Below are 144,179 nucleotides of genomic sequence, written 5' to 3' on the forward strand. Positions count from 1 at the left end.
AATTCTACTCTATAATTTAACATGCAGTAGCCTATCAGGTCTTTAAGTCTGACGTCATTAGTCATTTCTGGGTCCAAACTCCGCTTCAGGTCCCAAAGTCAAATGAATACTGCAGCATCACTGAGAGTTACAAACTATCTAAATTCTTTCATCTTCAATAAAATGATCAGCGTTGCTGCTTTTTACCAGGTGTAACAATTAAGTTTAGCATCCAGGCATCCATGAAAACAGAAGTTATGAAATTTAACAGAGTTAGAAGTTAACAGGAAGTTAGCTCGCTAGTTTCCATCTAATGATAAACCACCATGTTCTGACTGAGAGATTTCTAAAAAAAATTAAAATGTACAGCTCTGCTATCACTTCAGAAATAAATGAAGACAGAAAACTAAACAGCAGTGACATTTGTAGGGTTAATGAAGTTGGACTAGCTGGTATATAATGATGTGCTATGTGGTGGCTAGCTACACAGCTATGTTGGCATAACATAAACACAGTGAGGCTGAAGGATGAACGCTAACTTAAGATAAAAGTTAACGTGAGGGTTCCCGATGGTCAGGGACAAATGCAATCGCATGGCAGGATGCTGTAAACGGGCCAAACTTCAGCCAGGAGAACAATACGAGGTTAGTCATTAATGTACCGCTGCATGGGCTGGGCTGTAGTTACATCGTAGGGTTTTAAAAATAATATGAATAATAATATGAATAGTGGTAATAAAAACCGAGAGGCCGACAGTGATCACTGACTTTTTAGGGGCTTGTTGAGATTAAATAGAAGAAGATACAAAACATTAAAACATGTTAAAAACACAACAGCCTTAATAAACGCAGAGTCGTTTGGACCCGGAAGCAGCTTTCATACATCATCATTTAAAGACCAGATAGTCTGCTTTTGGCTGCTCCCTTGTCACAGCGGGCAGCTCTGCATGTTTGATTTGGCAGATTTTTACACCCTGCCCTTCCTGCCACTTGAAAAAGCCCTTTCAGTCTCAGGCTGGAATCAAACCAGTGATCTTTTGGTTCCTGAGCAATGTGTTAATCACTACATTTTCCATGATGTTGTCCAAAACAATTCAATTCAATTTTATTTATATAGCCCCAAATCACGACAGCAGTCACCTCAAGGTAAAGACTGCATTATTGCACATGTTTGAGAAATGTTGATGTTATTACAAATGTTTTAACAATTCCTACGGTGCAAAAGTCAGCGTATCAGCAAAAGCAACAAAGTGCAACAGAGTGTTAGTGAATAAGGGCTGACAAACATCAAGCGGCTGACTGGAGAGATGAAAAATAGCAGCAAACAAAGACAACTGTGTGGCGCAATGAGGAAACTGGAGTCTTCATTGAAGAAATCAGTCTTGACTCCTAGTGATTATGATCCCATACCACCAAAATGCAGTTTTAATTATGCTTTATCTCCAACATAATGGCAGGACTTTTAGAGGACTAATGAAATCAGCAAGAAAGGCCGGTATAATCTTTGTATAATCCACAAGATTTTCAACCAGGAAACAAGGGCCCAACATCCCTTAGTCACCTCTCTGGCAGGCAAGAAGAGCACTTTATTTGAACACTTAAAACAACAACATGTCTCATTCAGTCAGACTTTTTCTGCGTGAAAGTGCTTTCCATAGTAACATTCTGACACACACACATGGGTTCATTTTGTATTTTGTTAATGCAAGTCCTGCTTTTTAACAAAGGCAGATGTAGCTGATCGCTAATTAACGGCTATAACCACACAACTAATTATGGTTTTGTGAGACGTACAGACGATCTGTGCTTCAGTTTTAGTATGTCAGATGATATTTTATTTGTCCATTTCACATCTGTGTGTGTGTTGCACCTTAAAATTTATGGATGCTGTTTGCCAGGGAAGCTTGTAAGAATAACCTGATATCTTTACCTTTTTCTTCAATACAACGTGACTTTAGCCAGAACAGTGCTAAGCTTTTCAATTGCAGAGTTCAGAAATGTCAAACCTAATTTGGCCTGGTTTAAATGTCATGATTTGAATCGATACAGAGGTCTCCATGAGTTCTGTACCTTTTAATAAATGCAGCACCAAGGGTAAACTATTTGTTATAAACATTATCACCTCCAAGTCTGGCCATGGTTCAGAGCCTGTGAAATGTGTGCAGTGAGTTGCTTCATCTATATCAGAGTCTTGTTCACAAATGAAAGAAAAGTGAAACAGAGGAGTTACTTGCCGATCTAGGTTCCTACACCTATGGCCACAAACTGTAAGAATTCATAAATACAGGGAGGTGGAAGTGAGCTTCCTCCAAATGAAAGAGAGTTTTTGTTATGATTGTCTAGCATGTAAAATATTATAATATAATATAATATTATTTTTCAAATGACTGTAAATACTGAAAAATGGCTCATGCCTCATATGTCTAAGAGGTCTGATACAACCCTGTTTAAGATGTTGGAAATACAAAATTTACTTGTCCTCCATTCTCATTCTTAAAATGTCCAAAATTTACTAAATGGACTCAATGTTCTACTCAGTGTGAACAGAAATAAGGGAATCAGTCTATAAACTCACCATGAAAGTGGTTACTAATGCCATCCTTGAGGGCCAGTTTCCCATAGACTTCTATTGGACTGGAAGTGTTTTTGCAACAACAGGGGTGCATCCCCGGGTGGCCATTAAGAAGAAGGCAGGTTAAAGTTAGCAATGCGTGAACACGAGCTTTGCACAACACTGCAGTTTACTTAAAGGCCTCGGATGTCATTACTAACAATAGTTGTCTGGGGTTATGTGAAGCTGTTTACAATATGATAACTATGCTTTATTTATATTGGGAAATTTAAGTTGGGAAATTACAGTTTTACAGCAGTCAAAACATGGAAAAGCGCTTCGATCAATAAAATAAATACAATATGACCAAAGAAAATATCTCAGAAAGGTGAAAAAACAAATGAAAGTTCAATGGACAAATACATGTGGACAGAAATACACGCCACTAGAACCTTCAAACTCAAATTTCAAAATGATTACATTTCAGTGATAGCAGATATTTACCCCCATAAATACAATTCATATTATTAACTTGAAACAAAATAAAACAAGAAAACATCCCTTTGGAAAAGTAAAATGAATAAATAACAAAAAATTAAGACCAAATGAAAAATCTGCAATATTTCTCCATTTCTAATAAAAACACCTCATAACTGTACAATCTGACTAATTTTTAAAACAAATACTTAAATGGATTCATGCAGAAATCAAAGATTTTTTGGTGGAGAGTTCAACATCAGCCGCCAAATATTAATGTTTAACCTGCCACATTGTACAAAACATATGTACAATATGATATAATACAATAATGTGACTGCCAGTTTACAAAGAACACGAAATGTCAGGCAGAAAAGGAGCTCCACTGCAGCTCTACCTGACACTCTTGGCACTCGTATAATGAGTCTTTCACATGGAGTCATTGTTACATCTAAGTGTACGCTGTGCAGGTTTAAATTGCTCAGAACTGGCTGGCACCACAAAACATAGGGCTACAACTGTAACAGAGTAGCATAGTCGGACTGCACACAATGGCAGGTTTCATTATACTTTCTCAGACAGGGTGGCATGAGAAACCAAGGGAAGGAAACCAAGTGCAATTAGGGGTTTTTCCTGTGTTTTGTAATATGTTTTGCAAATGATCAAAGAGGTCCTGCATCTACTAGTTTTATATATATGACGAGAAGTAGAGATTAATGAAGAATCCTGAGGTTCAGAGCATTTTTTGAACCTTATTTCAACAATATTTCATTCTCATCCCGCTGAATCATCAGCGCTGAATCACCAGACTGTCTGCAAGGCCTCCGCATTATGGTAAACAACAGCAACAGTTGCAAGAAGACAGGAGGGTGTTGCTTTTTGTCTCGATTTATTGACAGGTTGAAACAGAAGCAGAAGATGCTTGTGCTTTGCAGGCACTATCGCACACAATTAAACACGGGGCTGTTTGGAGTTGAGCACACAAGCAGGTTTTACTAGTGAGGACAGGATTGCGCTGGAATTCTTGAGGTGTGCAATAAGTCGGCAGTAAAAACACTCCATGTATCTATCCAGGAGTCCCACACACATGCAGCCCAGTGTAAAGTGATCACGCATCCTGACGGATCTGTCACCAGATGCTTAGTATGTCCCACAGTCGCTGACGGCCCAGGCCCCGGCTCTTTGTCTGCCTGACTGCTGCACAACAGAGCAGATTCACATTCCCCACATCCACAGGCAGCACTCTGCTCAGCTCTGTGGGAGAATACTTTATGACACACATTTTGTCTCCACAATTTGTCATCCACTGAAAGGATGTTCATTAGCTGTGGATGGGAGCTGTTTCCAAGCTGAAAAGCATTTGCCCTTTGTGGTGTGGTCAACTGCAGTCACAGATCCTTCAGCGTAGTGTTGAGGTTACATTTAGCCTAAGGTACCTGAAGCTAGGAGTGGGTGAAGTGTAAATCAGAGCTAACCTAGTAAATAGTCCACACTGAAGACAGAAATATATTTTTTGCTTACAAATACTGGAGCAAATCCTTGAGAAACATTGTTTCTTACAAGAATTTTCCAACTTTATTGTGCAAGTCTGTACTTTTCTTAGCTTTTGGAAATTTACTGGCCTTTCGCATTTGCAAAAGACAACATGCATTCCTGAGCTGATTTGTTACTTAGGGCAGTAACACTACTCGGGCATATAGGAACAGCTGGAGAGGAAGGGGGAGATACAGACACAGACAAAGATTAAAACGTACACTTACTAAAAGTAAGCTTCCTATAAAACCAGAGGTGATAACTACCTTTAACATTTATACCATTGTTTCTAGAGTTATAACATTGACCTTAAAGACCCACAAAGGCACAAAGACCTATGTCTTTCCCCCCAACTAGGAAGTTCTATGACTCTGAAAACACTAAAGCCGTCAACACTCCTCCCACCCAGCGTGTTCCCATTCCAGCGTGTCACATAATGCAGTTCTGTCAAAGTTGGCCTGGCCCATTTAAGCAGAAGGTGTCTGTGGCCTGATGCTTATGGCACATTAGTGAAAAGGGTGTGTAAATTCCAGCAAGGGTCCTTCCATCAAAGACCAACAAATTTAATGCAGGCTGCAACCTGCAATCGTGGTCTTTTTGGGTCTTCAAATTGGACCGATATCGTTCGGTGGTCGATACTGCTGTAGCCCACACATCAGTGTAACAAGGCCAAAGAAAACTTTGGGCTTAATGTGGGGATGCAAGTAACATCGTTGTTTAAACTTTATTTTACTGTGTGGTCAAACTCTTCACATCACTCTCATCCTGTCTCATACTACCGTGTCCGTGGGCAGAAGTTGCATTGCCAGCAGGGGGAGATGATATATTTAAAGCCAAGAAGAAAAACATATGAAGTGCATTCCAGGGTCTTTAATTGACAAAAATGATTAAGGTAGGTGGCTAATATGTATGTACATGTAAATGTGTTAATAACGTGTATTTAAATGCTGTCCTGTGATTATTTTCATGTTGGCTTGAAATAATATATCTCCCTCTGATGTCAGCTTACTGCAACTTTTGCATCCGTGTACATTTCACACACGGTGGACTTTAAATTATGATTCAAGTGTCCAAAAATGCGTACTGAAACTATAAACCTGTTTGCCACTGCTTTTGCTTTTCTTTGCATGACCAGTTGTATGAAAAAGGATTTGTCCTCTGCCTGGTTTCTTATTTGTTGCATATTTTTCACACTTATGTTTCAGATCATCAAACAAATTTTAATATTAGACAAAGTTTTTAAATCAACTTTTCATTTATTAGGTGAAAATAGTTATCTCTGTGTTAGTATCCTGGCTGGCTGAGGATAAGTTTGCTTCTTGTTGTCCTTTCCTGTAGGAACAGGTAGGTGGCTGGGCGTGGCTATGGTGCACTGGGTTTCCCTGGCACACCTCAGGATCATTTTACTGACACTTTATTGAGAAAAAAAAATATTGTTGATCATTTTGAGAATTCAGAATTCCAGTTTAAACGAATCACAAAACCAACTGGTTACCACTAAAGCAAAGTGGTAACCTGCATTCTCCTTGTTTACTTCTTGCCAATTCTCTGCTCAGCTCACCAGTTTCCCCAGAAGCTTGCTGAAGGACGCCTGCCAATACTTCATTTCACTTCCACCGGCTCGGTTCACCAACGTATATCCTGCACCCTGTTTGTCAGCCACTAACTGCCATTTCCCCCTCTCCTTAGATCGCCTGCGATCCTTGGTCCAATTAGCTTCTGTGCCTAGTTATATTCAATTGTGATTGCATTTATTTTCTCACTGAAGTGTGTGTTTGAGTTGCTTCTGTGATGCACGACACCACAACTACCTACCCCTGTTTGGAAAAAAGTCCTTGCACCTTAAATTAAAAATTCGTTTTCTTTACTACCTTTTGCAGCAAGATTTGTAGTCACCACTTTCCAGTGAGTCTTTCACATCACTGTACAGGAATTTTGTACCACTCTTCTTTGCTAAATTTTAATTTTGCAGCAATACTGGAGGTACGAAGAACCTCTTTAATGTCAGGCCATAGTGTCTCAGTTTGCGTTTAACTCCAAATTTTGACTAGGCCACTCGAAAACCTTCTTTTTCTTTTTAGTTTGTGAACCATTCAAAGATAACTTGTTGGTGTGTTTTGGTCCATGCTGCATAACCCGAGTGTACTTGCACTTCAGAGCCCACTCTCCTTCAGGATTTTATAGTAAACAGCAGAATTCATGTTTCCATCAATTAAGCTTCCAAGGTCCCAAAGCACACTATCACCACCAAGTTTAACTGTTGGTATGTTATCTTCTTTTCATGAAATGCTGTACTAGTTTTACAGCAGACATGATGGGATGCAAACCTCCTGGAAATTTCAACTTCCACAGACTGTTTTTCACTGTTTCTTAGGGATCATCATGATAATTTGGGGTAATTTGGTCAACAGTGGTTTTCGCCTTGGAACCTGCATGGATGCGAATTTTGCCCAGTCTCTTTTTTATTGTTGAATCATGAACACTGATAATAATTGAGAGAAGTGAGGCTTGCAGTTCTTTAGATGTTGTTATTTTGCAAGCTGCTGGATAAGTCATCAGTGTACTGTTGGACTGATTTTGGTAGGCCGGCCACTCCTGGGAAGGTTCACCATCGTTCTTAGTTTTTCCGTTTGTGGATAATGGTGCTCACTGTAGTTTGCTGGAGTCTCAAAGCTTTAGAAATGGCTGATAGACTTTGTTTCTCAGCCATTTTTTTAGATTGCGGCATGATATAGGTTGTTTTTGAGCTTGCTTCACTATGCCAGACAGATTCTATTAAATCATCTTTTTTCTTCCCCCAAAATTTGGTTAATCACAGTTAATTCATGATTTGCGAGTGTGACAAATATGCACAAAATAAATAAAAAAAATAAATAAAAGAAACATCAGGAAACAGCAATGTATGTATGTGTGAAATCCTGTGAGTGTGATTCTCTTGTGTCTGCTGGAGTCTGGTATTTTCTCAGCGTAAAATAAATCACCTTGAAACTGAGCTGATCTCTCAGAGCCCAACAAGAAGCTTTGATTGAAGTCCAAACTAATGTTGTAAAATGTGTGCGTGTGTGTGTGTGTGTAGTGCATCAGTGGTAGCAGCACAGGAGCAGAATGCATGCCACACAGTGAGACAGCTCTGGTATCCGTCATCACGACCATTATCCTTTGTTGTAGTCAGACCCACCTACGTCAGGCGATGAAAGTTCAGGTTAAAGTGCACTCGGCTGAGAAAAAGCTTCTGGCTCTCAGTTTTCTTAAATCCCTAATTTAATTTGGCTTGATTGGACAGAACTTTTTGCATCAGTTACGTGACTGAATGACTCACTGTGCAGTGACCTTCAACGGGAGCTTTTTAAAGCACTTTTACAAGAGAGCACAAGTTGTTTTTAACTCCTGTAATGATGTATTTTACATTCCTAACGTCACATCCGAGAGCTTTAAACAAAATGTTCCTAAAAAGAAGTTTGATTTGTTCATGAAATTCTATTTGTATTTATCTAGCATTAAAAAAAACATACACTGCAGTTTGTACATATTAGTTTAACAGCTGCATTCTGTTATGGGCATTTCAACAGGAGATATACTGTCTCAGAAACAGGGGTACAGTAACTTCAGTTTCTGTCCCAACATGTAAATTCTGCACGAATGTACTGATGCTGCCAATATTTACCTTTTCAAGGGTCAACGAGATACATATATATTCCCAAGTAAAAGGTACATATTTGTACAGATTTGTCTTGATTTCAAAGTGTAATATTAGGAAACAGTCTGTGTTTGGACAAATTAAAAAAGTAATCAGGTAAATTCAGGAAATGTCACCCGAGGATTAAATTTTAATTGTTAAATTAAATGAAAACCATTTAATACAATTTGATGAATTTCATTCTTTGCTTTTGTCTTGCACCTCTGTTCCAGGATTTTGCACTGGTTAACATTGGTGACTCCCAGAGATTCCGGTTTTAAATCTTCCTGAATCATTCCCTGTGTCTGCTGGGTTTTAGCTGAGTGCTCTGTTTTCCTCCCGAAGGCTAATTGGTGATTCTTAATTGGCTGAAGTCCCATGTGGATTAAAAAAAGCTTTGAGTGGTCAGTAAGTAGCGTAGTAATGTAGGAAAGAGCTCATGATTATTGTGGTACAAACATAAAATTTATAATCAAATTAAAAATGAAGTTTCCATCAGATCAATTGAGAGGAAATAAAAACAAGATTTGGAGCAGGGGACTTTTTCATGACCTTAAACAGGCCCCTCCATTGTGATTGAATGAAACACTTTTAAACAATTATAAAAATGAAGATTGGGACAAAATTCCTCCACAGTGATGTGAAGGACTCATATTGAGTTATCGCAAAGGCTTGACTGCAGTTGTCGTTGGCAGGGTTGGCACAACCAGCTATTAGGTTTAGGGGGCAATTACTTTTTCACACAGAGGGAGGTTTAAATAACATCTTTCCCTTAATAAATCAAATAAATAAAAACGTCTTTCAAAAAATGTGTTTTGTATCCCCTCTAATCATCTCATCTAATATTGACATTTGTTTGATGATTTGAAACGTGAGTGTCACAAATACTTTTTCACATCACTGCACTCTTAACTGCTCCACCGCCTCGCAAATTCTGCCATCAGCAACATCCAGCCATTCTCAGACTTCTTATCTTTTCTCTCCTCTCTCTGGCTAGCTTTATTCCTTTTTTGTTCATACTGCCACCAAGTTCTCACTCTCATGGTCTCCTTCATACAAATACAGAAGCTGTCATGAAAGCAGTTTACTTCCTCTTCTCCAGTAATCCAGGCGCTTTCTTCTTAGAATTAAGCAAGCTCTTGCTCTTTTGAATTTGCTTCCTGTTTGCTTTATGCTTGTTGATCATCATGCTGAGCCTCTTAGCCTGCAGCTTCAGGGCTACATTTTCTTGTGCAACAAGAGCTTGTCTGAGCGTGTGCACATCCACACTGGGAGCTGCTTATTCAGTTGACCTGTCTGCCTTCTTCAGGGCCGTTGATGTGTACACAGAAACATGTCTGCACTATTCGGATATTTTTGCGATCAGCTTTTTATCGTGACATACATCGTCATTTGTTTCACTACAAGACATAATCATAACAGGTCTGCCAAAGTTGTTAAGAGTGTATATAGGTGAATACCAAGAAAATAAATGCTTGCACATGCTATATAAAAGACATTGTTCATTGCAGATATTTTGGCATGTTGTAGCAGGAAAAGCTCAGGTATAGCTAATGACATTAAAATGATTGCATTCCATTTAGGTTAGCTGGTCCCAAGGTCCTGCAGCTGTGATTGGCTTTATGGTCTCTTGTTGCCATTTATACTGGTTAAGAGTGCATACTAAATGTTAGAAGCAATGAAACAACAACTTCATGCAATGCAAAATAACAAAGCTCTTTTTGCTCAGAAGGTAGAATGGGTCAGTTGGAAGCAAAAAGACAGATTTCTGCTACATCCTTAATGACAGCTCTGCACATTGCTGTTAAGTATTAAAAAAAATTGGAAGGTCTCTGAGAGGATGTCCCAAGATTGTCTGAATTAAGCCACAAATTCTATATCTGACTGTGATCTGAAGAATTGTGCATTTATGTAAGTGTAAACGTGAGAAAGGAGAAAGCAAGGTGTGACACAAAATGTGACACAAAGGGTCCATTATGTGACAGGCTGGAACTGATACTGCGTTTAAGCAAGATAAAACTGCAATAGTTACTCAGGTTTTCAAGACCAAACTGATAAACGTCTGATTATATATATAAAGAAATTCCCCACTTGCCCCTGCGGGCGGTTTATCCTTCAAACTCAGCTCCTCTACCAGAGGCCTGGGAGCTTGAGGGTCCTGCACAGTATCTTAGCTGTTCCTAGGACTGCGCACTTCTGGACAGAGATCTCCGATGTTGTTCCCGGGATCAGCTGGAGCCATTCGTCTTGCTGGGGAGTGTCACTACACCTACTGCTCCGATTACCACTGGGACCACTTCACCCTCAAAATCTCGAACTCTTCTCTGAGCCCTTGGTATTTCTCAAGCTTCGTTCCTTCTTCCCGATATTGCTGTCATTCACTATCGCTACATCTATCACTACGGCAGTCTTCTTCTGCTTGTCTACCACCACTATGGTTAGCCACCACCATTTTGTCCGTCTGTATCTGGACATCCCACAGGATCTTAGCTCGGTAATTCTCCACCACCCTAGGGGGCATCTCCCATTTTGACCTCGGGACTTCCAGGCCGTATTCTTCACAGATGTTTCTGTACACTATGCCGGCCACTTGGTTATGGCGTTCCATGTATGCCCTGCCTGCTAGCATCTTGCACCCTGCTGTTATGTGCTGGATTGTCTCAGGGGCATCTTTACACAGCCTGCACCTGGGGTCTTGCCTGGTGTGCTCGACCCCAGCCTCTATGGATCTTGTGCTCAGAGCTTGTTCCTGTGCTACCATGATTAGTGTCTCTGTGCTGTCTTTCAGTCCAGCTTTGTCCAGCCAATGGTAGGACTTCTGGATGTCAGCCCCTTACTTTATCTACCAGTGGTACATACAGTGCAGGGGCTTGTTCTTCCATGATGGTTCCTCCTCTTCCTCCTCTTTCTTGGGTTTCTGCTGCCTGAGGTATTCACAGAGCCTGTGGTCGGTTGAGGCCATCTTCCAGAAGTATTCGTGAATGTTCATTGTCTCATCCTGGACTGTCGTACTGACACTTACCAGTCCCCGGCCTCCTTCCTTCCGCTTAGCGTACAGCCTCAGGGTGCTGGACTTGGGGTGAAACCCTCCATGCATGGTCAGGAGCTTCCTGGTCTTCATGTCAGTGGCTTCTATCTCCTCCTTTGGCCAGCTTATTATCCCAGCAGGGTACCTGATCACGGGCAGCGAGTAGGTGTTGATAGCCTGGATCTTGTTGTCAAAGGAGCTTTGACAACAGCTTTGTTCTTACCTTTCAGCTGACTCCTCAGGACTTGCCTGACCCTCTGCAGGTACTTGGTGGTTGCAGCTTTACTAGCGGCCTCTTCATGGTTCCCATTTGCCTATCGGATCCCCGGGTACTTGTAACTGTCCTCTATGTCTGCAATTTTGCCTTCTGCTAGTTTGATCCCTTCAGTTCTGACTACCTTCCCTCTCTTTGTTATCATCCGACTACACTTCTCCAGTCCGAATGACATTCCAATGTCATTGCTGTATATCCTCGTGGTGTGGATCAGTGAATTGATGTCTTGTTCACTCTTGGCATACAGCTTGATGTCATCCATATACAGGAGGTGGCTGACAACTGCTCCATTCCGTAGTCGATATCTGTAGCCAGTCTTGTCAATTATCTCACTGAGGGGGTTCAGGCCTATGCAGAACAGCAGTGGGGACAGAGCTTCTCCTTGGTATATCCCGCACTTGATGGTGACTTGTGCTATTGGCTTGAAGTTGGCCTCTAGTCTTGTCCGCCACATCCCCATTGAGTTCCTGATGAAGGCTGTCAGGGTCCTTTTGATCTTATATAGTTCTAGGCATTCCAGGATCCAGGTGTGGGGCATTGAGTCATAGGCCTTCTTGTAATCAATCCAGGCAGTGCACAGGTTGGTCAGCCTAGTCTTGCAGTCTCGGCTGACTGCTCAGTCTACCAGTAGCTGGTGTTTTGTGCCTCTGGTGTTCTTGCCCATCCCCTTCTGTGCCCCACTCATGTATTGACCCATGTGCCTGTTCATCTTAGTTGCTATGATGCCTGACAGGAGCTTCCACGTGGTGCTGAGGTAGGTTATTGGTCAGTAGTTGGAGGGGACCGATCCCTTCTGGGGGTCCTTGAAGATCAGGACTGTCCGGCCTTCGGTTAGCCATTCTGGGTGTCTCTCGTCAACTAGCAGCTGGTTCATTTTTGCTGCCAGGCACTTGTGGAGTGCCAAGAAACCCAAGAAACCCAAGAATGAAAACAAAAAGAATGAGGAGGAAGAGGAGGCACCATCATGGAAGGACTGGTATGTACCACCGGCAGATAGAGGAGGTGGCTGATATCCAGAAATCCTACCAGTGGCTGGACAAAGCTGGACTGAAAGACAGCACAGAGGCACTAATCATGGCAGCACAAGAACAAGCTCTGAGTACAAGATCCATAGAGGCTGGGGTCCATCACACCAGGCAAGACCCCAGGTGCAGGCTGCGTAAAGATGCCCCTGAGACAATCCAGCACATAACAGTAGGGTGCAAGATGCTAGCAGGCAGGGCATACATGGAACGCCATAACCAAGTGGCCGGCATAGTATACAGAAACATCTGTGCCGAATACGGCCTGGAAGTCCCGAGGTCAAAATGGGAGATGCCCCCAAGGGTGGTGGAAAATGACCGAGCTAAGATCCTGTGGGACGTCCAGATACAGACGGACAAAATGGTGGTGGCTAACCAACCGGACATAGTGGTGTAGACAAACAGAAGAAGACGGCCGTAGTGATCGATGTAGCGGTTCCCAAACACAGCAATATCAGAAAGAAGGAACATGAAAAGCTTGAGAAATACCAAGGGCTCAGAGAAGAGCTCGAGAAAACGTGGAGGGTGAAGGTCCCAGTGGTAATCGGAGCACTCGGTGCGGCGACTCCCAAACTAAGCGAGTGGCTCCAGCAGATCCCAGGAACAACATTGGAGATCTCTGTCCAGAAGTGCGCAGTCCTAGGAACAGCTAAGATACTGCACAGGACCCTCAAGCTCCCAGGCCTCTGGTAGAGGACCCGAGCTTGAAGGATAAATTGCCCGCGGGGAAGTTTTTTTTATATATAAAGTTTTGTTGTTGTTGCTGTTGCTGACAAAAATCTACACCATTTTAATGTAGGCCATTTTACTACTTTTGTATTTATTTTATTCTAGGAATGTCTGGGCTAGTGTGTATGACATGAAGTTGTTGGAATGCAGGAACACTGCACAGCCCAGTCCAGCTTTTTGGTGCTTGAGTCTGAACGAGGCCAAGCTGTGGGAGTGGAAATGAGCTACCCATCTCCACACAGAAATACTGCTCAAAGTGCTGCCTGTAATATTACGCACAATATTGGCTTACATCTGTCTGAGTTTAACTGTCTGAGCCAGTGGGAGTGGAAATGAGGCCTGTTCCACAATGTCTGAAACAGATATGTGAAAGGGCACACAGCATATGTGTGGCTTTATAAAACAATTAGTATGCATGATTCCTTTACTTTGGAATTGGCAGAGTTTTCTGCATCTGTCATCTTTGTGGTAAATCTTATAACTGTATGAAATGTATATTACAACAAAGCAGAGAATTATTGATTAAATATGCAGAAATTCTGCAACTGGATTCAAAACTGCACTTAATTCCCCATAAGACTCAGAGGGAAACCTCAAATGCACGAGAGGCCACCCAGAAAAAAATGTTTCTCATAACAGCTCTAATCTGTACTGATAAGGCCAGAACCAAGATACATAAGAACACGCTCCTCTGCCAGCTTTCTTGTTTACACTGTAAATATTACAGGAATATGCAAGGCAGTTAGTCAAAATGTCCTCTTCTGAGTCTGCCACACCCTAACTAGGTCATTAGCTGTGGGCTCATCCTAGCCACAAGTAAAAATCCTCTTCCTTAAGCTTTCCAGAAATGTAGTCCAGGGATCAGTTGAAACAGCTCCTGTGAATTACCCTGTTCTTTACACTGACACACCGTTCAGTGTGTATTCAAACAGATCTGCTTCAGTACACCTTTATTTTTAATGACACCCATGGCTGTTAAGTGAACACTGCAGTGCATATATGTGCAGCTTGTACTGGCACACAAAATGTACTTTTCTACTCTAACTGAGCACTTATAGCAGCTTATACAACTTGCCTCATTCAGCAAAGACTTTTTTTCCTATGCTTTTTCTGCATAAGTTCTTTGTGTCTAACACTCTCAGTCATTTGAGCAGCTTGGTGTTAGTATCTCGCCCAAATATATTTGGCATGCAGACTGGAGCAGATTGAACCAGCAACCTTCTAATTAGTAGGTGACCAGAAAATATACAAGTTGGATCATGGTACACACACACACACACACACACACACACACACACACACACACACACACACACACACACACGCTGTCCTGCATAATTACACAGCACTATTACATGTGTTGTGTGTCATGTATGTTGTATAACAGCTGGGAGACCAGTATAAGATTAAAATATATGTGTTGAAGCAGCTAAAGCTAATACACACTGCACAGTTAAAATTTAGCCACCTTGCTAAAAAACAACTGTTGGTTCTCTTTATTGGTTTGTGTTATTCTAGTATAAAAGATCCAGGTCAGAAAAGTGAGACCGGGACGGGAATGCCTGTATGTAATGTAACTCTGCTTACCGAAAGACTTCTGGTTATATAGCGTCCTTATCTCCCTGCATCTGTGACCTCACTAAACACTTTCTTGATGGGTTTATTTGCTATTTTTGTGTCCTATTCTATACAAATGTAGTGGAGCCATGTCGTCCATCTTTTATACATTCATTGCCTGATATGTTATATAGTAGGTAGATGGCTAGCCCAAGCTTGCTTACATTATCATTAGTAAAATATTATTTCTTTGTTCTTATGGGAAATTTATGTTGTACCTTTGCGTTCTTTGTGTCTTTTGTGTTTGTTTGTGTTGCTCACTGTTGATACAGGGAGATCAGGCAGTAAGATGGACATACCTTCTGGGTGTGGAAAGGGAAGCCACACAGAAATGCCTAAAATCTGCATTCTTTCTATCACATAGTGATACCTGCAAAAATACTTATAGTTATGCTGGGACCTCTTAAAACACTTCGCTACTAAGTTTTGGTCATTAAAAGGCCCTGAGAAAACTGAGACGATTTTCAGGAACTCTGTTTCTGTGTTTTCATATGGGTGATCATTAGAGGTGGCACCTGATACTTCAGGCTTTTCATTTGGATGAAGATGGAAAATCCTTGTCTTAAAAATACCCATGTATATGTGGACATTGCACAAGTGTCAGAAAGGACAATTATCCAGGATATGTTCATTCACCACTGACCTATCAAAGTCAAATCTGTCTTGGTTGTAACTTCCAGTTTCAAAATGCCAAGAAGGTAAAGGCTTCAAAATGGGACTTTACAAACCAATAGATAACTTTTATTTGTTATGCAGAAGCCAACAAAAAGTGTAAATGTACAAAAAAGTACTAATACATGAAAAAATTGTTTTCTAATGCATGTTTTGGATATTCAACTGAAAGCACTTGACATCAAAAAAAGGACTGTTTTAGCTTGCAAAATGGCCAAACATCATATTACTAAAGCCTGCTTTCCTTTTTAATCTTGTCATTTGAACTGCACATGTCCTGCTCCTCCAAAGTCATTATCACCTCAGATGTGTGCATGTTGAGAAGATGAAACAGATACTTGAACCTTTTCTGTTTATCAAACAGAGAGCTCGGTAAAATATCTGCCACTTCACAGGGGGAAACACTGTGTGGCCAGTCTTGAAGGAAGAATTAACAGGAAACACAAAATCGTGCGTCGAAAGACAACTGACGGAACGGAAGCTGAGTTGTACTTTGTCGGCCCATCAGGTGTTGTTTCTCTCTGACCTCTATGTAAGGTTTCAGACTGTGCACACACAGCTAATAACTTGGGTACAGTGCAGTCTGGTGTTTTCGATGCATTTTGTATGCAGTCACTGTCATTTACATGTTTATACATGTTTCGCACCACAATTCCAGAATATCAAACAGAACAAAACAAAGACAGCTTAGAGGAGGAATGGTAAATGGACTGCTTTCTGTCTGACATTCACACACATTCATTCTCCAATGGATTCATTGGAGAACAACTTGGGGTTAGTATCTTGCCCAAAAGCCAGCACTAGTACTTGAGTTGACAAAAAACAATAACGAACAGGTGAATAAGGAGAAAATGGAAAGAATACTCATCTACAGATTGTATGAGATTAAAGAGAAGCCTTTGATTGTAGGTTTCAAGAGAAGACAGCCAGCTCTCTGAAGTCAGTTTTTGTATATTGTACAGATAATTAAATCATTCCTTTAAAAAAAAAAGTTATAATGATTGGAACTGGGCCAGCGAATAATACCAATTATCAGGAGTAGGGATGGGTATCGAAAACCGGTTCTTGTTGAGAACCGGTTCCCACCGTTTCAATTCCTTGGAATTGTTTGCCATGTTTGCAAACGATTCCCTTATCGATTCCAGTTTCCCCGAATGACGTCACCACGTTGCGGAGCGTCATTTACCTGGCAGGAAACATGGCGGCTCAAACGCTCAAAAGTTTGGTTATACTTTTTGAGAACGGATGACAACAGGGCAACTTGCAATACTTGCAAAGTAGATATTTCATTTAAGGGAGGAAACACTACGAATATGCAAAAGCATTTGCTCACAAAACACACGATGACCTTAAATGAATGTCGTGTTTTTAATTCCGCTCCGGACTCGTGAATCTCAACCCAGCAGCAGCGGTAACGTTTGCACGTCCTCTCCTGTTAATGCGGCAGGTAAATAATCAACAACAGTGCATATTATGTTATCGCGATCTGCCTTATTACAAAACCTGCCATTACTGTGCATTTAGGTGACCATGATGAGAGAGACAGACGGAGTCTGGCTGGCTCAGATGCTGGCAGTTCTCGCTGCAGTCTACCGGTAGCGTCTCCTTTCAGGCCAGGATAGAGGCTTGCACCCATTTGCCACAGCAGATGCCCCGATTTTCGGTAAGTGAATGTGTTTAATTGTAGGCAGGGACATTACTGGATATTCTTGTGTAATTGCTACAGAATAATTTACGTTATACTTTGTTATTGCTACAGAAGAATATTTATTTTATTATTTTACATTTACAATTTTTTTTCCTGGGGACCCTGTGACACCCCATTGAAGAGCCGTAGGCTGGATCTCTTAAGATCTCACTGCTGGGTTTGTAAGGCCATGTTACTCCTAAATTTCTATCTTGTTCAAAGAGAAGATATAAAACAAAGTTCTAAGCTATTCGACCTTAGTGTTCTCCTTTTTTAAAAAGAATCGATAAGAGAATCGATAAAGGATCGAATCGTTAAACAGAATCGAAAATGGAATCGGAATCGTGAAAATCTTATTAATACCCATCCCTAATCAGGATGTCCTAAAAACTCGCTGAAAAGCCTTCAGCTAATCCAAAATGCTGCAGCAAGAGTACTGACAGGGACTAGAAGGAGAGAACAGATTTCTCCTGTTTTGGCTTCCCTTCATTGGCTTCCTGTTAAATCCAGAATTCAAAATCCTGCTCCTCACATACAAGGTCTTAAATAATCAGGCCCCATCTTATCTTAATGACCTTGTAGTACCATATCACCCTATTAGAGCACTTCACTCTCGCACTGCAGGCTTACTTGTTGTGCCTAGAGTATTTAAAAGTAGATTGGGAGGCAGAGCCTTCAGACCTCTCTGGCTCTTCCCCATCATGTCTTTTTCCCTTTACTCGAACCGGTGGCAGCAGATGGCCCCGCCCCTCCATGTGCCTGCCTCTCCTGGAGGTTTCTTCCTGTTGAAAGGGAGTTTTTCCTTCCCACTCTTGCCAGAGTGCTCATAGGGGTCATGTGATTTTTGGGTTTTTCTCTCTGTAGAGTCTACCTTACAATATAAAGCACCTTGAAGTGACCGTTGTTGTGATTTGTATGAATAAAATAAATTTAAAATTTATCCTAAAGAGGTGATTAGATTAGCCTTTATTGTCCCCTTGGGAGTAATTTATCTTTGACAAACAGTGTATCATTGTGTCCATATCCTGATTAGTTTGAGTGACTAATCAACTCTGTATTCACTGTATTTGTTGAATGATTAAGCACCCATTTAATTCCTATTTACCTATTTATCCCAAAAAGGTTGCAGGGCAATAGGCCATTTTTTTCAAACAGCTGACTGGATCTTTTGGTTTGCAGTCATTGCTGTCTGTTGTGCTGAGTATAGATGCTTATATAGAGAGAGACTGTAAATACATTGCTTAGATTGCTTATATTTTACTCCAGAAGATTTTCCCATAGTAGTGAATCTCAAAAGTAAAAACATATTTTACTTTACCACATAAAGTAGTTCCAGCTTCCACAGGTCTCATTTGCATAACACCAGCAAGCACAAGCAGGAGAAAATGGCCCACATACACTACAGACTTTGATCTTTTTGGTAGCTTGATAGCAATCTGCAGAATTTTCTGTGTGCTTCGCACCAACGCAACCATGAGCGTGGGGAATGCCCAGATGCTCCATCGCATCTGTATATAGGAGAGTTCCTCTATGGGCTATATCTGTTAATCCCCCATCACATGGCACAGTTCCTGTCATGACCCTTACGTAGCAAGCAAACCCCTCACTCACAAAAGCTTTTCACAACTACAAGAATGTCGAATGATAAAATCAGTTAGTTGGACAGATGTGATTAATTACCCTCTAATTGTTTAACAGTTATCCCAAATGAATGGCAAACATGAAAGGTGCCTACAGGTTATTCAGGTTATGCCGACATAAGTTATTGTACATTTGTACAACAATACATCTGTGGTATAGTTGAGAAAACACTGTTGATATCTTCTAAAGGAAATGTGACAGCTACTTAGGCCTGCTAGATATACATAAGATAAATAGACGTGCTTCTCAGTATGCAACAAAAGTCAAAGTTATTACAGTCAGTTGTAATTTGTTTCAGTGTGTGGTTGGTCAGCACTTTTATTCGATTTAACTGGTTATTCTATAATTTCGTAAGACAACCTGTGTTGTTGTCCTGTGGACTAACCTCAAAAGATTAAAAGAAAAAATAATGATTTGATTAATTACATGAATAAATTATATTAAAAATACTTTGTGACAGTAAATTAAGGAGCAAATATCAAGTGTGTCTGCCAAAGGTTTCTTATCACTTGGACAGACTCTAACTCCAGCGTCTTGATGTTTGTGATGGTACTCCTCGTTCTGCTCTGCAGACTCGGTAGCTACCAGCATTGACGAATATAATCCAGTTTTCAAACTGCTGCAGGTTCTGGATAGAGTGAACCTTCAGCTCAGTTACATCATTAGCTTTAGTAATTGGACACAACAGAGGAGCCTGCTGGTAGGGAGACTGGAGACAGGAAAGGTCTGTGCTAACTGTTTCGTAGTGACTGAACCTCTTAAAGTAAGAGAACAAGTTTGTCCAATGTAGTCATAGCCAACAGTTTTGACAGTGGCACAAATTTTGTGTTTTATTCACTTTGATATTTCAGGGTTTTTTTCAGCAACAAAATTTAGCATTTGGTCATTTAGGTGTTTACGTGTTTTAGACTTCAAGCCATCATTGACTGCAAAGTATTAAAATAATTCTTCTGTTACACATCATGTTAGTTTTTTCTATTCATTTTAAACCTGTGAAAACAGAAGACCATGTATAAAAATGACTGAAATTTGTAAATAATTAATGCAATACCTTTTTCAAACCCTGGAATTAGTCTGTTCTTCATTCATCTTGATTGCTTGATTTATAATCCAATGTGGTATAAAGGCAGAGAGAGAAGAGAAGAGAGACGCTGAGCCAGTGAAAAACCTCAAAAGCAATCAGAGGCCATTAGAAAGGAGTGAGAGAGCCTGCTGAGACTTGACAGGTCTGGAGAGACGAGAATGAGCCTGCAATAAGGCCTTATTGGAGGCGACTGTTGTTATGAATTGGCAATAAAGAAATAAAACTGAATTAAATTATAAAGAAAATCAGAAGTTAGCATCCTCATTTCACTATCAAGGGAGACAGCTCAGTCAGTTTACAAATGTGCAGCGTTCAGTAAACTCATTGTTGGCACACCTTTAAACCATCTGTGGAAGATCTGTGAAAATATATGACTTTGATGAAATGATAAAACCTGAGAAGACTGAACGTGTTCAGAGAATGAATCCCTGCCGCAATCCTCACAGCAAACACATCATATATAACCCCTGTAAAGAGAGAACTTTTGGAAGAAAAAGAGAGGGAATTACCACGGTGCCCTTGAGGGCTGAGGTAGAGCTGATAATAGCTCCACTGTACTCATCAAGGCATGCAATGAGTAATAAAAAAGGGTCCCTGTAGTTTCTTGCCTCCAGTAAGCAAGAAAGAAAGAAATGAAAAAGAAAGAAAGATGACCAGATCTGGGGATAGTCAGTATTTTTATAATAATGATGGCTGCAATGATTACTTATAATGTTAAGAAAAAGTTAAAGATCACTGATTTAATTGTAACTACAATATGAAGTATAGATACTTAAGTATACATTTATACATACAATATATACAGTATATATCATACAGATCGGAATGTCTATAAGAGGATAGATACATAGTTAAAAAAAGTAAAAAGTAGTTCTTTGAAGGATATTTCTACTAGCAAGTGACAGAAGGAAATATAAGCCAAGACAAGCCACTGAAACACAAACCAAACAGAGAAATGACACCAGATTTTAATAATATAGACATCCTGATTTTGTTGTTTAAAATATCAAATTGTCTTAAAAACCTCCAAAAACAATTTTCTGTAGCTGTGAATGCTTTGCTGCTTAAAACAGAGACATTATCTAGAGTGTACCTTTGAGCCTTATAATCACAGCTATGGAATGACCTGTGGGTGATTCAGCTGACCCGTGGATCAAAGCGGCTCAGCGTACCTGTGCGAGCATCACTTGTTGAGTACAAAGAGCCGCGCTGTCAGACAGACCCTCAGCGTGGCTGACCTGTGGCACCTGCACTGACTCAGAGGCGAACACTCCCAGCCTCAACAAACACACTGGTGGACAACTTCAAAAACAGCACTCAGCTCTGAACTTCATTACCTCACTTGAAAGGAAAAGATTCGTCTTTCCTTTGAGGCAGACGGATCATTTGATACAATGCACTGACCTAAATGGACACATGCAGAGTTTCTTTTTGACTGTACAGTTCTATAAATCCCAGTTCTCTTTTTTAGGAAATCTCTAAGGCAACCTTCTGTTATGTGAAAGTCATTTCATAAACAGGAGTGATTCTGTATAAACGGAAGCTAATGAAAAGAAGCTAATATGGAAAAAATATCTGATTAATTATTAATTCCAATAGATCATTCTAAGAGCAATAAACACACAAATAATAATACATGAGGTTTTCAACATTTTATCATTCTGATGATCATCATCACATAAAAGGTTATAGTAATATTTTGAACATGAGCGCACTCCTAAATATTAGCTTAATGTGGACACTGAAAACGATATCCTAGTCAAAAATGATTCCAATAGTATATAATAGCTATTATAAATGCTAACCTGGCCATAGCCACACTATCCATATGTTATCATATCTAACATCTATGGCTAATAAATTGATGATTTATTCGATGATTGCAGAATTCATAATTAAATGGAGTAAAGTGTCTGTCAGTAACATTAGCAGTTACCAGTATAACACACTTATTTGTGCCTAAAAAGTGTTATGTTTTCTCTTAAAAGTTGCAGATTGCAGCTGAGAAAAGTCTACCAGCAACTAGACAGAAACAATGACAGACTACCTTATCTATCTATCTATCTATCTATCTATCTATCTATCTATCTATCTATCTATCTATCTATCTATCTATCTATCTATCTATCTATCTATCTATCTATCTATCTATCTGTCTGTCTGTCTGTCTGTCTTTCTGTTATCTTCTATCTGTATTATTATGTCACTGTATTGCTTAATAAAAAAATAAATGTTGTGTCATTTTTAATTGTTCTGATGTTAATTTTGAAAAAATTCCACTTTTTTGGCATTTTTTCCCACCTGTGTTATTGAAATTGGGATAGAGTATTGAGTACTTTCTTGGGTATGTAGTTTTAAATTCTAGTATTATGACAACCCTAGTGGCTGATGGGGGCAATGAGAGGCTCCAACTGAGCTTAATAGAAAGAGCTGGAACTTTTAGCAAAGAGTGTAAAGGAAAGACAAGAGCATAATTTGTAATAATTTGAAAAATGAGAAGTTTTTACCAAAAATCTTTTTTTCCAACTCACTCCTGAGTCAGAGTTTAGGATGTTTTCTGCTAAATGGTACTGTAGTGAAAGCCCAGAGTGGCACTCGGGCCCCCTTAAAAAGAACTTCTGAAGATCTGAAGCGGAACAACAGAGTTAATAATAATAATAACTCATTCATACTGAATAGCTCAATTTTTATTCCACAGTATTTGATAATATCAAAAAGCTATTTTTGCAGCTTTAAATGTGAATGAAACATATCTGCAATCATTTTTCCAAAATGTAAAACATTATGTATGTTTTTTGTCCCTCATTTAGTACCTGAAAGAGTCAAATTGAGACCTAAATAAAAAAAACTGTAATTAAAAAAATAAAAGAAAAAAACACATTTTATCAGTTTGCTTTCCTTTACAAAAAAATGTACAAGCATTTTTTTCTTCTGGAATAGTCTTATTCAAAGGGGCAGAACGGTGACACGGTGGTTAGCACTGTTGCACAGCAAGAAGGACCTTCTTGCCACTCTTTCTGTGTGGAGTTTGCATGCTCTTCCCGTGTTTGCTTGGGTTCCCTCCAGGTACTCCAGCTTCCTCCCACTGTCCAAATACATGCAGTTTGTGGGGATAGGTTAACTGATTAATCCAAATTGCCCATAGGTGTGAATGTGAGCACGAATGGTTGTCTGTCTCTGTGGGTTAGCCCTGCGACAGACTGGCGACCTGTCCAAGGTGTACCCCGCCTCTTGCCCTATGACAGTTGGGATAGGCTCCAGCCCCCCCCCCCCCCCTGAAAAAAAGCATACGCGGAAGCGAATGGATGGATGGATGGATAGTCTTATTCAAAGAAACTCAACCAAACAATGATGAGTTACATGTCAGCCAGCCACGTTCCCTGCAGGCCGGAAACAACTATGTTAAGACATGATAAAGTGAGCTTTCAAGCTGTTTACCCTCCTTCTACTGTCAGTGCCGTAGGGGAAGACAGTGCTTGGTATGTTGGGGAAAGTCTTACCCTTCCTCTAGTCATACCCATGTACTTAATGAACTTTGATTCATTCCTGTTGGTTCACATGTTAGCTGATCAGTTGACATAAAGAGCTTGACTGGTTCAACTCTTATCAGCACAAAATGTTCATTAAGTGAAAATATGTTAGAATATTTTATATTGAATATTTCATTGGCTGCTTGCACATAATGACCATTTGTTGGAAAGGTTTTGCTGAGTGTTGCTGATTGTTATCACTGCTGCTCCCTCCATTTATGCTATGATTTCAAACTTTTAAACAGGCACCACTAAGAGCAAGTTTGTGTTTGTACTGGGAATGCTCCAATGTCCCAGGCCTTGCTGTACACTACAAACTCAATGCGTCTCATGTCTCCCTTTATGGTAAATGGCCTGTATTTGTATAGCGCTTTTCTAGTCCCTAAGGACCCCCAAAGCGCTTTACACATCCAGTCATCCACACATTCACACACTGGTGATGGCAGCTAAATTGTAGCCACAGCCACCCTGGGGCGCACTGACAGAGGCGAGGCTGCCGGACACTGGCGCCACCGGGCCCTTTGACCACCACCAGTAGGGAACGGGTGAAGTGTCTTGCCCAAGGACACAACGACTGAGACTGTCCGAGCCGGGGCTCGAACCGACAACCTTCTGATTACAAGGCAACCTCCCAACTCTTGAGCCACGATCGCCCCAATTTATAGAAATTGATTTTAAAAAAAAAACCCTGCAAAGTGGAATGTATAAAAAACAATGAAAAAAACAAACAAACAAAAAAAACCAAACACTACCATACTGTTTTTTAAAAGCTCTGGAATTTTCAGAAAGTAATTTCCTTGGTTATTTAAATGAAGGTACATGGAAACCTACATATGTGCAGTGAGTGATCTACTGCAGAAGGAAAGTAGAAAATCTGGAAAAGCAACTTTACTATATCCTCCAGAGAACAGAGGGAAAAAGAATCTTTCCATTGAACATTTTTTTGTGATTTCCTTCCTCTTTGGAGCTAAGAAAGGCCTCCCTTCCCTTTTTGCTAAAGCATATAGTTAGGGCTGGATCCTGTGACCCTGAATCCTCCCTTATTTATGCTGCAGTAGGTGTAGGCTGCTGGGAGATTCCCATGATGCACTGAGTGTTTCTTCTTCAGTCACCTTTCTCACTCACTATGTGTTAATAGACCTAACTGCACTGAATCACACTTGTTATTAATCTCTGGCATTTCCCTTTATACAAGACCTTCCTGGGATTCCCTTCCTGGATTGTGGTGAGCCTGCTTGAGTGTTTTAAGATGAAGAGAGTTGGATATTTGTTCCATTGGACCCCTGGAGCCCCATTCCCTCTTTCGTATATAACACATTGTTAGTGATCACTGTAAACCAGGGGTCGGCAACCCTAGGCACGCGTGCCACAGCTTGCACGCGAAGGGTTAACTGATGGCACGACCATAGCTGGATCGATGATTTTTTATTTATTTTTTTGTAACGGTATAAACAATCAAAGGTGGTGGATTGGTCAGATGCTGGCCGGTGTATAAAAATAACTCAGTTGTTTGGTGGTGGCTGTGGTGTAGCTTCCATAGATTCAGTAACATTAGCAAGTGGTGGAGGCCAGCGGGTGGATGAGAGAAAGGGGAGGCAAGAGGAGAGACTTGAGGCAGCCGCCGGTCCGAGTGTCAGGTGACCTGAACTTCAGGTAAGAAGTTATGACCTGCAGTCTATCTGGTCAGATATAAACCAAGTTTAGGTGGAGTTTATTTTCGTTGTGCTGACTTTTTACAGTCAGTTACAATAACTCGTACTGCGTACCAGCTAGCATGAACTTTATTTTATTCATAAGTTAGTAGAGTTGCCAACCGTCCCGTAAAAAGACAGAATCGTCCGTCATTCAGAGAAAATATTATGCGTTTCGTATTGAGCTGAAAAGGAACACAGTTTGTCCCGGACTTCAGCTAGAATGGAAAAAGACACAAAGCTGGAGTTATTCTGTGTCTTTACGCTGTCAGCTGCATCTTCTTCTCTCATTCTCTCCCCCTTCCTCTCCTGTTGCTACTTCAATCATGAAACTGATCAATGATCAGCTGATTGGCTTTTCTCTCTTGTTTGTTTATCGCCCACTTTGCGCCAGAAAGAGGAAACTGCCGGATGTTGTGCTAAACAACAGCAGCACGTTTAAGCTTGATCAGCTGTTGTTAGAATTGATTTAATATTAATTTCTACTATCAGCTGATGTTAGGTGATGGAGAAACAGGTTTACCTTTTACGTGACATGAATGAGTTGAAGGGAAGTTATGAACTGTTTCTGAGAGACAAATAACACCAGGATCCTTTTCTAAGTAGCTGACAGCTGGTAACTGTGCAGGGGTGGATCTAGCAAAGTTTTGCCAGGGGGCCAGGTAGGGCATTAACAGGGAGAGGGGGGCACAAAGAAATACTTTCTTATTCTCATTTAAAATGTCTGTTATTAAATAATTATCTGAATCTTACAACCAAAGTTTTTCTCTGATGTAAAATGTATAGAAATCATACATATACCAACAAGACTGTACATCACTGTCACAACAGCGTTTGTTTTCATTCAAAGGCTTTATGGCTTTAATATGTGGTGGGCCGGTCTCTAGTCAAAATGCCTCGGATCACATTAACATGTGTGTCTCTGTATTAACAAACATGCCATATTGGCCCAGTTTATTTTTCTTATCATTGTTGTGAGGAGACCATAAATAGCATTTGTATTTTCTGTTGTACAGTCCATTTGCTGTCATGGATAAAGTGTCTTTTTTTTTTGTTTCAAAATAGCTGATAACTATTCGCTGATAGCTGCCAACATCTGCGAACAAATATAATTCTATAAAGTGGTTCTATATAGCGTGTAACTGTTCATATAGAGCGTTATTAAATTTATTGCTAATGCAATCATATGGCACACTGACTTCTGAGGAAATTTTAGATGGCACTCGTCATCAGAAAGGTTGCCTACCCCTGCTGTAAACAAACGCACCGAACTTGTGACATTATCGTGTCATTATGTCTTTAAGACATTCCTGTGTGCGTCATCTTGCTTTATTGAAAGATAGAGCTGGGAATCATCTGCATAGCAGTGAGAATTTATGCTACACCTTCCAATGATACTGGCTACAGGAAGAATATACAAGAATATACAATGGATCCTTTTCCAGGCTAAATGAACATTTCCTAAATTAGTGATACACTATTTCCCCTCCAGCTTATGAACTGTAACCTAGGGCATTCTGGTACTAAGGGCAGATGTGGATAGTCATGTTCAAACATGGGGTTTGTTATGGAAAAAAACCGGATAGCACAGTCCAATGAGAAAACAGTGCTCAAGTTTAGATTGGGCAGGATGTTAGTGCCAGTCACACCCCTCCAGGTCATACTGAAGTCATGCATTAGCTTAGGCCTTACTCCCAACAGAAAAGCGACGTTCCGTATTCCATACTCCTGTATTCGTCAGCAGGAGATCGGACTGCCTGGATCTCCATCTCCAATTGTTATGGACTCTCTGAGTGGGGTGCTTACTGGAGACTGGGACCATATATTGCTTTCAGGCTGTGCCCAACCAACCTCTAAACTAGGTGCTTTCCTTCACCGGTTCCGGTTCCAACATAGGTTCAACATAGCTGCTGGGATCGTGTGGGTGCACAAACCCTGTACAAACCCCTCCACCACAAAAAGTCGGTGATTTCAGATCAACACAACATTATAGGTAATTCAATGAGGACCAAAAAACTGCTTTCTGATGGAGACTTAATACACACGAGGTAATGTTTTTGACTGAATATATTAAAAAAAATATTAATTTATTGCCATTAAATTGTCAGTAAATATGGAAACTATCAAGTTCTTATATGCGATATGCCGAGGGCGTGTTTAATGGAAAACAATGCAGTTTTCCTGACCCACAGATTCGCCCCAACATCCACCTGACGTTCTCTTTTCCTGCTGTTATATTAAATACTGCAGTGTATTGTGTTGAGGACATTTGCTGTGAATCGTGTTTAACAATTGGGTGGAAGGAGCTACTTGTAGAAATTAGCAAAGGGGTTGTAGTCCTTGCTCTTAGTAAAGGCTTTATCAAGAACTTGGTCTCATCTCATTTAAACATCTAGAACTTCCTAATTTGGCCTTCTGCTTAGTACCAAGTGCAATTTTTCCTGCTATGACAAAGCATTTTATTCTATTTTGTAGAGTATGTTATTCTACTTTATCTTATCCTTTTCTATTGTGTTTTTCTTAATTTTACTGCTCTTAACTTGCACTTTCTGCCGTGACCAAAAAAATTATGCCTAATAATTTATCTTATCTTATAGACCTGTTATTATGTGGCAGCATGAAATTGACAGTATGACCAGAGGTAAATTTTAAAGAACATTGACAATGCTTCTCAATATAATGCTTCTCTTCAGTATCAGTTGATCCAAAAATGTGTCAGTTTCTGTTGAGAGTCACTCAGTCTTAGTTAAATTTTCCTTTTTCAGTTCGTTTTTTACTTCAGACTTAATGCGTATTTAAAAACAAAAAGAAAAAGTACTGAATATCACCGCTGAATGGTCCACATCATGCACACTGGTGTTTGTTTTATTTTATCTTTCCTGCTATTTTTTTCATACAATTTTATTTCTAATTTGTGTACCTTTCTACATTTACCATACAATTAAGGAGAGCCATGGGAGCAATTGTGGTAAAAGTGATGTGGAATTTTCTATAAGGAGCCTTTCCAAGAAAAATACTCTAACCCTTGAAACAGCATATCTTCATTATTGCATTTATGACCAAATGCAATGCAGCCTGTCGCAAGAAATATTCCAAAACACATTAAAGTCAAGAAGGCTCTGATAAGTGACTAATTGTGGATATGCAGGCGAGGTAGGGCACGTGGTAAACAAAAGGAGGATCTTATTGATTTCTCAGTGGGTTTTATGAGGCACACACAGGCCTCACACACACTGGCACAGTGTGATAAAGAGAACATTATTTTCTCTATGATTAGCTAAAGAAGATAAATGGTGTATAATCAGCCAATCAAAGGCATCATTTAACTGGTTCCCTCAAGGAAGCCTGGCCTGGTGTTCATAGATGGAGTTCTCTGCTTTGGAAGAAATGCATCACATCTATCTATGGAAAAGCTTACTCAAGATTTCACACATGATAACTGCCCACTGATAGCTCACATGATGACTGGGAGTAGGTCTGAGCACAGCAGTTAAATGGAATCACTGGCGTGGTTGTGCAGTGAGGAAGCCCCTGTGAGAAGAATGGGAATGTGTTTGTGCTAACATGTGCTGGAATGGAAAATGTAGGTATGCATTTGATGTGCTGATGCACAGACAAGTTACGCAAGCATATTGTGCAAGTAAACATTCTTTCAGCTGCATGCTGACATATTGATGCAGTCTGCTGCCCTCTGTTGTCCACCTACAGCTCACTACACAGTTTTCTAAGCTTTAGGGCGCTCCAAAATTCACATGAAAGAAAATATAAAGAACTGTCATTCTAACATTTTGGAGAGACTGTAACGGCACATCAAATTTGGTTAACAAAGTGAAATATAGGATTTATAGGTTAAGTGGCAAACATAACCAAAAATAAATGTCACAAATGTACACATACAAAAATCAAAAACACTGTAGTTTAAACTAATAAATGGTCAGGACAAAAACAGACAGAGGAGGAAGAATTAGCAACGAGACAGCTTCAATCTGTGCTTTAATTAACATGTTAAGATGCACATTTTATTAAATAAAAATTACTATTAAACACTTTCATAGATTATACACTCACTCGAAACACTGCATGGTCCGCAACAATATTCATATAGGTGGTATTAAACTGGGCCAAGTAAAGATCCTCCACACCACTGGAGCTCCACCTGGCTGAAGTGATGCTCTGCCACTTTTTGTTTGATTTATTTTTAAATAAATATTTTTTATATATTTATAGAAAATATAGAAGTTTATTTGCCTAATTTCAATAAAGAGGACTTTATATTGGAACATCAATGTTCACTTTTATTGAAACCACCTGTAGAGCAGCACATCACTAAAAGATGAATAAAAGCACATCAGAGTGTTTCAGAAGCTGACCACTGATAGGCCAGCTCACTGACTTTGATCTTTCATTGAGATGTAAAGAGGATGAAGCAGAGGAAGCGTTCTTTCTGGAACTACAGAAACCTCATCTTTTTATACAGTAATGTAACAGAATAATATTTAAAAGCTGCAGCCGAATGGAGAAGTCACAGAAAAGGCAGCAAACACAACTAAACATAAATCCAGTAGACACAGTTGAATACTGAACAAACAGCCTTTTTTGCTGTGTTGTGGCTCACTTTGAAGAAATTTAGCTCCTAACCCTTTGACGAGATCAAAGCTGGGACCAAATAGCTGAGTTACCTCCGTTAAGGATCGGTGAGTACCTACTGGCTAGTGTTACAAACCATGACTGGAAATAAGTTTGATCTCCAGCTCACAACTTCCTCGATTTAATGGGAACCTCCGTTAAATAGAAACTGCTGCTAACAGCTTTGTGTCTGATCCCACTGGAAGGACCTGATGTTCCAGCATCATAACCAGTCAGGCCCATATACCATCGCTGGAAATGACCAAGCTGTTTTTGTGATGTCACAGCTCTGCAGCTCCTGGAAAAAGATAGCAAGTGGCCTCCAGAGATTTACCACAACCACAGGTCATAAAGGCTTTTTAATACACAGTTAACACTGTGAAAGTCTGTTTTAATGGAAACTATAACATTTATCTAATTGAAACCATAGTGTGATGAAAAACTACAATTATAAATGATATTTTCCTTTGGTTTCACACGTCACACAAACCACAGCCTCATGGGTGAAAGTACTTTGTTTGACTCATCCAGCACAAACGCAACTTTATGTGTGGAGATCTGGTTGTTCTCACGTTGCAGTAAGAAGGTGGGTCCTGGCCACATATTTTTAGCTGTCTTGATAACCCTTTGAAGTTGAGACAGATAATCAGAAGTCACACCCCCACATGTGTGGGACGACGCCTCAATAGCCGGATGTGTTCGGGCTTCAGCAGAGAGGAAAGAGGCCACCCATGGCACACCAGTATCACTGCTCTACTGGCTGAGCAGTTTCCTAAACAAGCTTTCTATCATCAGTCGCACAAACCACAGGGATGCACTGATTCTTCACTGTGCTTGTAGGCCTATTAAAGGCTTTCATTTGGGAGGGTATATTCAGGGAGGTTTAATCTAAATTCTGCTTCTACATTTTTGTTTGTGTATTCATTTTGAAATTTGTAAAAGAATAACACAGACAACCAGGCATTAACCACAGAAACTTACAGCTGAGAGAGCACAGCAGAGGACATGCTGACTAACAGAATAGCAGTAGTAGGAATACAGTTACCAATAACATGCACTAAATATGCTATAATATTGACGAGACCCTAATATTTTATAAAGCTTTCAGCCTGTACTGTGTTGAGGCTACAGAGAAACTGTCACGGTTTGCCAGGGCAAGCCGTGTGGAATATTTAGGACCAGGACGCGGCAGCTCTGGTGCAGGTGAGTATTTATTAACAAAGGAAAAAAACAAACAACAAAGGCACTGGGAATATGAAACTGGAACCTAAACTGGATAAAACTAACAAAACAAACCAGAAACGAAGATGCAGGGAGGTCCAGGGAAATACACATGGAGAGATGCAGGGAGACCGAGGGGAAACAACACAGACGAACCAGCAACTACTATGACAGAAGACACAACTTAAATACACTCAGAGAACACAGGGAGATTACACACAGGTGGGGAACACAGCTGGGAGTGATTAACGTGACGAGACTAGGGAGGCAAACTGAAAACACTCACATAAGACGCAGACCTTCACAATAAAACAGGAACTACGCATGAAAGGACACAAACTCAGAAACGCGGACTAAATACAAGAACACACGGCAGAACAGAGTAAACACTAAACAGAGGAAGAACAGAAAACACCAAACGCTGGGTCAAAAGGACCCAGGATCATGACAGAAACGTCTGTGTGGGCTGCTGGGTGCTCCAGTTTTCATTACTGCAACAAAGACGGCATATGTCAAAGGAAGCAGGTAAGAAGAGTTGGTTTGCTGTGATTGTATTGATATACACTATTCGAAGGGACTCTTTATTTCTGTGAATCTTTGCTATGAAACGTGTTAACTTGAGCTCAGAAACATAATAGACACTGTGACAAAGTGGCTAGAACGGAATTAATTTGCCATTTGTCACTTGCATATATTGTTATTTTGTGTTCTGTTATTTTACAGTCAGCCATAATGCTTTAATTTAGACATTGCTGGTGTAACTTCTCTTAACACACACTATCCCGGGTTTTGTTTGTGGTAGCAGTAGTTACATCCTTTACATCCATGCATGTGTTTTAAAGCAAACACTACTAACCATCAGATCATCTGAATTTTCTTCTGTTTACAGGCACATGTCTGGTAAATTATGTTTCTTTATGTTGCTTTGGTTATACTTACTATGGTGTCCATGTTGTGTATTCAGGTCCTATATGTGAGACAGGTGTATGGGAAGGGCCGCCCACTACTTCCTGTTTATATAGGGTCATGAGGTCAATGATTGCATCACTGGGTGTAACCAAATGGAGGGTTTTTCATTTTGTAGTGTTTTACTTTACAAACCATTTAGTTGAGTAAATGAGTTTGTCAGTTTCATGCACGACTTTATTCCTGTTCTTTGTTTAGAATTGTATTATTTGGTTTGACCTATTTTGTTTCAATGGTAGGGACTAACGAGGTCAGGTGTGGGCAAAGTCTTGTATAAAGCCAGTGGGATTTTTGCATGCCTGTTTAATTGTTTTATGGTAAAATGGAGATGCCAGCAATAAAATATGCTTAAAAGAACTTCAATCGTCTGCTAATGCTATTTACTTATCACCTTCCTTGCTGCTTAAGTTATGCTACATCACAGACACATCGACGTGAGAATATTTCAAGTACCAAGAAAATCTAAACGCTCCTTTTGTTGTTTTAGAGTAAGTCAGACTAAAAAGACTTCATAGAAAATAAAGTCACTTTGAGTTGGATTCAAATTCAGAGGAAATGTTGGGCCTCTTCATTTTGTTTTCACAGCCTATGAATTCTTACTGCATAGTACCAGCATAAAAATTCAACACAAGCAAACAAACACTCAGAGATCAGAGAGAGGGTTTTTATGTTTGAGTAGAATTTGCAGTACCCTCTGCAAATACAACACATGTATATACTGTGTTTAGTTTTTATTGTTATTTATTGAATTATGTTAAAAAAAAGATCGCCATCATCCTTTAGAATAATTTATTCTAGGATTCGGTAAAAAGCTCTTCTGACATTTTATGTTGGGTGATTTCACACCCAGTAACTGCAGTCTTAAAATATCAGTGTTATTATTCAGTAAAACCTCCTATCAGCCAAACGGTGGTGTTTGATTTTTACAGTGACCCCACCCTCTAGTTTCCAGTTGAACTGTCATCTATTGGAATGTATTAATAGGCTGGAGCGCACACTTTCCGGGTGGGAATACCACAGGGTGGAACACAGACGACATGTTCCTTGTGGAGCAGCGGAAGAGGTGATAAAAACATTTCAGATAAGAAGTGCCCAATGTGTGTGGCACAGCTGTTTTTCTTCATAATATCTAAATTACTTTATAAGTGTATTAATAGTGGGACCTTCTGACACCAGTAGATGGGGATGTGGGTTCACTGTTGACTGAGGAACCAGCGGTCCAACGTGTGACGGTGTTACTGACGTGGACAAACGCACTCTGACACTGTGCCCTTTTATTGACAACGGTTTGATCATCAGTCAGTTTACAGATACAAACGTACATGCTGTGTGAGGCCAGCCTGCAGTTAACGCAGCAGGCTGAGTCAGTCCTGCACACCACACAGGAAATTGTCTAGTGTGTAAAAGAGAATGTGGTTTTTACCCTGAGATAATTACACAGTCAAATAAAAAAGATGCATCTGGTTACAAACTAAAGAGTATAACATGAAACAATAAAATGTAACCTCCCCTATAATAATACTGTCAGTGCTAGAATGACATCATCACTACTTTTTTGTGTGTTTTGAACTCATTTGATCAGATCACATATTCATAAATAATATACACCAAATGCTTGACCAAATCAAAAATTAAGCAACTCTATGGAGGTCCAAAACAGGCAAAATAATGATGAAGAAAAAAAAAAAACTGATTACTTTAATTTACGTAGTTTTGCTTTTAGTATATTTTATGAGATGGGAGAAAAACTTTTTTCTTTTTTCTTTTTAAATTGGAGAAACGCTCCATTTCCCCTTTGTGTTGCCCAGCTCTGTGGATATGTCACTAACATTTATCATTTACATGTGAAATATGCCAAATCACAAAAAATACCAAGTGAAATAAGCATACGATACCAAAATAAATATCCTTTATTTGATTTTTTTTTAATCTAAAACTATTGAAAGATTATTTTTTAAACTACACAAATAAAGATTGAAATTGAACGATTTATACTACTTCCTAGACTTCTGAGACCATTTGTTCTCATATATTCATTTTGTCGGTTTTGGACCTTATCTATGGAAAAGTGGCCACTATGCATCGTGTGATGTCACCACAGCCACATCACCATCCTGGTGCTTGAGTGTGCCGTATTCTCCCGGATGACAGCTTTTCAGGCCGTTGTAGCATCTCCCTCTCTGTAATGTGAAAATCTCTCAGCTCCTGTGCTGACATATATGACAGTGAAGTGAGAGGAAAAAACAACACAATCTTACAGTTGTATCTTAAAGCCAGCCAAAGGTGCAAAACATCACCAAAAGGGTAATGAGGGAATAAACCAATAACCGAGACCAGCCAACGTCTATACACACAGTTGAACAGACACTAATAGTGCGAGTGTATAAAAAGCTAAATTATGTTTGCTAGAGTGAAGCTGAAAAATACATACGTAGAAATACAAGGTTTTTCAGGAAACATTACTTTCAAGGAAACATAGCAGAGAGCCTACCATGATAGGAATAATTCAATCTTTGGCAATATTCTACAAGATTCCTAAATCATGCTTTAACCTTTAGAGGCATTACAAAAATCTAAACGCCAAAAATGTTTAGCACCATATGAAATGTCTAGTCTCTGTCTGTCTCTTTGGTATTACATAGTGCTGGGTGTTATGAAGACGTGAATCTTGGCCAAGAATGAAGTTAACGTCCCTTGCCTCAGCAACTTCATTTCCACGTCTATCAGGAAGTCTTTGGGCTCGCGGACCTTTCTCTGCAGGTAGACGGCACCTGTGAAGCTGTTCAGCTTGCGTGTGCTGAAGTATCCCTCTTCATTCCCCTTTCTGATGCTAATGACAATATGATCTCCAGAGTAGGCTGGGTTAGGGCCAATTCGGAAGATCTGAGCTGGAATGATGATGTTGGTCTCATACGTGAGCTGGTAGTAAGTGATCCACAAGGGAGAGTTCTTACAGTCTAAGGAACTGGCGGGACAGTTGATCCGCTCACAGCGTCTGAAAATGAGCCAGGGAAGATGGTGAGAAGACGTAAGCAAAACAATGTTTGGACACTGTGCTGCTCACTGAACACTCAACACACAAAATGTCTTGACATTACTTTTGTGAGCTGGCATCAAATAAATAGAAGTGATCCTATAGAACCAATTCTAGATAACATCATCACAGATCATCACAGACCATGTCAGTAAGCTACAGCAGCCTCTGGGCTTTCAAGACTGTGGGGGCCCATAGAGGTGAAAATCAATGTAAGAAATAACCAGCAAATATGAAAATACTATAAAAGCACATAAAACACAGCAAAATTTGAATAAAACAATAGAAGTAGAAAAAAAACAAATGTCACAGAAGACAACTGCCATGTTTTTGGGGACGTGACGGACCACCTGGGAAAGTGACACAAGCCATATGAGGGATTCCACTATGCTTTAACTACATGATTCATATATTACTGTAGATATATGTTTGCTATGAGCTGTTTACTGTCAGCTTGCCACATCTGCAGCTGTTCCATCACCTCAAAAACACTTCTGTTGTGTGGGGTGTTTTGTGAGAGCTTTTGCAGCATTTTCGTCTTCTTTCCTTGTCTATTTTTTAACATCCGTTGTGTTTATGCAGCATTTTTCTTCTTATGCATTTGTTGCAGTGCCTTTCCCCTCTCTACACTCCCTGAACATTTTGAACCAAGCTGCAGCGTGATGCAAAATCATTTGCTTCTTAAAGCACATGTGATTTTTCCATTGCTACTGGAGTGCTATTGAAAAGAGGTAGCATGTAGCACTGCTCTTTCACATCACTGCCCCCTGCTGCAAGGATTCCATAATAACATAGATGAAGACTGTGGATGCCAGTGGAAATCAGAAGCCTTTTGAATTTGTGGGTCTTTCCCACAGTGCAATCTGAAGCTCTGTGACTGTTTATCCATCACACATCAGAATTTACAGCCTGGAGTTATCGTTGTAGTGCACCGTAATATTTGCACAACTCACATCAAGACAAGAGTGCCTAGGAACCTAATACGGGAAGACCAACACACATTTTAATCTCAGCTGTCTGTCCGTGACTGCCAAGTCTGCTCATGAATGAAAGATGTCTCTCCATGGGGAGCCAAGAGATGTCACACTGAGGGTAATAAGGTGTCTCTAGGTAACACTGATAAGACGTCTCTTGTGGGCTGACAGGGGAGTGTGAGTGTGTGTGAGTGTGTGTGTGTGTGTGTGTGTGTGTGTGTGTGTGTGTGTGTGTGTGTGGTGTTGCTGTTCAGTGGAGCGTAGAGCAGGGAGAGCTGCAGAGACGGCTCTGGGAAGCACCGAGCTGATCAAAGCCATCTGACTTCTTCACACAGTGGATGTGAATCATGTTCAGTTAAACAAGCTCACAGCTAACAAGGCCCTTCTGTGCAGAACACTGCGCTGTAAGCACATCGATGTATAATGTTTCACAGCCTGAGAGGATCTGGACTGAAACCGTATACACAGATATAGGCCAATGCAGCTGGAGACTGCAAAAACAAATTTTATTGGACCTGTTTACAAAGACAACTCAAATATAGAAACTTATAATACCCAGATGTTCTAATGAGCCTTAACCTCTGCATACTTTGATGTAGTAAAAACCTGACTCTGAGCCAAAAGCGTAAAACTTTAGCAGGGAAGCAAATATAAATTTGACTCACGTGTTTGACACTTTCTTGTAGTGTTGAGGGCAATCAAAGGAGAGACACCTGAAGCCTCCCTGAAGGTTGTAGCAGGTCTGCCCAGTGGAGCAGTTGTGGGTGCCAGTTGTGCACTCATCAATATCTGGAAAAAGAGCCAATAATAAATCTAATAAATATCATCATTTTGATATGATAGGCTTTTGTGACCCAATCTGAATGATGCAGTGCTGTGCAGTGGTCAGTGGTTGTGGTTACCTCTGATGAACCTGTCCAAGAATCCTCAATAGGAGACAGACACAGTCTAAATGCAACGTGTCTGGATACACTCATTATTCAGAATGACCTGCACTACTCTGAAACTGTGTGGGTGTCCTACTGGAACAGCCGCATGGCTGGGTGTTGGTACCAGTGCAGGCTGGAGCACCCTGTCCAGTCCCATTACCACCAAAAATGATCACAGTTGCAAATCTGCATCAACAGCCCAACCTCAGTCAACTTCAGTCAGTTGCAGCACGGTGATGTTGAGCATACGGTGTTTAGACTACAATGACTAAAACCAATCATAGAATAGATTTGGTTTTTCTACAAAATGAAAACAATGCAGTGAGAAATGCATCTGATCTAAGCAGAGACTAAACATGTTTATGACATAAAACATTGTTGTTATCTATCATTGATGATGATTGGGATGCAAATACAGGCATCCCTGTATTTGCATCCCCTTGGCACTGTGTATGTAATCATAAAGTGGGAAAAATTTGAGTTAGGTTTGCTGTCAAAATTCCACAAGAGTAACAAAAATTCCATTAACTTGGCAAGAAAGCAAATTTCCATAAATGTCTAGCACCAAATTGAACCATTGTTACACTTGTCAAACAATATCAGTTAATAAGGGCTATACAATATGAGCAAAAGTTATACAGTAGTGCAGTTGGAATTTAAGGATTAGTAAGTTAAGTGAAAATTAGGAAGAAAAGGGAGAAACTCATTAAACCCATAGGTATGCATAGGTAGAGCAGTAAATGTTCTCTCCCAGATTCAGATTTAGTGTGCTGCTGTTTGCATAGTGCAGCACGGTGGCGCGGTGGTTAGCACTGAGAAGAGTTTGATTTCACCAACTAGCCGGGCCTTTCTGGAGCTTGCACGTTCTCCCCGTGTTTGCGTGGGTTCTCTTCAGGTACTCCAGCTTCCTCCCACAGTCCAAAGACATGCAGTTAGTGGGGTTAGGTTGATTGGAAACTCATAGGTGTGAATGGTTGGCAATTTCTATGTGTTAGCCCTGCGACAGACAGGTGACCTGTCCAGGGTGTACCCTAGCTCTCGCACTGTGGATAAGTAGAAGAGAATGGATGGATGGATGCTGCAATTTGCTGAATCTATTCTTTAACAGCCTGTCACACTAAGTGTACCCACTGCATTTTTAACAAGATTTCTTTGACTTTTTTCTATATCTATTAATGTAGTTACTACATGCATATAACAGCACTGACAGAAAGGTTTTCAATGCTCCAGTCAAACAGTACAAAAATGTAACCTGCATCAAGTCCAAGAAGACGATTACTGTATATATCAGCCTCACCTTTGCAGGTGCGTCCGTTGGCAGCCATGACATATCCATGAGGTGGACAGGCACACTGATAGCTGCCTGCAGTGTTAACACACTGGAAGGCACAGAGGTTCCCGATGCTCTGGGAGCACTCGTCAATATCTGTTTAAAACACACACATGCACATCTCGTCACTGTGATTAAACTGTGAGGAAAGAAAGGTTCAAAAGCAGTCGGGCTTTTCAGCTTCATCTCGAGCATTGTGTGTATATTTTATGTGGAACATCAACTACAACTTGGCATCAGGAGAAGTTCTCTGGAGCTGGAACATCAGCCCCTTTTATGGGAAATTTATACCAACACATTTACCTCTGTTTTATAGAAAACCGTTCCTGGGTAGGTTATTTTGGTATTGATTGTCCTGTCTGATTTCATACATCACTCATCCGATTTCTCTACTGTGAAACTAACAGCAAGAGAACGACAGTCTAATTTTAAAGGTGTTCTATGTATTCATCATTTGAAGCACGTTTTTCTGTTGTTGGCTTTCCTGACACAACCCCAAAAAGGATGTGTGTCTTCAGCAGGAGTTGAACCAGCAACTGTGTAAACCACTATAATGCAGCTATAGTGTATTATATATGTAAGTGCAGTCTGTGTATGGTTTTGGATAATAGAAACACTTCAGTAAATGCAGCTGAGGTTCACAACTCTCTGACTGAGTAAATCATAAGTGTCTGAATTCATGGGTAACTATTTATTAAATTTCACACGTGTATCTGATTAGATGTGTCTAAATGTGTTGACTGTAAATCACAAAAACTGTAGGAATAGAGCAGTATGCTGGACTGAGGTCTCCATCGATCTCTCTGAAGTGTTTCTACCACACTGGCAACCTTGGAAGAAAATACCTTCACAGGTGTGCCCATCATCTTTCAGGTAGTAGCCTGGGCGACAATAGCACTGATATGAGCCATAGATGTTGGCACACTCCTGGCTACAAGGGTTTTGGTCACACTCATTTGTATCTGAGCACAGAAACAAAAAAATACAATCATAAAATTAGACATAAACGTGTAAATATTTATGCAAGCTGTATGTTAGGAGTTAGAAAAAAAACCAAATATTTGTATGTATATGTTGTAATGTTGCTGCCTCCCCAAACACCTTTGCTGCTCTAGTCATTTATCCAAGACACTTTGTTCAAGACAAGTAACTTGAAAAAAATCAATCTTAAAAGCGATAATCAAAACCTAATGATATCCTTCAGACAAGCGTTTATCTATAAACCTCGATGAACGCTAAGCTTCACCTTTGGAACAGAAACATTTACATCTGGATTAAGTTCCTTCAGTCACGTCTGTGACAAGCTGGACATAACGTGAATCATGATCGGCTTTGCTCTCTGAAGCACAGTCACATCTCCAGCATGCTGACGACTGACAGCACCTGAACCAGGAAACTATTATTATTACTCTTATCCCAGAGATGGAGACTAAATTAAATGCCAACGGAAAATAGTCTTTATTGATAACAGTGACTTACAAAGGAGACATAAACAGTTTCTCATCAATATACTTAATCTCCAAAGTCTGTGCAAAGACTGCTTTTGCCTTTTGATGCTGATGTTGTCCCCGGAGGCTCGCCTCTGTGATTTAAGTTCTTCATGAAAAATAAGACGGTCTGCCTAAACAAGGTGGCATTTAAATTTTCAATATGTCAGAGGAACAAGCTGTCTAGCTTACCTTCGCAGTTCTTGCCGTCGAATGCGAGGGAGAAGCCAGCTGTGCATGAGCAGCGGTAGGAGCCTGGGGTGTTTTCACACTTCTGGGCGCAGAGCCTGCCAGAATAGCGCCAGCACTCATTTACATCTGTCAGTACAAAAACAGGAGCTATTAGGCAGCAGATAGCCTTGAGGCCCACCAAGGACTCAACACACATACTCGATGAGCTTCCCTTGAAGGCCATCCCTCTTTTAAGCCAGCTTTCTTCTGATTGGCTGCCTCTCAGAAGCTTAAGGTTTGTCCAAACACCTATTGCGTGGGACTTTTGATGAATAGGAATACACACAATTGTAATACACGACAACAAAAACTAAAAAAATAACATATTAGGTCAACATTGAAGTAACTACAGCATACACTCCAATTTCCTGAAAATAAAACCCAGTTAAATATGACTTTCTTAAAATAAACACTCAATGTTAAATATTATTGGCTAATTCTTCACAATTTGTTCAGTTAAATTCAGATCAATTCAATTTCAGTTACATAGTTCAAAATCCCGTTCATTTTACCATGTCATTATTTATTTAACAAAAAATGGAGCAAAATGCAGAAACAGTGAGTAAAAAACTAGGTACATCCCATGATTCAGTACCTTGTAGAACCATCTTTAACAACAATAACTTCAAGTAATCATTTTCTACATCACTTTAATAGTCTCTCATATTCTTTTTTATAACGTTGCTTCAGTTCATTGAGATTTGCTTATACACAGCTCTCGTAAAATTACAGTGTGTAAAATATCAGCTGAGTTCTGCTTTCGTACTCTTTAGAACATTTAAGCCTGCTTGCTGACATCTGCCTGGAGACTGGACGGTTGCATGTCTAATCTGCTGACAATTAATAATTATGAGGATTATGAGAATATCAGGAATAAATATACTTTATGTTTCGTCCAAGAATTGAAATCCACAAATAATAAGCATTTTTTACAAATGATAGGCTGAAAGTGTAGAAAGTGTTATCCAACCCAATTTGGTCAAATCTGACATCATAACAGAAAAACTCAGTGAGCGGACCTCTGCACCCATAGCTTCTCTGGTTTCATAAAGTGCTCGATAAAGTGAACCTTCAGTCTGAACATCTTCACTTTGCAGACGTCACACAGTGATACGTACCAGTGCAGACTTTGCGTAAGGCGTTATACTGGTAGCCTGTCTGGCAGTCACAGCGGTAGCTGCCGGGGAGGTTGTGACAGATCTGGCCCACTCCACAGCGGTGCGTCCCCATCTGACACTCGTCAGTGTCTACGCAGGCAGAAAGAAAGATGAAGCACTTCAACAGTGACCCACTGAGCACCCGAGAGGGTATAACTTAAACACAGCTAAGGCTTGTTACAGGGCCAGACAGTACAAAAAGACCAGGCATCAATGTTCTCACTCTCTGGGTATTATTATTTTGTTATTTATGTTTTTAAAATGATTTCTATTTTTAAATTATTTTGGAAAATAATTGTTGGTGTGTATCAGAATAAATATTTTCTTGGGAGAACAATTTATTAAAAACAACAATTACAGACCACTTAGGGTTAGTTTAGGGAACCAGTGAGTGTTTCAGAAAATGGGCACAATAAAGCTTAATTAGTCAGTTTCCTTATTTGTGTGTAATACTTTTAAAAATATGGGGGAGTGGTGTGAAGGAAGCAAGATTTTAAATGGCAGGGACACCGGCAGGCCAGTGGGATGGGAGCTAAAACTGGATCTATTCAATACAGAATCACTACTATGGTAGAGTAAATGGCAAATGTTTGCAGACAAGTCGGCGTCTTCAACATACAGCACAGGCAACGACTGCAATCTGCTTGCGACCAAAGTAAAGTCACAAGGAGGTTTCTGATACAGCACCCTCTTTGTGACCCTGGTCAGGAAATGCACTCTTGGCGGCGACATTTCCTCTTGCTCATCGACATCTTGATCAAACAAATCACTCAGTGCTTGCATTGTCATTTATAAGAATACAATTAAATGAAGCATGATTTGACACCATTTAAGAACTGCATGTAAGCTGAACAAGATTTAGTTGTTCTCATTTTAAGTCTGTCTTTTTGAGCAGTTTTGAGTACCAAAGCAGCAACTGAGTGAGAACATTGATGCATGGTCTTTTAGAAAAACTCTTGTGCCACAACTGTACGATGACCTTTAACTGAAAGAATAGAAGTGATCATAAATAATATTCACTCTTGCATTTTTTCTGGTTGTATCTAATCGATTGAACCTGTGTCTTAGTCAACAACAGGGCCATCAGTGCTTTCATTCACACCTTTCCACAACACCATCCTCCTGTGTGAGTGGTGCATGTTGTGCTAAACCTCACCAACACACTTGGCTCCAGCAGGGCTGGCGTGGTAACCATGGCTACACATCACAATCTTCTTCTGGCACGTGTAGGAGCCAACAGTATTGATACAGTTAAAGCCTGAACTGCAGGGCTCACTCAGGCTGCTGCACTCGTTTATATCTGCAGAGTCAAAAAGATCAAGAATGAAGCTGTGACTGCGTGGAGGATCAATCCTGATAGACTTAAGATTACTTCAATTCAATTTTATTTATACAGCACCAAATCACACCAACAGTCTTCTCAAGGTGCTTTATATTGTAAGGTAGACCCTACAATAATACATACAGAGAAAATCCTCCCACCCTCAGTAACAGATCTGTGATGTATGTGCAGTCATCTGCAGGGAGACATTACCACTGATGATTACTTGCTCTGCTTTGGCTGTAGATCAGCCGAGGTACACGGGGCAGTTTTATGACATCAGGAGCACCCAGAGGTGAATATTATGTTTCGCTCATTTTGCAGTGATGTTGCCCTGCATGGTACTGAGAAAAGTGCAAGTAATCTAAAGAAAATTGGATTACATTTTGTTTAATCTTTGTGTTAGTACAGTGATTTGTGTTGAAGTGAGCTCAGGAACAAGAGAAAATCTGAAGTGTTGTCAAATACTTTTTCACAGATACAGCGTGACATCTTGCTATGATAAAGAATCCTTTAAAAAAATTCCTGAATCCAGTGGTGAGCTCAGCTTAATGCTCTGAGGGCTAAGTCATCATCAGCGCTTTCACCAACCCTAATGCTAACTCCAGAATATGTCACTTCTGTTACATTACTCTCACAAGACTCACAAGAATTAAAGAATCAAGAATTAAGAAGTAAATGCAAATCCATACGTTTTTGGGTAGCCTTCCTATCAAACAGATACAGAAGTGAGCTCATTGCATAAAGTGCTCGGCAGAGGTAAGAGCTTTTACCACTCATGGACCACTGTGTCTTATCATGTGTGTAAACTGTGTCAGAAAGATGACTTTACTATACATAGACTGATCAAACGTATTGTTGTGCATAATCACTGCCCCAAAAGACCCATGTTAGCAATCTCTTGATATCAGTCACCAGCAACGCCATCGGAGGTTAGGTGTATGTTCTTACTTTGGTTAACACTTGCTCCCTTTTAACCCCCCTTTCACCTATTTGGAACACTCAGAAAGCTTTACATAACACAATAACTGTAATGCAAAAATGAAGAAAAGACACTTGATTTAAAATCTTTTAGTTTGAAACTCTTAAGAAATATCAAGATATTTAAAGCCTGGTTAAAAGACGGTTAAATATCAAGAGTCCGAGTAGTACTGCAGCATGGAAAAACACACAGACACAGGCACAATGCAGAGTAAGTTTGATGGATGGCTCTGCTAAAGAGGCTCATTTTGCTTAAGATTTGTCCTTACAAAGAATAGGACCAACTCTATCAGCTGTTTACTGGTCCTGAGTTAGGATGTAATGCTACCCAGCCTGGAGAGTATGGACAGTCTCTTACCAATACAGTTGCCATGAGAGTCCTGTGTGAAGCCACTGATGCACTTCTGTTTGGGATTACACAGGAAAGAGCCCACTGTATTCTCACACACAAAGCCCATGCCACAGTTATGAGTTCTCATCATGCACTCATCAATGTCTGTAAAGAAGGAATAGATTTGCATTAGTTTATCTGCACAAAGCAATCTCTCAATGCATTATTCTGTTACAAGAGGCTCTGTAAATTTAGCTCGAGCTCTCAGGCTGTTAGTAGTACAGCAGGGGGCACTGTGACTCAAGCACAGAACATTTACAGACACTTTGACTCTGTCAGTGTTTAACTGGAGGGAAGAATTCAATGAAAACATCGCTTGATTCGACTCTGCAATTAACAGAAGTTGAACAGAACTTAAATGACAGTTATTGAATCTCATGAGGAATATGAGAGTTTTTTCTTTTTTTTCATGCCGCAAGTAGTTCATTTTATCCTGGGTCCTCTGAGCAGGTCTTAATTTGACTTTTCTCTGTTGTTAATATCAGAGGGATACTCTTCCAACATTCTGTCACTGCTTTCATATAACTAATTACTTTTTTTGCCTGCTGGATGGTTGACTAGATACTACCTTCATGTTATGCTTATACTGATTAGTCCTCTGTGATACGAGTCACATGAGCTTCAAAGTGCAGCACCACCAATCCTGCTCTTTGGTTGATTATCTTGTAACATATTGAACCTTGGTATCTGCTTAAACCCACACTTTACTGTTTGGGCCAAGGAAACATGAACTTCCTGTCTTATGACAATTTGCTGAGTGAGCCTAAATTAGGTGACTTTGGGTAATTGTTTTTGTATTAAAAGTAGTCAAAGATGTTGTCATGTTGTTTGAACAAATCCTTGATATGAAATATTTACCTATTAACATACCAGAACAACCCTTTAAGTTGACACGTAGGTAAAGTCAAAAGTTTTAAAGGTATGCAAGCACTTGAATCACAGAGGGACAGTTCGGTTGGGATTAAATCCACCCAGAACTGTATTTATTCTGGCTTATGTTAGCGCTCGCTATTATGCTGACATAGACCATTTGCAAGACATGGATCATATGATACCCAAACAGTCTAATAAATAAGCTGGCCATTTTCAAATTATTGCATTAGCTAATGAAATAACCATCACCAAAACCCCAGAGCATTGTTAATTTAGAGCTAGCTAGCTAACGCTATACGAGCTAATGAAGGACAATAAAAACAACAGCCAAATTAGGGGTGTGGTATTATTCAGTTTAGACAGGCTGTTGCCCGACATACACAACACAGAATACATAAAATACAACATAATGCTACCGTCAGTCTTGTGTATATCTTGTAATTATTTTGGTTGATGCAGGCTTGCACACTGTCTGTGAGTATATGCTGCATACCAATGTGACTAATACTCAGTGAATGTATTTAGTCTCCTTTAAGATGCAGTTGACAAAGTATGGCAGGAATGTTGCAGTGAAAATGATTTTTGCATATTTCTACATCACTAGTGTTAATTTGATCTAAATAAGTGAGGAAACAAGGATCTAGGACAGTACAACAGCAGCAGCACCTATTGCATTAATAATGATGCACTACAGTACACTGCAGTCTTGTATTCATGGATTTATGACCCCCAAAGGATTTCCAATAATATGTGTTTTCAGTAATACCGCTAAAAAGATCAGTAGAGAGGAGGAGGTGACAAACAATAGGACCAGAATGGCTTGTGTGTGAATCAATGATATACTGCCTCAGTTTGAGCCAGCATGCTGGACTTGCTTGCTTCTTGTTTCTGGACCCTCTTAAAATTTCTGAAAAAGTGGCAACAGTGAGTCCCACACTCCAACGCAAACACGAACCCCAGCCAAAGGTAAGTGCCAAGATGTGGAATTACACCAGAGGAAATCTCACAATAAGAAGACAGCAGCTATACCTTGACACACATAAATATGTGTTCGATGAAATGTTTAAATGGAGTATCGTTAATATTCAAAATGTCAAAAGATTTCAAATTATTTTCTTCACATCTGTAATGAGATTCCTGTAACTTTCTTTGTGTAATTTTTATTTTTAGTGTCTCATAATTTAATGTTTAAATGAAGCTGACTCCCTATACACAAGGCAGTTTTTGTCAGCCTCTGTACACAAGCCTTTATTAAATATATGACATTGATGCTGAAATTTCTACAGCTTCACAATAACTACATTAAACTGTAAGAAATATGGCTCACCAATGCTAGTTTAAACAAAGTATTTTCTTTAGTAAAACTCCCTTGCTTTTTGTTGTTCGTGCTGTAAATGGCTACAGCACTTGCTGTATTGTTGTATTCTTGATGTGTAGCTGCTAAGTGAAAAGAAATGAGAGATGCTGAGTGCATCAAGCCCTCAGCAGCCTGGGCCTATTGCAGCAGAACTAAGGGGTGGTTCCGGATCATCGGAGCCAGCTCTAACTGTAGACTTTATTCCAAAGGAAAGTTTTACTGTAAACTTAATCTTGTCTGACTCCCAAATGCAAGCTAGGAACTAATTCTACAGAAGAGGGGTCCGAAAGCTGCAGGCCCTGCCCATTCTACTTTTAAAATACCCCAGGAACCACAAGTAAACCAGCAGTCTGAGAGCAAAGTGCTGTATTGGTGTGATATGATACTATGAGGTCTTTAAGATGGCACCTGATTGTGTGGCTGAGTACAACAATCTCAGTTTTATCTGAATTTAGAAGCAGGAAATTAGAGGTCATCTGAATGGCACTGAAAATGTATGCCTTCCAATAATACTGCCTAAGGGAAGCATGTATAATGTAAATATTGCTCTCAACATTGAACCCTGTGGAATTCCGTGATTAACCTTAGCGTGAGAGGAAGACTCCCCATTTACACGAACAAATTGGAGTCTATTAAACAGACTGCAGTGCCGTACCTTTAATACCTTTAATACAGAGAGGTCTTATCTCTGTAGTAAAATATAGTTATCACATACATAGTGATCAGAGACCATAAGAAGAGCATTTGTAGCCTTCACTGGTGCTGTTTCTGCACTATGATGAATTCTGAACTGTGAAACTCTTCAAACAAACCAATTCCTCTGCAGATGATCTTGAATTACTCATTCATAAAAAGAAGATTGAGATTGGTCTATAATTAGTTAAGACAGCTGGGTCAAGTGATTTTGCTTTTATATCACTGTCCTTGCTTTTGTTTTTACAAAACCAAATCATCCTGAAAATAAAAAAAAATCCTGCATATTATATTGAAGAAGACATAATTTCCACCAGCTATTTCAGAGGCTCTGGAAATGACTGCTGGGTAAATTGGTTTAATGAAACACATCAGGATCAATGAACTCACCCTCGCAAAGACTGTTCCGCAGCTGGTGACCAGCAGGACAAGTGACCTGCAGCTCGCACACAAATGAACCCACTGTGTTCACGCAGCGCTGGCTGGGCTTGCAACTGTGGGCACCAGTCACGCACTCATCCACATCTGCAGAAAAAGACAATGGTGACTGTGTGTGAGACAGAGGGAGGGAGGGAAGATAACAGGGGGTGCAAGAATATGATGTGGAGGTGAGCTTGCTGATGGACGGGTCTCGTGCATAATTTTGCCCCCGTGCTCAGGCTCTCCGAGTGTCACAGAGATCGAGCTCAGTGAGTTGGCAACAGATGGACAGCAGCAAAACTTCAAATGAAAAGTCTCTCTTATGCGTAAGAATTTGTGGCAGAACAGGAAATTACAAGTTTTTGCTTTTGCTTACATGAAAACCATCTAGCTGGGAAGCCTCAGGCATGAAAGTCATTCAGTGCTCCAGCTAAAAACCAAGAGTTGCAGTGAAATGTACAGCTGAGCTCATTAATACTTCAAAAACAACAAACAGAGGCTCTTCTACCAGAATAATTGGAAGAGAAAAGTATGTAGACGGAGAGAAACAGGCCTTAGCTTGAAGAATACCACATCATCTGTCAAACATGGTGAAGGCAATGTTATGGCATGGGTCTGGTGTTTCTTGATTATGATGATGATAGAAGTAGTAAGCTGAATTTTTAGGTGTACAGGTGTGCACTCTGCTCAGATTCAGCCAAATGTTGCTAAATTAATTGCAAATTCCTTCACAGTCCAAATGGATAATGAGCCAAAGCGTTCTGCAAAAGCAAGATTGTTTTCAGGGCAAATAATTTGGATATTAATCAGTGGCCAAGTCATTCATCTTTTCTCAACCCAACAGAGCATGCTTTTCAGGTACTTAAGAAAAAATTGAATGCAAAGAGACCCACAACCAAGCAGAAAATGAAGGCAGCTGCAGTAAACGCCTAGCTCAGCATCTCAGGGGAGGAAATGGAGCATTTGGTGATGTCCATGTGTGCTAGGCAGACACTAACTGCAAAAAATAGCAATCTTTATAAACTTTATAAACCTAAATGAACCAATAATCTATTAACTCAGCTGTATTCCTGCTGTTACTTTTGTAGGGAGGTGGCCATCACGGTGCATTGTAGGTAGGTATGTCATAAATCTAACACATTATTATCCTATAATTTAATTTTATCCTTCCACCACCCCAGACAACCTCATTATAAGAACTTTATTAATCTATCGGTCTCTTAACCCCCTAAATTCCCAGTTATCACTGGATGGCACTCATTCTAATGCTGTGCAATCTACATATGTAATGTTTCTTCTTTTTAAATTGTTCTCCCAAGTTTGGGCAAAAAACAAAGAAAATTGTTTGTGTAACTAACACGCAAGACAAAAATTTCAATTCCCCCCCCCAAAAAAGGCTGTTTGTCCTTTCTCCAGCCTTTAGGGCTACAGCCGAGGTTATCACCACTCATGACTTAGACCTCAGAGGGTTAACATCCACCAGCTCATCAGCTACCTTTAAAGGTTTAAGGTTAAGGTCAGGGTTCGGTTAACATCCACCTCTTTTTAGAGGTAATAATTTAAATGTCTTCAAACTGGAACACCTGGAATAAACAAGCTTTACTTGAAAGATAACCTTTAAAAATGTGTCTATTTACTGCAGCATGTGGCCAATAGATGACCAAGTTGAGTTTTGTTTGTTCCTTTGTAATATTTGACTTTGAAGAAGTCAAATTGAAAATAACAGGTCTTGGCAAAAGCTACATGATATTTTGCTTGTTAAGCGTGTTTGTGTGAAATGAAAAAACAGTTGAGAGCCTTTAAATCTTTATCAGTCAAACTGTGCAGCAGCCAGTAAACAGGCGCTGTTGATTTATGACAGCGGTGGCCTTGTGCTGAGACAGTGGATCGCCGCTCTGTCGTGGCTCGTCTTTATCAAACGGCTGCATTCCCTTATCATGCATCACATGCGAGGCCGATTAGTTGGATGTACTGATAGGGTAACGCTGGGATTATTGTGTGTGTGTATGTGTGTTTGTTTGTGTGTGGCAGCCATCCACATTTGAAGATCACCCCAAAATATGGTGCATTCCACAGGGAACCAGACAAAAAAGGTGTTGTACAAAATATGCTGGAGAAAACAAAAATCTGGAACAAGAGGGAACATATTCTCCTGTGCTCCCCGTGTGTGTGTTTGAGTGCCAGCAATCCCTTTTTGAAAAGTCTTTGTCGACTTTCAAAGTTTTTGCCGTGGGGAATTTGAATAAACTGTGTGCCTTACAACACCTTCCCACAGGCAGGAGTAAAAACACAGATCTGAAGTTTTCAGCGTGTACCTGGCTTTGTCACATCCTGCAGCTTTTTTCCTGTTAACCTCATAAAACTGCACCTCATCACCTCTCACAGCTCAGAGCGTACTTTATGGTATTAAATGAGCCCTCTGTGGAGCTGCAGCAAATGCATTTGTCTAAATAAAATTAACAGTTTTCCCTTCTTGAGCAGCGCAGTGGTGACAAATTCTTGTTTGCGAGCTATCTTTGCAAATGTCTCAATTTCTTCCTCAACTGAGAGACATCTGTTATGAATATTGTAGGGAGGGATATTTCCAGGGGCAAAATCCTCCTGAGCTCATAGACCACCCCTTCCTCTGGGCACTGCTGGCCTTCAAGCACAGGGTTAGACAGGACTGTTTCCAAGGTTTGCGTATTGCCAGTGGTGCAGAAAGTCTCCTTCCACCACAGCGCTCTGGTGGCCAGCGTTATTTCCAGTTTGTCATTCAAATCCGAAAAAGCAAAGGAAATCGGGCCTAATGCTTCAATGTCCCTACACCTCTGCTGACTTGCCCCGTGGAGACAGCCTCATTACACAGTGAAGCGATCCAGTACAAGGTGGAAACAACTTATTTTTGAGAAATACAAATGCTTAGTTGAATGGACAAGGGAGACAGCAGTTTGAAAGGAATTCCATCAAGAGCGAGACAGGGAGATGTCCGAAAGGCACCACAGATGAGAACACACACACACACAGTTTTTCCTACACACTTGACCCAGCAGACAATGAAGTATTTATTTATTTATTTATTTTTTTTTTTTTTTAAGGTCATGCTGCAGTGAATGAAGTCAGCCTTGGCTTATTTGCCGAATTAGTTTTAAACGTGGAGGTTAAAGTTGCACACCGCCAGCCTGATTCCACTGTCGGCTGTGACAGCGGAAAAATTAAGGCAGCTAAACCACACAGAGTGGAACGGATGCATTCAGGTGTGTATACCTGCAATTTGGGTATTTTTTTCAGGCTTTTACAATTTGCACAGATGCAACTTTAGTTTCTAGGTTTTTGTGTACAGACACTGCAAATGATAAATTGATGAGCCAAAAGATCACTGACAGAAAATAAAGCCAATAATTTTGATTCAGTGTTGTCGATGTTAGTGGGTCAGAGCTGTGAAACTCGTCTTTACTGAAATATGTTAATATATGAAAAAGGACTGAAACAGTACGCCTCAGTTTTTCTAATGCTGCTCTAGTAAATGAAAGACATATGTCAGCAGGACTCTTGGGGCTCTGGTAGCTCATTGCTTAAATTGTTCTATAATTATAAAATAGAAAGTTTCACCTCAACCCATCCAGCCACCAGAGGTTTCTTGCTGTTAAAAGGGAATTTTCCCATCCCACTGTTTTCAAGTGCATTCTCATAGGGGGTCATCTGTTTGTTGAAGTATTGTATGGTCTTTACCTTTCAGTATAAACCCCCTTCAGGTAACAGTTGTTGTAAACCAGTGCTATGTAAATAAAACTGAAGTAAATTTCATTTACATTCCTTTCCAGGCATAAACAACCCAGTTGCAAACTGAATGACTTGATTGTCTGAGAAAAACACTAAAATATTGCCTAAACCTTGAGAAACACCAGGAACGTCTGTATGGGATGATGACATTAGAGTCAGATTAGAGATTACCTTTAGCCTAGATTGGACTGTGATTCAGAAGACATTGTGGTCAATCAGTGTCATCTTCCACAAAGACAATCCTGACCATGCAAGTGTCCAGATTATGGCAGCAATGCAACCACAGAGATGATAACATAGTGGGGTATGATTACATTTAGTGGAGGATGTCATCCATAGTTATCATTCAAGTAATAACTCTGTAAGCTTTCGATCTCCACAAAACACTCGAAGGAATGCAAAACAAATCCAGTCCTGCCCTCAATGGTTTGTTTAGTCCCAGTTCAGAAAAGGGTGAAGGTGTCAGCCACATGCACTGGAGCCAACTGTGTGTGCATGTGTGTGTGAATGGGTGTACACCCCTGGGATGTTCATTTGTCTGAACCACATGTATCATTCAAGTTGTGCATAAAACCTTCTCTTAAAAACAGTCTTTTCTTAAAAAAAACATCTCCATGGGAAGAACTGTGTGCTAAAATATTACCAGTTATTCACATTCATATGCAGCTGAAAGCGAGATCACGAAAAGCAGCTGTATTTACCCTGTAAACCTGCAAATTAAAATATAACAGTCTCAATAAGGGACGACTCACAGGTTTTCTGATGGAAGTGCTTCCATTTGCTAAACAAATTACAGAAAAGTGCAAATGATCCCAGGTGTTAATACTTTCACAGTGCTTTCACAGTCTGATGCACCCTCATTTCAAAAACACTCAGGATCATGTGCAAATCATTTAAAGTCTATATTCCATTAAAATGATAGAGCATATGAAACCCTCTGTGTTGCATCACCTCTTCTTTAAAAACAGTGCTTTTGCTTCATAACAGATTTCAGCTGTTCCTCCTTTTTTAATGTCAGCAGTCTTCTAATAGTTGCAAACGGTGGTTTGACATTGCCTTGCACAAATAAGCAAGTCTTTTCCTATGGCCCTGAAAAAGATGGAAGCATATGTTGCTTCAAAACCTGAACACATTTATGCACTGAAAAAATGTGAAGGAAACATCTGTTTCCTTCACAGATGTGCAACTAACTCATGACATGTGCACTAATGTGCAATCCCCGTACCATATGTATATTTGAACTGTGGGATGAAACCAATCAGGTGGTCCCTCCAGTTTTAGCCCACAAAGCCTGGAGACCATAACCTCCAAAAATAAGTTCAGCCCCTTTATGAAATGTTCTGCTTGCATTAAATTCAAAATGAGCATATACTTTATTTTGCACTTCATTCCAGCACAATATATTTTTGTTCATTTTACACACCTACCCACCCACCAAGCATAAACAGCAAGTACTCCAGAGGTTACTTCACAGTCTACTTATATATCTTTCAAATCCTCAGCACCCCCTCGCAATCATGACCTGTCATGGTATTTGCTTTGTTTCATTCCACTCTGCACTAAATGTTGCCCACCCACAAGTCCACATGTGGGAGCACTTTAGGGAAAGAAAGTGCTCACTTTGCTCACTGAATGAAATGATAGGAGGGAAAACACTTCCTTTAATGTAGTACTTGTTCATCTTGAGTGTTATCCTGTCTGGTAACAGACTCAGCACTTCCAGCACACACTTTGTTAATTTTAGTGATTTCGCACCTCCTACCAATGTCCCGAGCTACCACACAAACATGCTGAAAGAAAGGTAGCTGAGTACATACACAGATGCTGTGTGTAGTGTGTGATATTGCAACAACTGCTCCCACAGAGTAATTGGCTATGGTTGAATCATGCTTGAGGCGACAGTTTCCACCACCTAACATTGGGAGCCCAATCAGCTGATGCATTGTTTAGTATCACGAGACCTTCATGAGTGACTGAATCCAATTAAAAAGTGCCCCGACCTATGGACAGACACTTCATTTCACTGCAGCTCTGTCATCCGGCCTGTATATATTTGTTCCTTTATGCATTCACTGGGTTTGTTGTTGCTGTTAGGTTGCTTGTTACCTTGTGGTAACCAGGCTTGAGGGAGACAGCTTAAGGGATACATATGAGCTTTGTGAACCACTCCAATTACTGCCAATGGTAATGTGACAAGAAAGCACGGCGGCCCTTACCTTCACACATCCATCCATCTGTCATCAGTGAGAACCCCGGGAAGCAGGAGCAGCGAGCCCGGCCTGCCACGGCCGTACACTGTTGACTGCAGCCACCATTGTCTGCAAGAGACAAGCAGCATGATTACAGTCGTCTCTGCATTCCACACAGCTACACCTCCAGGGCAGTCATTTGCAGTTATGTTTCTCATCTTTGTACTGTTTCTCTGTTCTCTTGCTCTCCCGAGGCTACGATGGACCCCACCTTCCCTCCCGCACACTGATCATTTGCTCCCTGCTGGAAGGAGCCTCTCATGAGCCATCACAGTCACACACCAGAATCAATTCTCCCTATTTAACAGCTCAATAGCTCTGTCACAAAGAGGCATGGGCAGGAACTGTTTCCCCACAATCTCTAACCAACACATTCCCCTCTAAAGCTCTGTAGCGGCGAAGGCCGCTCTATACATCGATCAGGATCTTCTTATAGCTAACAGAGACACTTTAAAGGAGTGGAGGCTTTCACTTGAAGTTGGACTTTCGAGCTTAAGGGTTTGCTCATCTCCCATTGACATGATTAGGATTCTGCTAATGAAGCTGCTGAAAGCTTAGATTAACTAATACTAATCAGTTTATTAGTGAAAACATGTTGTGAGGCAGCTCTTCCTGTTTTGACCTGTCGTAACTCTGGAATGTTTTACCTGTGAGCAGTCAGGAGGCGCTCACACACATCGTGTTAGTAAGAGCAGAAATATATGACTTCTATAGACAGAGTTAGAAAGTGATGGCTTGTTCATTTCCCCACCATACATAAAGCCATAACTCATTCTCACCACATATTACACATGTTTGGACACATTTTGGCGAGGTCTCTCTTGGAAAATAAATTTTAAACTCAGTGAAAATTTTTTACTTTTAAATAAAGGATATTAAAAAAAAGCTTTAACGTCTTAACATCCACCATGTCACTGGCTACCCGTTCAGAGCTAGTGTTGGATTTTGTTTTAAGCCTACAGGATGTGTTTTTGACATGTAAGAATTATATATACAGTGGCTTGCAAAAGTATTTGAACTTTTCCACATTTTGTCACATTACAGCCACAAACATGAATCAATTTTATTGGAATTCCACGTGAAAGACCAACACAAAGTGGTGCACACGTGAGAAGTGGAATGAAAATCATACATGATTCCAAACATTTTTTACAAATAAATAACTGCAAAGTGGTGTGTGTGTAATTATTCAGCCCCCTGAGTCAATACTTTGTAGAACCACCTTTTGCTGCAATTACAGCTGCCAGTCTTTTAGGGTCTGTCTCTACCAGCTTTGCACATCTAGAGACTGAAATCTTTGCCCATTCTTCTTTGCAAAACAGCTCCACCTCAGTCAGATTAGATGGACAGCGTTTGTGAACAGCAGTTTTCAGATCTTGCCACAGATTCTCGATTGGATTTAGATCTGGACTTTGACTGGGCCATTCTAACACATGGATATGTTTTGTTTTAAACCATTCCATTGCTGCCCTGGCTTTATGTTTAGGGTCGTTGTCCTGCTGGAAGGTGAACCTCCGCCCCAGTCTCAAGTTTTTTGCAGACTCCAAGAGGTTTTCTTCCAAGATTGCCCTGTATTTGGCTCCATCCATCTTCCCATCAACTCTGACCAGCTTCCCTGTCCCTGCTGAAGAGAAGCGCCCCCAGAGCATGATGCTGCCCCCACCATATTTGACAGTGGGGATGGTGTGTTCAGAGTGATGTGCAGTGTTAGTTTTCCGCAACACATAGCGTTTTGCATTTTAGCCAAAAAGTTCCATTTTGGTCTCATCTGACCAGAGCACCTTCTTCCACATGTTTGCTGTGTCCCCACATGGCTTGTGGCAAACTGCAAACGGGACTTCTTATGGTTTTCTGTTAACAATGGCTTTCTTCTTGCCACTCTTCCATAAAGGCCAACTTTGTGCAGTGCAGGACTAATAGTTGTCCTATGGACAGATTCCCCCACCTGAGCTGTAGATCTCTGCAGCTCGTCCAGAGTCACCATGGGCCTCTTGGCTGCATTTCTGATCAGCGCTCTCCTTGTTCTTCCTGTGAGTTTAGGTGGACGGCCTTGTCTTGGTAGGTTTACAGTTGTGCCATACTCCTTCCATTTCTGAATGATTGCTTGAACAGTGCTCCGTGGGATGTTCAAGGCTTGGGAAATCTTTTTGTAGCCTAAGCCTGCTTTAAATTTCTCAGTGGATCTGCGTTCGACTACTCCGCCTAGGCTGCACTGTCGAGCGCAGATCCACTGAGCGCAGCACAAGCTAGCAAGACAGAAGCTAAGCTCGTTGCAACATGGCAAATTGAACCTCCCCCACCCTCATTCAGATGTGGCCTTTGGAACTATTTTGGTCTTCATGTGAAGTATGACCCTGAAGGTAAGCGCGTCATGGACAAAAGTAAAACAGTATGTCGGATGTGCCACGCAATGCTCAATTACATGGGTGGGAACTACTGCGTTAGCGCAGTTTGCTCGTTAACGTGTTGACGCCGTCCAGCCCCACGCACGGGGCGATCCGCGGTAGCTTGTTAACGGAGATTTGCCGTGTTGTGGCGTTAACGTCATTTCAGATTAACGCTGACAGCACTAGTGGGAACACAATGAATATGACTGCACATTTACGCCAACATCATCCCAGTGCAAAGACAAGTGGAAACAGACAAAAACAACAAGCACGCATGCTACAAACTTTACCCGAGTCATTTAGACAGCCGTTAGCACATGATTCTCCTTATGGGGACCTGATATGTTTAATATGCTGCTGAGAATATAGCCCAGAAGAAGCGTATAGTATAGCTTTTATTTTGGAAAGAGCCATTTCTCTGTAATAAACTCTTTTCCAAAGATGAGTGATTCCTCAATCAGATAGATTTATTTTTTATTACTTTGTTGTTTCAGCAACATTAAATTTAAAAACTGTACTTTTGAGTTAAAATATATATTTATAATTTTAATAAATGACAAATTAAAAAAGCATGAACTTTTTTTTGTATCGAAAAAATATCGAACCGTGACACCAAAGTATCGAACCGAACCGAACCGTGAATTTTGTGTATCATTGCACCCCTTATATATATATATATATATATATATATATATATATATATATATATATATATATATATATATATATATATATATATATATATATATATATATATATATATGATTCCTTGGGTCATCATTTATGATGGCTTAGAGGCTTAGAGCACACAGGGTCCAAAGACTAACAGAAAATGTGAGCCAAGTAAGGGATCAGTGGAGAAGCATAGCAGAGCCAAAAATCGTGTTTCATATTCTGACATTGGTGATATTGATATATTGAGTAAATCTATGAATAAAATAAGAGGCCAGCTGTGTTGACTGAAAATGTTCTCTCTTTGACTTTGGTATATTTATAACATTTATTGGTCCAATATATTATATTAGACTTCATTATTGCTTTATAGACCTACATCTCGAGTTGTTTGAGCTGTGTTTTTGAGCTCCTGTCATAAATCTGCATTGCAACTTTTGCATTTGCCTTTAATATCTTTGCTGGCCTCATTCATTATGTCTGGAGCAGTTTATCCAGTTAGCTGAATGATTAGGTACACCCAAAAAGGAGGTTACATTGTTTTGGGGGTTTAATAAGAGCTTAATCTGACTGTGAAACACAAATAACATACAAAAAATGCCCACTAATAAAAAATATGTTGTCTTACAACTGAAATTAACGTGACAGAAATAATGGAAGTCGTGTGTATGGATGCAATAAAAACAGCTTGCATTCATCTCTCCAGGTTACACAGGCGACAGATTACTAACCCAATATTTTTATTTTATTTTCACTGCTACACAGAATGCAGAAAATCTAATATTATACAAAATAACTTTTAACACAAGAAATCAAGAAAAAGATTGAAGCATCAGGAAAACATATGGACATCACCTACAAAAAAGTGTCCTTTCATAGGTGCACAGTGTGAGGAGCCACACCGTATGCTCACCTACAACCACATTTCCACTCTTTATCCCTCGGCTGCAGAATTAGACAAAAAAAAAGCTACTATGAAGCTTTTTTTATTAGTACATGACAGACGGGTGTGACCTGCCTGGACTATTGCCTTACTCAAGTTAATTATGCTACATGTGTGATAGCCGTCCTGTGGGTCTCAGTTAAGAATAAAGTAGAATTTCTGAAAAATCTTTAGAGAAGTTAGACACAACTACAACAACTACAATGCAGTTTTTGATATCTTATTGGAAATGTGGCAAAAAGGATCCAGATAGCAAAAAATGTGACACACATTTAACCTTTAACCTGACTGATGAAGCTGATTCAGGGTTTACCTCATATGGGCTACAGTTCAGGTGACAGTTGCTCTAACCCTTGAACCAAACTCACAGCGAGTACGTTTGAGCCCAAGAGCCCAAGACTTCTCCTCAAAAGACTAATCAAAGACTGTTGCACGCCACAAAACACCTGACAGCACTGTTACCAAGATGTATGTTCCAGATTATGGTCAATCGTGTCTGCTCTCTGGGGATCAGTTGATGTTTCTACCAATGGAGCGATTCTTATTTAGCACTTTTCTTCACCCAAGCACATTTTCTATGCAGTGCTTTTTATCTAACATTCACATACATTCAATACTGCAATGAATGCATCAGAGAGCAACTTGAAGTTAGTATCAGCAGCCCAGGATCGAACCACCAGCCTTCTGATTAGATGACCTGCTCTACCACCTGACTTACAGCCACCTCACTGCACATCAGAGCTGCTTTCCGAGACAGTTTGTCCCAGTGATGTCATTTGCTTTGTGGTCCAGTGTTTAGATTACCTGCACATGGATTGAGGCTAAAGGAGCTGGTGGTGGTTGTAGTAGTTTTAGTGGTAGTGGTGGTGGGGGAGAAAGCTGGACCGTCAACTTCTCTCAGTCCATTGTCCTCCTTGAAGCTCACTGCAGAACAACAACAGCACAGACTGTGAGAAACATGTAGCAGTCCAGCTAACCGAGGCTACTGCATTCGTACCATTTAATGTTTCTAATATATGCAGCAAATTTGAAAACGAGCAATATTCCAAGACATCATTTGACCCATGCTGAGTGTTTTTGTCATTATACTCTTTTATGGAGCAGAGAGAGTTCTATGAATAAATGAACATTTTTATTTGAGGTCGTAATGGGTGGATTTTTTATACTCCTCTTTAAATATCTTTCCCCAAGGGCCATAAATATGATGGCGATCAAATCTGGTGTTGGTTTAACCACAGCACAACCATAGATTAGCTTACTGAGATTTCTGCATTTAAGCTTTTAGTGGAAGTAAAATACTTGATTTTTTTTGTTATGCAGCTGCCTCATCTCGTGCCAGTGAATTCTGAACACGTGGAGTTTTTTTAAACTGAAGTAGCACAGGGTCAAACAAAATATGACAGGCACAGAATTTCAAATAATGTGACAAATGAAGTAATTAACACAACTCATTATGTCCAGTGCTTGGAACCTTGGTTCCTGACATGCATGTAAATGTTACTTTACATCTACCACCCACCTAAGCACTGTTGCAGCCCAAGAACCCCACACCAGCTCATGGCTGTGCAATAATACTTGAGGAACAGCTCAAAAAAACAGTGTTTATCTGGTTCTCAAACTCACGTGATCCCAAACAGCCTAACCTGTCCTTGAAGAACCTCAGAGACACTGTGTCCATGTCCTGACAGGTCATGGACACAGTGGGTGTGTGGTTTTTATGTCATGGCTGATTGTTATACACCACTCTCACTGTGTCATTTTTCTAAAATAAATACACAAAGCATTCATTTGTCTGTTTGTTAGCAGTGTAGCATCCACAGTTTTCAAGATATCATTTTAAAATTTTGTGCGATGGTAGATGCCAATAATAGCTCGAGTCGCACCAAATATGAAAATCAGTAAAAACTTTATATTACCCACAGCTTTTCATGAATATTCTTCAAACTTTGCAACAAAATACTTGATATTGGGGGAAATAAGTACCTGTATTGACTAAGCATTTGACCTTGACCTTCACTGTTAGTGCCCAAGGTCAAAATTAGCCTTGAAAAAATATTTAAAGAAACCATGGCAAGAGAGAGCTGTACAATACAATTTTTGCCCTTCGAGAGGAGTTGCGCTCTCTGAGTGCTCCACTGAGCTCTCTCTCAACTCATATTCAATCACCCTGCTAGCAACCCAACATAAAGCATGTGCCTACAGTAATGGGAGTAGTGAAATTCCTTTTGAAATAATCTAATGTCCATTTGTCACTTTCAGCTCTTCCTGAGATGTTTATGTTATACTACCAAACACATTGAAACCCTGTTCCTTTAGCCTCTATGCAATTAGTGCATGTCATGTTTTTGTGTATTCTGCATAACAGATATATATAACTACATATGACACATTGTTCAGCATTTCAAACACAGCACAACAATCTTGTCAAGCCTTGGATTTCTCCAAATATGAAATTAAAATTATGATTTTAGGCTCCATTTTGAATCAATCTGCCAGGACGAGCTACTGTACCTGGTGCACACGAATGTCCATCCAGCTGCAGGATGTAGCCCTGGTGGCAGCTACAGCGATAGGAGCCCCAGATGTTGGTGCATGTGTGCTGGCACAGCTGGCCAGGGTAGAGCTCACACTCATCAACATCCTCCTGCTCCTCCACAGTGTTGGCAGCTTCATCTGTGGAACTGATGGAGAAGGCTTCCTTGGGGAACTTATTGTCTGATACTGGAAGGAGTCCGTGGAGAGGAGGTGGGAGAAAGTGTGGGGGGGGGGGGGGGGGCTAAGATTAGGAACCAGATTTTCTGTATTTATTCCAAACACTTATCTAATGAAACTGACTTGAAGACACAAAACAACATCTGCTCGTCCCCTACAATTAAATTCAAAGTGTGTATGTGTGTTTATACAGTGCAGTTATACATTTCCTGTTTTAGTTTTACATGAAAACAAATGTAAAAAGTCAACAGTGAAACCCTCATTGCATTTATAGAACGCTTACCTTTCGTTACTAAATGAGAGTAACGTATTCTGAATACTTTGGATTACTTAATAAATGATCATGCTTTTGACAACCAATACCAACTAGATTTTTAAATCTTAATATAAATGAGTAACAGTCAGGTGGACATTAGGTAAATGGTAAATGGCCTGTATTTGTATAGCGCTTTTACTAATCCCCTCTAGGGACCCCAAAGCGCTTTACACACCCAGTCATCCACCCATTCACACACACATTCGCACACTGGTGGAGGCAAGCTACAGTTGTAGCCACAGCTGCCCTGGGGCAGACTGACAAGTAAGGCTGCACTTTTTGCAGCGATCTCGTATAGAAAACTATTCCGCGCGTATATAAAACAGGTCCACAGCTCCGAACCATAGTAAAGGGACCGCTGGCTAATACGTCGGGTTCGTGTCGGGCTCGTAGCCGAAAACTAGCTTTACTTTGTTGTCTGGGTCAACTTTGCTAGCGAGAGACAGAGAGAGGCATTGAAAGGCTGCTCCAAAGTAACGGGTATGACAGTCCATTCTCCCTGCAACACGGACTACGCTGCCCATAAGGCTACATTCTTTAGGGCTATGCCTGTAACACTCTGCCTATTGCCTTCACATTAAATAACTTTTTTAATAATAATTTTTAAAAATATTTCTCCACGTCATTATGCGGGACACAAGTAGTAGTGACGTGGTTCGCGAGATTGAGACACAGACATTGTTTTGTTTGGGTTTCCACCTGCGTGGAATTACTTGTATGCTTGAAAACCAGTTCTCTGCCCAACAAGGTGACAAATATTCCAGCAAGACTGTGTTCAATCTTGCTAAATCTTTATGGTCACATGACTTGGCAGGTGCATCCTCGATCAGATTTTAAGGCTTTAATACGGCTACTGTACGTGCCACTTTGGGCTAAATTTGTGAAGCAAAGTATTTTTGGACTAAATAAAGGCTGACTGGAAAAAAAATGTCCATAAATGTTGTGCTCGGGATATAGGTTATTACTGATGAATTTTCCCTTTGTAGAACAGAAGACATGGAGAGATACATTACAAAAATATAATTTATCAATAATATGTCCAGATGTGGGTTTTATAAAATATCTCTCACAGTCATTACCTGGGGTTTAAATTCAGAGGATTAAATGTTTCCTGCTTTAATTAAAAGGCAGTGAGTCATAAGACTCGAAATATCCCCCCCTGGAAATAATTACAGTTGCTTCTCATGCAATTTTTAAAATTCAAAATACACTCACACAGTAAAAGCATCTTTGCTGTGAGGGTGTTTGTGAGAATTATTAGATAGACTCAATGGACATCACTAGTTTTTGCAACCTTAAAACCTTGCAAAGCTTTCAGCAGGTTAATTGATTCCCACTTCAGAATGACATCATTCAGACTTTTTTTTGGAAGCTAAAGGAAATGAGCTGCAGTGGATTGTTCAAGCAGAGCCTATTAAAGGGCAGGATTATGTGGAATTCCTCTTATGTTGTGAATGAAATAACAGCCTAAAGCATTGAGAAGACCAACCTTACCTCACCATTGAACTAAAAAACAACTATTCCCATTAAAGGACAACCATGAAAATAATGAACTGCATTTCCATGCCGTGTGTCTGTTCCTAATATATAAAACTAAGAAGCCGGAAAAGGGTCTTCCAAACCGCAAACTAATGATTATGGAATGATTCTTCTGCTTTTGTAAAAAGTTTTATGTCACCCATCACAAACCTGATGTCATTGATGAAAAACATGCAAATCCCTTCTAATAGCGCCTACAGCTGCAAACAAGGTATGTAGGTCATATTCAGTGAAATGTTAACAAGCAGTCATGTTTTTGCAGATGGAATGAAAAGCAAAGGTTTGCTGAAATGCTTGTGCATTAAACCTGAGCTTCTTGACAACCCGCTGGATCAAAGACAGAGGAAAACTTTGCTGGCCCAAGTAGAGAGACAACAGCCCGAGCTGCCATCTGTTCCTGATTCATCACAGCTCCCCATTACTCTGCACGGTAACGTGACTCCTGACCGATCAACCCTGAGCATCTGACATAGGCCTGTATGAGAATAAAATACTGATGGCTCAGATCTGGACTGCTTGCTGTCGCAGTGCAGTTTTGCCAGTAGCCACAAATACGTGAGAAGTTGGTGAGGAGTGTGTATGTGTCATAAACTCAACGTGCTTAACATGAAAGATAAAAACACAGAAACCTAACCCATAACAAACATGCAAACAGACAAAAGCTATTAAATGTAAGCCTATGAGATTAAAAAGATTGTGAGTCTGTTTTTGAATGCACACATAGATGTGACTGATCTAAGGTCAGTGGGTAGCTTGAGCCAAAGAACAGGACCACAGTAATAAGAGCACCCTCAGCACACTTAGATCCAATTCTGGGAGCAGTTAAATTATTTGCACATGATGACCTGAAAGGTCCATTTGAGTTATAGACACTGAGCAAGTCAGCGATATACTGCCTGCGCACACCAGTGAATTTCCTTCAGCCATGTACTCATGCTTCATGGATAGTCCTGGTACACTGAGCTTTACAGTATTGTAACCTGTATGATCTGCCTGCATGAACAAATTTCTTCAAGTCACTTTGAGATGAGAGTTTTTTAAATTCTTGATTCTGGTAGAAAGCACTTCCAGCAATCTTATTAATGTGATGCCATATTAATAAGATCACCATAGATCTCATAGCATCATATCAAAGCTTTCAGCTCCCAGTTTGGATTCAGGAGAATCCAAGATTTCCCTTTCCCTTTTGATAAAGCATAAAGTCCTCTCTACCAGTCATGGGGGATGGCTTCCCCTCCCTGAGTGTGGTTCTGCTGGAGGTTTCTTCCTGTTAAAAGGGTGTTTTCCGTCCCAATGTCACCAAATGTTTGCCCAAAAGCAGGTCGTTTGATTGTTTTCTCTGTAATATTGTCAGGTGAATTGAACTTAGTTGAACTGAATGTCCGAACTGATGGAAACATTCCTGACTTGCTCACTGTGTTTCTGAGAAAAGGATGGTAAATATGAACCTTTTCTGTCTCTGGTTTCTTTGACCTACAATGACTTGTCTCTGTTCAGTTCTAAAACGTTCCTACACATCCAGCAGTTAATGTCATCAATGGAGCTCATTACGGAAATGTATTTATTTTTAAAAAGACAGGAGCAATATGGGGGATGTAAAATATCTCCTGTTTGTGAATGTATTTGTTTACTTTTTCATACTTAAGTAACTTTAAATATTCTTAAAGAGTTTTACACTCAGTCTCTGTTTCTTCGTATTTTGGATCACAGAACTGTGACTGGGAAACAAACACATTCCCCAAATTTCTCTTTACTGACCATCACAAAATGAAAGCAAACGTGAAGAGGAATAAAATGTAAAAAAAAAGATGAATTGGACTAATAGAATCTCCCCCGATTCATGTGGGAATAACAATGTGGCATGTTATTTCAAACCTAATTGTTGGACATACTGGAAAGACTGTCGGATGTTTGCTTTCGCTGCTTCTTGCAGCCTATTTTATAAAAAATGTGACATGCTGTGATAATTAACATAGCACCTGCTGAATTTAATGAGCATGTGGTAGGCCATGCACTGGAATGGATCAAAGGGCACATAGCTAACCTCACTAACCTCACTACATGAATATTTTTGTTGAGACAGGAAAGAACAGTCCACAAAGGTTCTGAAACTTTCTGTCATAATTACTACATTTTTTCACCGGCCACTTCCTTTGCTTGTTTTTTATTATACATAATATAAGTCCTAGCACGTGCAAAGTGCATAACATACGTGTTTTGCCAGGTGGAAATTGACTGTGCAGTGGATTATAGATACCTTTCCTGGGAAGGGCAGTTGGTCTTGGCTTCTGCTTTCTCCTCAACAGGCTCAGAGCATCCCCTTCCTCGCAGCAAGTGAGGAAGATGTGACCGCATGGATAGCCCAGGTGCTGGTGGGCATCACAACCCCGCCCTTCACTGCGAACACGTAAGCCAAGCACACAGCAGCTGCAGCACACCTGCCAGTCCGCACAACAATAGCATAGCCTGTTAGGAGAGTATCACCGGGGTGTCTTTCACATCTCTAATCATCACCTCACTTTATGGCCCTCTGCTTTTTGCTGGTTAGTAAACATCAGCATGAAAGAGAAACAGATGAGCAAGCTGCTTTATCGCACTGCAAAGGACTTCAGCTGCGTCATGTTTTGTAAAGAAAACCACATGTTAACCTGGTTTTTGCAACCATCCTCTAAAACCCAGCAAGCAGAAGACCTGGTACCGGAACATTTAACTCAGGTCGATTAGCCACAAGGTAAAACTCAACTACTTAGAAACTAGAAAATGTTGCATTTCAAATTAAGGCTTCAAATTCGGCATTAAAGATTTTAATTTAAAAGCTTTTGCAGCTGTTTTCTTCAAATAAGTCAAAATTCGAATGTGGTTTAAGTTCAGGATTCAACTGGCAAATGCAGCTTTCACTATTTTATTGTGACAGAAAAAAAAACATAATTTTCTCCCCGTTTCTGTTAACAAAGCAAAACAAGAGTGAGCCTCTGGTCAGCCAAGTGCTTGCTTCATGGAGAACTTGGTGGATCTGTTCACCATCTGTCATGACTCAACTGCCTTGCTCTTCCCTGTGAATCTTCCACTGTGCGTACCTGATAGGAGTCATCTAGACACGAGTCCCGCTCATCCACGTCACAGGTGTCTCCACCTCTGGCTGAGGTCACGCCTAGTTCACACTGTCTTTCCTTCATAGAGCTGAGACAGCACTGCTTCTGTGCAACACTGGAACACACACACACACACACACACACACACACACACACACACACACACACAGCAAGTGTTTTAGCACTTTCTTCTGCTTCATATTACTCCATATGTTAAAAGTAAATTATACGTTATGCATATTAATGTCAACTATATAAATAATGGAGACATAAACAAGTTAGTAAAAGTGTTTACTGCGGTCACAGGTGCTGTCCTCATAGACTTCTATACAACCAGATGGCTTTTTGTAAAAAAGGAGTTGCAAAAAGCGGCTTTACTTTTCAGACATCTTTTATAGACCGTCTGATGTTACACAGAAGAAAAACAGTTTGCTCCATATAACCCAAGCAGCAACTCCTTATAAATTTTTATTTCTGTTCTTTGCTGTGAAAGAAACATCATCCATGATGAATTTACGGATGGACAATCCTGTGGCTCTGATGTTAACAGGTTAATCCTATCCCCAGCCCTTCCTGACAGTATAAGTGAAAGATGTAGCTTCCACGTATCTGTGGTTGTTTAATGGGAAACTCGTTCCTGACAAGTTAACGGGTTCAGTCAATTTTTTGGGCTCAAGAAAGTCCATTTGATTGACAAATGAACGTGTGGTTTCATAGGTAGATATGTCTCTTTCTTGTCAGATGTGTTTATAGATAGAGAATGTGAAAAAGCTCATCTCAACACTTCAAACTGATGACAGCGGTCACAGTAGCTCACTATTTTTATCATTTTGTTATTTGTCTATGATAAATCAGTTAAATCAGCTATGATGGTATTCTAATATAATTTATATAAGACAGCGTGCAGTGGTTACAATGTTATCAAGATTCAACTGCAGTATAATCAAAACGTCTAAATTATAAAGGTAATAAAGGTCATTTTTGCACTAAAATTTATTTTCTATGGGGCAGTGTAGGAAATGGCAGCAGTGAGAGTTCAGTTATCCTGACTGTAACTCATACTTTGCATAATGTGCAGCACGATGAGTAAGTAGTTCATGTGCACAGTTAGTGTACAGCAGCTACCACAAAGAACATTTGTATAACTAAAAATTCATACTCTCATGTTACTTACCTGCAAACAGAGACGTTGTCATTAGTGAGCAGAGGCATGTTCTTGCAGTGACCATTTTCAGAGGCCCATCTCTGGCCAGCAGTGCAGCAGGTCTGCAGCAGGTCTTCAGAGGACACACCTGGATCTGCAGACAGCAGACATGCAGGTATGCATATGTCAGCACACACATGACTGATGGAATAAAAACAGTTCAGCAGTGTTCAGCAGTACTCTACATGTGTGCACAGCTACGCTGTATGGAGCAGACAGAAGCCCAAAGAGAACGGTGAAAACGTTAAGCTGCCTGACAGAAACATTTAGTAGACTGCAGCAGCCCTCGACGGTGCCTTAAAGATTTCTCCAGCTGACTAAAGAGGTACAAAATACAGTAGTGCATTTTATTACTGGATTTTTTTTCCCCTTTTTGGTCAGGTCTTGGATAACCTACTCAGCTATACGGCACAGTTTTTAAAAGCTGAATGAGAGTCCTTTGGTAGGGTTGTGAATATATACAGGACTCCGGGCAGTGTGCCAGAAGATGATGAGATTTTCTTTGCCAATAGTATATTTTTCCCTGACTGCTATTATAGTAAAAACTAACAAAAACACTATTTGAGAAGGTAATACAAGAAAATCCATAAAGTATTTTAAGGAAAAGATTTGAAAGCAATTTTACTCTTTTGTGTCATTTTGATGCAAATATTTCCAAAAGGATTTATCAGTCTGTGCCTTTCAGAAACAAACAGGTAAAAAGGACTGACCACTGTGTGATAAACTGCATAGACACATAGAGAAAGATGCTTTAAAATACATTTTTGGAACTTTTTTCAAAATACCACCAACGACAGACCTAGATTTGAAAGAAATCTCTGTACACGTGACACAAAACCATAGAGAAAATTAAACTTTGTAAACTGTGGATGACTGGTTGATGCCTCTGATGTTTGTTGTAACACCTCTCGTCAGTGATCAGTGGATCTACACATGTTAAAACCTTTCCAAGATAAAAATATTTCTGAACCAAATCCAGAAAAACTCCCACCTTCTGTGAGCTCATTAAAGTGGCCTGAGGCATCTGGCTTTAGAAGCCAGCATCTGTGATGGTTTGGGGGTATTTAGAGGATATGCCATGGGTAACGTGCATATCTAAGAAGTCTCCATTAATACTAGCTAATATGTCCGAGTTTTTGAGCACCACATGCTGTCATCCTACTTTTTCTGGGGAGGCTATGGTTGTTTTGGCAAGACAGAGTTAAACCAAATTCTGAAGAATCTTCTTCTCTGCTTGGCTTCTCCCTCTTTTGGAGAGTCCATTTTTGGATTTGTGCCACATCTATGATTTGCCACTTTTAATCCAGAGGTTTTCTAATTAAAGTGCCTCTGACTGGAGTTAATAAAATCAAATAAACAGATAAAAGTGAGGGCCACGAGCTTGTAGTTCTCTGTGTTTGGGAGTGAGGATCAGAGATGTTCTCTCACGCAGAGCTGATTCCCATTGAGGATGGCATGATGGCTCTGTAAATTAAATCAGTTGCAATCCTTAACTGGCCATTTTAGTCATTCAGTGAGAGAATACCAAAATAAAATCCCAGTAATGGCTCCTCTTTAAAACCGTCTCAATTGCCATCCATTTAGTCAGAGGAAAAAAATGTCATAATTTCAATGCCATCAACTGAAGGAAACGAGCACAGAATGCATATGAAACCAGGAACCAATTAAATCCCCACAATTGAATGAATGCATTTCATATTTCTAAACTTCACAGCAACAAATTACTATCGATGCTCAAAAGAGGGAGAAAAAAAAGCTCAATTTGTTGCTTCCATTTAGCTGATTGCAAGCAAAGATTGTCTACATCAAGAGGATCCCGATTTGGCAGCCACTGATCAATGGCCATCTCTGCCACACCGCAAGCTCCCAACAGAGACTTCAATGCCCCCCTCTACCACCACCTCCCTTCGGTGAGCATGTAACAGCAAGCCTGGCTGCTCTGTGTGAAGCTTAGTTGGGGGATGTACACACCATGAGACAAACTGCTGTTGCTGCCTGGCACTATAGAGAGCCAAGAGCTCGTCAGCCTCACCATCGCATCCACGTCAGTCCCCAAAACCGTCTCACCCTGCTGCTTTTATCCACATATTAGCATGAATGCTCAAGCACACACACACACACACACACACACACACACACACACACACACACACACACACACACACATCAAACTTCACTCAGTGCCCTTTGAAGAAAAGCCACTGACAAAGAGCTTTTGTTTTTCAACTCACTAAACCTTCTTTGGCTTATTTACAGCACACAACATTTGCATATTCTTCACACTCAGGCCGCTGTGAAATGAAGCTTTGTTTTATAACTTTGAAGACAGGAATATAATTTGTCAACAACAGCAAAAATACATTTACAAAAATCAGCAGTAAAAACAAAAGAATTTTAATAACGTTCATACTTTTCTATGCACAAAAGCATGTAGGCATTAAAAATGAGTGCTTCACACTCACACTCACACACACACACAGCTAATTACATTTCACTGTCTGGATTTGTGCTGAAACATGAAGCTTATTTCTCGTAATTAAAACCAGCTACATCAGAGAATTGGCTCCACAGAGTCAAATATAGCAGTTTGATAAGATTTAGCCATTTCCTGCATGCATGTAATATCCACCATATTCACCTCAAACCATAATTGGTCTGAAACTGTGCTAATCCCATTCTGCACGCTTGTACATTCATATAGGAAAAAAAAAAAAAGAAATAGTTCCCGAGAACACAGAAAAATAGTCGAGCTTCACTCTGAAATTCTATTTGAATTCACTTGCCTGCATTCAGCTTCATCCCAGTCCAACATCTTTTGATAAAGAACTTTTATAGCAAAAACTTACTGTGCATAATTATAAGTATTGACATTAAAAAACAGCATTAACTCGTAGGATGCTTGAAAGTAAAAAATGGCTTCTCATTTTTTCCCCAAAACATTGTCATTGTTAAATCTGTGAGATTTTACTGTCAAATGCACAAATGTCTTCTAAAATCTGTTAAATCTGTTTATTGTTTTGTTTGTTTGTTTTTTCAAAAATCTCTGTCTTCATTGGGCACCTACTTAAACTGCTGTGTAGGCTACATGACAGTATTCCCATGGCCGTGCTCTTACTCTACTACTGACAAACAAAATAGTTGATTTACTGAAATAACTGAATAATTAATTCATGGCTTAAATAAGTTATGAAGCAAAAACAGTGGCTGCAGAGCACAATAAATTACACATACACCTTACAAGTGAACGATCCCATGTTTGATTCTAGGCGGAGACACAAAGAGAATGCTGTGTAAAAATCAGCCAATTAAAACATGTGGAACCACCAGCTGTTGCGATGCTTTGTAAATAAGGAAACAACAAAAAGAATGTTACAAAAACATCAAAATAATGGTGCGATTTTCTTAAATGTGACAATTCTGGGTTTCTGTCAGTGTATTACAAGCCCTGTGGCTAGCCTGGCCCACATTTGCACCACTGTATTTAAGCACATGTGGAAGGTATTCAAAGAAGGACATCAGTAACATCAACCTTTGATTAGTCAAGTCCTGTTGTGAAGTTTCAAGTTGAGCATTTTGGCTCTGACTGAGACACTCTGGGACACAAAAAGCTCTTAGGCTTGTATCTTGCCAATAATTAATGAAAGAACACGCTGTTTATAGCTTTTAAGTCTGTAAATCATTGAAGTCCAGAGGTTATTTCCCCATAGATTTGCATACACTTACACTCTTACACTCAGCTTTCTTCACCACGATGGACCAGTACAGCATCTGAACCACTGCAGCCGTGGCCCCAATCCTGTCAGTGTCTCGCTCCCTTCTCCTCACTCATAAACAAGACCCGAGACTCTTAAACTTCTTCTTCACTTCAGTTGGGTACTCCACCCTTTCCTGGCTGAGTATCATGGCCTCAGATGCGGTGGTGATATTTCTCATTCCAGCCACAATCTGCAGTGAACCGATCCAGTGAGAGCTGGAGGCCACCAACTGAATTACATCATCCGCAAAATGTAGAGATGAAATCCTGAGTTTGTATACAGATATTCATTGGGGCAAGTTGAAAGCAGCATAATGTCTCACTGTTATCAAAAATATGTTCCAAGAGTTCCTGCCAAAAGCCAAATATGATTTTCAGATGCAGGGTCAGATGGAACTTAACAGTTAAGAGTAGCCTTCTAATTAGAAGGTAAGCACATATATTTATAGCTTAAAACCACACTTCTGTCAGTACCTTTTGTTGAAATAGTCAGAGCAGCTGCTGAGATGGCAGTGCTGCCTTGCCTATCAAACCAGCTGGTCATGTAGCAGATGGACTGAAAATAAGAGACATCCGTCCACCTAAGGAGATCCCATGGGGTTTGTCTGGACAGATTAGCCCAGGCTCACACAGCTCACCCATCATTACTTTGTCTGGCCAAACACAGACCTTACCACCCACCCACTGAGACCCATCTGCACCACCTGAAAACAAATGACAACAACCAGTGATCGCATGATGTCATGAGTGTCTGCTGCTTATAATGTGTCAGGAGTTTGGATGGTCTAGGACAGGGGTCGGCAACCTGCGGGTGGTATGGGAAAATAAATTAGAAGTATTTAGCTGAAGTGTATTTTATTTGTGTTTAGTTCTTTTTTTAACTTGTAGTTCTAAATTGGAAGATTATTGTGATATTGAAATATAAAAATAAGATTATATTTTATTATTTTTCATCGCTCAAAATAAGCGTCACACTCCCGGAAGCCGGTGTAGCCACCGAAACGCCGTGCATTTATCAAGACTTTCAACCCCAGGTAGGCCAATTATGGATCTTCGGATCCACATTATGTCGGCAGCTGTTCTCCACCGTGAACTATGTTAAAAACAAACACCGCTCACGCCTCACAGATGACAGCTTACAGTCCTACGTAAAGTCACTTCATACAGCCCCGATTTGCAGACGCTGTGCGCAGAGGTTCAGGAGCAGAAGTCCCATTGTAAACATATCACGGCAAACCTGACGATGTTTGCATGAACACGCTTTTCAGCATCTCTTTATTGACCACTTTTCACACACGGTTGCTGTACGCATACAGCCGGCTGTAGCTTTTCAGCTCACAGCCTGACACACACCAACACAACAGCAGAGAGAGCACAGAGTTTAAGGCGGCGAGGCGTGATTGCGGGTGCCGCTCAGGTGCGTCCGCCTCCCCTGCAGCGGCACTGCAGACCACGCCCCGCCACACACATTAACCAGGTAAAATACATATTTAGGCAGAATTTTGCAAATATCTTTTTTTTTTTTTAGCAGCATAGAGCTTTTTTTCCAATTACTTTTTAAAAGTCAGGTCAAGGCTCCAAAAGCCCAAAGGCGGTATAAGGGTGGCTCACAACAGTTTTTGTTTGCTACATGGATCATTTTAGTTCAGCTTTCCTTTTGTTATATTTCTTTAAGAGTTCAAAATGTGTTAATTACATAAATAAAATGTAATTTTCTCTGTAGCACTTCATGGATTTCATAAGCAACACACCTTAGTTGCTCTGTGGATTCTTTTAAAAAGTAGTTAAAAACTTTTCTGTTCAAACAAGCCTTTTGTTGATCTACGTATTTTATATTCTTTACATTATTTACATTTGACCTTTTACATTGTGTATAATGTCTATTGATTGTATTGTTTATTTTAATCTTTGTGTACAGCACTTTGTGACTGCCTGTCTGTGAAAAGCGCTTAATAAATAAACTTTACTTACTTTAGTTGTTCACACAAAGCATAAAGGTAAAAAAACAATATAGTGTTAAAGGTTGCTGACCCCTGGACTAGGAGCTCATGAAGTGATATATTTAGTCACTATATTTATATTTGGTCATCATGCAAATTCATGGCTCCCCAGAAATATCAGCCAGTTAGTGCTGATCACTGACGGAGCTAGTTCACGCAGGTAAAACGAGCCGCAATGTATCAATACATGCCAACATCCTCGACTGAAATATTTCCCATCTTCCCCTCTGTCTTGTCAGTGCCGCTGCTGCCCAGTCCCAGCATCCACCTGTGGGCCACAGGGATATGTTTATGAATCATTTCTCAGTTTCATGGGTATTTCCAGCAAGTGATGAGCCCAGAGCCTTGACACCAAACACTATTTGTATTTTGCCGCTATAAGAAATCACATCAACATTAGTAGTCTAACTTATTTTCAGTATATTTTTTTAATTCTAAAAATACTATACATAAGTGCATGCACTGGATATGGCTTAAAGGTGCATTAATTTATATTATGTGAAAGGGTAGTAGCAAACCAAATAACACTCAAATCAGCAGAACTCACTTTCTCATCGCGTCTTTAATCCTTTTTGATTGTCATAAAGAAGAATTTGTGTGAAAAAACTTCACACAAATCCAGCTCAAATGCTCGGGTTTCTTAATAGTTGCAAGTGAACGATTTAGAAAAAACTTGTTACCTGTACATAAAACATAAACATAACATCATCTTCTAAAAGTATCACTAGTTGAATTTAGGAATTTATGGCTGTGTTTCTGTCCAATTATAGAATAGAATAGAATAGAATGCCTCTAGGTGACTCAGCACAGCGTGGAGGGCTGTGGCGATGGCGTCTTCTGTGGATCTGTTTGCACGGTATGCAAACTGGTGGGGGTCGAATTCTGGGGGGAGGTAATCCTTGATGTGCTGAAGGACTAGTCTCTTGAAGCATTTTATGATTACCGGTGTGAGGGCCACAGGGCGGTAATCATTCAGGCTGGAGATGGGAGACTTCTTCGGCACTGGGATGATTGTGGCTGATTTTAGACAGGATGGGATGGCTGCCTGATCCAGTGAGAGGTTGAAGAGTCTGGTGAAGATGAGGGTGAGCTGGTGTGCGCATGCTCTTAGTACCTTGCCAGGTACTCCGTCTGGACCGGCCGCCTTCCTGGGGTTCACTGCTAGGAGCACACGTCTGACATCGTGCTCTGTTACAGTGAGTGGAGCGGTGCAGGAACCAGGTGAGGGTGAGGATGAGGATGGGAGCAGGGCTGAGGCAGATGAGTGCTGCTGTTGTGGTGTTTCAAAGTGGGCGAAGAAGCTGTTTATTTCCTCTGCCAGCTGCACACTCAGGTTTTCTGTTTTCGCAGTGCTGCCTCTGTGGTTGATGATGTCTTGCATTCCCTGCCACACCTCCCGTGTGTTGTTGCTGGACAGGTGGGACTCGATGTTTCTTTTGTGGTCTGACTTGGCTTTTTTAATCCCCCTTTTTTAATTCAGCTCGAGCAGCCCTGTACAGAGCTCTGTCACCTGACCTGAAGGCGGCATCGCGGGCTTTGAGGAGTGAGCGGACCTCGCTGGTCATCCAGGGTTTTTGGTTTGGGAAAACCCGAATGCTTTTGTCCACAGTCACATTTGCAGTACAGAACTTGATGTAGTCCAGTACTGATCCTGTGAAAGTTTCTATAAGTCCTATATTTACTCAGTTTGAAGCTCCATGTTGGTCTCCACCAACCTCAGGGAACTATGTATGGTGTTTCTATGTATGGTGTTTCAGCTGCAAAATGCTCCTGTTTGTTTATCAACCAAACACCACTGTTTGCACCCTTTGATACTCAGCAGCTGGTGTTGAATCAGGCTACTGAACATTTTTCGGCTACCTGTTTGATGAACTAAAATGGGAAAGTTGTGCGATTGTAAAACAAAAACAAAGTAGTGAAAGGTGCTAAATCCTGTCATTAAGTAAACTAGTTACTGGTTACTGGCGATCTTTGCCTTCATTTCAGAAAGAGGCAGATGAATCTATTGATGCTATAACCCCGTTCCATGCGCCGCCCGCTAACACTACGCTCTGCATAAAGGCGACATGCTAGTTGCTTTGACGAAACTCTAATATTTCACATAATATTACCACATATTCTGCATTTATACCAATATATGGAACCATTATGCTTATTATTGACAATCTTAGTTTTTCAAGGTTAAACATTGAAATTTCTCTCTTTTGTTACACTTGCACTTCTCTCCCATAAGATCAGTCTACTTTCTTCCTGATGCGCAGTGCTAGAGTCCAGAGTTAAAGGTGAATGTGGGGCAATATAAAGAATGTGAATAATAGAATAAATATTTAATAAAAGCTGCCATGCTTACCAAGTGCACAGTACATTTCTCTTAATAACGCTATAATAAATATTTGATTTACTGTCTAGAATGTTTAAGTAGCTTAAATGAACAGTGGCCTTCACCAGGCACCACTGAAGTGCTTAATCCAATACAATATAGTGATTTCAGAATCACATTAAGCCCTGAATGTTTAGCAAAGCCTAGAATCTTCTTAATTGTTCATCATGTATGACATTTATGTTTTCCACTAAAAGTACGTTTATAGCCAGAACATGCAAGAGGAAACTAGCCCCTGCCTGCAGACTTCTCTTAAGCCCTACCACAGACGATATTGGGAACATCAGCAGCGTTTTACTGGGAGTAGTTTGTCAAGTCTGGGCAACTTTTTAAATACACTTTTTATGGGAAAAGTTGGGCTATATTCTACTAAAACAACCCCCCTCTCATCCTAGTATGCCTATGCCAGACAGACGTTTAGTTCAGTAAGTCAGACTAGCATGCATTGATGGATAACTGATAATAACACCAGTTTATTGGAACCAACTCTGTGATAAAATACTTCAGTAAAACCCGAGAAAAAGGAAAAAGCTCCACATGTTCAAAAAATGTCAGCATTTTATTCTCTACATTTTAATTTTCAGCTTCCTGTGGGAGGAAGACACCACAGCCAAAGATCACACCTATCAACCATTTCAAACCATTTTTTGGCAGACAAGCCACTTTTCAATTTCAGTTCAAGAAACAGGTGTGGATTTACATGACAGATTGTGTTTGTGCGTCTTGTGGAAATTGCCAGTAAAGTTGGCGCATTATAGATGAATTGCTGCATCTCTTCAAGGTTATGCGATCAAAGGCCATGACCAACAGTCTAAGACAACCTAAGACATTATTGTGGTCAATGTATGGATTGTTGAATTTCCCAACAAACATCATGTGAGGTTTTAACATGACCACAGTGATACCAATATCATCCTCATTTCTTCTTGGCCTTTCTTCCCACTCAGCTTTACAGGGTCTCATCTGCAAAGCAGAAACTGCTGAGTTCAAAGGCCTATCCTTACACTGAGTCAGAGCTGCGGTTTGACAAAAATTGAAAACAAAAGCCCCATACAGTACTGTGCTGCTCTGCCTTCCTCGGAGGCAAAGCTAGAAATTCTCTGGGTTTATCTCCAGCTGCTTCATGAGAATTAACTTCTGCTGTTTTCCTCTGAGTATGAGACAGCAGGGCATCTTTAAATCCAAATTCAATGTTCCAAATTTGACCTAAAAGTTTAATTCACTGCCATCTTTGCAGGTCTACATCAAACAGACACAGATGTAATAAACTGCTGCAATACAACACCAATGTGGTGCATAAGCTCTAAACCTATCCACAGCAAATGTCCGTAATGAGTAATTTCCTTTATAATCTGGTACATTCACATTCTGTCAGTGTGCATTATTCTCAATGGTGTCTGCATCACGAAGGCTCATTTTGTTAGGAATCCCACAGCAGAGTTTGAGAGAGATGCACAGATTGGCCACAAAATGCAAACTTCTCTTTCAGATTGTCTCTCACATCTGTCAGTCACAGCAATCCCAAAGTGGAAGGTTTTGGTAGTGGCTGAAAATGTAAATATTAACATGGTATGTTAAGTTTGTTGTGTGAGATCATTCTCACTATGTGCTGCTTACCGGGCATTAAACTGTACAACCAGGTGGAAAACACAATGAAACATTTAGCAGCTAAAATTCGATTCAGTTCAGTTTAATTTATATAGCACCACTTCAGAAAATCAGTCACCTCAAGGTGCTTTACATTGTAATGTCACCATATCAGTAACACTACTCCTATGAGCAAGCACTTGGCAAAAATGGGAAGGAAAAAGTCCATTTTAACAGGAAGAAAACTCCCTAGCGTAACTAAGGAAGGGTTCAGGGTCACCTGACCCAATCCCAATTATAAGCTTTGACAAAAGGGAATCTTAAAAGTAGAGATTAATTATGGCGTTCCACAGAGTTCTGTGCCTGAACCAATTCTACTTACATTATACATGTTTCCATTAGTCAGTATCATTTGAAAGCATGGTATACATTTTCATTGCTGTGCAGATGATATCCAGGTTAATTAAATGAAGCCAGATGAAACGGACCAATTTATTGTGTCATCTTGAAATCTTTAAAGTCCCCCAGGCTTACTGCTCATTAAATCTGAAGATTTAACATTCAGCCTTTTATATTTAAAATGATACAGAGTGCTATAGCAGAGTTTATCCATATGTGCTTATAGTAAATCATCTTTATTCTTAATCAAAGATATAAATCTAATTAATATGTTGAATAAGAAATGCAGTTTGAGTAATAAAAATTATTCTAATCTCTAGATTTTATGTGTGTAGACATGATCCAGCTTCGACCTTGGCAGATTAGTGTCTGTGTGTGGCTACAGGAATCTGTCACCAACCCAGAGAAACATGAGCGAGTCCCCTTACCCATCGGCTCCATCTAAGCTGTGCACTGGGTAAAACTCATAGGAGTTGATTCAGACTTCCTGTATTAGGGTGCTGGTTTCACAGATCAATATTCTTAAAGACTTAAAAGCCTGAATGACCTCTAATTTCCTGCTTCTAAATTCAAATAAAACTGAAGTGATTTGCATTCTGCCCTAATCTCAGAAACATGGGTTCCAATGAGACACTTACTCTGGATGGCCTTACCTTGGCCTCCAGTTCCGTGGAACCACAACACCCTCTCTACTTAAAACTCTCCTAAGAATCAGACTTAAAACTTTACATTTTGAAAAAATTCATAATCAGGGATTTATCGCATGACCCTGAACCCTCAGTTATGCTGGAATAGACCTAGGCCAGGGGTGGGCAACTCCAGGCCTCGAGGGCCGGTGTCCCTGCAGGTTTTAGATGTGTCCTTGAGCCAACACAGCTGATTTAAATGACTAAATTAGCTCCTCAACATGTCCTGCAGAGGCCTGGTAACGAACTAATCATGTGATTCAGGTGTGTTGACCCAAGGTGAGATCTAAAACCTGCAGGACACCAGCACTTGAGGCCTGGAATTGCCCACCCCTGACCTAGGCTGATGGGAACTTCTCATAATATTGTTCTTTCTTCATCCTCCATGTGTTTATACCCCACTCCGAATTTAATCAGTTATTATTCATCTCTGGCTCTCTTCCACAGCGTATCTTTGTCCTGTCTCCCTTCCCTCAGCAGATGGCTGCCCCTCCCTGAGCCTGGTTCTGCTTAAAATCTCTTCATGTTAAAAGGGAGTTTTTCCTTACCAAAGTTGCCAAGGGCTTGTTCAGAGGGGGTTGTCTGATCGTCTGGGTTTTTGGTGTATTGTTGAAGGGTCTACAACTTACAATATAAAGCACCTTGAGGTGACTATTGTGGTGGTTTGGTGCTTGATAAATAAATTGAACTGAAATTACTTGCCACTTAAAAAATGCTTGTCCCCTTATGCTCGCTCCTCTTCTATAGCACTAGCTACAGTCCTGTAAAATTATCCAAAGTATTGCAGTAGTCAGTGGCAAATGCTAGAGATCCAGCCAGGCTCACAGCCTCCCCACATGAGCAAAGGAATCACAATGAACAAAAGAACAACAAGCAACATAATTAAAGCGCTCATAATGTATTTACAACAACAGTGGTACATTTCGCCCCATAGTCAAATGCTCAGTCTTTATATCAGGATGTTTACAACAGTTCTCAGAGTAGAAGGAAGAAGAGTTAAATCTGGCCACTTTGTGGTCCTTGAATTTACTTGGGGGAGAACTCTCTTGCTAAGACAGGATATTGGAAAACAAGTTTATGCCAGCACTCCGATGTCATACTCTTATTCCAAAACAGGCATAATGGATGCTCGAAGACTGCTCAAGAGTTCATCATGGTGAGGGAAAGTCTTCAGAATGTAAGATATGAGCAAGCAAAAGCCTAACAAATTGTGGACTTCATACAAGCTCTCGAGGGCTGACTTTTAGCAACAGGCACTAAACAGACTGGTCACTTCCTGATGTGAGGTGCCTTGGTAAGACTGTGCTTTTTAAATAGTTTTAATTGGTTAATTTGGAGGTGCTCACCTCGTGTGATGCAAGTGTGGTTTCCATTATGAAAAGGCAACCAGGACAGTATAATGTGCTACTTTTCATTCAGCTCGCTGTTTCATGTTTTCATTGTGAACCAATATTTGTGGCCTAGTTTGCTGCAAAAATAACAATCTTCTGTTTCCCCAATTACCCCTCCTCCTCATCAAGAGGTAGCAAAGATTTGAATGCACTCAACAGTAGATCCAAGCATTTGTTGACTCTGTCTCATGACAAAGTCCTAAAGCACAAACAAATGCAGTCTTCTGGATGATTAGCTGCTTGATGCCCCACTTTAGTTCTGGCAGGTCGCAAAGAAAGTGCACTGACTAGGGTGGTAACAAAAGCAAACTAAGCCATCTTTCTAAATTCATAGATAAGAAGAAGGGAGCCACTTCTATATCATTATCTACTTTTTACTTAAAGGATTTACTTCCTGCCAATGAGGCTTCACAAGCAAAATTGCCCCGATATCCACTGAGAACAAAGCGAGCGATAGCATGTTGAGAGACGGAAAGCTTTCAAAGATCCACTCAAGATATGTAAAAGAAAGCCATCAAGCAGATATGCAAGAGGGTAACAAGAGATGTGAATCAATATCATCCACTATTTACAACATCTATGCCAGATGCTGAATGCAGACATCTTAAGAGGCATCTTCAGTTATTGGGAATAAGAAAAGATTAAAAGAAATCTGTCTCTGATATTTAGAGCTGAGCTTTGTTCCCCTCTGTGACGAAAAAACAACAGCAGAGCAAGAGGAAACAAATGAAATGCGCGTCCTTTTGCGTATCCTTACATTGTGCTCTGTTGCTATGCCATGATGTGGGCCACTATGTAAATATTGGAACAGCCATAACACCGGTATTCTACAAGGTAAAATATTTAGTGGACAGTATTCCCAGATAGTCATCTGTGCAGTCTGTGTTTAGCTGGAGAGAATGGAGTATTGTTTTGGTGATTGGGGTCATACAGTAGGTCGGGCAGAAGTGGTTAGGGAAGCGGACCTTCATAACAGCAGTATTACCCATGGACAGGGCTGTAGGGGTTTGTAGGGCTCTCTCATTAATGTCTTTGTCTCTATCTTTCTTTCTCTCTCTCTTTTCCTCTCTCTCACACACACATGCACACAGGGAGATGGAGACAAGTTTCAAACGAAAAACAAAAACCTGGGGTACTTAAAGCTCTTATGTTATATCAGAGGCCTGGAGACAATGGGAAGATGCAGGGCACCCGAGGGTTGGAAAACACTTTGTAAATAACTGAGATTGTGTTCCTTTGTTTTGTTTGTCTTTAAATGACTGACTCTCTGTCTTGGTCAAGTCAATACTGCAGGCAGCACTATGAGAGAGCCAGATGATTTGTTGCTGCTGCAGAGCCTGGCATACTTCATTTGAAGGGTTTCCTTTTGACTTTGTGACTGCTTAATCTGGAAAGGGTCAAATGTCGACCTTCACGAGGTGACTCCAAGAAACTGGAGTTAATCCTGTGCTGTATTCATGCTGTTGTTATAGACTATTAAGGACATTTGCTCTGCCACCTTTCACCTTTCCCTGAATGAGCTAATATTAATTACTACTACTACAGTGTAACTATTAAAGTGGAAAGGACGTTATCAGACTTTTTTCCAAAACAGTTTTTCAAGAGATCAGAACATCTTAAAAATGGCTCAGAATAAACATCTGTAACATCATATCTATGTTGACCAACAGGAAACAGATACACACATAATTCTAGATCTGAACAATCAGTCATCTAAAGCTACGTCTACGATAAAGCTAAAACCAGGAAATCTGTCCTGCCTGAGAGAGCAGAAAGTGTGGCTCAGACTGCAAACAGTGCAATGGAAATGCTCTGTTGAAATTATTTCAGATAATGAGACGTGATTACACAAGCATCTGGGACAAACTGCTGTGTGTTTGCCACAGTGTGTTTTGACTGTTTCTTTTCCAAGCCATTGCAGTCAATAGTTTCGAGAATTGGCTACCACAAAATACTGGTCAAACGTTTTGGCAGCGGCACCACTGCCTAAATGAAATTTTAATTTTTTTTGCCAATAAAGTTTTTGAAAATAATAAAATGCTTGAAATTGTTCTTTACTACAGAAACGTAAAAGCAATCTAAATAAAACCTGAAGTATAATTTAGAATTTATGCCACTGTCAAAAATTTTCCCCATGACCGTATGACTTTGCCATGCTTAAATTAATTAATCCTAGGGGTCCTAACTATGTTTTCCAGTTTCTGGGAAGATTTAAAGGTAGAATTCGAAGTGTTTACACTGCCATTAGATATCATGAACTTCTGATTCAAGATAAATGAGCAACAGTGCTCACCTACAAAAAGCCTGCATCCACTACTGATATACCCTAACCTAGCATGAATATAACCCTTACATAATTCATTATCATTAACAAATTTTCACCACATTACAACCATTAAAATACTGATAAAGACAGAATCACCTTAAACCATAAAACTGTGGTTCATGGTACAGCATTTAATCAGTGCTAGCATACACAAACTTTCTCATTAGCCTGTTTAGCTAACAAAGCACTAACACCCTGCAGCCAAATGATATGCTGTTATGTCCAAGCAATATATGGAATATCTTGAATCCAGTAGCATTCCAACGTGACAAGCAAGTCAAGCAGTGCTTGTATGGAAGTGAAATGTAAAAATATCATCAACAAAAATATATTAAAGTAAAAAGATTTCTCTACTTTTATCTAAAAAGCATTCTGTCATAAAGATTCTCTACCTGTTTGTATGCGCACTTTTGATTACTGCCATCTTGTGCTTGCAGTTGGCTATTGTCTTTGGAAGCAAAATTAATTGCACTTGATTGCAGAGAAGCTGAAGTCTGAAGTGTTTTCAGAGGTGGTTCAGAGTCAGGCGAGCAGCTTTTTCTGGTTTGTTTGTGCATGTGCTTTGTGAATAAACCTCTGGTGTCTGATGGGAGGTGATCTAGGTAAGCTGCCATGGCTCTCTTTTTGCTGCTCTGAGATCATCATTAGGCTACCATCTGAAAAGTTAATTACTGGCCAAGATAATGCCATACAGAGTTAGTATCTGGCTTTTTACCATATTTCTAAGATTTTTAGCGCAGAGTACAATAACCTCAGATTTATCTGACTTTTCAAGCAGAAATCTGGAGGTTGTTCCTAGAGTATTTAAAAGTAGAATGGGAGGCAGAGCCTTCAGTTTTCAGGCCCCTCTTCTGTGGAACCAGCTTCCAGTTTGGATTCAGGAGACAGACACTATCTCTACTTCTTTTTGCTAAAGCATATAGTTAGGACTGGATCAGGTGACCCTGAATCCTCCGTTAGTTATGCTGCAATAGGCGTAGGCTGCTCACCCCAACTGGTGAGAGATGGCCGGCCCTCCCTGAGCCTGGGCCTGCTGGAGGTTTCTTCCTGTTAAAAGGGAGTTTTTCCTTCCCACTGTCGCCAAAGTGCTTGCTCATAGGGTCATATGATTGTTGGGGTTTTCTCTGCATGTATTATCGTAGGGTCTACCTTACAATATAAAGTGCCTGATAGGTTGCTGGTGATCTGGTGGATAGATAGAGGTAGATACTATAAGCTGCTGGATGCAAGCATTTTATATTTGCATATAGCCAAGTACTACACTATATTGCCAAAAGGTCATGAACAGATAATTTAATTCAGGTGTTTCAATCACTTCCCTGGCCACAAGTGTATAAAATCATAGACATGCAGACTACTACAAACATTTGTGAAAAAATGGGTTGCTATCAGGAGCTCAGTGAATTCCAGTGTGGCACTGTGATAGAATGCCACCAGTCCAGTTGTGAATTATCCTCACTATTAAATATTCCACAGTCAACTGTTAGTGGTATTATAACAAAGTGGAGGTAGTTAGGAACAAAAGCAACTCAGCCATGAACTAGTAGACCATGTAAAATCAAAGAGAGACTTTGCTGCTCTCCTTGTGTTTGTGCATGTATGCATAGGTACACAATTCAGCAGCCAGCCAAACTTCATGCATAAGACTACATCCAAGCTCCAGGTGCTTTATTTTAAGCTACACCACCATATACCATTGAATCGGAGTGAAACTAAAACATATCAACAAAAGAATTAAATAGCAATGTGATTAATACAGTTATATAGGCATGAAAAAGAATGAGGATTGCAGCAGTTAATTTACTGAACCCTTCACCAAATGTGCACTTGCTTACCCCAACTAACATGGCAGACTTCCTGTTCTGGTTCAAAGTGCAGAGCCCAATAACAACAATTTACAAGGCACAGTGGGAGGCACCTAACACAAGGCAGAATAGAGACAATGATGAGCTAGTTTGTGGTGGAAGAACTTGACTGGCCTATGCAGAGTCCTGACCTTAACCTGACAGAATACCATTGGCACGAATAGAGCAACATCAGTGTTGGATGTCACTCAAGTTTATTTGCATGTGCAGACAAACGAGAGAATACTTCCAGCAATATAGTGTATGATACCTTCCTGTAGTGGGAACCTATTACAACAAAACCAAGAAACTGGTGCTTTGTTGTTTAGAAAAAAAAGTCTTCAGCTCACTGAAGATACTAAACAAATTATTTATTTTATCAGACTTTGTCACCCAATTTTCCAAAGACGGATTGTCTATAAAATCTTATCACCATCTGTGTACAAGAGTGCTTGTTTGGAACTAAGAAGCAGCATTTGTTGAATCACAACTGTTTTATATGAACTAATGATGAGTAAATGAGTAAAAGGAGTGTCAGTTGTAGAAAGATGTTGCTGCTTTAATTGTATGTAAATGGAAGCCATTTAAAATCCTGTGCTTCTCCTCCAAAACGATGGAATAAAAGAATGTCTCCCTCTCAGCCTCCAACACTAATTATTTTGCCGTTCCGTGGTAGTCATCATAAATAACCATAATTCAAATGGCCCCAATCAATAGTGCTTGAGGAGGCATTTGGACAATATAAACAGTGTTGGTTTAAATTGCAAGCAGCAGGGCCAAGGACAAACCACAAATGGCATTAGCGTCTCTAACTTCTGTATATTTTTATTTCTGCAAGGAAAAAGAATAATTTGTGAGTATTTAAAAAAATATATATCTATATATACATAAATATATATTACTCCCATAGAGCCTTCTTTTCTAAATCTTCATCCTTCAAGCCCCTCCTCTGTGGAACTGGAACACCCTCTACTTTTACAATTAGGCTTAAAACGTTTTGATAAAGCTTACAGTTAGGGCTGGATCAGGTGACCATGAATCCTTAACATGATGCACTGTTTTTTATTCACTCACCTCTCTTCATTCTCTGTGTGTATAAACCACTTTGCATTTAATCATTAGTTATTATTGAACTCTTGAACTCTGGCTCTCTTCCACATCATGTCTGGTTGCGGCAAATAGCCGCCCCTCCCTGAGCCTGGTTCTGCCGGAGGGTTCTTCCTATTAAAAGGGAGTTTTTCCTTCCCACTGTCACCAAGTGCTTGCTTGTAGGGGTTTGTCTGATTGTTGGTGTTCTCTTTAATATTGCGAGTCTTTACAATAAAAAGGGATTTGGGGCAACTTGTTGTCGTTTGGTGCTATGTAAATAAATAACATTGAACTGAATAGAAAGTGTATGTGATGCGATGTAATTTAACTGTTCACTCATTCAGTCTCAGTCATTTCAGCCAAACTCACATGTGGTAAATCACCAAATCATCATGTGCTGTGCATAACTCATTTGGAACAGTTTTCATGGTAATTCCTTAAAGAGGTAAATCACTTCTACAAACCTGTATCTTCAAAGCTTTCTGTGAATACTTCACTGTTTGAATGCAGTCCAAAATTATGATCAAAGTCACTGTTTTTCCAAAAGAACTCAGGCTCAGTGTTTGCTATTGTGTATGGAAGACAAAGCCGGGTGATTAGTTGTGAACAGATGGAAATTTTGGTCTCGGATATTCTTAACATGTGCAGACTACCTCGATGCAGGACTGGCACAGTGTGCTAGATGAGCTCAGCACACAGAAGTGAAAGAAATTCTGTTAAACTGATGATACAAGTAAACGTGCTTTGGCTGGACAGCCATGAGCAGTCCAGATTGTGAGAAGCATATTCCATGACCATCCTATCTTTCGGTGCCTGGGAGTGTGACTGGCATTTTGATTGCAGTTTTTCTCTGGGGACTGTCTGAGACCTTGAATCTGGATCTCAAAACTGTTCAGTGAGGACTCATGTTGGGCATCTTATTTTTAAAGGTGTAATAAAAAATTATTGTAATAAATAATGTCTACAACATAATACAACACGATATATCTCGTTGATGATGAATAATAGCGACTCAACAATTACTTCACTCGGAGCAGAGATTTCAGGCTTTCCGATGTGTGTTCCAGGCTGCACTGTGTATTGGAGCAAACAGTCCCCAGCTATTACAGTGTCAAGATGTTCTCAGCTACCAGTGTTTCTAAAAGCAAGGCTGAGAGTTTCCTTTCTTAAGCCAAACAAGCAACGGACAAGCCAGCGTTGTTTTTCCACTCTTCCACTAATATCCTTAACTGCACGTTTCTGTGATTCTTTAGCGTAGTCACTGACTGGCTGCAAAATCTTTTGTAACTGTCAGCTAACACTTAAAACTGACTGACAATGTTTGCAAGGCGGTGTCTTTTTTTTCTTTCCAAATCTTTAAAACAACTTTAATACACAAAGGTACACAAAGGTACACAAAGGTAACGTGTTATATGTGTATGCTTTCTGCTTTTTTTCACCTTCAGTCTTTCCTCCTAGATAAAGTTACTTGATTCTCTTAAAATGAAAGTCAAGACAACATTCAGGTTAAGCAGATCTGACAGACTAGACACTGACTATGTCGAACTGTTTATCCATAACTCTAAATTTGCAATTTTGCACACCTATACACAACATAATACAACTGTAATTACCTCTAACCTGTAAATTTGCAGTTCTGTACATATCTCTACATATACACCTTAATATTGCATACTCTGTGTGTATATATATATATACATATGTAGAGAGAGAGAGAGAGAGAGAGAGAGAGAGAGAGAGAGCTATTATCACTGTGACAGTGTTGCAACTACTTGCACCCACATGTAAACTACAAGATCTACACAGCACTGTTTTACTGTTTTACTTACTATTACTTTCTTTTAGTCATGTGAAGGGAACCTGCAAAGTAAGAATTTCTTTACTCTGCGTAACCATTTGTGTTTTGCGGTGTAGATGATAACAAACTTCTTGAATCTTGAATCGTGAATCTAGCTTTTCGTTCAAGCTAATGCCATGTGAATATAAAGATGATTTGGCTTTTCTGTCGAGTCCTCACTCTGCTCATCTGGATATTACTCCTGTCCATTATTATTATGAGAGGCTGTCTGTATAAAGTTATTTCTTGCTCACCCGTACACTGGCACTTTATACTGTGCAACTCTCTTCAAAACATATGAGATAAAAAAAATGAAGCAAAATGTCAAATGTGAGTATTTGGTGGCAAAAAAGTTTAAAAGTTAAACCCTTGTAACACTAAAAGTGTTACGGGGGGTTTGAAAGTTACCAAATCCAGAAAAAGCATCACTAAGTTGGCAAAAATGTTTACCCCTGGGAGCCTTTAAGAGCAAAACAGTCTCTAAGTCCTGCTGCTACTTTTGATATTGTAACAGCATACTCCCAAGAGCAACTCTCCATAACTAAGAGAAGCCTGCAGAACACTAAAAGTATCACGACTACCACAGCTAACACAATGACATACGTGGTAGACACTGGATTTACATACCAGGTTAGTGAATAGTTGGCATCTACATATTTATTTATGTGTTTATTATTCATTAAAATGAATAAAATACATTTTTCCAACTTTTTCTGTGTTTATAATTTAAAAGACTTCATCCAAAAACCATATTTTTGTCAAGATCTTTCTTTTGATCCTTTCTTATTATTGTAAGTCTCATTTTCAGCGGGTCCTGTGTGGATTGCCATTCTTTCCTGTTTTCTGTGGTTTTCTGTGTTTTTACTTCCCTCCTTTGTTCTCTTTAATGCATTCCCCTGCACTTTATTACCCGTCTGTCTGTGGTGAGTGTATTTAGTCTGTGTCCATTCTCTCAGTTTTTATCAGGTTGTTGTCTGTGCTTTTCCTCGTTCCTTGCAAAAAAATGACTTTTACAGCAGTGAGGGGAAACTTCACTTGAGTTTTCACTGGTAAAACAGCACTTCTGTACTTGGCTGTGCTGGATTAGCAAGTGTTCTTTCATTATGCCAGCTATAAAAGTTTAGTGTTTCTTGTCACATTTACATTACACAATGTCTCTTGGCTTTCTAAAATGAACTCCATTTCAAATCAGAATCTTTTACCTCGGGGGAATCCCAAATCCCATCTGGAAGTGGGGATGTAACAGATGGCGACTTGAGCCACATTACTGTTCACAAAGACAGCTGTTGTCGTCATGCCTGATTTATCTTGACAGTAACCTTTAAAAAGCGACTTCAAGACTGACTCACCTGAGTCCAGAGACGGGGAGTGTGAAGCAGCTCGCTGACAGAATAAATCATCCTTTTTTGACTGATCAGCCACTCCGTCTCTCTGACAGACTGTTTAGGATGTCTGAATAGCTGAGTGAAACTTTTACGACTCACTGCTTGCAGAGGACACTTGCTTCTTTAAAAAAAATTAAACTTTTGCGTATTTTACAGAAAACTGATGGTGGAGCTGCATAATGCAAAATTGCTTCTTTACCGTAATACTTAAACTCACGGACTGTTGCCACACTTAAATCCTGCAGATGCTACATTTTTCTATGAAGTTTTAGTCAACAGAAATCGCTGCACCTAGGTACCTGGTGCTTAACCAGCAAAAGATATTTGTAACGTATTTGTATAATATGATTTTATGTCCATATTAACTGTGTTGAAGACAAACATCAAGTATGGTTAAACTAGCTAACCTTTATTTAACCAGACAAATATAGAACATATTCTTATTTACAGATGAATCCTGGGAAAAGGTAACGCTTCTTAAGGATGTAGAGGTAAGTATAAAAAGAACTATCAAACTAGAGTTCCACTCATGTCTGCATACTGAAACTGACTTTCAGTTTCACTAGCTATTTATCTTTCTTTTCACTTCCTGTTTGATTAAGGTTTCCTAGGAAACTATGATCTTTTTTGGGCTGGAAGGTCGAGGAGTCCTGACTTATCTGTTATATGATCAGTTTTCTGAAAAGAGCAACAATAAAAATACAAGAACAACTAGTGTTACCATCTGTTTATCTCAGAAAACAAACATTTGTTTATGATTACTTTTTGGCCATATGACACAATCAGAGTAGCACTCACTGCTCCAAAATAAAACACATCGTTTCTGCATGCTCTGAAATTTAACATTGATTCTATGCTGGTTGTTTGAATGGGTTTCAAAGTTAATGAAAGTGAGAAAAAAGGCACCAGACACATAGCAGAGGGGACGTTCATTCTCAAAATTTGATGCAAGTATGTTGCCAAATTTTAAAGTGCTTCAAAACGGATTCCATTTTAAACAGGACAGCACTCGTGTGACTGTGGCATGGTAGATTGATATAATCATATGTAATATGTGACACCATCCAGAGTCTGTAAAAGCTTCTATTTGGCATGTCACTAAAGCATAACCCAAACCCTTAAATGAGTTGCTGGTGACCCGGTGGACAGTAAGGGACTAACAATTGCCTAATCAGGTATTAATTAAATTAAGAATTCTATCGTCCTGATAACAATATAAATCACAAAAATGTAACATTTTCTGTAAATTCTGTGAATCTCGGGCAGCTCGACTTGCGGGAAGTGTTTCCAGCTGGTGTCATGTAGCTGGAGTCGAGTGTTTTAACCGATGCATGAAACTATACATTTTTAGACATAAGTTGTAAAGGCCGCTGTTTTCTTTGTGAGTATTTATTACACGGCGTGCTGCGGGGAAAAGCCTGTTCTAACGTTTGAGTCTAAGGTTTATTTTTTAGCACCTGGCGGCACGTTTTTACTTCTCATCCGTAAATAATCTGCTCTTTCACGTGATTCAGTTTATTTTGAAAAGTCTCAACAGGATCTTGAGCTTTATTGTGAAAGGTTTATGTGGAACAGAAACAAGCGGACACGCGATGGTGTTACCGTCGTTGTTGCTAACGACAACGCATAAAAACAGGCGCTTGTCCGTCTGTAGTGTGGTTATATTAAATATAAGAGAAAGAGAGAAATTAATATAACCACTACAGTGACCATCAAAACGGTGAAAAAATATTGCCGTAAACAGTTTATTTTGCGACACCACAAAACAAACAATAGCGTAAAATGAAACGATAGACGTTTTTATATCGTCATCCGATATATATCGTTATATCGAACAGCCCTACATGAGAGACATCTCCATTAGGAGGTAAGATAAAGATCGCTATTTTACATGTTTATAGTGAAATAAATGTATATAAAAAAATATACATTAATTGCCTCAAGGCAACACTGCGTAGTTAGACCAGTTTTTTTTTCAGGCAATATAATGCATTAGCATATGTGTGTAGAGATGTGTTTGTGTGCATTTATATGATCATAGTCAATGTTTTTTACTTTACAATCTACTGATAATTACAGGACATGGACGTAAAAACCAAGGGAATGTGCACTTTCTGTCCTCAGAAGTGAGCTTTCAGGGAGTGACAGTGAAGTAGAGGAATGGATCCCTGAATCAGGTTTGAGGGACACTTAGGAGCTCAGGGGTCAGTTGGTAAAGTAATTGTGTCTGTGTGTGTGCTAGTGTGTGTGTGTGGTCGTGTATTACTTATTGTTGTGGGGACACAAATTTGTTTACACACTCACATTGTGAGGTCTCACATACTTTACGGGAACAAATTCCAAGGTAAATCATTAAATTTTAGGGTGAAGCCTTGAGTCAGGGTTAGGGTAAGGTTAGGTTTAGGATAAGGTCAGGGTTAGGGTTAGGTTCAGGCAGGGACTTGTGATGGGTAGGGTCAGGATAAGTCTCCAGGAAATGAATGTAAGTTAATGCATAACCCCATGCACACGCGCGCGCGTGCTTGTGCATGGGGTTATGGTCAAATGTCAGATGTATTTTGGTGTTTTATTGTTCTGTGAAATGTTTACATTGTTTATTTGTTGTTTATTTATTTGTTCATCCTTGTTGTACTAATAAAACTTATTATAGAATAACTTGGTGTTTGACTGCCCTTGTTGCACAGTGTTGCCATGAAGCAACAAACCAATATCTGTTTGGAGGGGGGGGGGGGCAGGGTGTCAAATGTTATGATTGATATATTATTAGGGACCCTAAAGCTCCCCCAAAATAGGGAGAAATGTTTTTTTCCCCAGAAATTAAAAAGTCACCCTGCAATAATACAAAGATAACATAGAAAATCCCATCACTGAGACGAGCCCCCCGTGAGCATACGCTTTGGCAACAGTGGAAAGGGGAAACTCAATTTTAACAGGAAGAAACCTCCAGCAGAACCAGGCTCAGGGAGGGGGGACCAGCTGGGGGTGAAGGGAGGAAGACAGGACAAAGACACACTGGTCAAAGCATAGGTGTAACCTACTTGATAAGATGTAAAAGTTAGCAAGAAAAGATGGGATGCAGGTTTATTATGACAAACTAATGATTTTCCTTCACTTCCAAAATAATTACTTTATTGTGATTAATATATGAGTATAGTAGCAAGTTCTAAGGGACTGTGAAATCCATTTAATTCAGGGTGACTCTGAGAAAGTCACAAAGCACAACAAATGCTTAAACATAAGCACATGATTTTGTAACACATAATGTGCAAGAAAAAACTTGGACTTTACTTTGAAAAACATTATCACAGTGCCAGTTTTTGAAAAAGGAAAAGAGAAAAAAAATCTTGAGCCAGATGTTAAAGAGTTGCAAAATCTTTCATGCCTTTCTTGTGCTATCCTGATATGATATGCCAGGCTGCTGATAAACTTCATTATCAGCAGCCTGTCGAGAAGCCCTGTGAGAATCTCCTTCTATCTTTGTTTTACGGTTTTCAGAAGCTACCTGTCTGTAGTCTGAAGTGTTTCTATCTGAAGATAGCATGTTATCTGGAATAAGGGCACTTTCACACCTCAACAGATAACTTCTCCTTAGTTTATCGTCCTACAGTACATATGCTACAGAGGACATGGCAATGTGTCATTTTGGGGAGGAACCTTTGGGATCAGGTTGTGATGCAGCACCCAGTCCACTGCAGAAAAATCCTTCCCTATTATAATGAATTACTTTGCAAATGGCCTGAAAATAAATCAAATGTGGTGCACAGAAATTACCTAGTCACATTCTTTCATCAGAATACTTATTAAAACCAGCCTCCTAACAAATGAACATTTTATCATCCACATGCTCAATAAAAATGAAATGTGCTGAATGCACACACACACTAACAGAGTAACCCTCTACAGTCCTGCATGCTAACATTCTTCATTCGTAAAAGGCCAAAAGTATTTAACACAGGGAGGAGTAACAGGAAATGAATGAAAAAGAAAATAATGTTGTCCTCTATGGATAGCTTTCAATCTCAGTAAGGAGTATGGCCCCATTGATTGGCAGGCGACACAGCCAGTGTTTGGTAGGCCTCATGCACTACTCTGAATAATTAAAACTGGACCTCTTTCCTGAGTGTGTGTGTGCTGTTGGTGCCTTTCGGAGCATTTTTAATGAATAACCCTGGCTATTATTATGGCTTCTAAGCCATAACATTATGCTTCCTGTGGGTGGCTGTTGCTCAGGGGGTAGAGCTGGTCACCTACTGACCAGAAGGCTGGTGGCTCAATCCTAGTCTGTTCCAGTCTGCAAGATACTAACCCAAGTTTCTCTTCGATGCATCCATCAGAGCATGAATGTGTGTGGATGTTAGTTAGGAAGCAGTAGACAAAAGTGCTCGTGTGAATGGGTGAAAGCACAAGTTATGTGAAGTGCTCAAGATAGAGTAGAAAAGCATTATATAAGAACCAGTCCATTTACCATATTGTTGGGGTCTCTAAACTGTTCAAACAATAAAACTCAATTTCCTATGACATAACTAAATATAGCACATTCCAAAAGGTTGATTCTGTTCATCTGGACGCAGCGTTTTCAGTGGGAGAAACGTTTCATCACTCATCCAAGTGACTTCTTCAGTCTCAGCTGAGCACAAAAAGTAATGACTTTTGTGTTTAGTCGATTACTTGTCACTATTTTTGAGGGTAAAACCCACATACTAACTCTGCTGCTTAACCCACAAATGCATTTTCCTTACAAATGTGGCACCATTTAAGGGGACATAAGCAGACTTTCCAAATGTATAAGATTTAGATAAAGTAATAACCAACCCCAACTCCACAACATGGGTTGGTTGCTAACATATTTTCAGAATAATTGACCCAAAGTTCCTATTATAAAACTGCTAATTTATGGAAAAAATGAAATTAAAGAATTTGGTCATTATGTTTAAACTGGTTGTGTGCACCCCCACCTCCCTTACTTGAATGTTCCCGGTCACAATGGACCAGTCAGTTTTAACAAGTCTTATATTAACATAACAAACATTTTTCACCACCAAATTCAGTTCAATGAGTCGTTCACTGAGTCGTTCAGTGGGTCTTTCATTTATTTGGTCATTCACTGGGCCATTCAGGGGGTCAGAGGCCAAAGGGGGTGGGTGGATTCCCATTCATTTCCTATGGTGGTCACTTTTGACTGGGAACACCACAAATGAAACAAAGTTGATTAAATAGTCGATTTTAAATCAAATCCTTAGTCAGACTATACAATACATTATAAACACAGAGGACGTGTCTTATACAGGATCATTTTATCGATTTACAGTGTTCAGGTCATGCTATTAATTGTCACAATGCTTGTATTTTTCAACAGTGTAGCCACTGCACATGTAACTGCATCTCTAAGCCCTTCAGGCCACCAGTGTCTGGTTCTGTTGCTGCCACGTGCTACACACATCCTTAAAAAAAAAACAGCTCACGTGCACCAGCAATAGATTATTTATCTCTCAGTCCCTTATGAAAGGCTTTGACCAGCTAAATATAACTGAGTCAGCAACGTTGCGGTCTACCATCTGTGTAACTACCACGTACTGTCATTCAAACTACAGCCACATTTTTGTGTCTTTCTTTTTCAATGCTATAACTTTTTTCAATGTAAATAAATACCATAGAAATGTTATTTCTAAATCTTTGAAACAAAAACATTACCAACAAAGAAACACATCTCAAATCAAAGCAGCTGACGCAGGTGGCCAGAAAGAATTTATAAGGTCCTGCGAGGGAGCTGAGCGAGCTCAGGGTGAAGGATGGTGGTGATGGGTGGGAGACTGCTGTGAGCGGATGTTTGCCATGGGAGGAGTGTTTGACTCCTATTCCAGACACATCCTGGACTCACTAGTTCTGTGCCTGCTCTGACACCAAGAGACATGTGGCTGTTTTTTCCATACACATGTGACATGACTGGTATTTAGAATGGGATAGAGAAAGTGCAGGCAACTTTGTACAGCTATACATCGGGAAGGCAGTCTTAAATGACTGTAATAAATGAATGTGGTATTTAAAATTATTTATGAGGTACTACGAATGTTAGCTCAAGCATATGCAATTTACATCAAAAACATTGTCAACATAAGGTTTCTAGACTCTCAGGAATAAACGTCCAATACGTCCAATACAAGAAGATGCCAATGTGTCCGCAAACACTCGACAACACTCTTCAAAAGGTGCGACTTTTATTTCAAAGGCAAACTACTGTTACTTCTCCTGTTTCCAGTTTAGGACACACTTTCACAGTTTCACTACGACTTGGAGAACAGTTGGTGAGTGTTTTCAGACACGTCAGTGTCATCCATTCAAACTACAGTGAATACAGTGTCAAAGGTTTTGACAACAGGTTGTATCACATCAATACAACTGGCAGAAACCTCAAACAAATATGCGCATGATGTCAAAGAAACCAGAACAGTTATATTAGAAATAAAGTATATATTTCTGCATTAATGTAACACAAAGAATCTCTGTGAAGGATGTTTTCATGATGTTAGCATGTAGCAGGCATTCATAAATAGGTCTGCTTTTCCCATACATGTTGCAGGTAACATTTCCCAGATGATTCTGCATAAACCCAGTAAAACAGGCCCACTGGATTATTACTTCTAATGGATTTCAATAAAATACTTTGCTATTGGCTGTTTAGTAATACAGTGGAACCCCGACTTATGAAATTAATTCGTTCCAGAGGGTCTTTCGTAAGTCAAAATTTTCGTAAGTCGAAGCACCTTTTTCCATCGCCTTTTGAGTGAGGCGATGCTGGCTGAAGACGAAGTTCTTGGTGGAGGCTGAAGAAAGCATACGTATACATGCATACATACGTACGTGTACATGTACATAACATTATGGAATTTAATTCTAAACATTAAAAGTAAAACTTACATTTACATTAATTAATGTGCAATGATATTTCATATTTATGCCTTATGCCGGCCCCATTATGAATGAACGATAGGCTAATTGCAAACGAAAAGCACACGAAATAGCGCACTGCAACAACAATACGTCTTTCACGTGGAACAGTAAAAGGCATTTCTCAAACGGATTTCGTTACACGGGCATTTTGCCGTACCACGGGCAGAAATATTGCCGTTAAGTGCCTTTGTAACTTGAATTTTTTATTAAATGGTGTCTTTGTAAGCCGGGGTTCCACTGTACCAGCATTGCTACACAGGAGTGAAACATATAGAACATCAAAAGTGCCTTGAAAGATCAACATTGTCTTTGAATCATAAAGAGACAAAGTACTACTAATATAATTTACATGTTAAGATATGCTAAGATATTTCAGGTTATTTATCTTTTATTTTTGGAAATTGATTGTTTATTAAATGTGAGTGCTGCATGGATGTCAAAGTACTTAATTACATTTAAAAAAGACAATTTTCAGTATAGTATATACAAGTATATCTTACCCATGAAATAAAATGGGTTTTAGAGCTGTGGTGTAAACCGACTAAAGTTATTAAAAAGGGGAAGTGATTAATCTTACATATCTCTACTGCCAAGGTTAATTTGCTACAATGTAATGGAAAATGTTAAGTTCAGAAAGATGACACCGACCCAGTAAGGAGCAAAGTAGTACAAATTATGAAAAATTCCTCCTCTTTAGGACAAGAAACAAAGTTCCTCAAAATGTTCCTACTGCTTCAGAAGTTTACTTTTACTATTTGATTCATGATAATAATGTTTTTTTTTAAGTTACAAGGCTGTCATTAGAAACAGAATGAAACAGCACGTTTTTACACTTGGCTGAGGTAGACATGAGACACATCTACATTTTTGCCCGGTCTAAAAATTATTTTGTATGAGCTTTTTGTTAGTTTAACCCCAATTTTAATCCAAGTTTCATATGGAAATTGTCTGTGTACTAAAAAATCCATGCTGCCGTCTATGTTTGTATGCTAAAAAAAAGCACAAATTAGGATCCAGAAGAAAACATGGATAGCAAGGCTTGTGTAATCTTTTTTTTTTTTACTTACCCTCCTCAGGTTTGATGGGTAAAACAGGGCGATCTTCCTCAATCTCTTTCACTCCTTCCTTTTCCTCCTGTGTTCCTTCACTGTGACGGTTAATCACCATCTGATTTGGCTCTCCACTAGGCTGACTTTCTTCCAGTGTAACTCTCATTGGTGGCTGGGTGGTGGTGATAAAATGGAATACAGGTGCTGTCAGGGATTCAGGCCGCCTTTGGGAAGGAGTGACGGGCTCAGAAATAGTCTTTTCATAAATGCTGGTTGGAAAGCTGCTCTCTGAGTCCTCCTCGCTTCTCTCTTGCACTGTGTCGATAGTGTAAGGCACATCCTTTCCTTCAGGCCCAGACACATTCTGAAAAGTTACTATTTCTTCCTGCTTCTCCCCCTGCATCTCTTCCTCATTCAACCTTTCCTTCTCATAAACTGTGAGTAGCTTCTGCGTTTCTTTTGGACCATTTGAATTTGCCTCAGGATGGATGGGAACCTCTGAGCTTTCCATGGTGTACAGTGGAAAATGTACTGTATCTGATCCTCTTTCTTGACTGGATTGGATCTCTGTACCCCTCTGTGGAAGACTGACATTGGTCTGACTGATAGAACCCCTCGGTGCCATGCTATCTGATGTATTTTTGTTATGTGCCTTAGTTTCAGTGCCTCTCTGAGGATGAATGGCACTTTCTGAACCCGCATGTGGATACTCAGTATGTTTTTCACTTTCTAATTCTCTGTGTAATGGAAATATGACACTACCCAAACTCTTGTGGCCGTGCAATGAATCGTCTAAATCTGTCTGTGGACGTAAATTATTAAAAAGGACACCTTGCAAACTTGTTACACCCTGCGAGAACTGCCAAGAAGATGTGGCACGCATATTTGGCATGTCAGTAGTCTGCTCTAGTCTCAGGGGACTTTCTGTCACTTCTTCTCTGCCTGAAGGATGGTCACGAACTCCATATCGTTCTCTCAGCGCCTGCTTGCCTTGCCTGTCAAAGCTCTGAAGAGAAGAGATGCGGTCAGGTTTGACAGAGCCTTGGGACACAGATAGAACTTTTTTAAAGGAAGAGGAAGATGGGGTGGGAAACAGCAAAGACTGCGGGTAGGTCTCTGGAAAGTCTGTAGGACCATAATCATAGTCTTCTGGTTTCTCTTTATCAAGTGGTGACAATTTAAAGAGAGGAAGATTTCCATTAGGAAGGTGATAAGGAGTGGCAAATTGATCTGTGTGGCCTTGTTGATCAAACCTGTATGGGAAATTATCATGCCTGATGACTGTATTATCCTCTGTGGGTGCAGCTAACATGGGTTTATGAACTTGCTGCGGATCACAGTCTGGTACCGGGTAGCACATGAGCTTCCCCCCTTCATTAGGGCAGTGGCATACACGGCAAGGGTCGATGTGGAAGGAGTATCCAGCCTCAAACTTTTGTCCAGCATGAACACATCCAACTCGTTCGCACTGCATGCAGCCATCTGCAGGCTCGGAAACCTCGATGCAGTTTGGTGGCATATCAGGACAGCTGATGAAGTGGCAGCTGATCCGGCCCCCTCCTACAGGACAGGAACACTCGGTGCTACCATAGTCAACAAAGTAGGAGTCTCCCTCGGGCACCTTGCCATTCTTGAACCCAGCACTGATGCAGTCGTAGTACTGGTATCCCTCGCACGCACATCCTTTTTGTAAGCACGAAGCACAACAGGCACCGCTCTCCAGGACTTCTTCGATACAGTTGTCCAGCAGGGGACAGTTTGTGCCAGTGCAATCAAGCTGGCACAAACAGACACTCGAGTAGAAAAAAAACAACGCACACTGCAGTAGTACTACTTCAGCTGGAGCCATGGCACCTGGTATATGTTCAGTAATGATGAAGATCAAGTCTTTAGATTATCTTTAATGACTCATGCGAATCACCTCTGCTCTGCAAGAAACAGGGAAAAAAGACAGAAAGACAGGTTTATTTCTCAAAATGCAAGCAAATCAACCTCTGGCTTCCCAGTTTAGCGCATAAGAGTCCCATTTTTACAGCCTTGCTATCTTTTTAACATTAAGACTACATACTTGTCATTATCATCAGCTGGAGTGCACTGTTATGAATCATTATGCAGGCTGTCATGATGAAACCTGGAATCTGCCCAGCCTCTAAATTTCTAGTGCATCTGTGATTATCTCCATAAAAACATTCCTCTCATAATCTTGTGTTGCAATCAACCTCTAGCAGTCTAACAGCTGAACATACATGAGATGCCTCATAACAGTTTGGCTGCTGAGTTTGTTGGAAAGTCATTACACTTTAAGAAAAGCACATTCTCTAAGGTAATTAGCAGGGTAGGGACCAAAGTGCTTGGCCTCCTTTAAATAATGATTCTCGTTGGAAGTTTCAGACTCAAAGTGATTTTATTTACTTCATTATTTCACTTCATCAGGAAGGAAAAAATCTTTCACTTATTTTACCATATAGAATGTGCCAAAAACCCATGCTGCCTTACACTACATGTTCTAATTTTGAGAGCGTTCCAAGAACTACATATTATGCTTTTGTAAAAATGCTTTTGGACTGATCTAATTCATCATCAGCGATACTAGGTATATTTTCCCCTGACCTTTAGGTCATCTCTAAAAATAAATACGCCCTCCCTTCTTGGACTGACATTACGTTTCTAAGCACTGAATTCCACAGAGAATTCCTATGAACATTGTTGTCAGGAAAAAAATGAATTCTGCTCCAAACAAGGACCCGCATCGTCTGTTAATCCCACCTGAGTCATGAGTAATACATCTGATGAGGAAAACAGCTCATGGCCTTAACAGATTTGAACTGCTTAGGTCATTATATGTTTTAAATTAAAAACTAATTTCTTTAATTTGTTTTGTTGTTTATTTGTTTGTTTTTTTTTTACCTCATGCCATAAATTCTCAATATAAAACTTAAAAACACAAATCAAAATCTTGGCATTATAGCCAGTGTCAAGAAACTATCAGAAGCATTTATCACTATGATTTTTCAAAAAAGTTCCCGGAGGTTTTGAGGAAATTCCTGTCAGAGCCTGCCATAAAGTGAATCACAATTAGGTGGTTAAAATCTGACTCCATCATAATTATATGGGTCCAGAAAGTAGGGGAACTACACGAAATCGAAGCCAAATTTATATAAAGTAGAGACCTGTAATGAGCCAATTATTGCAACGCTGTTATTCACTCCGTAGCAACTGTGTATTACACTCTCTTAGAACCCTTTTCACCAACACAGTACTGGTGCCTAATCCAGAGCATATTTCCATTCGTTTTAGCTGCAAACATGAGTGGTGCTAGTGTCGAAAAGCAGGCAACAGCACAGGTCCTTGAAATTTCTGGTTTTAAACCACCAATGTGAACAAGTGTAGTTGGAGCTACCGCAAGAAACTTTCCCCCATTTGCTGGAAATTGTACCGACTTTTGAAATGTGATGCTAGCAACATTTGCCTCTCAAATGCAGGCAAGTTCTCAAAAGGCATCAAGGCTGAACTCTTTCCATCTCACAGCATCCTAATGGAAAAGAGGTGCACAATGCTAGCCCCTTTTAACTGCCCCTTTTCATACAGATGTATCTGTATAGATGTATCTGATGCAATGCAATAGCAGCTTACTTCATGCTATTCTGGAGGCTTTCTGTTACCAAACCTACAAGTTGGCTCATGACAGTGTGTCAGTGAAAGTGTCATGCACCTTTACTGCAGCAGACACAATAAAAGCTGGCAAGGAAGGGCTGCAGAGGAATGGAAATACAGCAGCCTGGTGTTTCCCAGAGCTGTGAGGGAGGGGGGGGGGGGATTCCTTCATTTCTGCCTGCCAAAACACACACACACACACCCACCTACACATACACCTATACACACACAGCTGAAGTAAGTAATGCATCGCTCTGACAAGGCCTGACAAAATAGTGTTTACTTTAAAAAAAAGTTTTCAGTACCAGTCTTCATCTGTGCAGTGCAAACTCGCTTTGGAGAGCAGGCAGAAATATTCATTTACACCGTTAGACGTTAAGAAAAGTCCCCCTCAGTAAACTCACGACCATATGGTGCAAACAAACTGTAAGCAACTCTACAATTTCGCCGCTGTTTTAATCTGTCTTCATCGCATCAGTAACTTTCTCTTGATTAATGAGTGCGGCTACAGCGGATTCAAACAGAAGGGTTTCGAAAGACTTTGCATCTTTTCGCACAAACAGCAGCAACCTGTCTTCACCTGATAACTGTGGGAAAGAAGTTGCTGCAACACCGCATTCAGACACGGAACAAACGTGAACACCGGAGAAAGTTTGGAAAAGCTCATCTGTGCTGAGCGACGCGTAAAAGTTCTCAGCGCAACATCCATGGAATTAAGCTCAGCCTGATTTTAACGACGGCGCACAGGCTGTCGACGAAAAGCTGCAAATACTGTTTAAGGAATAAAGCCGGGCAGAGACGCTGCTTTGTGTTACCTTGTAGAGAGCCGCCGGTCCTCTGTGCGCCTCCAAATGTGAACCTTTTGACCATCGACGTGCTGTTGGGACCAAGCAGGCAGGCTGAGGGGGAGGTACAAAAAGTTTCCCTGCTGGAGACTCCGGAGGAGATCCCATCCTGATCCATAATGAAGAGCAGGCTCTGCGGGCATGGGCCCACACAATACAACTGCTAAAGATTTGATTTGGCAGGACAGGTGTTAAAAATAACGAGTTGTTATTACAGTAATTAAAGAGTGAATTAAAACCGTGCCTATAAAGCAGACACAGGGCTCTTTTAAGGAGGACAATGCCCCTGGACTTGTTTCCAGCCCCCTTTTTCATTTCTATATTGAGGAGACTGACAAAAGTCTCACATTGACAGGTGACAAAGTAAAGTAAAAACCTAAGCCACTGAGCCCTACAGTGAGGGCAGCTCTGGTTCTGGTTATGCTGCCATGGTTTGGATCCTTGTCCTCTTACAGGGAAGCAAACCAGTCAAAGGCAGTTCTGAATGATCACTTTTATTCTTGTATGAAACATCTGATTTCTTCGAGGATGACATGCATAGAGCACGTAGCATCACCGAATGTTTGACGAGACCTGAAATAATGTCAGTGTATAGTTTTATATATCATAGAGATGTTATGTCTATAATGTCTTGCTTTTTTTTGCTTTGAGTGCTGATATTTGGTTATGTGCAGGTAAACAGTCATCATAAAGAGCAAAAACAGTTGACTGCATTGGCATAAATACAACCTGGAAGCCATCAGCGTTAGGAGAATGACACACAGGAAATGGTCCAGAGATGAATCAAACCCAGGCCCCTGCAGCAGGTGAGCTGAACCAACTGAGGTGCAGTGGCACCCGGGCAGAGGAAAGCACCGTTTTGGAAACAGGTTTGTGTCTGATTAAACCTAACAAAAGAGTGTTTTAACATTCAGACAGGCGATATGTACCCACACAGATTTGTTATGGGTCGTTCCAGAGGTTTAACTGATCAAATAAAGCTTCATAATCAAGACACTGAGAAAAAGATTGATGCGTTCACGTTGTTCTGTAAAGGGCTGTAAAGAGCCCAGCAGTGAGTACAGTCCTGTCCACCTGTCTACCTGCCTGCATGGCATCTTTTAGGTCGTTCTCTTTAACAATTTATTTTCACACTTTTTCTTCTTCTAAGGCAAAAAAAGCACTCGAGTACATATAGTAGATCACAGTTCATACATCACTGTTGCTGCAAACTGTCTTCAGGTCAGTTGTATGGTTGGTTTGCTGCAAATTTAAGCTGATATATGTTCAATTCACCAATAAACAGTCTGTAAGCGGCTCACAATACAACATTAAAACCATCTGGGTGGGTTTTAGGGTGTGGATTCTGTGGATAAAACTTGTTCCACACATTTTCAAGACATTTCCTGGGAAAAAGTTGGATTAATGCCTTGGACTCTTTGGTGAGTTCCTCAAGATGTTCGTGAGCAGTGTTTGGGAATGCTGCTGCTGTCAGAGAGTGTCATGGAGTGCATGTGTATTACAGGATAACATTGTCTCTAATGAGATGATCGTTTTTATTGATATTATATTCATATTCTTTTTATTCAAAAGCATCTGTCAGCAGTTTCTATCTTGTTTTGTGGTCTTCTAATGAGGACGCACCGCTGCTAAAAGCTACTGATGTGTTTAGTGACCAAAGATGATTTAGTATAGTCGGTTCGTGTTGAGAACTTGTTGTTACACATCTGTTTTCTGTTGTTTGTCAAGAAATATAGAGTGGTGGCTTGTAATTTCTGCTAATTGTAGTGTTTATGTTAACCTCTTGACATCTACCAGATCACTGGGATGGGGAGGGTTGTGTTGTTGTTTAACAATATGCTAAACAAATATAGTTTTAGAAACTTAAAGATCAAACTTGTTCGACACACCCCCGTTCAGCTTCCTTACTCTGTGTTGTAATTTTGCCTTCTGGGTATACCAAATATGGGTGGATGTAAATCGAATCCTAGCCCTAATTAGGTTTCCAGAAACCCATTGGAAATTTCTCAAAATGTCCCTTTTGTGGAGATCAAGAATTTTGGCAAATGTACAAAATGATTATTTCCTAATATTCCACATATACCAGAGTCATCATCTACTTTGACAGGAAGGTACTGAACTGAATGCATTCTGCTATCTTTCTCCTCTCATAGCTTGCTTTGTGCAGTAAAACATTATATGAGCAGTGCAACTGTGTTTCTGGGCTCCCTCATTTTTCCTTCAGAGCCATGTTGTTGGTCCCCAGAGTAAACTTAAGCCTCTGTCCACTGCTGCATCTTGAAGGGTCTCGCATGTACCTCTTAAATTGAAGGCTGTAACCTTGGTTAAACAAGAACCTTGTGCTCACTTCATAACTCATGATGCTGTCTGTCTCCCGCCAGTTGCACACCAGTCATGACACAAGGCCATGAGCTATCTTGACTGCACACAATGGACCCAATCTCCTTCAAACACAAGTCTGTTTTGGATTACCTGTCTGAGTACACGACTCCCTGGAGGCATAAATATACATGTCATCTATCTGAGCGTGTCTCTGCATTCACACATGTTAAAGAACTAACTTAGCTTTAGCCAATTTTAATATGTTCTCAGGGAGCATGGCCCTTAAACAGCAACTGGGATAAAGCTAAGCAAGTTTACAGCTAGGCCTATCTTGTGTCTTTTATTTGAAGTATCCCTCTTGGGCGTCATTTTATCATAAATTAGGAGTGTGGGTTCAAAGAGCACAGGGACACCAAGTTTTTGGGTGGAAATGTGGCATGCATGACATTTGAATGGACTCACTCATCATGCTGCAGCAAAGTAACACAATCGTAAGTCTGGACAACACCCAGCAGCTCATATAAAAGTCCTAATGAGGAACTGTCAGGGCCTGAGGTGAAGTGGTGTGATAAACACATCGGCCCTGATCGCAGATAAGGCCGCTGCCAGGGGAGTGGGCCTGCTTTCAAGTGGAGATGAAAGATGAGGTAAAACAATAGATTCAGAGTGTTCAGAGCTGGGTCAGTGGAAGGACATGTCAAAACTTGCTAGTAGGTCTACTTTAAAAAAAATAAAATCTGCTGTACCCTGGCCCAGCTGTCTTGTTTTTCCACATATAAAAATAGATTTGTCTGTGACACTCCTTTGAGTTAAATGCAGCTTTGTGTGATGTCGTACAGATGACACAGTGTACGATAACAAGATGAAAAACAGAGCTTGCCATGGTGTAGAGCACAAACTTGGGTTTTGCATGGACATAACAAGATCAGGCTAAGCCTGCTATAAAACACTGAGTGGGACTTCAAAACACATGAGTGAGATTTGTAGAAGCCCAGTGTGATGTCCAGGCAACGCAGCCAGACACAGACGAGCCTTTAGAAAGGCTGGAGCTGAGGCTCAGACAGACATACTTCACATGTGGGGTGACTCGTGAGCATCTGGCTCAGGGTTTGCTGGTGTCTTTGTTGTATGGTTTATTGATCACATGGGGGCCAAGCTGTTAGAACCAAAGGTTAAAATGACCCAGGATGATGTGGAATAGCAGGTTTAGTGCATAATGTGTTCAATTATCAATAGCTCATTTTTCATATACTGCAGCCTGTCACTGCTTTTAGCTAATGGTGCTACTCCCGAAATACCCTTTTTTGTCTTTCTCCTCATAAAAAGTCAATAAAGTTGTGACGTTAATGCTGCTGTTAACGTGGGATCGCTTCACTCTCAGAGGTCTAGAAAGACACGAGAAAAACAGGAGAGGAGAGGAAAATGAGAAACTGTCTTCAAAGAAGAAGAAACATGACATTCAAAGAATTCTCAAAATGAAATTAATGAAGAATTCTATCATTCTAAAAGTGGCAGCCTGTCACCAAAGAGCCAATAAACAGCTCAAACAGGAAACACGTGAGTGAACTCTCTAGTGGGCTGACGTGGAATGTGTAGCAGCAGGCATACAGGGAGTGCAGAATTATTAGGCAAATGAGTATTTTGTCCACATCATCCTCTTCATGCATGTTGTCTTACTCCAAGCTGTATAGGCTCGAAAGCCTACTACCAATTAAGCATATTAGGTGATGTGCATCTCTGTAATGAGAAGGGGTGTGGTCTAATGACATCAACACCCTATATCAGGTGTGCATAATTATTAGGCAACGTCCTTTCCTTTGGCAAAATGGGTCAAAAGAAGGACTTGACAGGCTCAGAAAAGTCAAAAATAGTGAGATATCTTGCAGAGGGATGCAGCAGCCTCAAAATTGCAAAGCTTCTGAAGCGTGATCATCGAACAATCAAGCGTTTCATTCAAAATAGTCAACAGGGTCGCAAGAAGCGTGTGGAAAAACCAAGGCGCCAAATAACTGCCCATGAACTGAGAAAAGTCAAGCGTGCAGCTGCCAAGATGCCACTTGCCACCAGTTTGGCCATATTTCAGAGCTGCAACATCACTGGAGTGCCCAAAAGCACAAGGTGTGCAATACTCAGAGACATGGCCAAGGTAAGAAAGGCTGAAAGACGACCACCACTGAACAAGACACATAAGCTGAAACGTCAAGACTGGGCCAAGAAATATCTCAAGACTGATTTTTCTAAGGTTTTATGGACTGATGAAATGAGAGTGAGTCTTGATGGGCCAGATGGATGGGCCCGTGGCTGGATTGGTAAAGGGCAGAGAGCTCCAGTCCGACTCAGACGCCAGCAAGGTGGAGGTGGAGTACTGGTTTGGGCTGGTATCATCAAAGATGAGCTTGTGGGGCCTTTTCGGGTTGAGGATGGAGTCAAGCTCAACTCCCAGTCCTACTGCCAGTTTCTGGAAGACACCTTCTTCAAGCAGTGGTACAGGAAGAAGTCTGCATCCTTCAAGAAAAACATGATTTTCATGCAGGACAATGCTCCATCACACGCGTCCAAGTACTCCACAGCGTGGCTGGCAAGAAAGGGTATAAAAGAAGAAAAACTAATGACATGGCCTCCTTGTTCACCTGATCTGAACCCCATTGAGAACCTGTGGTCCATCATCAAATGTGAGATTTACAAGGAGGGAAAACAGTACACCTCTCTGAACAGTGTCTGGGAGGCTGTGGTTGCTGCTGCACGCAATGTTGATGGTGAACAGATCAAAACACTGACAGAATCCATGGATGGCAGGCTTTTGAGTGTCCTTGCAAAGAAAGGTGGCTATATTGGTCGCTGATTTGTTTTTGTTTTGTTTTTGAATGTCAGAAATGTATATTTGTGAATGTGGAGATGTTATATTGGTGTCACTGGTAAAAATAAATAATTGAAATGGGTATATATTTGGTTTTTGTTAAGTTGCCTAATAATTATGCACAGTAATAGTCACCTGCACACACAGATATCCCCCTAAAATAGCTAAAACTAAAAACAAACTAAAAACTACTTCCAAAAACATTCAGCTTTGATATTAATGAGTTTTTTGGGTTCATTGAGAACATGGTTGTTGTTCAATAATAAAATTATTCCTCAAAAATACAACTTGCCTAATAATTCTGCACTCCCTGTATCTACCCTAACTGCTACAACATGAATTTCGATTTGTTCCGCTGTCTGGTGGGAGACACCAAAGATGTTGCTCCTCTTAGTGTGTCTTTTGTCATGTCTCCCTCCCATCACCTCCAACTGGTTCCAACAGTTGGCTACCCCTCCCTGAGCTTGGTTCTGCCAGAGGTTTCTTCCTGTTAAAAAGATGTTTTTCCTTCCCACTGTCACCAAGTTCTCGCTCAAAGAGGGGCGTCTGATTGTTGGGGTTTTCTTTGTATTATTGTCGGGTCTTTACCTGACAATATAAAGCACCTAGAGGTGACTGTTGTTGTTATTCGGTGCTATATAAAAAAAACTTAATTGAATTAAATGTAGTGCCATTTTGTTCCTACACCCGCTAATTGTGTTGTTTAATCGCCATGAAGCCACATTTAGTGAAAAGCAAACAAAGCATATCTGCACAAACACCTCATAACAACTATCAAGCATGGTGGGTGGTGGAGGGATGATGATTGGGGCTTGTTTTGTTGTCACAGGACCTGCGTATCCTGTAAACACCTTTGTATACTAAATCTTTCTAGAGGCAAATGTGAAGCTTGACTCAGCCAGACTCATGCAAGAGGACAATAATCTAACGCTCACCAGCAAATCTGCAAGTTATTGTTATTTCTTCTAAAGGTGATTGTACAAGGTGTTGAAGCATGGGGCACATTTACACAGTTTCAGCATTTTGGCCTCATTTTTATTGAATAAATAATTAAATTCAGTTAAATTTAATCAAAGCGCTTAAGCACACCGCACACATATCAGCACACATATGTGTTGCTGAGGTTGTGAATAAATAATCATTTTAGAACCTGGTCAGGACCAGATGTTATGATGATGATGATGATGATGAGTAATAACAATAATAATAATAATAATATTATCATGTCTTTTAGTTTGCTTCTTTGGCTACACATGACTCCCTATTATTGCCTTTTCAAAATTTTAATTGCAAAATGCACAAGCTATCTCAGACCACACCAAAAGACAAGCTGGTTCACATTAGCCACCTAATCATGCAGTCCCCTCATTACACAGGCTACACAGTGCACCTCAAACACCAGCATCTGCTCAGGAGTTCACACATGGGTCACCAAAATGCTGCATGTGACGTGATCATCATGCAAATGATCTACACATCCTGTCTTTATCATGTGTCATTGCTTTCTTAATAGTTTATACGCATTTCTGTTGATGTCTCAACTGACTCTAGTTTGCCTGGAATGGCGTTATTTAATTATGGGTGGAAATACAGTGAAACATAATGGAGATATTTAATTTTTGGAATGTTCTTGATTCAGTCCGTCTGCGTGTTTCTGGCTAAAAGAATAAATGCATTAAATTGCTTCCAGGCTAACTATGTTCAGAGTGTAATGTGTACTCAAAGTATAAATAAAATATTATGGGAACATTTTTTCCAAATCACTGACTGACGGGGAGACTAAAAGGTTTTGGGAATTTCTGCCAAAACCTTTTAGTCTGCAAATTCTTGTAGAACACGAAGGATTAGGACACGTATCCTCTGAAGTCAGTGACTGACAGCATCATGGCAGCACTATAGAAATATGTAGCCTGCGCACAAAGAGTCAGCACTGCGTACCATAAGCTCAGAAGATGGAGATGACTGGCCTTCACATGGGCCTCAGTCTGCAGGCTGATTTGCAGGACAAAAGTGAACTGTGAAGAGAGGAGGGAAGTGGGTGTGGTCATGCTCTGGAATCTCCTTTAGCCAGGCACTGTAGGGGACAAAGCAGCCCTGCCCCATATCTCTAACACTGGGTAAAGTAGCTAAAGGCCATTTATAAGTAAGTGCAAAGCATGCTGTCAGTGGACTGTTTCATAAGAATAATATGTGCTGAAATCTAGACTCTAATCCCTGCATAGAGTGGATCCATGCTGAGCTCCATCTGTGTTTGGATTTGCACATGAATGTACCGAGCACCCACAAGAGCTATGGCTCGAGCTAAATCAAAAACTGTCACCTGGGTGGAAGAAACAAAAGCCCACTGTCTGACCACCTTTCTACCCAAAAGGGTGCCGATTTGCACAAAACAGAATGAAGCTTTCCACTTATATTGTTAAAACAGTGTCACCAAACACAGTCAGTTTTGATGAATAAAATTGGACAAATGAGCATCACAATGCCAGGTCTGTGTTTGTGTCAGCTTGTCTGTGTTAGTGGCTGACCTGCCTCGTTTGGCGGTGCAGCTTGTTTGTGTGTTTGGACGGAGCAGAGCAAGCAAAGAGGAAGCACTGACAGACATGTGCTCTGACTGCTGCCTGTGCCAGTCAACAGGACGTTACGCTTTTCTCCTCTGTGCACTGATTGAGTTTAATAGCCTCATGTTGACTACTGAGGAACAAATAAGCAAGTAGGGAATTTAGCATTTAGGTCAAGACTAAAATTAGCAAATGTGGGCTGATGCATGTGTGTGTGAATATGGAAGTGAATGAAATAGTATTCAAAGAAATAAAGTAATTGTGATGCATTGTGAGTTGCATCTAGTCTATAAATTACTGACTTCTTGTGGTTGGCAATCTATGAGTGCATATATAGATTCCCATGGAATAGAATCAACCTGACTTCCAACTTTCTCATTTTCAACAAATGCTAGAGCTGGACTTTGGTTGTTTGCATAGTGTGGATAAACTTGTGGTCTTTGATGGGAAACAGACAGAAGACAAATGTGTTTAATGTGTGTTGGAACAGAGGTAGAACTACGAGTTAATGAGCAAATTACTGTAAGATTCATCATCTCAGCAGATAAGTTTTCTCTTAATGAGGACCTTGGTGATGCAGAGGAAATACAGCGTATCTAATTTAACACATTAGAAATTAAGGCCTTCATAGAGAAACAGACATCAGCTACTACCATGTTGGTTGTGATAAATGCGGCTCTCTACCAGGCAGACATGTGACAGGTCATTAGCGTTCTTAGTCATGAGAGCATTCTCAAACATTATGGACTTAATGTGACATTAAGTATAACCCAAAACTAGCAACTGAGCCTTTAAACTCATCGGACTTTTATCCAATTTCTTTTGTCAACTGCAAGGTCTGCTCCCTCGTGGGGCCATTAAGTAGAACGCAGGTTTAAGACACTCTTCAGAGCTGGAAGTTACATGCATCTGTTACTCTGCCTATAGAAAATAAGATAACAATAATACTGGGTACTGATGTGAAACTCAATTTGGGGATGAAATGTCTTGCTCATGTAGAACTGCTGCAGAGTCTAACAAGTAAACCAGAGAAGAAAAAAGTTTTCTTGAGAGTTAGCTAACTAAGATAATAAAGTAATGTACTTAAAAGACAGCTAACCTCTGTTCTTATTAATCTCTTATTACACACAAAAAGTGGAATCAGTTACCTCATAGCTATCCAGTATTTTATTTTGTTTTATTTTATTTTATTTTATTTTATTTTATTTTATTTTATTTTATTTTATTTTATTTTATTTTCTTTTATAGACAATTTAGTTGTACTTTCCTTTACTTCCTGCCAGTTAATGAACTGTTTTTATGCACTGCAATTATAAATTAAAATATATGCACAATGTTATAAAATGTCATGTCTTATCTAAAAGGTAATTTCGCCTATACTAAAGTAAAAAGATCTTTATATTAAGTGATTATTTTGATGAATCTGACTATTCGCACCCATTCAGTTAATCAGACTCTGATTTCATGAAATATGCATGGGCAAGTAGCAGGCACTCAGCGGGGAGCTTTGGATTCCAGGGGATGTTGCTCGATACGGAGGAGGCATCCAAATTATGCATTGCTCCAAATTGGCTCCCCATGTCTTCACACAGGAAGAAAAAAACATAGCATTACAGCCCAAAAGTTTCAACTGTGTAATTCTGACATCACCAACTGCAAATTGCTTGAAATGTTCCTTCATCCTCTTAACCCATACGGTTAGAAAGACCGGCTGCAGCAGAACTGATTCAATCCTGCACTGACAGAAAGATGTGTTTCTGTTCTGAGCTGATGAATGAGCCCTCAAGTAAAGCAAACATCCACAGCCTCAGCCTGTTATCGGCCTTTGTTGTGATGGAGCTGGGACTGAGCTAATGCTCAAAGCCTACCTTTAAACACAAAGCCACACCTGGAGGAGAGTCAGTGAAGCTGTGGCACTGAGAACTTCATCATGTCATAACACTCTGAACTTTGTCTTGAATGAACATCGCTTCTGTTAGACAAGGTTTATAAATATTACACATTGTCCTTGTTTACTCAGGAAAATCCCTGCCTGCAGATTTCTGGATCCTCATCCAGCTATTTTGGTCATGTTCATATCTTTATCAGGTCAGCAGTGCACTTTATGGTAAATGTATATAAAAAACAAACAAACTGAGAAGCAGAAAGGCTAATTCTGTCGAATTACAAATGTTATGATTTATTAAGCATAGCTGATGCTTTCAACAAACAAGCAAAAGCAGAATACTCAAACATTCTAGATGGCATTAAAAATGCAAGGTGCAAAACAGAAAATGAGAAAAACAAAGACAAATGAAAGATGAATAGCAAGAATGAATAAAAATGATAAACTGAAAAAGGATAGTGACAGTAAAAGATGGCATCGTAGGAAACTAAGTCTTATTTCTTATTCTTGGGCTCCCCGGGAGTCAGCTGTGGAACCTTCACATTACCAGTTGTTACAAATACTATGTCGACCTCTTAGCATCCACCAGGTTACAGGCAACCCATTAATATAAGAACAAACATTTGTTTTAGCTACCTGCCAAATGGGCAGTCATAAAGTTGCACTACTTGGAAATAAAAGAATAAAAGTGCTCAGTGTGTTCTTTCTCCAATCAGTTTATTACAACAGCTACTCAAATGAGTAGCCCTTGAATTCTGCAAATGTCGCCCCAATCAACAGTCATGCTGAATGTCAACAGTACACCATTGTTTCATGCAGCCTTGAAAGAGCAGTGGTTTTGGAGAAACTACAAAAAAATGCTCCTACTCCATATGGACAGCAGATTTGGCCGAGTCTGGGCAGCTCAGGGATTGCCGGGACAAAATAATACAATGTCTTCTAAAGGTTGTTGAGGAATGTGACTGTCATGTTGCATCACCACATCAAGCCCCTGAAGAGGTATTCACCTAGCGTCTCTGTTTAGGAATGCACCAAGCACACTTTTTAGTCTCACAGTAAAACCCAATGGGCCAGATCAGTTGTACACCACTGGTCCCACAGGCCAAAACCTCCATTTGTGTTCTGCTTAGTGATGTGTGTGTGTTGCTTAGCTGCTCAAACAGACAAACTGACCAGAATAAAACATCTGTCAGGTGGTGCTAATCCCGTGACATTAAAAGAGTGTTAGGAGTAAATGTGAATTCTAAAGAGGTTGATGTGACACATTTGCTCCAGGACATTCCAACATGATGATTAAAAGGGCTTTCAGGTGACATAATCCACCCCTTGGGCTGGGGTGTTGGAAGTCTTAGGCTCTGTGGCAATAAAACACACAACATGTGCTCGAGTCTCTAAGTGAACATCTCCAATGTCTCAGCAGAAAAGCACATTTGTTTTGCTCTGGATTTTATATAACTAATACACATGCTTCTTCAAGCTCAATGCAAACTGGATTTATACATTTTTCTGTTTCCTACATATCTTGTCTCACTGTATTCATGTTGCCATGTTAAAAAGATGTTTTACACATTGCTTGCCTCACCCGATGGCTGCAAGAAGCTGTTGCAAAAAAATATGGGACATGGCTTTGGCCCTGCTCTCTGGTCTGGTTTAAAACAGAACACGGAAACACAAGGTGAGAAAACCTCTCGTTTGAAGTAATCAAAATGTTTTGAACAGCAAAAAAAAGTTTAATAGCCACATAATCACCATCACCGTTATTGGCCACAAAAGGCTAACTGAGGTCCTCAGAGTCTATAACATATGACTTGAAACTGAAAACAGCTGTACAAAGAAAAACGTTCCAGATTTCATTTGGACTACTTTTTATTCAAATTTGCAAGTTAAAGCAATAAGATTATTAAGCAATAAGTCTAGACATCGGGGCTGCACCTAAATTGTTTCACCATCCCCAAAGGTGGAGGAAAGAGCCTTAGGCAAAGTGCCAGCCCAGTGTCACATTAGGAGGAGAGTTTTATGCATTAGTCATAATGGGTCATTCCACTCCGACAGTACTAGCCCGTCCAAGGCAGAGTAAGTGAGACACTAATAACCTTACAGACTGGCTGTAAAACGTTACACATTTCAAATGTGTGTAAAGAGTGTCTTAATAAAATGTAAGAGTATCAAGGTGTGATTTTGTTGAAAGCAAAAATTCCGGAACACCAAACTAAAAGAACCAACGTCTACACTTTAATGTGCGTTTGGCCTCATGCCTTAATGAAACTGCTGGCTCTGCTGATGACAGCAATGGGGTAACCGTGGTTACTTAAGCAAGCAAGCCAAGCTTTGAGTGACATCATACATTTCTCTATTGGTCACGTAACCCTCACCACCTCCCACTCCCTCAAATATCACATCATTCACACCTTGAGAGGCAGGTGTGTCACCCACAGGCTGGTGGGCGGGGCTGGTGGGCGGGGCTGCTGAAGTGGCGCACAGCTGTCCAGCAGTCAGGTTCTCAGGTCACATCTATATTTAGTCCACTTGTGTCATTAATGAGATAAAGACACATACACAGACACTCACACGATGTATATATATATATATATATATATATATATATATATATGTAAAATATATTTGTCCTCTTCAAAGCCGACTCCTTGAGAGGGGCTGAGACTATTTCACATCTACTGTTAATATTTCAGACTGACCATCTGTGATTTCACCGCTGACACCAGGAGGGACTGGCCATCTCTTGGATTTATGTAACATAATTGCCTCATGCTTTAAAGTTAAGTGTAACTATATAGTGTAGAAACTACATGATATACAGAGAGGGTAGATTAAATTGTTCATATCATGTTCAAGTGAAGTAAGTATGCGACACCCTCCCAGTCTGAAATTTCATGTTTTTATCTTGAACGTAATAAAATCATGTAGGATCTGTATGAAATTCAACAACTCAATTTGTTCTTGTTTAGATGTCATGATACAATCTAGTGAGAGTGGTTAGTTGCTGGACTCATGAAATTCACAAGATCACACGAGATCTCAAACTGCAGGGAAATCACCAGGGTTATAAGAGGCAGACAACTACACACACACCATGTGCATGCTATCGCTATTAATTGTGGTTTAACCTGTCAAGGACAAAAATGTACAGAAGACTCAGCCTGGATTGGTGGCGTGGTGATTAGTGCTGTTGCCTCACAGCAAGAAGGGCCTGGGTTCAAATCCACAATCTGGCTAGTTCGCAGTGGTTTCTTTCTGGGTATTCAGTTAAAAGTCATGCAGTTATTAGATTTAGGTTAATTGGCAATTCCAAATTACCTGTGAATGTGACAAATGGTTGTTTGTTTCTATGTGATAGGCTGTCCAGGGTGTACCCTGCCTCTTAACCTATCACGTTGGGGTTATGCCCCAGCCCCCCCTGCAACCCGGATGAGGATAGTCGTTGTAAATCCATGCAATTTTTAGGTTGACCAGACTCTAGACTTTGTTGAACATTATGTAATATGAAGACAACATGTAGTATTTAAGTGACCAAGTAATACTGGGGTAAAAGTTATTGAATAGTGTTGAAATAAAATGACAAAATTGTGAAGCATTACAATATTACTGCAACTTACTGCATCTAAACATGTTTCAATCGCGTTTTATCAACACAAAATGCACATGTTTATTGAATATGAATAAGTTGTGTTGATTTAACTCAGTTGCTTAAGTTTCTGCCAAAGCAAAACAGTTGTGTGCAACCAATGTCCACTATTGAATCAAGTAAATCCAACATGGCCTTTTTTTCAGTGTAGAATAGTTTACCTTTTTGGGGGCAACACAGTGGGGTGGTGGTTAGCACGGTTGTTCCACACCAAGAAGGTCCTGGGTTCATCCCCACCATCTGTGCGGAGCTTGCGTGTTCTCTCGATGTCTACTTGGGTTATTTCTGGGTACTCAGTTATATTAAATTTTATTTGTGCCAAATCACAACAACAGTTGCCTCGAGGTGCTTACTTCAGCATCCTCCCACAGTCCAAAGACATGCAATATGCGGTATTAGGTTAACTGGTGATTCTAAATTCCCCAGAGATGCAGATGGTTGTCTAACACTCTGTGTTAGCACTGCAACAGACTGGCAGCCTGTCATGGGTGTATCCTGCCTTTTGCCGTATTGGAGCTGGGATAGGTTCCAAATCCTGTTACCTTGAATTGGATAAGTTGGAGAGGATGGATGGATACAAGACTTTATAGTTCAAATGAACTCTCGTACATTTTTGGCATTACAGAAGAAGTGTAATCCCAAAATGCATAAGAGTAATCTGTCTTTGCATTTCAGTGTTCCAAATACAAAAAGAGGTGGAAGCTAACCAAGCTGTGAAACCTTTGCTCACACCCTCAATGAATGGTCAGTGAGCTGGATGCTAACAGGTTTCCATTCCAGGGTTCAGGCTGTCAATACTAAGTGGGTCAGGCTTGCAGAGTTCTTTGGCTACACTAATACACATTTCAAATTAAATGTCTATTTGGCTCGCTGCGACCTTGCTTCCCAGAATAAAATTCCATTAAAAGGGCAATAGGCTTGACATAGTGGAAGAGATCCAGCACTGAAAATGTACCAGTACATCTCACTTTGGTTTTATTTTTCAGCCTTCTGGGCTGAAAACTCAGAAATGCCAAAAAACTGTTTTGTGTAATGACTACTTGACCACAGGTATTTTAAGACAGAGATGTAGCACTCTCAGACTCTGAATTTCAGTCTATGGGAGAATTTGGTAGCAGCAAATATTAAGTTTAATTCATATTTCTACAGCGCCAAATCACATCAACAGTTGCCTCAAGGTGCTTTATATTGTAAGGTAGACTCTACAATATTACATACAGAGAAAACCCAACAATTATATGGCCCCCTATGAGCAAGAACTTTGGTGACAGTGGGAAGGAAAAGGAAAGAAAAACTCCCTATTAACAGGAAGAAACCTCTTCAGAACCAGGCTCAGGGAGGGGGGCTAAAACATGGCGGTAAAAGTATAACATCCTGGGGAAAAAAGGAAAAAAAAGCTTTTGAACCTTATTTTGATACAGAATCACCAAACTTTGAGTGCCCTGAGTCATTTCATCTGAGGATACAACAAAGGTTAACTTTAAGGACATGACTTCTTTGATTAGCATACACCCCAACAGAACCCAACATTGATGGTAGTGTTTTGCTATGCTTCAGCTCCTCTTAACTGTATCACTGAACTGGACCTCACTAGCATGTTTGTTCTGTTGGTGCCTTTTTGGAGCTGCAATTACGAGTCAAGTAGTATCACCTGCTGTATGGAACAAACCATCCAAGACCATATGTGCTCTTGGATGGTCACACAACTAAAACATCATTAGCTGATAACTTGGCATCACACACATATGGTCACTGGGTTTGCTGTAGCTCAGGAGGTAGAGCAGGAGGAAGGTTGGTGGTTTGACCCCTAGGTATTCCAGTCTGCATGCCAAATATCATTAAGCAAGATACGTAACCCCCAGATGGTCTCTGATGCATCCACCAGAGTATGAAAGTGTGTGAATGTTAGATAGAAAGTAGTGCTTTTAACGAGGCATGTTGTATGAAGTATTTTGAGTGCTCTGGGTTATTAGAAAAGCAGTTTATAAGAATGAGAATTAATTCTGTGAGTCTGTCATTATTTTATTCGTATTACTTTCTTTTCTTTTCTTTTACTTTCCTTTTAAATTCTATCTGATTATTTTATTGTACAGTACTTTGGTCAACAGTTGTTGTTTTTAAAAGTGCTATATAAGTAAAATTGATTGATTGATTGATTGATTGATTGAGTCCAATTACCATTTACCACTGCAGACAAAACAAACAAAACACAACACAGACAGAAGCAGCCAAAATACTACAGTTGAGCTTCTGGTACTGGGTATCTGTTATTTATACCTAGTACCAGATCATGAGCAAACGTGAGCACAGATTGGATTTTGTTTTGTCCTCAAAGTAAACCTCCAAATCCAATAACCATGGACACCACTTGTAAAGGTGTGCAAACAACAGACAGAGGGCATCAGTGAAGTTTCCCTAGGATTTTCCTTTTGTTATTCTTTAACATCTGCTGTATCTTTCTCTGTCTACATCAAACACAATGAAAACTTTTGCTCATTTATGCGCTTCATTATTGTTTGTCTCCGTGACTTCAAGCTTGCTAACTGTCCCGGCTGTATAGAAAGTAGACTTTCTAACTGTATGGTGCTCATTTGTTCGAATCATCCTGAACCCTTAAGGAATTATACAGTGCAATGTTTTTCTATTCATGAAAAGATTCTGTCATTTTTGGGGTGTGAGCAGGAGATTGATGCCACCTGGCCCTGGGACATTTCCTGATCAAAAATAGCTGTACCCGTACAGGGAGGAGTACCCAGAAAACATGGGTTGTTTTTATGTGGATCAAAATATGAAATATAACTTCACAAGTAAGGAAGAAGAGATATTAAAGTAAATCTTGTGCTGGTGCTGGAAACCTGATTTTGGCTGCCAAAGTAAGGGAACTTCCCTGTGGCATGTTCTCAGGGTGCATCTTATGTGATCCAGAGCTCTGCTGAGGCCTGTGGGAGCCGGGGCTGTGGGCAGCCTGCTGGATTTCACTGGAACACAGTTAACGCCATCTGTCTCAGCAGCTAATCAGTGTCTCACAACTTCCTGCACTCTCCTTTTCTGTCTGCAGCTAGTGGGAAGCAGAGACATGCAGGAAATCTGCAGAGGCTTTTCTCTCCTTTAGGTGCTTTGTTTCTACAGATAACATCTGTTTTAGCTTATAACATGACAATATACAGATCATCTGCAAGTCTTTATTGAACTAAAACTTTATAGCTATTTATCCTCTCTGCTCTACCTTATGGGGGAAGATTGTGTTACAACTGGGGCGAACTGTGCCACAAAGAGAAATTCAGACAGCACAGAGGATGTGTTGCAGAATGACAAAAGCACTCAAAGCACTTGAAGGACTTGATTTTCAGAACAAAAGCGTATACTTTTCCATTTGATCTTCCCCTTAAAGTATTCAGGCCTCTGCACAGACTTAGATAACCCCTGTAGAAGTCCCCAACAGTCTCTTTGTCTCAGCCAATATAAAGGATTTTTGATGGTAGACACTGCAGGGTGCATGTGCTGCTTGAAAGGGCTTCGTGGCAGGGACAGTGTGGCTGCTGGGAAGGGAGCACCCCAGCTTTATACCTCCATCACTGTCATTTAATGAAGATGCATGTGTATGCAAAACTACAACAGAGCCCATTTTTTAAATCCGTTAAAGGTGCTGCACACAGAGGTTTACCTTTTGACATGACTGTGAAATAAGCAGGAGTCAGAAATTTCAATAAAACATACATTACAGTAAGCTCGTTTTAAAGCCTCGCGCAGCTCTTATTTTCCCTTTTTACGTTGGGACAAGCATCTCTGTCTATCTCAACAACTGTTTATCTAATCTACTTCAAACTGATCAAGTGAACTGTTAGTGCAGCGACTGCTCACTCGTGATGTCTTTCAGCAACAGCTAAAAGCTCTCAGCTTGAGGCTTCACAACATCACCAACCAACAAAGACCATCTACATCCATCTTTATATACAGTCTGTGGCTGTGACCAAAACCAACACACACACACACACACACACACACACACACATACACACACACACACGTACATAACAGTGGAGTGGACCCTAAGTGTAAGTTTGCTTATGCTGTATGTATCGCCCCAAGTAGAAATGTTTAAAATCAAATTTATATTTAAATATACATATATATATATATATATATATATGCTTTTTGTGAATTTGGTCTCAGCAACAAAAATCATATTGCAAGCTGCCGTCTCTGTGACTTTGCCGACTCTCCGATGCAGAGTTAGAGTCGAGGCCAGCCTGATCCATGTAAACCAATTTAACATGACCATTTTGATGGAGTTAGAATGCATGCCTGTTTTTGATTAAAACACTTCAAAATAATCCCTCTGTTAGTCAGAATGCATCGAGCGGTTCATGTTCAACTAAATTCAAATCCCAAGCCCCGCTTTGCCTCATTTATGAGGCCTGACATTATATAGCTTTAAGTCTTCGCAGGCTTTTCTTTGCTCAGGTTTCTTCTGTTTTGTCCTGCCAAGAATTCCTGAGATGGAAGTCGTGAATCAGCTGCAGCAGGCAGAGTGTGGATGGGACTCCAGGCGACATGTGTTTTGCTCATTCCTTCATGTGCCATCAGTGAAATGTATAATACTAACTGTAAGAATAACATCCCATGGTTGAATTGGGATTTCGTGCCAATATGTGGATCAACTGAGATGGAAGTGTAAAGGCAGACTGACTTCATCTGAATGCAGATAAAGGTGAGAATAGGAGGACTACCTGCCTTAGAGAAGCTAGAGGAGTTATCACACTGGCCCAAATATAATATTTAATGGTAAATTACAATAAAATTCACTTTGGAAGATTCTCTTCTCACTCATAGACTTTTCAGGCTATTCCACTGACAGAAAGTGGCTCCTTATATACTCCTGATGATGCAAACACATTTTTTAAAAAACAGAACTGCGGAGCTCTGCCATGTCAGCTACAATAGTTGTAAAAAAAATGTAAAAAAAACCTTAATAAATGATCCCTTGTTATGAAAGACTTATTGTGTTCTGAGATCTTTGGTCCTGCAGTAATTGACTGTGGCAGCTTGGATGTGGATAGTGGTTTCTCCACTTGTTTGTGGTGGTTTGAGAGACTTCCTGTGAGATGGCTGAAATAAATGCCTGGCTTCCATCCGAGGCCCACCAGCAGGTCGATCAAATGAAGGCTAGAATATGATTTCTTCACTGCCTGCACAGCAAGAGCAGCCGGTTTCCCAGAGGAACAGTTTTAATGGGTCAGATAATCAACCTCTGAGTCTCCAAACATCTTCCCCGGTGTGTCTCCTGAACTTGAACACCACTCTTCCATGCTTTCTTTCACCAAATTTTACCACTTTGTCTCAGATATGCAGATAAATACAGAAAATAAAAAATCACTAACTGTAGCATTCCACTAGAAAATATGTTTCTGACTTCCTTTGAGGATATTTTAAGACCGTCTTTTTAAAATAGTTTTCTACACTCTAATAAACAGGGATACAGTAAGGGTCAGATTCTGCTCCTAAAGGTATAACAAGTGCAAATGTCCCCTGTAGGTACAAATGTCTATAAGGTGGTCTCTAAGACTAGAAAGGTGTCATTAAAAGTGAGTCTGTTTTGAGAAATAAATAAATAGAATTGGACGAATGTATTGATACCAAATTCTGCACCATTCAACACTACGTACAACAATAATACCTTAAGGTACCGCAACATTCACATTTTAACAGCTGATGCCTTTTGGTGTCACTCCTCCTGATAGTAAAGTAACTAAACTAATACTTAGAAGAGTACTTTTCTACTCTAACTCAACACTCGCGTTGTTTTCGTTACACCCATATTAATATTCTCTGCATTTTGAGTGCTTTTCCAACTATCTTGCCCACAGTCACTCTGATGGGGAAATTTAGGATTCAGTATCCTGTCACCTTCCGGGCACTTCAGCCAGAGGAGCCTGGGATCAAACCACTGACCTTCTCATTTGGAAATGACCTGTTTTACCTCCTGAGTAGGGAAGGAAGGCATGACAGCATGCACGCAAGCAGTTGTGGCATATATTACTGTGGGGGTGCAGAAAATGTACGATTATACAGACGGAGATGCTGCAACAGCTTGAAAGGAATAGGCTGCTTTAGACAACTTTAAAAAAAACAAACTAAAATCTTTTTCTTTTTAAACTGTATTTTCTGAGTTATGACAACTGGTGTTCAGAAAAAGACCTCAGTGAGTTTCATGTGTTTTTTTCAGAGTTGTAGTGTTTTCTGGATTTTGAGACCTTGGTTCTTTATTATTGTGGTGATCTTTGTTTCGTAGTCTTGATTTGTGCTTCCCAGTTTAACTCTTTATATTTATAGTTCTTATCTACTTGGTCATGTAGTCTGTTCCCTTCCCTGTCCCTAGCCTGTTATGCCTCCCTCGCTCTCTGTCTCTATGTTGTGTTTCCTGTTTTATTTTGGTAGTCCTGTCTCATGTGTGTTGTGTTTAGTTTTGCTCCGCTCCCATCTCGTTATAGCTGATTTGTTCCTCCTGTATTCCTACCTGTTGCCCATCACCTCTTATCCTGTGTGTGTGTATTTAAATCCTCTCCCTCTGCTTGTTGTTGTGTCATTAGTGCTTGCGGTGTGTTTTGGGACCCTTTGGTTTATCCTAGTTGTAAATTCATAGTTGCAAAATTCTTAGTTTCTAGTCTATCTTTTGTTTGTTTTTATTAGGGGTTTTTTTTTTTTGTATTTTCATTTCGAGTACATTCTTACAGTAATTAACGCTGCCTCCTTTAGTTCACTCAAAGCCAGTATAAGTGGTTCCAGGGTTGTGATGACATAGTCTGCACTAACAATGCAGTGACCAGAAAATTGGTAAGGTACTTCATCCTGTGAGAGTGTATGACTCAACTGAGGTTGTGCAAGTAGACAAAACATTTTACAAAGCTTGGTCATTAAACCTCAGTGGATGCTGGACTGACTATGGTGTTTTAGTCTTGTTTTTCTGTGATTTTATTGGCATAATTAAAAGAGCAGCTCTATATTTTCATTTATTTTATATATTTTCAGAATTTCAACTTATTACAAGCTGTACTTCACATAACACAACTGATCCTCCTATTAAACAACCTTTTTAAGCTTCTAAAGACATAAATAGAAACGCTTGTAGGAGAAAAACCGTAATGCCAAAATGCATATTAACTACATTTGAAATTTGAAAAATCTTCTCTTTTCTGTGGATAACAAAAACTAACCACAACTGCACCAATCAATCTAGAAAGCCTGAACTAGTGGATGTTAAAGGTTAAGTAGCTGCTATCTTATAAACTAGCTCCAGTTTTTTGAAGTCGACTTTAGCTGGACAAAATTTAAAGGTGGCGCTTACAGTTGTTTGTTTTAACTTTGGAGCAGAGAGGGAGTTAACAGGCCAATTGATTCAAGGATCTTTCACATTTAATCCCGAGGCATGACTTCGATGTGGAACTTCCCTTCTATTTCTCTGTTAGACAGAATGTCAACAAATTTCCACAAACTATTTCCTGAACAGCAGTTAAGGCTCAGGCCAAAGAAAGCTGGACTCAGCATCGCCTCTTTGTGGCTTTTCAGGCTTTGGTATAAAATCATCACTTTCACATTACATGATTTCTGGGTATTGAACACCTCACAGACCTGAATCATAAACTCTAATGAAAAAAAAAATGTAAGAGATGATTTAAGCAAAATACCATCTAAATCTCTCCAGAGCAGAGCAACAACACACCGCAGACACCAGTGTTAAAGAGACACAGACACAAACTCATCACTTACTCCCGTCACTGGAAGACTGCAGTGTTTCTTGGTGCAATACGTCAACAGCTTGACTGATTATTGTTCGGTTTGCGTCCAGGCAGAGGGCCATGTCTCTGCGGCTGTTAGTGGACTGAAGGAGGAAAGCTCAGTCTGGAGCCCTGTGTGGTCCAGCGGCTCCAGAGGTCTCTGGTTTGGCAGGATTTTCCTGCCTTGAACACACCTACAGACATCTTATGAGATAATAGGAAGGGGAATACATAGTTTTATGAGTAGAAACTGGACAAAAAGCAAAATTTGGGGGAATGGGTTGAATTACTGACAGCTGAGAAATCTTTTCAGGGTACATTGTCTGCTGTGATTTGTAGCCTTGGAAAGCAGGAGACTCACCATGCCAACAATCACAACAAGGGCTCAAGGAATGTTGGATGTAACTCCTGATCCTTACAGTGTGATCATACGAAAACTTAACCGCACCGTGAACTAGACTCTTATTTCAGACACTACTTATCTTATTGCCATTTTATACATACTGCCATTTTGCTATAATTTAGCAAAATTTTAAAATAAAAAGCTTCAATTAGAGATATATGGTCATTTAAATGAAAATCTGAGAATATGACAGTCACAGCAGACTGTGGATTTCTTAAGTATGCTGTTTTCTTAAGAGACTGTTCACCTCAGAAGGCCATCTAGTGGCTGTGTTTAAAAGTGCATGTAAAATGTGTGCTAGTCGAGATGCAACATCCGGAACTGAAAAATGAAGACGTGTCGGTGGTAGCTCCTTTCATATTTCCAGGGAAAAACTTGGCAGATAATTAGTTAGGGCACTGCTATGGCTTAAAGTTCGGGGTCTGGCTGCTTTGACAGATTTGTCAGTGACCTCACTTCAGAACAAAACGTTGACACGATCACTTAGATCAAGGACTAAGGAGCCTTTGTTATCATCTACGATGATAAACTAATGTTTGATTTAAACTCATGACTGGACAAAACAAGACTTTGAAAGCTTGGGTTGTGGGACAATTTGGCTATTTCTGGTAGACAAAACAAGTGAGTGAATCCAACAGACAGACTCACCGATGATAAATCCTCGTTGTTTAAATGTTGTGATTGTTTATTGCTGACAGTTGCTGGGTGCTCTTAGAAATTCAGTCTGCAACTTGATGTAATTTTACTGCGATTTTATACCCCTCTCCTGCACAAACCTCTTAATGTTTCCTCTGTTTAAAGCCAATTTCAATTCAACACCACCTTCCCCAAACACCACCAATGTCCAATCATATGTCACATTCATCTCCAAGAAGACCCGTTCGGGACAAGCTGAGCGCTTTGTGCTGCTGTGCATGTTTTTGTTGTTCAGTCCAGGCTTACATTCTCATGGCAGACATAATGAGCTCTTTTTCAGAGAAAATCTGTCTAATGATCACTGTGAACAAATGGAGGTGTACGGTTAACAGAAGCGAGGATCCTTGATTGCTGTGTAGTGTTTGCATTTTGGGAGTGTAATCCATTATTCATACTTCCTGCCCGTGTTATTGTTGGTTTCTGTTGCCCAGAACACTCACACAAACTAAAAGTTAAAAAGTCTCATTGTTTAAGTGAGAAAACATGTTCCAACCCCAAAGAGTGCAGTATTATAGCCAGCAAACTGCCTTCTCTCATCACGGGGCCGCCTGTTGGTTAGGGGCTAGAATTACAAGTTCAGCTTTTGAATAATTCATGGCCATTTGTAAGGGTGCAGGAACTTCAGAGCAAGCCAAACAGCGAGGCAGCCTGACTCATACCATTCAAGATATCAACAAATCACACACAGCTGCCAGCTTCGCTCTTTTGGCTCAACATCACATATCACAATACAGACTAGCAACAACTGTTTGAACGACAGTCTTCGCCACAGGAGGCATATGCACTAAGTGAGATATGATAAAAGAAGACGCCGGGTGAATTGCCCTGAGGGGAGATGTAAAATGTTCCACGCTTCTGTGATGAGTTGTGTTGTGTTTGACTGTCAGGAAGAAACTTCAGTGCGAAATACAAAGTTGGGAAAGGTGTAGTGTTTACTATTGAACACTTGGGTAGTGGGACATATTTTAGACTGAGATCATTAGCTTAAATCCCTGAGCACCTCTGCAAGCACAGATGAAGATTTTTGACATTTTTACAGTGTAGACTGAATTTTAATTGATTTTCCAAAAATCCACAATGAAAAAGATAAACATGTCTATAAAACCAAAAGGCAAACATTTATTTTTTCAGACGTATGTAGAATTTTAATTCAGCACTTTGCAGTAAAACCCCTTTGGCAGCAATTACAGCTTTGAGTCTCCTGGGGTGAGGCTGGATTTGAGCAGTTTATGCACTTCTTCCTGGCTGATCCTGTCAAGCTCTGACAAACTGGCTGGAGATGTCTGTGAACTGCCATCACGAGGTTTCTCCACAGACAGTCTGCAGGATTGAAGGTTTAGCTTCGGGTGGGCAACTCAAGTACGGTCAGAGATTGTCCTTTGCTCATCTTGGCCGTTTGATTAAGATTGCTGATTACCCCAACGACATCTCTGTACTTTAGACCAAGTTTCCTTTACCAGGCCTCTTTCAATAGAGGGCTACCTAGGCTAATTAACCTAGCTTCAAGCTTCAAAGTGATGTGCAGTGAGTGAATCACTCCTGTCTCTGCAGCTTAAATCTGTTGCTGGCAATTTAATGTATATAATTATAAATTTCAGTTAAACACATAACCACTGCATTCGAAGTGGCCTTTTAATTATTTTATTTAGAACCTAACGAACTGCTCTGTAACAGTCTTGGTTTCTTTCAGCCAAACATACAGCACTCAACTTTATTTTAACATATCAGAAATAAATGCTCCCTTTGACAAAGCAACATCTGGCCAGGCATGCCAACATCAATATTTAATAAATAATCTCAAAATGCAACACACATGCTGTTAATCAAATACATGAATAAACAGGAAGCACTCTGAGAGCGCAAAACTGTGCCAAGGCAGCTCACTCTCTCAGCAGTAATTACTTTTAAGGCAATAATATTCTGTTTTATTTTTTTTTTAAACATACTTTAAGAAGTTTGTAGTGCAGTAAAAATCAGACAAGGGTAGCATGACAGGTATTTACTTTGATTACACAAGCATAATGTAGGAGTAGGTCATCGACAATGGGTGTTGATTTGTAAATAACTGGACACATATAACTTGAGCTTACTAGAGAATCAATAATATGTAATTATTATACTACAGTATTTTTTTTAGACACCTCATTCTCTTTCTCTTGACAATACTTTCTTTAAAGATAGAACGCAATCTGTGGCCAACTTGAAAGGAAAGCAGATGTGAAATGTAAAAGTGAGGTCAGAGGTCAAATGAGACATGATATTTGGATGAAAACTAAAAATTGATTCCCCATATCCCATTATCATTCCCTAAATGCTGCCAAACAAACAAAGGAAGCAGAAAATTGAAGCACGGTTTAAAGATAAAAGACATACATCTAAAAAAGATAAATGTTTGAGCCTGAAAAAAGTAAGAAAGTGAAGCCGTAGAGTTGTTATTAGTTTGTTGTTTTCCAGAGTGCGTTCCTCCCCTGACCCCTCCATGTGGTTTAGCCTTGTCTTGCTGAAATTTGCAGGCCCTTTCCCGAAAAAAAGACCTCGTCTGGATGGGAACATGTGCTGCTCCAAAGCTCGTCTATACCTTTCTGCGATGATGGTACCACATGTACAGGCTGCCGGTTCCATAGGCACTAATGCACCTCCATACAATCAGATGATCGTATGGAACTGAGTGCTGTAGCAAACTGGATGGTCCTCCTCCTCTTTAGTCCAAAGGCCGCATTATTCATGTTTAAAAAAAAAAAAAAAAGAATCTCGAGAATTGATTGGTGTGACCACAAAGCAGTTTTCCACTTTGCCTCAGTCCATTTTAAACGAGCCTTGGCCCAAAGAAGACAGCTTTCTGGATTACGTTCACATACAGCTTCTTTGCGTGGTGAACCTCTGACCATCTTTACGTCTCTCTAAGACTACACCAGCCACGTCACTGACCTGTTGTCAGTTGGAAAACGTTTCTCTTTGTAACACTTACTTTTCCACCTTTTTGTCCTCCCATCACAAGTTTTTTGACTCATGTTGCTACTGCCAAACGCAAAGTGATAATAGTTTTCTTAAAATATAAAAATCGAGTAAACATATCAATTATTTTGAACATTTAATGTTTTCTGTGTTGTATTGTGAACAAAATTGGGTTTATGAGATGTGCAAATCATTGTGTTCTGTTTTTATTTACACAGCTTCCCAACTGTTGTGGAGGTGGATCATAAAAATAACACCAGGTAAATGGAAAATGCCTTCAGTGAAAATATTAAAAGAAAACAGAGTGTCAAGCAAATACAATAATATCACCTCATAAGGCTGTGTACTCACAGTCCTTGTCTTTCACTGTAAGTGAACAAAGGTTTTCATGCACAGCAACTCTACCCGTTTCATTAAATGTTATACAGCAGCCCAGTAGGTGTTACCCTTTTCTTAGCGTTCAAAGAAAAACGTGTACAGGGATCGCCTACATTTAATTAACAAATCAAAAAATGGCACCATGGAATTTGTTGCTGAATAAAACCAGCATCCAAATAAAAGGACGAGCTGTGTAATTAGAGTGACATAATGGCTGCTGTGTTTATTGAACTGGCACGGTGGAAATGTTCCTTTATTGTTATTATTATCTGGGTTAAAGTGATCTTTGGCTGGTGGGGTAACACTATGATCGGTATAGCAGCGCTAAGAAAGTCTGGCCTGACTTATAATGTGAGCTTTCTTCATTGAGGACAGGCTGTGATCAGCTGACCTGTGCTGCTGCTCTCAGCTTTACTGCTCTTTGTGCATTTACACACTTGTGATGATTGTGTAACCTTTTAACAACATTTAATTGTTATTATCAAAACCTCCCTTAGTTATGCAGGCCTAGACTTCCCATGATGCACTGAGTGCTTCTTCTTCACTCACCTTTTGTCACTCACTGTGTTTATACACCATTCTGCATTTAATCATTAGTTACTTTCAGTCTCTGGTTCTCTTCCACAGTGTTTCTTTGTCTCAGTCCCCTCACTCTGAATCAATCGCGATGGTCATTGCATCTCCCTGAGCCTGGTTCTGTCTGAGGTTTGTTCCTGTTTCCCACTGTTGCCACATGCTTCCTCACTGGGAGTTGTCCAGTTGTTGCAGTATTCCCTGTACTATCTTCACCTTACAATACAAAGTCCCTTGCTGTGAATGCGGTTGAGATTTGCAGCTATATAAACAACATTGAATTGAAATAACCAGAAAACTTTTGCAGCACATTGTGTAGAGGTCCACTGCACATGAACACGACTGAGCAGTCCTTAAATGTCAGAATAATATAATAATATTTCCTCATCTTTCTCTGCTTTTCTTTTTTTGTGTCTTTCTGCATCTCTAAGAGTCAAGTTTGTTCTTGGAAAAAACAGCAACTGCACTTTTAGCTGGCAGACACAATATGATCCAAACTGCATAAAAACACCAGTTTGGTTGTATTTGGTAAATGGTTGGTTCCTATTCTAATATATATGTGAAACACATTTGCAGTTTTCTAAGGGTCACGTTCAGAGTTAGCCATGTAGGCACTAATGCCTATGTGGCACCAAGGTTAGGCCTAAAATTCAGGTGACATTTGGGTCATGTTTGGCCCTCACAACACTTGCTCTAGCCCAAGGGTTAGACTTCTCTTCAATCTAAGACTGTTGCAAGCCGCAGAACACCTGACAGTACTGTTACCAAGGTGAATGTTCCTGTCTCTGGGGATCAGATTCTGTTTCTATCAAATGGTAAATGGACTGATTCTTATATAGTGCTTTTTCTCTCCCGGAGCACTCAAAGCACTTTGTGCAACACGCCTCATTCACACTATGCTATGCCTAAGTCCTTTCTAACATTCACCTATACTCCGATGGATGCACCGGAGAGCAGCTTGGGGTTAGTATCTTCCTCAAGGATTTTTGCATGCAGACCGGGGATCAAACCACCAACCTTCTGATTAGTAGTTGACCTTCCCTGATAAACCCCAACCCCCATTTGTGGAGCTGTTTGTAACACTGCATTTGAAATTAATTGCCACTTCAAAATAAGTAACGCCGCTTGTAATTATTCCTCCTCCGTGGCTAAACTGATGGGTGAAGAGTGTGCAGGGTGAACCACGGGGTGAGACATTATTTTGTCTTTATAGATTTGTTTAGAAGCATTCAACAAAACTGAGTTGCATCAGCAGGAAGCGACCCTAGTTTGCAGCGCATAGTGAATGAACTGATACTGACATCACTATGTTTAAAACTTTGTGTTAAATGCATTGCTTATCAGCCCAAGGTGCCATGTTGTTTTGTTCTGGCACATTCTAATATTATTAGGTTGTCCTGCCACGTTCTTACTTAAATTCTGGCTTTTTACATTGATCGTGTTACCTGGCGTACATTTATACAGCTCCATTAAATGTACTCAGATCTACCTGTTTATAGCTGAAAATGATGAATCGCTGCTTCTGGACAGGTGCTGCAGAACTCTTCTGATGTTTGGCTCTGAAAAAATCAGACAGTCTAACCCAGTTACTGCAGCCTTGAAGTCAGTGTGATGTGGGAGGACCAGCCTCGCTGCTTGTGCACAACAAATCTGTTCTTAAACTGCCAACTCATGGACTGCCTGCATTCTAATGCGTCTGGGAAGGGATCTCAAAACTGGATTATAGATGGCAGAGAGTTGGTGTCGTAAACCCCCGCCTCTGTTCAAAGATGGTCGCTCACAGTGGACATAGATGGCTTCTTTCACTCTTCTTTCAAACCATCTGTCCTCTCTGTCCAAAATGTGAACATTGGCATCCTCAAAAGAGTGACCTTTATCCTTAAGATGCAGATGGACTGCTGAGTCTTGTCCTGTGGAGGTGGCTCTTCTGTGTTGTGCCATGCGCTTGTGAAGTGGCTGTTTGGTCTCTCCAATGTAGAGGTCTGGGCATTCCTCGCTGCACTGTACAGCATACACCACATTGTTAAGTCTGTGTTTTGGCGTTTTGTCTTTCGGGTGAACCAGTTTTTGTCTGAGCGTGTTGCTGGGTCTGAAATGCACCGGGATGTCATGCTTGGAGAAAACTCTCCTAAGTTCTCCAAGCATGACATCCAATTTTGGACAGAGAGGACAGATGGTTTGAAAGAGGAGTGAAAGAAGCCATCTATGTCCACTGTGAGCGACCATCTTTGAACAGAGGCGGTGGTTTACGACACCAACTCTCTGCCATCTATAATCCAGTTTTGAGATCCCTTCCCAGACGCCTTAACGCCCACTCACATCCTGGGCCATCTGACCTCAGGAATTCGCATGATAAGGTGGGGCCAGGTTTCACAATGAACACACCTGAAACTCTGGCTGATTGGGACCCACACCCAGTTTCACACCTTGGCTCAGGCGATTAGAGGATCATCAGGGGGTCCTTTTGTCCCTCTGTGGGGGGAAACTCCCACTAGGTTTATATCTGGGACTCTCCACCATTTGACCTTAGAACTGAAGAAGCTTCTCGGATGAGAGGTGAAACGTCTTCAAGTAACTTAAAGAAGTCCAGACGCTTTTCTTTGCAAGCTCCTTTGACTACGATGACCTGGATGACTGAGAACCTTCACAGACATTCTAATGCAAAGAAAATATCCATTTAATGTCTTTGAAGATGGCTGCTAAGTCCTTGTGATTACATTCGAACCACTGGGAGTTTAAAAAACAGATAATACTCACCAGTGTGTGGGAAGTCTTCTTACAACACAAATCTGACAAGGGAGAGTGCAACAACTTAATATTCCTGCTGCATTGCAGGAGAAGAATTGCGTAATTTGTTACCCATTAGGTTGTAAATAAGTTCCATTGTGAAGCATTCAGTGAACTGGTGGGAAACAATGACAAAATGTCTGTCTGCCACAAATATCTCACTGACTCTGAGCTCACAGGTGACTGAATCACTGAACACTAACCCGGAGGAAGGGAGGAGGGTAACGGAAAACAAGATTTGTTCAGATTTCTGTGGGTTTTGTTGTCAGACATGTTACCTAAGCTGTGACAACATAACTAGTCTGTCACAGCTGCACCTCACAGTTGTGTCACACTGGGATCAGAAGCTGTTAACTCAGAACCCAATTCTCCCCATTCAGGGTCTCAGTTAGGTTTGCATTCAGTGACATATTTCCCAGAAGAAACTTGGTGCCACTGAGTAATTGCAACACCGTTTCTGGATGTTGCTGTTTCTACCTTTTAATGACACTGGCTGATGCTTTGACCGATTAGAAATGAACTCAGAAACATTTTTTAAAATTTGGCAAAAACCAAACTGCTTGAGGAGCAATCTTACAAAAGGCATAAAAGATGGATGTTCATGTTCCAACCATAAAGTGACCCAGTGATACATGGTGCATGCATCCAAGTGAAACGGTGAATGTCTTCACACATAATGAGGAAGAGTTGGATTAGACCAAGATTATGGGGCAAAGGCATACATGTTGAGATCTGATCGTAGTTCTAGGTTAGAAGTGTTACTTTTTATTTAGGTTCCTTGTTCTTAAATGTGTTCATTCATAGGACTTGACAGGTAAACAAATAGAAGAACTTTAATGTGCGTTTTAGTAGGTTTTACCTCATTGTCTCAGTTTTTCCTGCTTTGGTTCAGTCTCAGTGCTCTCGTCAAATACATTTTCAGGTTAAACAGGCAGAATTTTTTCATTTAAAAAATGGATAATTCACTTGTTTTCTTCATAACACACCCAGGGCAAAATGTCAGGAAGAAATAATAAAAGTTTAACTGATGATTGGATTGAACAGCAAGACTGATTTCTGACTCTAGGAGCTGCTCAACGCAAACTTCAATTCTGATTTATTTTTTAATAACCATAATTAAGTCAGGTATTGTCGGGGCTCGTTTACATTTATTAACACGACTTGAAAGCAGCATATGCAACAATCACCACTGAAAGATCTAGAGCCGTTTTTGAACCAAATATCACCAAAAGTCCTGCTTTGTCAGATGTTTTTGAGCTCTGGAAGCTAGTGCTAAGTGAGCCATAAATAATTCTATCAATAAATAATAATTTTGAAGTAGTGTGCCCAAACTTAAATGCTGCTTTTTAATACAGGACAGCACATATTAGGGGTCATTAGTTCACCAGGTTAAAATAAACTGTAATTATCCTTCAAATCTGTCTCTGGTTAAAATAATAGTCTGTATATAAAAGACGGCTACAGCTACTGTGACAACACTCACAGGTTTTTCTACAACACATGTTTTGGCCACCACCAAGCACTAATTAGCAGATATGTGTTTAATAGTGCGGAGTAAAACACTAATAAAATAACTGAAATTTTCACACTGAAGCACAGACTTCTGTTTTGTATAGTAAGCCATATTATTTATGAGATAATTGTGTTGCACAAACAGCACATATATGGTGAATCACTGCAGCTCAGTGAATAAATTGGCAGAGATGATACCTAGCAGACAGCTGATGACTGCAGGTTTTGTATTGGCACACCTGTCAGGGTAGCCATGTCTCTAACTTTAAACCTTAACAGTGGTATGCACCTGTACTCGCTGTGGCTCAGGATGTAGAGCAGGTCATCTACTAATTGGAAGGTTGGTGGTTCAGTCTCCTGGCTGCTCCAGTGTGCATGCCAGATATGCAAAATGGGCAAAATATTGAGTTGCTTTGAGTTGCTCCTGATATGACTGTTCGATATAAAGCACTTAGGTGTAGACAATGAGTGAAAGAGACTTTGGCTATGTTCACTCTGCAGGTCTTAATGCTCAATTCCGATTTTTTGATCAAATCCGATTTTTTTGTCTGCTCGTTCACACTACAAATAAAATGCGACAGCAAACGCGCTCTAGTGTGAACGCTCAAAGCGGCCCGCATGCGCAAAAGAAGATGTCACACACAACGCGCTCTGTTTAGACCCAGAGCAAACAGTATTGTTTGACTGATGGCCCTTAATATAAAGACTTCGGACTTTACGTTTCCCATTTTTTGCTTTAAGTTATTTTGTTATTTACATAATAATGTAAATAACCTAATAATTATCCGTATTGCTGTTTTAGAGGAGCGGTGCTTCAAAGGATAGCTGCAGATTTCTGTCAGAATCTGCAGATTATACAGTACAAATGAAATGTTCACGTTTCTCCAACGTTGTCTTCCCAACAGTTTCACTGACATCTACACGGGATGGCCAGGAAGCGTTCGCGATGTCTTCTCGGGCGCTTCTCTGGCGCTGATAATTGGCGTCTGTCTTGTGTCAGTGACGTAAAAGACGGATTTAATGCGACATGATCGTTCAAACAGCAGTCGCTTTCTGAAACATCAGATATGTATCGGATTCAGTACCACATACGAAAGTGACCCAGATCGGATTTGAAAATATCGGATTTGTGCCGTTCACACTGTCATACCATGATCGGATATGGGTCGCATAGGGTCAAAAAAATCGGATTTGATGCACTTTCGTCTGCAGTGTGAACGTAGCCTTATTGTGTGGAATGCTTGAGTAGAAAAGTGCTACACATTTAAATGAAATTCTTCCAAACACTGGTGAAAAGGGTCAATTATCTACCATCAACAACGTTTAATGTACCAGGTTGTAAACATGCTCACAGTCTATGGAGACTGACTCAACCTTCACAGCCAACTTCACATTAGCTTTAATTTTCTGAACATCCTGGAGAGCTTACTAGTTTCCTGAACTTTATATAGGGATGCAAATCAAGCTTCATCCACTTTGGCAAAACTGTCAAACAGAAAAATTGAAACTGACATTAGTCAGCCTGTAAATTGTAGTCCTTCTGGAAGGCCGCCATGTAGCAAGTGGTTAGTTTAATGCATACTTTAAGTGACTGATGAAGCCAGAGTCTGTTTGAATCTTCTCCAACGTCCCTCTGATACGTTCAGCTTGACCAGAGACCAATGGCCCAAAGGTCTACCAACATTTACTCAATGTTTCGCCAATAACTCAGAAAATGAGGCACTTTCATGCAAAATTTGCTCTCAGCTATCTTATGGCCATGCCAGAAACTCACTTTGATCTGCAGTTATAAACAGTCATTAGGAGTACTTAGTGAAACTCTCTTTGCAGAAGGCTTTGTTGTAAGATGGCCGAGGCACCAAGTCTGTGTTCTTTAAAAGATCACGTTTCTCTGTGACTCGAAAGGTCAGCACATGTGGCTTAGAAAACAGTAAGAGCTGACCATGTTTTTGCAAATTTCTCAATGACAGATAGGCACAAGAAATACAGCTTTGAACCTGTTTGCCAGTGAATGCGTTTTCAGTAGACTTTGATCGGACGCAACGGCAGACCTGACATTATGCAAAACACGCCAGAAATTGATGACTTAGTGTGAACACCTGAGAAAACCCTAATACAACTGTATGATCAAATTTCCATTCCTGTAAGCTCTCCTTCCTGTTCTGCTGGCTTGGCCCATTTATTCTGACAGCACAGCCAGTGAACCTTGATGTTTCTTAATCGTGGTCTTTTTTAATAATTTTGCTTTGATGGGCATGTAGGGAGATGTCATATTTACCACTATAAATCATAACCGGAGGGGAGGTGAGCTTTTATTTCGGGACAAATAAAACCATTTAAAATCTGTGAAGCAGGTACTGGATCATTGAATGCAGTTATTTGCTCAAAGAATGAAATGGATCTCCAGACAGCACTGCATGGGTATCTGAAAACAGCAAGAATGTCAAATGTAATACACAAAACATTACTCTATTCAATTTAGGGTTCAGCTTCCAAAATTATGGACTCAAAGGTTAAAATCAATCTAATAATACTCCTGCACTAATATTCATTAGCTTAGCATCGTTGTGGATCAGCTGCCCTCCAGCGGATTTTGATACAGATGAACAATGCATGTCACAGTGTCGTTATTATAGAACAAAAAACAAGTGCAATCCAGGATTCAGTAGTTTGTAGGACCAATTTTAGCACTTTTAACTTTGTTTATGCACAGCTCTCTTAAGGTCCCACCACAGCATCTCAGTCAGGTTGTGATCTAGATGTCAACTCCAGCTACTCAGTTTTATGCAAGTCTTTAGCCTTAAACAAAACAAATAAAATAATAAAATAAAATGAAAATGACTAGACACACACGTGTTTACCACACTATGCGTTACACAGCGTGTTACCAGCTTAAAACAACATCACCCACCTTTACTTGTGATGCATGACAGACCTATTTCAACAAATGAGCTCATTAGTGATGCAAAGTAGGAACGCTATTGCAGTAATGGGTGCACCATTAAGTGTTATTATACTTACTGAAGGAAACTCTGAAATACAGTCATACAGAGTCTGTGGTGTGATGTGGCTATCTGGTATTGTTATGGTAACATATGTCTGCTCACAGGCAGATAGACATAATTTCCTGGAGACCATGTGCCGGTGCGCTAGGACAAAGAAACCTTGCAGGAAACATCATTAAACCGGATTCCCTGGCTGTGTGCCTGGCCCCTGGACTGCGTCTTACCTCAGATGAACTGCTTCAGGAGTTCATCAGGACATGCGCCGAGACAGCCGAGCAGTCCTCGTTGGTGCTGCTTTCACCTCTCCACATGACCCAACCCAAGTGAGGCATGAACAGCGCCCAATCAGCTGCCCCGAATTAGGTTAGACTAAAAACAACATCACAACAAGAACACTCTGCTCAGTGTGTTCTGCTCTCACATGAGGCAATGAGAATTGTATGGTGCGCAAACTGATATTACACATGAAGTTCATTTTACTTGTCACAAGGAAGCCAGTGAAACAGTTAACTTTTATGACTCTGGAGAGAAATCTTTATAGTTTGGTCTGAAGCAATATCGGACAGATGCTGTCCTGATCGGACTATCTCAGCTTGAAAAGGAACAATTTAAACATGAATTTTGTCACGTGTGCTTAAATTTTGAACATTTTATTTTTTTATTTTTTTTATTGTTTTCTCTGAGCCTTTCGAGCAGCATGACTGTGGGATGGAAAAGTTGGGCTGTCAGTTGATTCATCACGACTGTTAGATGGATTGGGGCAGAAATGATGAGTAATAAGTAACAGCACAAGCTATTTTAGTCATCATGTTGGTCGTTTTGGAATCTAAAATAGAGAAAGGTTTAAATCTTGAATCTTTAAGGACTTTGAGAACCCTTTTAGGGCTCTTTAAAAGAAACAACAATATCCTCCTGAGAGCCGAGGAAACAAGTATCTTTCAGTTTAACTTGTTTGTGATTATTTCGAGCTAAAGGAGCCCCCCAAACACATGAGAGATCATCGGAAAGGCCAGGATGTCCTCTTATTAGGGTAGCAAATAAATAAATAAATCAAATAAGTCAAACGATATAGCCCAAAAACAAATATCCATTAAAGACGAAACAAATGAAAAGGCTGGTTCTCAGGAGCCAATACAGCAAAGCCTCAAAATACAGAGTCCAAAATCAGCTCATTTTATTCCAGTGGCTAAATTCATCTTGAATATACAGTGTATGATTGACTGCATATGAGTAAATGAAAACATTGTAGAGCACTTTGTAGCGTATAACTAGGTTAAAAGGCATTGTTTAAGAGCACAGCATTTAGGATATCAATTACAACTATTCAGTTTTTTGAATGTGTTTTAGCCTTTAACAAAATAAATAAAATAAAAATACCTTTAAATGAGTAAGCACACAGGTGTTTACCACACTATGGATTTCGAGGTGTGCTGCCTGCTTAAAACAACATCACCCACCTACTTTAGAATATTCACTATGAGGTATGACAGACCTATTTCAACAACTGAGCTCCTTACTAATGCACGTTGCTGTAGTATTAATGAGTGCACTGGAAGTATTATATTTACTGTGATGTCCATAGGACCTCCGTGTACAGGCTATTTATAGTCCAAATGTGGTCACTGTGTGTTTTTAATATCAAACTTAGACTCATTGTAGACATGTCTTTTATACTGCTTCTATAGGCTCTGTAGGCCTGTTTTCTATTGGTTAGTTTTTCTGCAGCTTTATTTACACTTTTGTATACGTCTCCAGTTATCATCTGTGTCTGGAACAGAAGTTTGTTCATCTCATTGTTAAATGGAATCAACAATTTGAGAAACTGCAGGAGGCCTGACTTAACATTTTTGAATTACATAATTTATGTAAGACTGGAAAGGTACTGGAATTCAGAGTGTACATAAATTATCATCCAACTGCTGTCCTCCTTAATGTGTCTGTAGCAGATTAGCTAATGAGCTAAAAGGTTTGTAAACTGTCAGTTAGCAAGCTTGGAGAGCTTTGTGTTTCTTCTTCATTTTCTTGTTTTTGTTTAATAAAATGGTGCACAATATTAAACAACCAAATTTAGGTGATCAGTGACTTCACCGGCAATTAATTTGAATTATGTCAAAAATCTTGTTGACCCATTTTTTTCTTAAGGACGACTGTCTTTTGCATGTTGCTTTGTGCTGTCACCGCTACTTTTAAAGTCCATTGTCATTTTAGCCTCTTTAATAATCGGCTGCAATAATTAAAACACTGACACTGCGATTGTGTTTTTAAATCTCACTGTATAAAATGATAGTATAAATGGGCTGCTTATTTTCTGAACTTGCAGAGAATTAAGAGCTAATTTAACAGCTTGTTGATGGTGGGAATCATTAATTTTCAATTATATAACCACCAGTCACCACTGTTTCATGAAACGCACTGCTGGCTGTAAACAAACAAAAAAACAAAAACCGTAAAAAGAATTCAAAGCAGCTGATTGTCCTATTTTACAGGAGTCTTGCTAATTAATCCCACAAATATTCCTGCTATCAAATACATGATAATCATCAGAATTTCCTACAAAAGTCAGATCTGCAGCTCCTTATTACAACTTTACGTTTATCACCTGGACAGCTTTCTGTGACATCCAGCTACAAAACTAATATTCATCTCAATCTCAATCAAAAAAAAATATTCTGTTATACTAATTATACTACAAATGTTACATTGATACTAGTAATAAATAATAAACACAGTAAAAGCCACAAGTATGAAGGCACACTGTGGTTCCTAAATTATTTTCATGGAACAAAAGAATCTCTTCCCCTCCTGTTTTAAATTATCAGCATCTTTGTGGTGTGTTAGATAGATGACATGTTGACAAGCCAGCTCATGGACTGGACCAATCTGCAGAGCAGAAAGAAGAACTCTCAACAGAAGAGAGCTCACAGTCTTATACAAAACACATATAAAACACTAAACTACAATGAATTTGGCCTGGACCATATATAGCCACAGTTTTAAACCCACATTTTTTAATGGCCACTAGGGGATGAAATGTGTGGTTTGAAAAAGGGCTTCATGTCCTATAGAGGTCGACAGCATTTAGCCAGTGTAGGGAAGGTTACTTTTAAAATGTATTCCACTACAGATTACATGCCCCAAAATGTATTTTGTAACGTATTCCGTTACTCAATGAGAGTAACGTATTCTGAATACTTTGGATTACTTAATATATTGTCATGCTTTTTACAACTAAATGAATGTACTATTGCTGTGTGATTTATTACTATTAATGAAGGCTACTTGCCACCAGGCTAACATTGTTAGCTGGTGTTAGCGGAGGCTAGTTCATAGACTGCAGACTGTTAGACTTGATGGATAGCATTAACAACCTGCTAGCTGCAAATAATCATGTGCCGTTCTGAAAGCAATACCAACTAGATTGTTAAATATTAATAGAAAATGAGTAACAGTAGGGTGGACATAAGGTAAGGCTGCACCTTTTGCAGTGATCTCATAAAGAAAACTATTTCTGTACCAGTAATATGTTTTCTTTCTGTCTGCTTTCAGAACTGCACATGATTATTTGCAGCTAGCAGGTTGTAATGCAGCCTTCAGTAATAGTAATAAATTACACAGCAATAGTACATCGAAGATGCTGAAGTGGCACGTAACCCAGGTAGCTACCACAACCAAAACAAAGTAGTTGCAGTAGGCTAATGTTAGTTTTTAAACAAGAACTTACTTCCAGATGTTTCGTTAGGTTGGAGGTGGAGTCTTTTGACACTGAGAGCAGCTTGGTTGCACGGTCAGATTTCACCCATCCCTTTCTTCTTCAAATGTGAAGATTTAAGCAGTAACTGTAACAGGATACAGTTACTCATATTTTATATTTTAAATACGTAACGCTTGTACATGTATTCCGTTACCCCCGAACACTACATTTAGCCATTTCGTAATTTTTTGGAGCATGTTTCAGAAAGGAAGATTATCCAGGATATGCTCATTGATTACAAACTTATGACTGATAACTCAGCAAACATCAAGGGTGTGGCAAAAACACTCATCTCAAGGCTTCAGAATAAGACTTCACAATGTCTTAGGTGAGGTGTAGGTAAGTAGCTACATCCACTTTTATGCTGCCTATGGCTGGGAGAACCTAAGCTATGCTTAAGGAGTCATAAGGATGTGTTGCTATTATATTGTCTGCTTGTCTATGTAATACGGGCTTCTCACTGAGGAAAGAACGCCAAAACTGAATTACCCCCAGGTGACCAAGTTTGAGAGTTTGATTTCTGTACATGAAACTAAACAGCTACTTTTACAAACCTGTACCAGGACATTTAGTCAGTAATGTAAAATTGTATGACCTCCTTTGCTCTAAATGAAGCAGGGCTGTTAAAACAGTCATGTGGAATATGATCATTTTAATAGATGAAGAATTAATTTAATGTTTAAAACATGGAAAAGAACCTCATTGGTTGTTATAGAATTTATTCAATGTCATGATAAATGCATAGAAGGAATTTTCAGTGTTTACACAGAGCAAAAACATACAGTACAGCTTTTAAGTTCTATTTTTGGCACATAAGATAAAAACTGGCTGACACAGAAAGGATCTGACGAGCTGTGATGGCATTGTGTATTAAGAACAAACCTCCATACAGTAAGCAACACTTTCATAGTCCTAATTAAAGGTAGACTGCACTAAACCTTTTAGCTGCATTCAAAAGCAGCATGCCAGATCAAAGGCTTTAACTAATTAGCACAGACACCACCATGGCCCGCCTTTCAGTTTGGTTTTGAGTGTTTCCAAACAGCTTCCAGGATAAGTACCCCAATACGGCTTTCACGCTGTTCAAAGATGGACCTTTGAATCTTTCAAATAACTGCAAGTCTGCATTACAGCCATAACCTTTCAGAGTACAGCTGTAGCAATAGCACACCACAAACGTGAAGATTACAGCCACTTCAGGTCTAATCAGCCACAAAAAGCAAAGAAGAACTGAATGCAATGACAAACACTAGGATTAAAACCCTCGTACCACCTTCATGGTGATATTGCAGAACCCTTGTCTGCTGTTATTAAACACTAAAACATGCTTTCATTGTATGTTACTGGGCCAAATGGGGAAAGTATTTTCACACTTAATAATCTGAAGCCAAATCCAAACTGTACCCTCAACAGCAGAAATGAATTAGTACAAGGGGTTTAAGGTTTTCTTTTTTTGATAATTATTTCCATCCATTTTTTAAATACACATTCAAAACAGGGTTGTAGCTTGGCTGTAGCCAATGCCTGTTCACTATAGGGTGAAAGGCGATTGGTCCCAAATCCACCACATGGTTAACACTGAGGGACAACCGCACAACTACCCTACGACCAGTTTAGTTACCATTCAACTGAACATGCATGTCTTTGGCCTGTGGGAGGAAACTATTTAATATTCCAGAAAAAGGCATCCCAACATATAGGGCAACATTTACTGTGTAAGTGCGAATACCTACGTTTTTGTACTTGTTCAATCAATCAAGGATGACTAACTAATAGGTTACGCAGGCAGTGTTATTGCAAATTACTCTGAATTTAACACTTAAAGCATGCATTGTACCTAATGTGGTTGTGACAGTTGCAACCACGAGTGTTCATTTGATATGAATGAGAGAGGAGGGTTCAGAGTGAGTTCATAATTTGATGTGGGTGGATGAGTCAAAGCTGTCGCTGCAGTGCCCAAGCTTAGCTTTGGCTCAGTCCTGTAATCCTAATATGTTTCGGGGAGAGCACCACATTTTCACCTTTCTGCCTGCTTGGGGGACATTTACCAAACTAAAGCAGCCTCAGATAGGTTGCCAGTGACCTGGTGGATGTAAAAAGTTGAAAGCCATTTTTGTAATGCTAAGTTAAAAAAGTTGTTTACCATAGTGGGATGCTTGGGTGGATTTCACGTTCACACAGCATTTATGGCCACGTGTCTGTTGATGTTTTAAATACATGTAGCTGGTTAACTAGCTTTAGCTATACCGACACCAGCGATAACCAGTATTTGCAATGTGGCCATCATAGCTGCAAGGCCAATTATAAAGTGCTCACAAAATGTTTTCCATTGATGTTTGTCTTTTGATTTGGGGTAGATGGACACACACAAAACTGTACATATAAAAAATAGCAACTTTAAATTCTCCTATATGTACATGAACAAATACATCATTGCAATGCCAAAAACACGAGACACCCAAAATATAATGAATGTTAAATGATTCCACAGCCAACACTGATGTATACATCAGTGTACATCAGATTTAAGAATATGTAAACATATTCTAAATTTGACAAAAGTTTCCTGTTTTGAGAAGAAAAAAAAATCTGCCAGTGGGCTGAGCAAAAGTTGCTTGACTAGAATTGTTAAAACTAGCAAATGAATCTATGCCTTTTAAACGGACAAAACTGTCTAAAAGTTATGCTTAAATGAAGAAAATTTTTCAGACTGAATTGTTTCTTTCTTGATTGAGTTAAATATAAGAATTAAATCTCAACTCTGAGAACAATAATTAGAAAAAAATGCTGAGAATAAGACACCATCTGTTCAAAAAGCTACAAAAAAAATATGAGACTTTATCTTAAAGCAAGACACCAGAAGCACTCTTATTTTTTGCACTTTTATTGACACAGCAACTGTCATGGTCCTGGGTCGAGCGACCCAGTGTTTGAGTTTTATGTATCTTTTGTATTCATTTGTGCCCTAGTTTAGCTCATCTAGTTTATTTTGAGATTGCTGTTTAGTCCTTTGTTCCTTAGTTGTTTATGTCATCTCCCCCTGTACTAAATCTCCCTGGTTCATGCGTCATGGCTGCGTGGTTATGTTTAGTTCATGTCATGTCTAATCCCCATGTTTCCTTTTTTACTTTGAAAGTCTGTATTCAATGTCAGTGTATTCAGTTTCACTTCTCCTGTCCTGTCGTTAGGTTCATGTGTGTCAGCTGTGCTCCCATGTGTGGCCACTTCCCCTGATCATCCCTCATGTGTATTTAGTCTCTGTGTTTCATACAGTCTGTGTCGTGTCGTCTGTGTTCCCACCCTCCGTGTCCTCACGGCCAGTCTGTACAATCATCGTCATGGTTTTCTGAGTCTCCTTAGTTTATCAGTATCTGTTTCCCAGTTTAGTTTAGGTTCAGTTTAGTCACAGTGTTTCTGCTTTGTGTTGAGACCTGTCATCAGCCACAATAAAGGCTCGCTTTCAGTTTAAGTTTACTCCGGTCTACTTTCTTGTGTTCGCACCTGGGTCCACCACACACACCACCGCACGGTCTGTCCCCTCAGATCGTGACAGCAACGGGTCAGTAACTCAACTTTAACAGTACTGAGGTCTAATTCCAGGAGACTCATGTCTAACATTACCTACATTTGAGCAGGGTACTGTGTAACATGGCCACTGTAAGAAGTGCATATTCCAGATACTCTTAACAGGAATAATAACAGTATAAAATACTCATGACTGAATGTATCAAACATACATTTTGCTGCAGCTTGAAGCAATCAGCATTCAAAATCCTAGATTGCATAACTTTTTAGAAGAACAGCTTTAAAGATCACACAAACAAACGTGTCTTACATGAAGATGCAGCGACTGAGCATAACTGACTGACCCTAACCCTAACCCTAACAGATTATTTTGATTTTGTGCAAAAATTATGATTACTTCACATTTTAATATTTTTAATGATAACATTATTAGGTTTTTAATGTCCCTTACTGCAGAATAAAGATTTCTTATGAAAGTTTTGTTTTCTTTTGGTTTTATCTTTAGCTCCATTCTAAGAAAATGACCAGCTTCAAGTGTCCTCAGTGTAGGACACATACAGGATGTCATGCTGAAATGTAAAGCACTTACAATAGAAGCCACTAGAAACAAATTATTCCAGCCTAATTGATGACATTTATGGCATTTGTTTTCTGTGCTGACTGATATGCTGCTCAGTGCTCTGCTGCCTGCTTTTAAATCAGATGTCACTCTGAACATAAACACAAGCTACATGTGATGTCTCTGATGTGTATCTGTTTCTACCCGTGCTGATGCTACCGTGACTAAAGCTAGCCAAGCAGCAGTAAATATGTGAAGTAAAGCAGAAGGATAAACAGGATCATAAGAATATAAGACCACAAGCACTACAAATGTAACAGAAATATGTTGACATAAAATGGCATGTTATTTGAAATCTACATGAAACAATGACACAACTACTTTTTTCAATTTTTCTAATTTATTTATTTTTTTACCAATTGTCCAAATTAGTCTGTGATTGGCCTTAGTGTGACAGAAATCACATTTATATACAACTAAATATGCCTCAGCAAACATGTTTTAAATGGATGATTCCTCACTTGATGACGAATCATCCATTTCCATATTTGCTGAGTCTTAAATTTGATGTCAGTGAGCTTTTCAGTGGTTGGTGTTTAAAAAAAAAAAAAAAAAGCCCCCAAATCCCCTATGAGCAAGCACTTGGCGACAGTGGAGAGGAAAAACTCCCTCTTAATGGGGAGAAACCTCTGACAGAACCGGGCTCAGGAAGGGGTGGCCTTCTGTCTCGACCGAGAGGGGTTCAAATGTTCACTGACAACTTAGTTGTATATAAATATGATTTTTAGGACGTGATGTTGAGACCAGTTAGGTGAAATTGGGGACGCAGACAGTTCCGCTTCTTGTTCTTCTTCTTACTTGGCGGAGTCTCTGGCAGGCTCTTAACTTCAGTCTCGAGTTCAGCCACCTTGACATTGAGCATTTTCTGTTTGTCTTGTAGACTTTGCAAAGATTCCTGTACAGAGAATGCAGCTGACTCTTTTTTTTCTGTCTTCTGTTGTTCTGTGGTGTCTTTTTCTTTCTGAGGCTCCTGCAGAGACATTGCAGTGGATGGCAGTGAGTCCTCTTTTTCCATCTTCTCCTGTTCTCCAGTCTCGTTTTCTTTCAGAGGCTCACATTTGTGCATTTCATTTGCAGCAGTGGAATTTTGTTCTTTGTGCTGCTGTGGGATTTTAAGTGAGGAAGCTTTGGCCTCTCTCAGCTCTCGCTCAAGAGACTCTACCTTCAAATCATGAAGGGCCTTGTTGGGGCAGAGCTGGGATTTCAGGTCACTGATTTCCAGGTTGAGTGTCTCCTGCTCCTGCCTATGTTTAACGGCCTGCTCTTCAAGCTGATTTTGAGCTGCTAGGAGCTGTTTCTGGAGCATCTCAATCTGCTCTTGCTGAATCCTACATTTGAGCTCAAATTCAGCCTCCTTAGAGGACTTCAGTCCTACAGAGTCAGTGTGTGAAGCCTCTGTGGTTAGAGTGGCAGACTCCACACACTGCTCTGTGGTAGGGTGGCTGATTTGGTCCTGCAGGGTAACCATCACCTCATCCAATATGACAATAGCTTCACTGTCATTTGCGAGAGTGTCTGTCTCACTGATGTCATTGGGCTTATTACTAGAAGCCTCTTCCAGCTGCTCTATGAGGTCTTTAATCGTTTCCTCATGATTTCGCTTGTTCTCGTGAATTTGTTCATGAAGTTTGTTCACCTGAAACTGGGGATAAGAGGCCCTCTTGTTTGCACCTACCATTTTCCAGTAAAGGTTGTTCTGTTCCATTAGGCCCAGGGTTTGGTCTGATGAGGTTCTTCCCATTTCCCTCTCTCTCCATGTCCTCCTTTGCATTTGAAATGGGGAGGGATTCAGCCTTTTCTTTTTCAGAAGTGGCTTCAGTGTTTTTTTTGCATTTCTTCATTTTTTGGGTTTGCTCCATCACCCATGCTGTTTTGAGCTTCAAGAAGAGCCCGAGCATATGCCCGAGTAATTGGTCTTCTTGGTTCTTCAGCCACTCTTTTCTGTTTTTGCTTTTGTTTCTTTGGTTTCACAACCATTTCCTTTGGTGGTTGTGCCACAGGAGACTTTTCAGTATTTGGTTGTGCGGCTTGATCAACCTCAGGTTTTGGTCTTTCTAAGACTTTTGGTGTGATGACCATTTCTATTTTTGCTTCTGCCATTGTAGATGCGTCAGCGTTTGCGTCTGCGTTTCTCTGCGTCTGCCTTGTCTTTGTTTTAACAACCAGGTTGTTTTGTGTTTCTGCCATCCGAGATCCACTAAAGTTGGTTGAATGTCTCCCCTATTTGAGGGATTTTCCAGTAGAATGTGCACTGTGATGTCACAGGTTGTTCCTTTGATGTGCTGTTCCTGTGAAGTGCCATGATTGGAACAATTCAAAATAAAATGCCCACAAACCTAATGTAAAGGAAAGGCTTTTATTTTGTAGCACATACTGAATTAACACTATAAAAGCTACTCTACAGGAATTGCAGTAAAAAATAAAACAAAAGCAAAATATGTTTTTTAAATGGTTGTTTAAAAAAACTAACCAAAGTAGAAGACAACTGTTTAGTGGAAAGTATTCGACATTCTAGAGATTCTCGGGCATAATAACTTCTTTCATAATTTAAACAAGGACAGGTAGAAAACGTTCATATTTAGTGAAAGATATTTATTAACATTATCCAATGAGAGTTACTGAATGTCTGTTACCATGTAAAATAAGCCGCTTTACTCTAACGGCATGATGTATAGCAGCTTCAATCAAAAACTCCATATTAGCAACCTCTGATACAGGACCTAGTCCTTTCTCATTTACAAATATCGGATGCTCAGTTCCTGCTTCACTTTGACAACACTCCAGCAGCTGATTGTGGTTTACAAGAGACTTGCACACATTCTTAAAGTTTAATTTGGCTGACCATTGTTTAAAAAAAACTGTGTTTAGACTCGGATTTCATACACGTATGACAAATTACAGGTCCCAGGGCAATAATCTGAGAGGGAAGATGCAGCATGTAATCTTCTATCATTTTTTTTTAGTTTGGACACAGTTTGTAAAGACACAAGTGGGGCAAAAAGTATTTTAACAATTTCAATTAAATCCAAAGTAAACTGGATAAAGGGACTTTTCTCTACAACACCGTCCAATAAGAATGGCAAAATCTTGATCAATATAAGCATTTGTCCAGAGGATTGTTCAATCTGTTGTCACTTGAAGCTAAACTAGCATTAAATTTTTTTATGAATTATAGAACATTTTTTGAGACATTTTATTAATTTCAATGAGTTTATATTCCAAAATCTCTTTTTTCCCAAAGTCTGTTTTTGTTTCATAATGGGGTTTTTCATAATGGTGTATTTATTTCAAAAAGTCATTTAACAACTGAATTTCTTAGTCAGGCAATCAGGGTCAGTGGGTGGGACCTGAACGCTCATTGGCTGCTGCTTGAACAGGTGCTTAAAATTAAAGTGTCTAATGTTTCTATTATTACAAAAAAAAAATCGTAGTGAAATAAATATTTAATAAAATATTATAAAACTACACAATCTAAAATAAAAATTAAATGACACATTTTTAACACTTTGGTGTTCCATAGTCTAGTTCATGTTAAAAAGTTAAATAATGTATTAGCACTAGATTAGGTTCCTGTATTCCTCGGTACAACCATCAATCCCACATATCAGACGAAAGTCTGGACTACGGCTATGAATTGTATTAATATGGCTCAAAAGAGACTTTAATGTTAAGGCAACAAAAACAAAACAAATCCCACACCTCCA

The 144,179-nt window shown here is 40.0% G+C and overlaps 1 protein-coding gene across 3 annotated transcripts; it reads right to left on the reverse strand.

The window, feature by feature from the left end:
- Positions 1–31,009: 31,009 nt before the first annotated feature.
- fbln2 (fibulin 2) lies at positions 31,010–99,306 on the reverse strand. 3 transcript variants are annotated; one of them, XM_084927429.1, is made up of 17 exons: positions 99,202–99,306; positions 94,751–96,655; positions 66,028–66,151; positions 64,839–64,968; positions 64,019–64,199; positions 59,706–59,915; positions 57,999–58,118; positions 53,160–53,261; positions 47,152–47,286; positions 43,806–43,943; positions 42,302–42,445; positions 41,107–41,235; positions 39,950–40,075; positions 39,116–39,232; positions 38,238–38,366; positions 36,677–36,800; positions 31,010–34,998 (listed from the first exon to the last, which is right to left on the reverse strand). In XM_084927429.1, exons 2-17 carry the CDS (start codon positions 96,579–96,581, stop codon positions 34,638–34,640), a joined length of 4,101 nt encoding a protein of 1,366 aa, XP_084783555.1. In that variant the 5' UTR covers positions 96,582–96,655; positions 99,202–99,306; the 3' UTR covers positions 31,010–34,637. The 3 variants fall into 3 exon arrangements, with proteins under 3 accessions (XP_084783555.1, XP_084783554.1, XP_084783556.1); XM_084927428.1 differs by having other exon boundaries at positions 94,751–96,660; positions 99,202–99,302; XM_084927430.1 differs by lacking the exons at positions 31,010–34,998; positions 36,677–36,800; positions 38,238–38,366 and having other exon boundaries at positions 38,380–39,232; positions 94,751–96,660.
- Between the last annotated feature and the right edge of the window lie 44,873 nt (positions 99,307–144,179).

This window comes from Perissodus microlepis, chromosome 5, assembly GCF_051167445.1.
Source record: "Perissodus microlepis isolate ML-2025 ecotype Zambia chromosome 5, ASM5116744v1, whole genome shotgun sequence".
In the NCBI taxonomy this organism is placed as follows: Eukaryota; Metazoa; Chordata; class Actinopteri; order Cichliformes; family Cichlidae; genus Perissodus; species Perissodus microlepis.

Coding starts and splice junctions, on each gene's coding strand:
- fbln2 (XM_084927429.1), bottom strand. CDS start 96,581: ATGGCTCCAGCTGAAGTAGTACTACTGCAGTGTGCGTTGTTTTTTTTC. Junction 66,152..94,750: donor ACCCATCAAACCTGAGGAGG/GTAAGTAAAAAA, acceptor TGCTGTCTGCAG/ATCCAGGTGTGTCCTCTGAA. Junction 64,969..66,027: donor GACAACGTCTCTGTTTGCAG/GTAAGTAACATG, acceptor TGTGTGTTCCAG/TGTTGCACAGAAGCAGTGCT.